Below are 144,179 nucleotides of genomic sequence, written 5' to 3'. Positions count from 1 at the left end.
ATGCAAACTATAAACTATTTCAACTAAATAACAATAAAAACATAAAAATATCAAAATTTGTGGGATGTAGGGAAACTAGTTCTTGGGGGTGGTAATATATAGCTTGAAATTCATTTATTTAAAATTTTTAAAATTTTTCAAGGATATAAGCTACCAATCCAAGAAATAGAAATTAGTAAACAAATTAAACCTAAAGAAAATAGGAGGAAGGAAATAATAAAGGTAAGAGAAATCCATTAAATTTGAAATAATTGATTATAAAGATAATTGTCAACATTAATACTTTATTCTTTGAAAAGATTATTATAATTCATAAATCTTTATCATGTTGAAACAAGAAAACATGGGAAAATATAATTTACCAAATCTAGTTTATAAAAAGAGAATTCCATGTAAATTATACAGACATTACAAAGGTGATAAACAACTTTAAGGTGGTAGATTTGACTATTTAGATGAAATGGACAAAGTACTTGAAAACACACAATTCCAACTCTGTTATAATAAGAAATAGAAAATGTGAGTAGTCTTCCATTTGCTAACGACACCAAAACTTAGTCAATAATTGAAGGTTATTGGATTCATTGGTAATTTTGCCATATATTTAAGGGAGAAAAATACCAGTCATATAAACTCAGTGAAGGGAGAATACTTCCTCATTCTTCAGGACCAGTATACACTTGAAAGAATAAGGAAACAAGACAAGTAAATTAAGACCAATATCTCTTTCAAGCATAGGCACAAAAATCTTGAATAAAATATTAGTTTGAATAATTTGAATAGTTTGAATAGCTGAATAGTTAAATCAGTTTGAAAGGATTTATGTACCCTAAAAAAGTAATGTTTTAATCCTAAACAATCTTATGAGAGCAACGGCTTCTTCTAATTCCTATTCAGTGCTATGGGTTGGAAACATGATTAAGTTATGGTGACTCAATCAAGTGTGGGTAATAAACTTGATCAGATGGAGACATGTCTCCACTCATGCTTCATGGGTCTTGATTAGTTTACTGGGATGCTATAAAAGAGGAGACATTTTTTGGCGAGAATGCCTTTTGAGAATAATGAGAAAGCCGCAGTAGAGCCATGAAGCTGAGAGAGCCACAGAGTCCACTAGCCAGTGACCTTTGGAGATTCTGAGAGAATGGCAGGAGAATGAGAAGAATACCACAGAACCACAAAGTAGAGAGTCCACCAACCAGTGACTTTTGGAGATGAAGAAGGAAAATGCTTCCCGGGGAGCTGAAGAAGAAACTAGCAGATGACGCCATGTGCCTGTCCAGCAGAGAGAGAACCCCCGACCCTGTTTGCCATGTGCCTTTCCACTTGAGAGAGAAATCCTGAACTTCATCAGCCTTCTTGAACCAAGGTAGCCTTTCCTGAATGCCTACGATTGGACATTTCTATAGACTTGCCTTAATTGGGACATTTCTATGGCCTGAAAACTGTTAACTTGCAACTTATTAAATTCTCCTTTTTAAAAGTCATTCTGTTTCTGGTATATTGCATTCTGGCAGCTAGTAAACTAGAACAGTTAGAAAATGAAATTCAACAACATATAAAAAGGATAATAAATCATGGTTTAGGGGAGTGTATCTAAAAAAAAGTTAGGTTGTCTATAACACTAAAACTTCACCGCATTACCCGAGTAAAGGAAAAAGCCCAAATGATTATTTTAATAAATGCTAAAGAAAAGTATTTCATAAGATTCAATTATGACAAAAACTCTGAACAGACTAGGAATAGAAGAACTTCTTCAATTTTATAGACAGTGTCTACAAAAAATAAAATAAAACACATACTGCTAGTATCATGCTTAATAATGATCAGGAATAAGACAAGGCAGCTCACTTCTATTCAATACTGCATTGGAGATTTTAACCAATACAATAAAGCAAGGAAAAGAAAAAAGACTGACCATGAGAAATATTGGTGAGGATGTGGAGCAATTGGTGCTATTATACATTATCGGTGGGAGAATTAATATTTCAACAACTTTGGAAAACAGTTTGGCAGCTTCTTATAAAGTTAAATTATGTTTAACTTTATAAGAATTGATTACATGGTCTTTCAATTCCACTCCTAAGTACTTACCCAAGAAAAAGGAAAATATATCTTCAAGAAAAATGTATACACAGAGTCCTGGCAGTTTTATATAATAGCCAAAGCCTAGAAACAACCCAGAAAACATGAAATGGGTACCCAAAATGATTGTCCAATCCAAAATGAATTCCAAAATAGAAAACTATTTATCAGTAAAAAATAACAACTATTGGCGCACCATGAGTAAATTTCAAAAATATAATATTGAGCAAAAGAAGACAGACAGAAAAAAAATCATAAATTTCCACTTACACTGAACCTAAAAAGGCAAAACCAATTGTATATAATATAGATGCAAACAGTCGCTGCCTGTATAGGTGATGTTGCTCTTTACTAGTACCATGTTTGCCATGAGCCTTTCCACTAGAGAGAGAAACCCTGAACTTCATCGGCCTTCTTGAACCAAGGTAGCCTTCCCTGGATGCCTTAGATTGGACATTTCTATAGACTTGCCTTAACTTTCATGAGAGGCAGAAATATTCTATATCTTAATTTGGGTGATGGTTACAACGGTGTATGCATTTGTCAAAACTCTTTGAACTGTACATTTATAATCTGTGATTGTTTCTCCATACGAATTTATATCTTAATAAAATAAATATATAAAAAGTAAAAAGGAAGGGAAGATATAAATTGGTGAAAGCATATACATACAATATTTTTGGAGAATCTACGTCTAAGAAAATGAGTGAAGTGGAGCAGTAACATAAAGGAAAAGTAAAGATAAAATATTTGCTGTTTGTGTTAGTGCTGTTGTTTAGATACTATATCCATTATATTGCTGCAATAGTAGTAGTATTTTTGTATGATGATAGAAAATATCCAGGAGCAGGTAAAAAAATGTATGATACAGGAGGGAGTTGAGAGAATTGTTGAAGGATGTCTTTCCATAGCTGAATGGGCATGAGACCTAGTGCCCAGTGGAATGGCTGGTTTTAGACAGAGTTCAGTTCTGGGAGGGGACTGATTTGAGCAGAGATGTACACAGGTAGGTGTATGCTAAGTAGGATTTTGTGAATATTCTCTTCTATTTGCTTCTATTTTATTAGTATTTTTGATGATTTTCTTTTTCTTCATGGCTGCCTGAAAAAAATACTTCTTTAATCCTGAGGCTTAATAACTTAGACTATATCCTCCCCTTGATTTTTCTTTACGTGCAGAATCTTTTTGTCATCACTTCAATGATGTTTTTTCATGTATTATATCTTTGAATACATTTTCTGTTTCACGTGTTGGGTTCTTTTCCTCAGAGATGCTTATTATATTTATATTGGATTATCTTTAAAATTGTTCTCTAGTTTCTTTTATCATTTCAGTTTTTATGTCTGCAATCATTGTGATTATCTCAGGCTTTTTCTCTTTGACAATAATTTGATTTTCATCAATGTCTATTCAGTGCCTTGCTGGGTCTAATTTATTAGTTCTATAAGAATGGTATTTTTGTTCTGAATCTATTTCCTTAAATATGCAATCTCTTTTATAATATTCTGTTGTATTACCATCTTGTGTTTGAATTCTTAGTCTACTGAATTCATAGTCTTCTTACATTTTTCTAGAGCATAAAGCAACTATGTGGACATTTTGTTTCCTAGCTGTGGTTTTCATCTAAGTTTAATTATTTGTTTGCATTTTGTAAACCATTCTTTTCTTTTATCTTCTTTGCTACAATTTTTTTCATAGTTGACAAAGATTTCTTTTCATCTAGCTGGTATATAAGTGGCTTTTCTGAACTCATACATCATATTACATCTGATATGATATAGTTTTTCTTCTGATACTGGGGTCACCATATGTCTTTGTGCTGCTCATTTATTGCAAAGGACATCTGGTTCAAGAGACAACTGAGGCTAACACACAGCCATCATTCATGAGGCTGCATCTTTTAATGGGGTTCTTTTGTCTAATTGACACGTGTGCTCTTTAGTAGTTGACCTCTACTAAAGAGATTCTTTAGTAGAATCTCTTCCCACCATAACTGACTTCCCAAAGCTTGAGGGAATGAGAGTTAAAGGAGCTCATGGGAGGCAATCTTTTTGGCATATATTAATACTTGAGATCTGCTTTCCTGAGATTTTTTTAAAATGTCCTGTGTCAGGATTTATACCACATATTTGGAGGTGATACTGAATGTGCATTTTATTCCCATGGCTTTGAATTCTTTGGCTGTGAATTCTTTCCCCCCAGTTCATTTCAGGCAAAGAGTAACCCAGTTTGTATATTACTAAAAAGTGTCCTTTTCCTCCCCAGCAGCAATATAGAGGATTCTCTATTAGATATAAGAAAGATTAGGATCTTGTTTGATTATTTCTCTCAAAATTGTTGACTTCAGTGAGAACACTGAGAAATTTCTTAACTTAGCAATATGATTTTTTTTTTGAAGATGGTGATAGCTGGAGCTGAGTGCTATTCCCTTGCTGTCCAGAATCACAGTTTTGTTTTGTTTTTTTACCTCATTAAACCACCTTTAGTCATTTGGCTGTTAATAGAATTTTTGCTGTTTTTAAGTTAGATTTGTTTCATTGCAGCTCCACATTCCACTTCACATGGGAAATGAGGGACACTTGTGTTATCTGAGAGGTTGGACTTCTATATACCCTAAGGTGTGGGGGCCCTGCCAATGAACAAACAAGCATTCATTAAGCAACGCCTGTGAAAAAGTAATAACATCTCCCTCAGGCTACTTGCAATCTCTTAGAAATGGAAAAACATGAAACACCTGCATGCAAACAAGCAAAAATAAAAACATAATGAACACTGCATGGAAACAAGAAAGAGGGAAAAAAGAAGGGAGGTAGATGAGGGCTGGGTGTGTCTGTGACTTTCCCAGTGATATTCTCCTAGCAATGACAGAGGCATCAGAAAACAAGCAGAGACATGAAGATGTCTTGACGTCTAGGCTCCTTATACCATTGCCACTTCTGCCTCACTTTATTGGTCAAGCAAGTCTGTGGTGGAGTCCAGCATCAAGAGCAGGGCAGGGCTCCTGCACACAGTGAATGGGCATTCCAATGTTACAGGACGAAAGTGTACAGAGACAGGGAGGGGTGATGAGTCAAGTGATGCAACCTACCACTTCCTGTATCAAGCTTATTTGACGCCGAGTGAGGATAAATCAAAGCATTGGAATTTAATCTTTCTACTCCCCTTCTTCTGTTTCATCTTTCTACCACCCACCAGGATGCTAAGAGGATCCCTTCCCTTCCTCCTGTGGCCTGGATGGGATCTCCCTTACATAATACATAATTGAGTCCACCAAGCAATCCTCTTTAGACCAAAAAAATATATATTTTTTTACATCCTTTTTCCTTCTTGACACCATTTGGCTTGCCTTGAGTATTCTCTCACTAGAGAAACTGAGAAATTTAGTTTAGGGACTCAAAGCTGACTTCTGTTCTTTTTGTTTTAGAGAGTACCCTTGTTTTCCTTCCCTTGATGGATAAAGCTTGACTTATGACTGCTGGTTAACATGGTTTAAAGGAATGTTAAAACTGTGTTAGTCAGTATTTACAAACGACATTCCTATTACATTTTGCATTCTAGTTTAGGTCAAGATTTTACTTCCAGTAGCAGATTTTATTCCTTGATTTAATGCTTTGTTCCAGATATTGTTATATTTTGACACAGGGTGTGAACTACTTCACCTCTTTGAGTTTCCAATTTCTCATCTGAAAAGGTAAAACTATCAGAAGACAAACATATAAATGTGGGAAAGTTACTTAACATTTCTAGGTTTCCATTTTATTAGCTGTAAAATAAAGGCTATTGGGAATCCCCTGAAAACTAATAATTCTGTTATTTTTTAAATTTCAAGAACCATGAAGACCTAAACACTTAAATTGTAACGATAATCTGAGTAATGTGCAGATGGAAAGACAGTTGTCTGGAGCAAAGCGAGCTCTGTTCAGTATGGTTTGAATCTGTCCATGAACCATAGCACAACTTCTAAGTTCAGTCTTGCTAGGGACTGAAACATTGCCTCTATAAAAGCAAAGATTTCTTAAGAAAATTGACTCCCTGAAAAAGCAAGTCAGGGACACCTAATCTGGAGCAGCAAAATGATTAAAAGCAAAATAAGAGTACATTTAGAGTAGGGGAAGGTCAACAGAGGGCATATAAAATAGAAGTCAAAGCAGCAAATACAAAATTTATTTATCAAAAATTGCTGCAACTGATTGCACTTCAGTGTTTCAGGTACTGCATCTTCATTTGCCATGAATCCTCATGATTACCCTGCAAGGTAAGCATTATTCTTCCAATTTCTAAAAATATGAATAAAAAGGATTTCCCCAAGAGCACACATTTCCAGTGACCCTCTTGCATTGTTGGTATGGTTACTGGAGATTTCCTGCTAGATGATACACCAAGTAGCTGGTTGGGTAATAGTATCAAATACTACTTTCTCCCACCTCCACCAACTGAGCTAAGAAAGAGCCAGCTGTCTCTAGCTATTCTTGCTGGAGTGCATACTGCTTTAGCAGTAAGTGCTTTGCAGTCTGTCTATTAAAATAAAATTAATACTCCATGTCTGAAAAAGGTCAAGAAGAGAAAGGCAGGCTATGGCTGATCATCTTTAAAATTTAACTATGAGTTAATGTCAGAATGTTGTTTCCTACGTTTGCGTGCCACCCACTTCTACTCAAGACCATCACAGTATCTGAAGTACAAATTGGAGATCTACCTAAGCCTTCCAGGCTTATTCTAATGCTATGATTAATATAATAGCTAAAAAAAAAAAAAAGAAAAATATTTGATAGGAAAGTTAAGTGCTCTTGTAAGCCAATAGAACAGGTAAAATCCAGGTCTGTCCTTGGCAAAAGAGGAGGTATCACATTCATATTTGACTTGAGTAAGCCAACAAGCACTGACAGCCAGGCCTGGTGGAAGAAGGGAGATTTTGCTAAATTCCTTAAGCTCCTACTTAACATATTAAGTGAGGCCCAGTGAACTGATTTTGAAACTTTCTTCATAGTGTAAGGAAAATAGCTCAGTCCTCTCTGACCCTGGAATCAGGAAGGAGGCCTGGCCAAGGCATGGCTTTCAAACTTTTTTTGACCCTGACTCACAGCAAGAAATATATTTCTTTCAAATATCCAGTAAACACGCATGCATACGTGTAAGAAAAGTTGCTACAAGGCAATACTCATGCACCTTTCCAATGTACAATGTATTCTCACATTTTCCCTTCTACCTCATTTAAAAAAAAATGTTAGTTGTATACTAAATTAATGCCATGCCCCGGTGACTGTTGGGTTGTGATTGGCAATTTGAAAAGTGCTGACCCATAGGTAACAGAACAAAGTTTCTGTCTTCTGACCTCAGCAGAAGGCAGGAAGAAAGAAGATAAAGGTAAAGGAGGAAAATTTCCCACTCTTTCTTCATCCCCACCCCCCACCCCGTTGGGTATAAGGGTTGAGAGTAGCTTTAGAAATAACCAGAAAGGTAAAGGGACTCCCCTGAATTTCTGCTGCCTGTCCTGTTGGTGATGGCGCAGAGACGTGCATTCACTAATCTGGAGCACTCCCCAGTGAAAAAAATGAAGCAGCGAGATTAGGTAATTGGAGGCATCAAGGTGAGCTGCCCAGAGATGCTCCCTTGATTTTCATGTATCGTGTATGGAGAACTTTTAAAGGGCCACATGGAGAGACTTGCTAGGTATCTAAGAGACTGGTTGACAAGTTTGCCTGAAATGCTCATCACGGTAGTGAGAGAAAAGGCATTGGAGTAACATCGCAGACTGAACACAGTGGATCAGAAACAGAGTTAGAAACCAGACCTCTGGGAGTTGTGGCACATTGAATTTGTCCCTTTTAGCAAAGAACAGATGATCAATTCCTAAAGCAAGGGGTGGAGTGAAAGACCAGACCACAAGTCACAGGCTTCAACATAGAAGATCAGCAGGAAATCTAGTGATCAGGTGGAGAAAGGGCATTTCTGAGGAATACCATAAAGACCAAGATTATTATGTGTGCTATTTTCTCAATAACTTAAGAGAAGACTAATTCACGAAATTCTGGGACATAGAGACTAGGCCCCACATATGAAGTAAAATGATGAATTGAGGCAATTTTTAGATAATTCCAGTAAAGTGTCCACCTGTACAGATCATATCAACAAAAGTATATTTGCAGCAAGCACATTGTCTTGCTTTTCATGTGTAACTATCAGGTAGACATTTACCAAGAGGAAAAATCCACATCTATTCATATTTTAAATTAATATTTTTTTTGTATCACACAAACATCAATTTCTATAAATGACTACTTTGTGATTGCATCTGCCATGATATCTTATCTTTTGTCAGAATTAAAGTTACAAGTTTAAAGTAGCAATCCATAGCAAATAATAATAATGTTTTCATTTTAACTGAAAAACACTTGCAAATATCTGGTCAAGAGTATCCATAAATACAACACTATAAACATTTCTTACATAATAGTCTTTTTCTAGAAGAAGACAGAACATATTTGAAGCAAAGAGATTTGGGGAGAGCTTTTAGAAAATACTAAGAATGATAGCAAATTTTTTATTGTACTTTTTAATTAGAAAAAAAATGTTTAATGGTTCAGGTGTCAACTTGGCCAGGTGATGATGCCCTGTTATTCTGTTTCTGTGGACTTAAATCATCAGTATGTGAAATTCATCTATGGCTGATTATATTTGCAGTTGGCTAAGGGGAATGCCTTCCACAATGAGTGAGGTTTAATTTAATTAGCTGAAGGTTTAAAAGAGAGAGATCAGAAAAGACCTCAGCAGCTCAGCATACCTCATCTCAGCACTCGCAACTCAGCCCAGACATTTGGAGATGCAGAAAGGAATTGCCCCAGGGAAAGCTGTTGGAACCCAGAGCCAGGAGAGAAGGCCTGCAGTCATCACTGTATGCTTTCCCATGTGACAGAGAAACTCAGATGAAAGCTTACTGCCTTTCCTTTGAAGAACTATAAATTTATTGTTAATATATATTAACTATAAATACATCCCCTGATTAAAAGCCAGTCCATCTTTGGTGTTTTGCATTCTGGCAGTTTTAGTAAGCTAAAAATGGTTATTTTAATTTCTTTAAGCATGGGATGTGCTCAAAATGAAGTAGACAACAACAACAACAAAAAAAAAAATGGAGAGAAGAGACACAATTGTAGAGCACCTTACAGGGATTTCAGCAGAAAGAAAGGAATGATTGAAAAATGTCTGTATTAGTCTCAGAATTTGAAGAAAATTCTGAAGTGCCCACTCACCACAAAGAAATGGACATGATAGAAATACAATTGCCCCCTTGTAATTAAATTATAAGAGTTAAGATTTAGAGATTGCAGGGCTATTTAAATACATGGAACTTTCAAGACAGAAGAATTTGATGGTTTCCTGATGGAATGCATCACCTCAAATAAGCATTTGTAGTTGTAAAGGAATTAGGGGTATGGACTGAAAGCACAATTGGAAAAAAAGAAAAGAATGATAGAGTTAAGCATTGTCAGTGCCTATCCAAGCACTGTTTAGAAAGGGAGAATTATTTCTTGTTGTAGGATTGAAGTTACTTGATTCCCTGGTTGATCTGGTTGAGATGATTCAGGTTTGTTTTCCCAATGTAAGCCTACACAGAGTGAAAAATGGCACTGGTCCTGCAAGCATGGTTACTCCGGTCTATCGGAAAACTATATTTCACTTTATAAGTAAATAACTGCTCTGTTAATATATTTATTTAGAGTTCACTAATTAGAGCCTAACACTGAGAGAGAGATCCAAATCTCTATGTAATACTATCAAAGTAATAAATGACTTTGTGAAGTCCACTGGGAGCTGTGCAGCTTGAATTTTTGCTCAGTGGCCATAAGCAATTTTATTTCTTAATAGCCATAGCATTTCAGTGCTAAGCCTTAATTTCCCACCTTTAAAATAAGGATAATAATCTTTATAGGCCTACATCATCTTGCTATTTCTTTGCTTGATAAACTCTATTTGTTGCTAAACCAACAGTCATTTATCTATACATGTCTTTGATCCCTTCTTGGTTGGAAAAGCCTGCTTCTCCCAGTAGAGAGTGGATATTTTAAATAATTGCTTTCCTAATTTTCCTTGAAGTTAGGACTTGGGGATGTTATTCAGTCATGAACAATAGAACTCGGCAGGAAGCTTCTCATAAAAAGAAAGCACATGAGAAGCAGACTGTTTTTTCATCTTTGGATAGTGATGTGTATAAACATGAAGTCTCAAGATGCAAAAGTCCTCTTTTATCAATTTGCAGACCAAGGTTGGGAATGAAAGCCTTGTGTGTGGCAATAGCAAAATGGAAAGATGGGAAGACTTTAGGTCATGCTGCACCAAAGCTGGCATTCTCCTGCCGCAGATCTCCAGACTTGTAAAGAAATAAAGGTCCTCCTGCCTAAGACATTTCTGCTTGAGGATTCTGTTTACTTGCAGATAAAATAATCCTATCAATATACTGGTCTTACACAGAGAACTTAAGACGATGCTAAGAATATATCAATAAAATTATTTATGGTATAAAAAGAATTACTAATATGAGCAACTTTGGGTACCTAGAAGAGTAACATGACTCTTGCCGTTATCAGTAGATACACATTTAATTACTGTTGCTTTTACCTAAGTCTGTTTCTTTTAGGAGTAATAGTTACCATATTAAAGAGATTTTGTGTTTTTAGGTTGCATATGGGGGAATGCAAAGACAATTTATAATCATGACTCTTTTAAATTTGGGTCTATATAGGGGCAGAAATAGGTAAGATGAAGAGGGAAACCTCCTGGCTTTCTCCTTCTCTGGGCACCCAGATGGCAGGTTATATATAAATTGGACTCACCCTGCCTATGTGGCTTCTTTCCAAATGTTTAAAATAAAACCCTCCAATTATATTACCAGTCATTGATCCCTGCCACACACATGCACACCCATAACACACACACATACAAGGTGATCTCAGGCTAAAATAACTAGACACCTGAGAAGAACACCTACTTCAAAAGGGGGAAAATAAACTGGACAACGTATGCTGTCTGAAAAAGAAACATCAGAATAGATTGACTAAAATTTTAAAATAAGCATGAAAATTTTCCATCAGGATATAAAGAAATAAATTAACCACATGAAATAAGAATTAGAAATCAACACTAGGAAAAATATGCATTATAAGCTAGGAAAAATAAAATTGTTGAAATAAAAGATCACAGTTAGATAAATAGTTAGATGGATAAATGACTGAAGAGCTTTAAATCATTTAATTTATGGTAAATTGTGACAGCAATAGAAAAACCACTGGCAAAGTCTTATAAATACTATATGGGAGAACAGAGTTCTCAAATTAGAAGAAAAACAAATCCAGGAAATATTTCAAGATTAGGAAGAGAAAATTATACTTTCATTTCTTTCACAAAATGGTTGAAAAACTCCTAAATAAAATATCAGCCAGTTATTTCCAATCATAAGAAAAGACCACGATTAAGTACAGTTACTCTTGAGGCATAACCAATTACCCCCAAGTTTAGTGTTGTTAAAAAAAAACCAACACCATTTTATTCTGCTGATGATTTTATGGGTCAGGGATTTGGGAAGAGCTGAGTTGAACCGTTTTCCCTCAAGTTCTCTGTTCCAGTTTGAAAGGATTTACATATCCTAGAAAAGCCATGTTTTAATCCTAATCAGTCTTTTGGGAGCAACTGTTTCTCTTAAATGCTATTCAGCATCATATGTTGGAGAGTTGATTAGATTATCTACACAGAGCTGTAACTCCACCAGTCCAAGTGGGTCTTGATTACTTTACTGGAAATAAAAGTAATCCTCTTTAAAAGAGGAAGCATTTTGGAGAAAGCTTCAGAAGACCACAATGATGAGAGCTCCAGAGACAAGAGAACTACAGAGTCCACCAGCCAATGACCTTTGGAGATGAAGGGAAACACCCTAGGGGAGCTTCATGAAGTAAGAGGTCTGGAGAGGAAACCAGAAGACATCACCAAGTTCGCCATGTGCCTTTCCAGTTGAGAGAGAAACCCGGAACTTCACTGACCTTTCTTGAGTGAAGGTAACCTCTTGTTGGTGCCTTAAATTTGGCCATTTTTATAGTCTTGCTTTGATTGGGACATTTTTTCAGCCTTAGAACTGCAAATTAGCAACTTATTAAACTCCCTTTTTCAAAAGTCATTCCATTTCTGGTATATTGCATTCCAGCAGCTAGCAAACTAGCACAGTCTCTCATTTGACTGCAGGTAGCTGTTGACTAAGACTGCTGTCATCTACCTTTGCCTAATAGTTAAATGCTGAACTCTAGCTTGACCATTTCTTAATGAGAATTGGAGAAATTTAAAATGCCTTTTGTTTTCTTACCAATGAGTCTTAGAGACAATTGTCTTGCTTGGGACCCAAGAATCCTATTCACCAATCAAAGTTGATAAATGATCTTATTGTTTGGGTTGGTTTCAGCCCTTCTGACCAGAAGCAATAACCCTTGCTTCAGTAAATTGGGAGCTTCAGTAAACTGGGGGCTCTAGAGTAACACAATCTGTAGTTTGGCCTGACAGGAACATTTCAAACCCATTTTCTTAGTATTTCCAATTACACCGACGATATACCAAGCACCATTAACAATCTTTCCAAGAAGATGAATAAGGTAGTAATTCTGTTCTGAAAAAGTTCCTAGACTTGTAACAGAGACATATGTAAAGAGCTAACACAATTTTGCTATTATAATGGTATGAACAAAGCATTATGGGAGCAGAGACAAAAAGGCACTAAAAGTACTCAGGAAGTAGTGAGCTCTTCTGTTTTACTGTTTTTACTTTCCTTTGTTATGGCTTGGCTTATTTTTATAAGCCAAATTATAATTGCTTAGTTAAAAGCAATTTGGACTTCAAATGTTACAATTTTTCTCTTTTTAAAATTTAAATATCATGTTGACCAACGTTTGGATCACCTATTCCTTATGAGATATGGATGCACTGCTGTGGGACACACCAGCATGAAAAATCACAGCTCTGGCCTTGTGGGGCTTATATTCTGTCAGGAGGAACTGAGGCATAAAATAGTATGATATCAGATAAAAATAAATAAATGCCATAAAGTGTTATGGAAAAATGATAGAGTTGAGTTTAAGAAGATGAGCATACTTTGAGATTTTATCCTCACATTTATCATTTTGTGGCTGCTGTTTGTAGCTTGAACAATAGAATTTTATCCCAGGTTTAGGTTTTTAGTATTTTTACAAAAAAAATCCTTAAAATAGAACACCAGAGCTGGAAATGGCTCTTCAGGAGACGCTAAGGGTCAGAGAGGTTTAATTATCGGTCCACATTCCTATGGGTAAGCCACATGATTATGACACAGTATTTCACAATCTTTACTATCTGGATCAGGAGATGCAAATTCATGACCTGCTGCCAAATTGGGCCCACAGATGTGTCTTAATGTTTTTGTTAATTTTAGCTATCTAAGTATTTGAAAATAATTCCTTTGAAGTACTCCAGGTAGGGCGTGTCTTACATTTGTTCCAGTCCACTGTGCATATATCCACAAATATCTGATTTGACCATTTTACCATGATTGAGACTCCAAAGACATTTGGGTCTGAAATTCCTTCTGAAACTACCCCTTATAGTATATGCCACGTGCTACATGAAAGGCAGTCCTTAAAAATCAGAATTTACAATGTTTATTTAACTGCTGGGTCTCTGAACTTACCGCTCCCACTTCCTGGAATAAATTGTCTGTCTTCTTTGTTTTAATCTAATGTCATTGTATCAAGATTCAGCTAGGAGCCGCCTCCCTAGGCAGATGGATCCATCTGGTTTTGATATCTCTTCTAGTTGTAAGTACCGAATCTTGAATTTATTTCTATTAAAACATTTTTAACTCTGTATTTTAACCATCCGTTTATTTCCAAACAAATTAAAGGCATGTGTAATCTCTTCTTCATCTTGGAATTTTAAAGGAGTATGCAGTTTGTCAGGTACATAGAACACCTTTAGTAAATATTTCTTGAAAGATTATTATTTTGTTAAATAGTGTAGAGATGGTAAAAATGTCATGAGTCTCAATATTTATTAGCATTCTCCTAGCAAAGTAGTTTAGCACCAGCATGTTCTCTGCATGTGATTTGTTAACTTTGTCTACTATTTAGTCTTTGATTATATTGTAAAATTCTCTAGAGAAAGAAAGTCTAAAATTACAGTCATAATTATATTGATAAGGGGACAAATAAGTACATTTTAAGAAAATTTACTACATAAAAAATATGTTTGAAAGTATTGCTTAATAAAAGTTGGATCTAAGATGAAGAGGAATAAAATCTGCAAGATGTAAAACAAGGAAATCAACAACATTCATGGTGAAGCCCAAATACTAGTTGACAACGTGGCTTCAAAGCTTCAGGAAATTGAAACCCAAATTGTGGTTGACAACATGGTCACAAGGCTTCAGCAGTAATTCCTAAAGAATTAGAGACATCCCAATGTTTACAGAAAATCATGGGAGGCTCTAACAATGGAGGGAAAGGAGATGTAAAACCATTCTAAACGTCATGTGAGTATTATGGTAGCTATAGATGCTGATTAATGACATATTGATAGGAAAATATGATCAAAATAGTGTGTAAAAAATTAAGTCCTGCTTTAGGATGTTGAAGGTCACATGAGAACATTGCTTGTATCTAACAGTGAGAAGAAGCTGGATAAACCAACAAAAATCATATTTATTATTTAAACCTACTTCAGAGCTGAGATCACAGAACAAACTAATGACCCAAAGAACAGAAAGAAACCAGTCTCTTCCCAGCAAGAGGAGATGCATGTGAGTTTCATCCTCAGCAGGAAAGCAAAGGTGAAAGAAAGAGCAATCATAGACAGTGAATCTTTTAAGAATTTTAAAAGTCCAAATGAGAGCTTGTATGTTGATTTAGAATGACTGGATACACCAGTCACAAAGGGACTCTTTTCCGTAGGCCTTCACTGAACAATCTCGGAATCTCGGAACGATTAAGGACAGAGCAGGGGAGGTGAGATGGCTTCTCTAGGTGCTCTGGGCGTCCTCCGTACTGAGTAGGTAGCAGAGGGTGTGTATTGTCAGGCAAGAGCAGAAGAGCTGTGAGAAATGTCACCCCACCCTAAGACACAGGCATGCAGGATCTGTTGAAATCTCAGCGTGGTACAAAAGAGAGCCCTTTCTAAATACAGTTTTACAAGGTCTTCTGAAGGCACTCAGATTCATATCTCTGCCAACTGGAGGGTTCTGATCCAGCCTCAAATAATTTGAAATCTCTGGTATATAGAAGCTAATGCAAACAACACAAAAGTGCCTTTCAAATCCACTTTGACCATGTGAGAGAAGAAGAGGTCCTTGTTTTGGATATTCTGTGAAGTTCTTCAGGTGATAAGGAGCACAAAGAGCCAGACAGCCAAGAAGGCACGAAAGGACAGTTTGTTAGATCCAAGGCCCTGGTGTGGGAGAGCTGAGAATAAGAGCGGCAGAGGCAGAGGGGCCCTAAGTTTACCTAACCTAGGCTTCCGGGAGCGTCCATGGATGCGGGGGAGGGGAAAGCAGAGTGTATGTGGGTCCCAGGCTCCTACCTTCATAATGACCCCGCAGGGAGGTGTAGGGTTTTCCCTTTGATGCTGGAGATTGGCAGTTTCAAACTATAGGCATGAAAAACAGAAGCTGCAAGGGTTTGTTTGGAGAAGTGGCAAGGGCCATTCAGAGAAGCTAGAGGTAGCTCTTATCTCAAACCATAAACAATTAAGGGTATGTCCAGGGCAGGGATAACTGAAGTGGTCACTCAAAAGGGAAATTTTTGACTAACCCAGACAATATGAGGAGACACCAAATATAATTTCTTTAATGCCATTGCAATACTGTATTCTAGGAACAAATATTTTTTTACGCAATCTCTATTGCTATGCTACTCACAATGTTAAGCATTCATTCGAAGTTTATGTGGCAAGCAAAATAAAACAAAACAAAAATAAATGACAATCATCAATGAGACAGTCACTAGAATAAGATTCAGAAATGACCCAAATATAGAAGTTATCAGGCAGGGACTCTAAAATATAAATGAAAAACATTTTAAAGGACTTAGTGGAGAAAGATGGAAAACCTGTGTGGATAAATGGTATATTCAGTTGTGTTTATAGAAAACCCTAAGGTATCTATACTAGCACTACTAGAAATAATAATTGAATTCAGCCATGTCATAATACAAAATAAATACATAAATATCAATTGCATTTCTAAATAATAACAGTAAAAATTGGAAAAAAATAAAAACCAATAGGAAACTTCCAGTGACAATGGTGTACAATGATTGTATCAAGTCTCTTACAGAATACAGTTATAGAATACATCATTTTTTTTTTTTTTTCGGCCTGGGCAGGCACTGGGAATCGAACCCGGGTCTCCATCACAGCAGGTGAGAATTCTGCCACTGAGCCACCAGTGTACATTCTAGGATTAATATTTTTTTAATTAAAAAAAAATCTATTTGAAAGCATCAGAAAAAGTCCAAAATGAGACAGAAATCAGGAGTGAGCTTATTCCCCAAATACTGCTACTGGAAGACATATAACCATGAGTCTGTGGCTTTGAGGCATAAGTGTACTTCCCAAAACCCTCAGCAAGAGAAGCAGAAGTCAAATGTAGAATAAAACAACCTTACCAGTTCAATGTGGCAGCGATCAGAGTAAAAGGCTTCAAAAGCTGAAAATTTAAAGAGGCAAATCTGCCAGCAAATGAATCGCAGGAGTGAGACATAATATTATCATAAAATAATTAAACCCCAACTGAATGCTAAACTTCATACATAGAGGAGACCCTAGGAAGGTTAATGAAAGAATAGGCAGAGATCAGAGAAGAATCTAACCTTAAAATTTCAGTAGAAATTTTACAGGGTTGGATCTGTTAGTTTGCTGCTTCTTTAACTCAGTGCCTTTCCCCGTCATATACAGCTCAGGTGGCAGAAAACTGAAGCTGTATGGGCTGTAATTAACAGAATACAGACTATAAAGCTGGCAGAGCAGCTGAAGATAAAAGTGGAATGCCTAGGCACAAGGAAACAATGGAGAGGGAGAGTACAATCTCTGCCCAAATCCTTGGTTGACTGCCAAATTACATAGGCACAGGGACACTTCTAGGAGGACAGGCTTAAAAAGGAGTAACTAGAGGCCCCAACAGAGCAGAGATAATAGCATTGCATACCATGGGGAGACAAAATTTGCATTTTGAGTCCAAGCAAGTTAACATCCTATTAAAAATAGTAACAATATTCAAGAGACAACAGACTCTAGAATCACTTCAATATATTAACCACAATGTCCAGTTCTCAATCAGAAAATACTAAACATGCCAAGAAACAAGAAGGTATAACCCATAACTAGGGAAAAGTAGAGTCATTAAAAAGTATCCCTGAGGGGACTAAGATGCTGAAATAAGCAAAGACTTCATTCAACAAAAGATATTATTAAAATGTTCAAAGAAATAAGTGGAAGATACATTCAAATTATTAAAGGAGAACTGCTGAATGGTAAAAAGATAGAGTAACTTTGCAGAGAACCATAAAACAAAAATCAGATTCAACTGGAAATTCAATACCTGAATTAAAAGGGAAAAAAATGGGCTCAATGTCAGATTAGAAATGGAAGAGAAAACAGTGAAGTGTAAAATAGATCAATAGTAATTACACAATCCTCAAAGCAGAGAGGAAAAAATTTAAGAAAATAATTAAAGGACAAAAACCAGAGATTAAGATTAAGACCTCTAATACAATATCAAGACGTACAAATACATGTAATTAAAGCCCCAGAAAAAGAGGAGAAAAAACAAAAAGGAGAAAAAAAAGGAAGATAAAAAGGAATTTGAGGAAATCATGGTGAAAAACTTTTCAAGTTTCTTGGAAAACATTAACTTAAGAATCAGTAATTCAATTAATGGCTGTCTTCTCATCAAAAACTATGGATGCTAATGAATATTCGAAAGATCTATGTGAAGTGTTGAAAGTAAAAGACTTTTTATTAAAAACTTTATAAGCAATAAAATTATCATTAAAAAATAAGGGCCAAATGACACTTTTAGATAAGCAGAAACCAAATAAGGACATTTTCAGATAAGCAGAGACTAAATTTATCACTGGTAGTCTTGCATTATAGGAAGTGCTTAAGAAAGTTCTTCATGTTAAAAGGAAATGATTCTCAATAACAAATCAGATATACAGGAAGGAAAGAAGATCTCCTAAAATTGTATATATGTATTATGTATTTATATATTTATTTATATTCTCTTCTTAATTTCTCTGAGATATGAGTGTTTAAAGCAAAAATTAAAAGATGTCTCAATGAGTTTATAATATATGTGTGTGTGTTGTGTGTGTGTAAATAGTTGCAAGATGTGACAAAAACAGCACTAAGAATGGAAGGGGTAAAAGAAAATATAACATTGCATAGATCCCATATTTCACCAGATGTAATTAAAATTAACTAAGAAAACTGGAATAGATTAAAATGCATACTATAATTCATCGACAATCATTGAAAATACATGCAACCAAATAGCTAGAAAGCCAATAGTAGAATTGAATAGAATATATAAAAATTTTAGCACAAAGAAACCAGAAAAGAAGATGCAGGTACAAAGAACAGATAAGACAACTAGACTATTTGGTTATCTCGATAGCTACAGAAAAAAGCATTTAACAAAATTTGACATCCAATCCCAACAAACTAGAAATAGATTGGAACTTCCACAACCTGACAAATAGCATCAAGAAATATCCACAGCTAGCATAATATTTAAAGGAAAATGGCTCAGTGTTTTTCCACTTAACATAGGGGAAAAAATGAATATGTCCACCCTCACTAATTCTATTCAACATTCTACTAGAAGTCATGCATATCGACTAAAGCAAGAAAATTGAAAATGCAAACAGATCAAAAACACTTTATTAAAAGACAGCATGAACATTAATGTAGAAAAACATGAGGAATCTACACAAAGGTTCTAGAATTCATTATTGAACTTAGTAAAGTCAGAGAACCCAAAGATATATAAAAAAAAGTATTTTTACCTATAAGCAATGAAAAGTTGGGAATAGAAATACTATTCAATTTACACTAGCATACAGCAACATGTAATTCCTATGGACAGATTCAACACAATATGTGTAAGACCTATACGTCTCCACATTACAGTGGAAACAGTAGTTATACATTCAGTGATGTTGAATCCAGACATTACGCAGTGTGAAACAAACAAGAGATGTATTGTATAATTCCATTTAATGTCAAAGAAATTCCAACCATAATATTAGAGAACAAAGATCAATGGTTGTCTGGGGAGCCAAGGGTTGACTACAAAAGAGGAGGAAGAAGTTTTGGAGGAGGAGATGGAAAGAAAACCTCTGTTTCATAGTCCTCATATGGCTGTATACAACTGTCAAACCTTACTGAATTGTACAGTTTAAATTGTTGTAAATTATACATCTATAAATTTTATTATAAGAAAACATTCACAATAATACCACAAAACATATAATATTTAAGGACAAATTTAATGAAATATGTAAAAGACCTCCACACTGAAAATCATCAAACATTACTGAGATAAAGAAGAACTGGAAATATACACCATTTTCATGGCTATTTATTTCTCTTAATATTGTTCAAATGTAGATTCAACTTACTGATTTATGGATTCAATGCAATCCCGACTTCTTTTTGTAGAAAATGACAAGTTTATTGATAGGCGAATGTGAACAGCTTAGAATATCCAAAAGTTTCTTGAAAAAAAATGATGAAAGACCTACATCACCTGTCTGTAAGATGTATTATAAATTACATTGTTCAAGCCAGTGTGTTATTGGTGAAACAATATATGAATAGATTAAAAGAACAGAGTAGGGTATCCAGAAATATACATAGTCAAGTGATTTTCAGCTAGGACATTAAAGGAAACAATGAGAGGAAAAAAATCTTTTCAATAAATTGTGTTGTAACTACTGATATCCATATGAGTAAATTTTAAATTCATCTCTTATTCTACATCATACGCAGAAATTAATTTGAGATGGATCAAGAACCAAAACATAAATGCTAAAACTGCAAAACTTCTACAATAAATAATAGGAGATATTCTTTCAACCTTGGAACCAACCAAATCATTTTTAGAGAGGACACAGAAAACACAAATCATGAAAAAGTTAATAATACGGACTTTATCAAAATTAAAATCTACTGCTCATCAAAAAACACGATTAATAAAATAATAAGCAAGTCACAGATTTGAAAAATATTCACAAAAACATGCATGTTAAATAACTGGTATCTAGCATATGTAATAACTTCTACACCTTTAGTATTAATAACACAAACATCCAATTAATAATGGGCGAAGGAGGCAATGTGACAATGGCTCAATGGCAGAATTCTTGCCTTCATGCTGGAAACTTGGAGCCTGCCCATGCAAAAAAAAAAAAGGGTAAAAGATTTGAAGAGAATTTTCTCAAAATATATAAGAATGACCAATAAGTAGATGACAAAGCGCTGTGTCATTAGTTATCAGGGAGTGCAAATTAAAACTACCACAGTGAATATACAAATACACACACATTAACCTGGCTAAAATTAAAACGATTTACAATATCAAGAACTCAGTGAGATGCATAACTCCTGAATTTCTCATACATTGCTGAGAAGATAGAACTGCCAATTCTGTATTTTTTGGGGGGGCAGGGGGGTTGGGATGCATGGGTCAGGAATCGAACCCAGGTCTCCCACATGGCATGGAAGCATGTTACCACTAAACCACTGTGAACCTTCTGCTAGTTCACTTTTTTTAAAAAAAGTTTATTGGTTTGTTTGTTTGTTTGTTTTTTGCATGCTGAGTGATGGGGGTCATATTTCATTCTCTTTCCATGTGAGTATCCTGTTATTGTAGCACCATCTGTTGAATTCTTTTTCTTTTCCTTTTTGGCGGGGGGGGGGGGGTGAGCAGAATGCATGGGTCAGGAATTGAACCCAGGTGTCCTGCACGAGAATTCTACCACTGAACTACTATTGAACCCCCTTTCCCCCCCCGTTAATTCACTTTTGAATAGTTTTTAGTTTCTCTCTTTTTTTTTTTTTTACTTTTTGGCATTTTAAATAAAATATAATCATGGTAAAGCCTGTGTTTATACCGTAAATTACATAAACCAATTTAAAGTTAAGACAAACAAGAAAAAAAATTACAGATACAGATGTCAGCATTTCTTGAATTTTAAATTTAAACACTAAATTAAATACCATTTGAGTAGTTATCAAAAACTGTATACATTCTCAAAATATCAAGTAGAAGGTTATTAGAAACATCAACTTGCTATAGCAATGACCCATGTTATTGAACTTTTCAATTTTTTATTTCAAAAAGTATAAACATCCAAATGTTTTTACAATTAATATATGAAGATCTTATCTCTTGTGATATCATAACATTTAAAATCTATTGTATCTAATATTACTACTACAGTTACTTGTGATTTCTCTTCATTACAGCTTACACACAACATCTATTTCCATCTTTTCACTTTCAACCAATCTGTTTGTATCCTTGGGTCTAAGATAAATCTCTTGTAAACAGCAAATAGATAGAGCATATTATTTAATCCATTCTGTCAATCTGTGTCTTCTAATTAGTGAGTTTAATCCTTTAAATTTCAAAATTATTACTGTAAGCGCAGTTCTCAGGTCTAGCATCTTATCCTATACGTGTAAATACAGATATGAGAGTTTCTTAAATATTAAATATTAAATGCTAACTTAAATACAATTTGACTAGCTTTCAAAACTGTGAACATTCTCAAAATATCAAAAAGTTATTACAAATATCAACCTTGCTATAGTAATGACCTAAGTTACTAAACATTTTCAAGTTTTGGACTGCAGGAAAACTTAAAGGTACAAATGTTTTTGCAATTAATATATGAAAATCTTAACCACCAAAAGTGGATATCTTAGTTAATTTATCCATAGGCATATTAAATAAAACATAATCATTATAAAGCCTGTGTTTGTACAGTAAGTTTCATAAATCAATTTAAAATTAAGGCAAACAAGGAAAAATTTACAGATACAGATATCAGTATTTCTTGAATTCTAAATATAAAACCCTAACTTGAATACCATTTGATTAGCTATGATAACAGTATATATTTTCAAAATATCAAGTAGAAAGTTATTGGTTATTAGAAACATTGACTTTGCTAAAATGACCCTTGTTACTGAACATTTTCAAATTTTTGATTTCAGGAAAATGTGAAAGTACAAATGTTTTTTACAATTAACATATGAAAATCTTATGTTTTCATAACATTTAAAATTCATTTTATCTGATAGTACTATATTGTGTTTTCTTTTGGTTACAGCTTACATAGAATATTTATTTCCATCCTTACACTTTCAATCTGTTTGTATCCTTGGACTAAGATAAGTCTCTCATGAGCAGCATATAGATAGATCATATTATTTAATCTCTCCTGTCAATCTGTGCCTTTTAATTATTGAGTTTAGACCATTAACATTCAAATTTACTACTGTAAAAGCAATTATTGGGTCTAGCATCTTATCCTATAGTTTTTATTTATCAGATCTGTAATTTTCCCTTTCTCACTTCTTATCCTTTAAGTTACCCATGCTAATACTCTTCATTTCTATTCCCTCCTCCAAACTTTCCTCTCTAGTCTATATTCAGTCAACAGAGCTCCCCTCAATATTTCTTGTAGGGCTGGGCTCTTGTTGGCTAATTCTTGCAGCCACTGTTTATCCGTGAAGATTTTAATCTCTCCTTCAATTTTTCAGGACAACTTGGCAGGATAAAGAATTCTTGGCTAGAAGCCCTTCTCATTTAGGGTCTTATACCATTGCCTTCTGGCCTCCATGGTGTCTCTTGAGTAGTCTGAGCTCAGTCTTATATAGTTTCCATTGTATGCAATAAATCTCTTCTCTCTTGCTACTTTCATGATGTTTTCCTTCTCTTCAAGATTTGACATTTGATAAGTATATGTCTTAAGGAAGCTTATTTGTATTCATTCTTTTTGGGATCCATTGGCCTTCTTTGATTAGGATGTTTATGTCTTTTATAAGGGTTGGGAAATTTCCCCCCATTATATCTTTAACTAGCCTTCCTATCCCTTTACTTTTCTCTTCTCCCTCTGGGAAACCAATAGTTCTTATATTTTTATGCATTATGTTGTCTATCATTTCCCTGAAATCCAGTTTGCAGTTTTACGTCTTTCTTGCCATTTATTCTTTTGAACATTCAAGTTCATTTGTCCTATCTTCTAATTTGCTTATTCTTTCTTATGTTTCTTGAAAGCTACTGTTATGAGTCTTTAATATGATTTTAATTTGATTTACAGTATCTCTCATCTCTATGATGTCTGATATTTTTCCATTTTATCTTTTCAAATTCTTCTTTTTTCTCCTCTAGTAACCTCTTGATATTTTCTATATTGTGATGAATAACCTGAATTAGTTATTCTGAATTCTGAATTCTTGGCCATTTGGTTGAGTCATATCTGCCTTTTCTTTATGCTTCCCCTGTATCTTCATGATGTCCTTTGCTTCTTTCTGAACAAGCTTAAGCAGTTGTTCCAAATCCTGTGTCTCCTCTGGTGATTTAATTTGGTCATTTGGCTTAGCCATGTCTGCTTCACCTACATTATAGGTTTTTTTTTTAATGTTTTAATAAGATTATTTTGCAGCTTTATTTCCCTCCTACATCTAAGATTTGGATTGGGCACTCAGTCAGGGATGCCCAACCTGACCTGTGCTGAAATCCACCAACTCAGGGGTGGGGCATGAACAATCTGCATCCCAGTGGAGACTCTCTTGTGTGGTCAATGTGTTCAGTGGCTTCCAGGCTCTCCCCAGATGCAATGGGGCCAGGCATTTCAGCTTCACACACCTGTGATCTTCAGGTCTCTGTGGAAGGAAGGAAGCGGCACCAAGACCAAAACAGCTCTCCCTCTCCCCCCTCCCAACTGAGGAAGGGACCCACTAGTCCTTACAAAAACAAAACCAGGCACCCATGGCAGTGGGTCACAAAAGCAGAGAGCATGCACTTTACCCTGGCCAAGTGGAGTCCGTGCACAGGAAAAGCTTGTCTGAACAAATTCACCACGGGCTCTCCCAGCTATGAAGCCCAAGTGAAAATCATCCCAAGCCAGCTGGGGGAGTAGGCAGAGTTGTGATATTCACCCTGTTCTCTCTGTCCTGATTTCTCAGTACTTTGCCAAAGGTCTCCCTATACAGAGCAGAAGACTCCCTCCCACCCCCACCCTCCCACTCCACCATGGTCACTCACATCTGGGATCCACCGTCCCCGTCATTTTTCTAACCTGTCTCTCTTTGTTGCATGGAGATGGGGTGACTACAGGCTCCTCTGTGCCACCATCTTACCAGAAGTCCTTCAGTTTCTTATAAAGTCAAAAAATGTGGTCTCACACCCAGATATTTACCCAAAACAAATATAGCATGCTCTTGGAAGACAATTCAATATGAATCTCTCACTTTTATACAAGTCTTCCAAACAGAGGCACTGAGAGACTATTCCAGACTGTTATTTATATAGCAGTCTTAAAAGATGGAGATAGTGCTCTCCATCCATGCAAAGGTCAGATTTGTTTTCTGTCCATTATAGTAAAGATAATTACTACCCTAGTTGCCAAAGTTTACTTACATCCTATTATGAAATACCTGGGTTCCCAAAACTCAAGATATTCCTTCTGAATATACAGGCATCCATGAAACTTGTAGAAATGGAGATTGATGGAAATATGCTGATGCTCATAATTCTTGCTGCATCACGAGTAATAACATCCATTATGTTTGACTTAGGAGTCTCATGTCTTCTGTTGACATCCAGAATCTGTGATAGGCTATACTGTTGGCTTGCAAGTAGGGTAAAATTTCAGACCATGTATCTTGTCAAGTATTGAGGAGGTCAGGATGAGGAAATGTATATGGCTTTATGGAAGACAAATTACAAGAGCCACATGGATTAGGGTGGGAGATATGAGAAGACTCCTCAAAATTTGGTAGCAAATGCTCTCACCCCAAGTGGTGGATGAGGGAGTGCATTAAGACCCCCTAATATCCTATCAGATCAAGATTATTAGAGGCAAGGTATCAGAAGGAGAACTGAAATAAGCTGCCTGAATTGTCATTTGGTTATTGCCCATTCTTCTTCAATTGAGAGGAGGAAGGGATGCTATGACAATTCAACATCAAGACCTGCAGCCCCAGACAAAAGGCAATGTGGTTAAAGCTGCTGAGTCAGAGTCCTCAAAGCTGAAATAAATGCTGTCAGCAATAAGAATACAGATGCTTGAATGGACTCAATGCATTACATATTTGTTTGATTAAGCCTGAAGCAGCAACTACACTGCAGGGAATAGAAAGTAAATGTACCTCGCTTACTGGAAGGGATCACACTTGCCTTCCATTCCCCCAGTACATCCTATCCCTTTTACCTCAACATTACCTGCTTGAAGATAATGGATGCCTAGAGACTGGACCACAGTCTTCCTGTTTGCAAGGGGGACTACATATCATAGCAAATGTCTAAGTATGCTGGGGAACTTTTGAAAAGAGAAAGACTCAAACTTATAATGCTCTTGGATATTTATTTTCTATTTTATCTTTTTTATCTAAGATACTCACAAACCATAGAATCCACCCATTTAAGTGTATAATTCAGAAGTTTTTAGTAGTCATAGCCAATCACTACCACTAACTCCAGAACATTTTCATCACTATGTGCATTAACAGTTACTCTCATTTCTCACTTTCCCCAGCTCATGACAACCACCAATATACTTTCTGTCTCTCTATATTTGCCTACTCTGGACATTTTATAGAAATGCAATCATATTAAATGTGACCTTTTATGTCTGGTTTCTTTCACTGAGTATAATAAAATGTTTGCAAGGTTCATTGATATAGCATTCTTGTGGCTGGATGATATTCCATTGTACGGATTTAATACAGTTTGTTTATCCACTCAGCAGTTGATGGGTATGTGGGTTGTTTCTATATTCTGGCTATTAAGAATAATGTTGTTAAGAATATTTGTGTGCAAGCTTTTGTGAGAACATACGCTTTCAGATCTCTTGGGTATTTACCTAGGAATAGAATTTCTGTGTCATATGGTACCTCTGTTTAGCATTTTGAGGCACTGCAAAGCTGTTTTGCAAAGTCGTTGCACCATTTTACATTCACACTTTTCTATTATTAATATAGTTTTGGAGATCAAATCATATACCCTATCAAAAGTGTGTTCTTAATTTAAATGCGTGCTCTCATGAGTGTGAACACACTTGTACATAGGATATAAAAATTATCCTCTTTAAGATGATATTGTTGGTAAAGTTCTGGTCAAAGTGAATTAGGACAGGTCTTAATTCACATTACTAGAGTCCTTAAAAAGAGGAAACTCTTATGATGTCTTTCTCTGGTATTGGTATGGGGTATCAGAATGAACTAAAAGTATCCTCCTGGATTTTTTTAAATAAGAGCTTGTGAAAAATGGTGTCAATTCTTTAAATCTTTGAGAGGTTTCACCAGTGAAGTTATCTGGTTATGGACTTTAGTTTGTGGGAAAATTTTTTTTTAATAATTCAATCTCTTTAATTATTTAGGTCTATTCAAATATTTATTTCTTCTCAAGTCAGTCTCAATGGTTTATATCTTTCTAGGAATTTGTCTATTTTATTTAGGTTATCTAATTTATTAGGATATATACTTGTTCATATTATGTCCTCATAATATGTATTTTTAATTTATGTAAGATTTATAGTAATATCCCCTAATTCATTCCTGATTTTGGTAACTTTAGTCATTTATTTATTTATTTTTTTGGTCTCACTAAGATTGATCAATTTTGCTGATCTTTCCAAAAACCACCTTTTAGTTACATTGTTGTTGTTGTTTTCTGTTGATTTTCTATTCTCTATTTCATTTATTTCTGCTTTAATATTTATTTCTTTCCTTATGCTTGGTTTGGATTTAGTTTGTTTGCTCTATATTCTAGCTTCTTAAGATGAAAGGCTTGGTTGTTGAATTGAGATCTTGCTTTTTATTGAATATAGGTGTTTATAGCTCCAAATTTTTCTGCAAGCTTTTTACCACCTCTTGTCAGCTTTGGTGTGCTGTGACTTTGTTTTCATTCATCTCACATGATTTTTTCTTTCACCTATTGTTTATTTGGGAGTATACTGCTTAATATCCATATATTTCTGAATTACCCAGATTTCCTTCTGTTACCGTTTTTGAATTTCAATCAATTGCAGCCAGATAATACACTAGATGTTATTTCAATTTTTTAAACTTATTGAGATTTGTTTTATGGCCTAACAGAAAGTCTGTCCTGGAAAATGTTCCATGTTCACTTAAGAAGAATGTGTATTCTGTAGTATTGGATGGAGTGTTCTTTATATGTCTGTTAAGTCTAGTAGGTTTATAATATTATCCAAGTCTTGTATTTGTGTCTTGATATTCTGTCTAGTTTTTCTACCTATTATTTTAAATGGGATATTGAAGTCAGCAAATATCCTTGTTTATTTTCCCTTTAATCTAGACTTTTTTCATTTATTTTTGGGCCTCTATTTTTCAGTTAATATATATTTATGATTGTTAGATCATATTGCTGGATTGATTCATTATAAAAGGAGTCAATCATTAACATTATAAAATGTCCCTTGGCTCTAGTAACAACTTTTTCATTAATTTTATTTGCAAACACTCTGTGTGTACCATATCTGGCTCTTGTCCCCCTACTTCCCATTCCTGGTAATCTATAATGCACTCTCTGTTTCTGTGAATTGCTATTTTTCTAAATTAGAAAATTAGAATTTTCTAATTGCTAAATTAGCAATTAGAGTTTCTAAATTCTAAAAGATTTCTTTTAGAAGTGGCTTCATTCAATAGTTATCCTTAGGTATTTAATTCACTGAGCATAATATTTTCAAGGCTCTATGTGGCAGCAGGTCTCAGATTTCATTGTTTCTTATGGTTGAACAATATTTCATTGTGCGTATGAACCACATTCTTTTTTTAACCATTCATTTGTCAATGGCTACTTGGCTTGTTCTCACCTTTTGGCTATTGTGAATAATACTGCTGTTAACATTGGTTTATGAATATGTGTATGACACTCCATTTTCATTTCCTTTTAGTATATACCAAGAAATGGAAGGGTCATATGGTAATTCTATACTTAATTTTTTGAGGAACCACCACCCTCTTTTCTATAATGGCTGCACTATTTTACATTCCCACTAACAATGCACTAGAGTTCCCATTCTCCATATCCTATCTAACGCTTGTTAATTTTCCATTTTTTAAATAATAGTCATCCCTGTGGATGTGAAGAGGTATCTCGTACAGTTTTGATTTGCATTTCCTTAATGGCTAATGATATTGAGCATCTTATGCTCATTGGCCATTTTTATATCTTTTTTAGAAAAATATCTGTCAAAGTCCTTTGACCATCTTTAAATTGGGTTACATGCCTTTTTGTTGTTACAGTAAAAGTTCCCTATATATTCTGGATAGTAAGCCTTTATCAGATATCTGGTATGTAACTATTTTCTCTCAAGCTGTAGGTTGTCTTTTCACTTTCTTGATAATCTCCTTTAAACCCCAAAGTTTTAAAATTTGATGAAGTTGAATTTACCTATTATTTCTTTTGTTGCTTGTAAATTTGATGTCATATCTAATTACCTATTATTGAATCCCAGTTCAAGAAAATTTACCCCTATGCAATCTTATAATAGTTTTATAGTTATAGCTCTTATATTTAGATTAATGTTCCATTAATCTTGTTTAAGAGAGTTGATCTGAGATCTTAGCTTCCTCTGAAAAGTTTTCATTGAATTCTTTCCTGTGGGTAGGCCATACTTTCTTGTCTCCTTGTATGTTTTGTTCAGAACTGATTTTTTTAAATTGTGAACTGAATTTTTTTAATTAAATTAAAAAATTTTTAAATAGAGATCTGTATATTCTGAGTATTTTGTGGTGGTAACTCTGGAAATCGAGTTCCCTGCTCCTCATTCTTCTAAACCAAGAACAAGGCAAAACAGAAAAAAAGAGAAAAGAAAAAGAATGAAAGAAATATAGAAAAAGAAAGAAGAAAAATAAATACTAACTAGCAGACAAAAAAAAAAAAAAAAGAACCTCCAGAAAGTTGAACTACCTCTCCAAGTCTCTTGATAAGTGACATTTAGAAGCTGCAGTTATCAGGGCTGAATCTCAAGCCCTTAACCACCTGGTCCAAAAAAAATCCCATGAAATAAAAAAGGACCCATCCCATCCTGCCATCCCTGAAAAGAAAAAAGAAGTACACTGTTTCTATGGTCCAGTAGATGCTGGTGTGAGGCTGTAAGCTGCTTCTGCCTAAAGGGCTGGTCACTAAGAGATTGGCCAGGTCAAGACACCTCCACACACACAAAAAGAAAATGACAAAAAAATATTCATTGTTGTTTTTACGTCCTGGTAAGTTCTGTTGTAAAACAAAATCTGCTGCTGCCCAGAAGGCTGAAATCTAGAATAGCATTTTTGCTTGTCCCTCAGAGAGCCTCCAAAGCAAAAAATACCCACCCATAAAAGGGAGAACCTCAACAACAACAAAAAACGTGCACTGCTGTTTATGTCCTGGTGAATGCTTGTGGGAGGCCAGAAGCCCCTGCTGCTGAAAAGGCCAAAACCAAGGTCAAAATGTGCATTGGGCCAGACCAATAAATACCCACATAGAGAAGGAAAACAAACACATGCAAAGAAGGTACAGCAGCTCTTTATGCCTGAGTGGATACTGGTAGGAGTTGGGAGGCTGCTTTTGCCCAATGGGCTGGAACCATGGCCGGTATCTGCACTGAGACACTAGTGATCAGCTAGACCAAGAAACTCTCTCATGTAGAAATTATTAAAAAAAAAAAAAAAAATCAGAGAAGGCACACTGGCTTTTTCTTTTCCACTGGATGCTGGTAAGATGCCAGAAGCCGCTGCTGCCCAGACAGTGAAAATTAGGGCCAGAGTCTATGCTGGTCCATGAGAGAATTCCAGACTGACTTTCACCTTCAACCACAACTTTTTGAGGACAAGATTTCCTGGGCCCACCTCGACCCAAGCCACCACTCCAGGAACCCGGGCTATGTTTCTGCTGCCATTTCCATAGGCACTGCCTCAGGCTAAGGAATGGGTTCTGGTCACTGGTTTATTTTTCATTTATAAGAACTGAATTATTAGCAACCTCTTCCTTTGTTTGGCATTCCCATATTTGTTGCAGATGGCCAGTATGGCTTCAGGATTACCATCTTGTTAATTTCAATCCTTTTTTCCCAGATAATTCATTTTTCTGTTGGAAGGAGCAACCTGTAAAGTTTCTTACTCCACCATCTTGGAGTCTGAACTTTCTTTCTATTAACCTATTGATACAGTCAACAACATGGATAAAAATCCCAAACATGTGCTGCCTGAAATAAGGCAGAAATGCAAAAGAATATGCACTAAGCTTTCATTTATATGAAATTTTAGAATAAGAATAATTCATCTACATAATAGACAGAAGAGCATTTGTTTCTAAGTTGGCAGAGACTAATTGGAGCAGTGCCCAAAGAAACTTTCTTAGTGTTAGAAAACTTAATAGAGATGCAGCTTACACAGGTGTATGCATTTTTCAAAACAATCCAAATGTGTATGCAGGATCTTGTATCTGAGTTGTCTGAAAATATGCCTTAATAAAGAAAAAAATAAATATAACTACTAGATGAATAGAAATGTGATGTGAAATTCCCAAGCCAAAGAAATCCAAGTCAAGCCAGAAACATACTACAAAGGAATAAACAAAGAAGAAAGCATGAATGTGTATAAATAGAAAACATAAAGAGTCAGAGAAGTAAAAATATATCAATAATCATTACTAATTCCCTCTTCAAAAGATAGTTATTTTCAGACTGATTAAATGAGATGAAATATATTTTAAAAGTAATTGTTAAAATTCCAGCTACTCGTGCTTTGCAAGAGACACTCATAAAACAATATGAAGTCAAAATGTTGATGGTTAAAGGATAGAAAGCTAGGTAACTGGCAAATACAACTAAAAGAAATCGTTCATGCCAATATCAGAAAACATATTACCAGTCAGACAAAAGAAATTAAATGTGACAGTTTTATATATTGTTATAAGGTATAATCTACCACTATGTTGTATCTCATGAATCTTTTATGCACCTAATGCCACAGCTTTAAAGTAAAGGAAAAAACCATTAGAAATTTAAGAAGCACCTGACAAAAATCACAATAATAATTGGAGAATTTAACACAGCTCTTTTGCAAAAATTGGTAGAAAAATAGATTAAAAAAAAAAAAAGAAAAGCTCAATATGTATGTTTTGACTTTATTCTGTTAATGATGTTGGACTTCAATAAAAAAAGTTTTCTAATGTTGGTTGAACACTCACAAGGAATGTAATAGGCCACAAATAAAATTGCAAACACTTCTCCATAAAAGTCCACAGGGAAGCTGGCACTCTAGTGTAATCTTGATAGTACAAATTGTTATAGCCACTTTGTAAGGCAATTTGGCTGTATCTATGAAGATTTAATATGCACATGTATTTTGTCCCAAAGGACTTTGCTTCTAGGAATATATACTACAAAATTATTCACATATGTGCACAAAGACGTATGAATGGTGATGTCATATGAAGCATCATGGTAATATTAAAAAACTGGAAACAATCTTAAAAAAACATAGTTAGGAGCTTGACTAAATAAATTATGGTTAGTTCATATTGCAGAACACTGTGAGTCGATTAAAGAGATATATATGTCTGCGTAAGATGCTTCGAAAGCTTATTACTGAGGGAAAATAAACAACTGACTACAGAATGATATGGATAATGCCATCCCACTCTGTGTGAATTTAAATGCTTGGAATAATGGAAAGGTACACCCCATAGTGATGGGAAGGGCAGCATCTGAGGACAAAATGGGATTTGGATGGTAGACTATGAGGAAGTTTACTAAATGGACACTTGTACATTTTACTCTATCTTCATTCATACTTTGAATGCTTTTTTATAGTCAAAACTTCATGTATTAAGTTTTTAATAAAATAAAATGCATGAAGACATAAGTGAGTGAAATAAGCCAGCCACAGAAAGATAAATATTGTATCATCTCACTGATATGAAATAATTAGAGTAAGTAAACTCAGAGAGTCAGAATCTGGAATGCATAGATTATTACCAGGGGATGGGGTGGTCATAGGAAACAGAGAATTAAGGCTTAAAATGTACGGAGTTTCTATTTGGGACTGTTTTTTCCCTAGGCTGCTCAAAGCAAATACTATGCAATGGTTTGGCTTAAACAATGGGAGTTCATTTGCTCACAATTTTGAGGCTGGGAAAGTATCCAAATCGAGGTATCATCAAGGCGATTCTTTCTCCAAGGACCGTGGCACTTTGGCTGCCTATGATGCATGGCTTTTCTGTGATGTGACAAAGCATATGGTGGTGTCTCCTGGGTCTCTTTCTTCTTTTCTGGTTTCTGTTTAAACTCCTTGCTTCCTGTGGCTTTCTCTCTCTTTGAATTCATTCTGTTTATAAAGGACTCTGGTAATATGATTAAGACCATCTTGACTGAGACAGGTCACACCCTAACTGATGAACTCTCTTCAAAAGGTCCTACTTGGGCAGGCCACGGTGGCTCAGCAGGCAGGAATGCTTGCCTGCGATGCCAGAGGACTCGGGTTCGATTCCTGATGCCTGCCCATGTTAACAAAAAAAAAAAAAAAGGTCCTACTTACAACGGAGCACATCCATTGGAATGGATTAGATTTAAGAACATGTTTTCCTGAGGTGCATATAGTTTAAAACCACTGCAAGGAAGATGAAAAGTTTGGGCAATGGATGGTGATGATAGTCACAAGATGGTGACTATAATCTACAGCACTGATGATATATTTGAATGCTATCAAAAGGGGAAATTTTAGTTTGTATATATGGTACTAGAATAAAAATTTTTTAAAAAATCCATGGAACTACACAACACAAACAGTGAATCCTAAATTAAACCGCTGATTATAGCCTATAGCACAGTTATAAGAATGTGCTTTCAGCAATTATAATAAATGTACCACACTAATACAAGGTGTTAATAATAAGGTAGCATTATAGGAATCCTTCATTTTATACATGATTGTTTTGTAATCTCAAAATTTCTTTAATAAAAATAATATGTATAATTTAATCTGTATATTATCAGCCTTCTAATTTTTAAAGGACATTCTGACCCAAGAGTGAATCAAATAAAGATAAATAAAACGGTTTAGATTTTAATTCATTTGAAATGTGTTTTTTTAATGAGCATGGTTGACTTTGTTTATCATAAGGCTTTAATAAAAAAATTGTCATTGCAGAACAGTTAACACCGCTTAATAGAATGTTTGTCTGGTACACAGTCACTCAAGAAAAATCTCTTGAATTAATAATCTGTTGAGAGAATAAATAACTCTTAGTATTTAGGGAATACACTGAATAACAACAATAACAAGAGCCATCTATCTATATCTATATATTCTTTTATTATTGACTTCCTTACAAAAAGACATCCAAAATATTTTTTGGATAGATGTATTTCCTATCACCACAGATCCTTCTAACTGCTTTGTACATGGGAATTGTAATCATATATGAGACGAAAACAAAGAGATTTTTCTTGATGTGAAGGGTAATCTGATATAATGCTCAGCTGAGAAAATAAAGACAGGGTAAATTTATGAAGTTGTAAAGGCTTTGGTTACATACCATGCTTCATAATTTTAAATAAAATTATGATTTTGGGGCTCTATAATATCATTTTTATTTTTGAAACTTTACTTCTGTCTTCATTATAGGTTTCATCTATACCTCTCTGAATATGTTCAGAGTCTACATTTATTCATTGTATGTGATATTGGACTTAGATCAGAGGTACTCAAATTTTCTTGGTTCATGGAGTCCTTACTGTCTCAGTAATATTTTCATAGCCAAAATAAATAACCGACAGTTCCATTTGTCTGTAACTAGGTCTAAACAGCTTGATAAAATACTTAATATCCTCACAATTTAGTATCCATTTGAAAAATATAATACAAATAATTTGAAAAAAGGAAATATTATTTCATGTTTAAATAACTGTGTTTATTTAAATGTGAATTAGTTATAAATGGAGCATCAGTGCTAGCACTGTACTGCACAGCTTCTCAAATCCTGAACTCAGATTGGACACTGCCACGCTCATCTCCTCTTTCACTTTGATTATTCTATAATACTGTTTTGCACTAACCTTGAAATACCCAGCTTCACGAATACATGACATCACCAAAAGGAATTTATCAGCATCTAAATTTGAAACTGTTGAATGCCTTAAACTAATAGTTCACACAGTTTCTGAAAGATGTTAAAAGTCAGTCTGGTTCCACCGAAGAATTTACTTATCTACCTACCCCCACTCCCACCATGTGTTTGCTGGGCCCAGGGCACAGTGGCCCACCATTGGGGAACCACGGGACTGTGGTTGAGAGGAGAATCTTGCATAACAAGTCACTGTCTTTCCAATAAACAGATATCAGAACACTGCTATATGTTGAATCCTGTGCCCTTCATAGCGAAAAATATTGAGATGCAGCATATAGAGGAGTAAATGATTAGAAGCCAGACTCAGTTGGATTTGTTCACTGGTTGGATCCATTACTTAATATTTGGGGGCTACTAGAAAACCATTCAAATTCTCTAAACCTCAGTTACCGCAAGTGTAAAATTAAGATAATGTTATAAATACATCATTGCACTGCTGTGACAGTTAAATAATACAGGAAAACTCGCAACCAAATGTCTAGCACATTGCAAGGGCTCAGTAAATGTTACCTATTGAAATGAGAGTTTTAGGTGAGTTTGAACCATTTTGTTTTAAGATGAGTTTTTTTAATTAATTTTTAATTAAAAAAAAATAACAAACACATTCTTAACTTACGATCATTCCGTTCTACATATATAAGCAGTAATTCGCAATGTCATCACATAGTTGCATATTCATCATCATGATCATTTCTTAGAACATTTGCATCAATTCAGAAAAAGAAATAAAAAGCAACAGAAAAAAGTTCATACATACCATACCCCTTATCCCTCCCTTTCATTGATCACTAGCATTTCAGTCTAAATTTATTTTAACATTTGTTCCCCCTGTTATTCATTTTTATTCCATATGCTTTACTTGTCTGTTGATAAGGTAGATAAAAGGAGCAGATGATGAGTTTTTTTCTAAACAATCAAGGAGCCCATAAAGGCAAGATCCTAAGAGGACAGCCTACAAGCCCCTTCCTATTACAACTTTCGGGCACTGTGAAAAAGAAATGGTCTGCAAAAGACTGTAATTGAGAGCACTTTTAGGGAGCTGCAACAGTCTGGACAATATTCTATTTCATTGTATTGTTATTGTATATACTTACACATGAATATAATATATATATATATATATAATATGTTCTTTCATGTGTCAAATCCGTTATGATTTTAAAACAGATGGGGACACTATATAATTCTTCTAGAAAAAAATGCTGTAGCATAAGAAAAAGCAGAGTATATTATTCTTTTTTTTTTTTTTTTTTTTTTTTTTTTTTTTTTTTTTTTTTTTAGAAGGAAGGAAGGATAGAAGGAAGGAAGGAAGGAAGAAAGGGAAACATTTTTAAACACTTTCTTGTTTTTATTGTATTCTGTTTCTCCGTTTTTGTTACATGGGCTGGGGCCGGGAATCGAACCGAGGTCCTCCGGCATAGCAGGCAAGCACTTTGCCCGCTGAGCCACCGCGGCCCGCCCCAGAGTATATTATTCTTAATATCCAGTGAAAATTGAATCTTTGGAAATAATGCATAAGAGGAAGCAAAATAAAACTGTTGACAACTGTTTGGCTTCCACAAAAGGATTCAATAGATGTTTCTAAGGAATAGCAGGCTCATTCATATATAAAAGTAGGTTGAGAAGGAGACAACTGGATGCTGTGAGTTAGAAGGAAAAGGTAAATAGGTGAGCTAAGGAAGGACACGTGGCAATAAGACAGCTAAAGAAAGACAAGAACGGACCCGTAAGAACAAATATATGCAAATACATGAACAAATGTGTTCAAGTGCTACAGGATAATTCTGAAGGAAGATGAATGCAAATTGAAGTAGCATGGAAAGTCTACTCGAAGGGGAAACCACTTGAGAAGGTCTTTGAAGGAAAGATTTGACTTGTTACATAGAAATACTGACCAGGAAAACAGTTAGAGATGTACATTTGAGAAGACAGAAGTGGGAGGCAGCAAATGATGTGTAGTTTAGAGTAAATACAATTATCCAAGATTATAAAGAGAGATGAAATTCAATAGATCAGCAAATGGTAGACTTTTAAAAATATCAGCCCAAAAAGTTAGTGTTTGATTATACAGATAATTACCTTAAGATTCAGGTACATGAACATCCAGTATGTAAAGCTGGTATTTGATCTTTTCTTTTCCTTTGCAAATCAAAACAGCACTTTGCCATCTATTTCTCTTTATGTTACTTCAAAAGAGTACCAAATAAAAGCTATATTTTACAGCTGATTTTGGGTCATTTTTGTTGAAATGTTGGATGCAGACTTGATTTTTCTTCTCCACATATTAAAGGCTATTGAACTCAGACTACACAGAAATCAGATGAGTCAGTTATGAAGATGAATGCTCCATAGGCATTCAGAAAAATGTTCATTTCCCAACTGCTTTGAAATAATATCCTAATATCATTTTAATTGGCTGGCTTTTTTCTCTATGACACATCAATGATTCAGTCTCTGAGAAAGAATGTGTATATCTCTGTGTGTGTTTTATTGAAACACAAATGGAATTTAAAAAATGGTACTTTACTCTGTTTTCAACAAGAGTTTACAGAATGCTGGTTTACATATATTACACTATGATAGGCTTTGAAAATTTTTTAAATGAAAACAAGAAAGTAACTATGGAGGTGTATAGCTGTTTGTCCTTTGGTATATAACTCAATCTCTTTGAAGCCCAATTTCCATATATAAATTGGAGATAATAATTCCTACCTGGTGGGGTTAGTTTTGGGATTAAAGATGATGCATGGTAAGCCCCCAGGGTATGTCTCCCAAGGGTAGCTGTTAATTGTACATGGGCAATCCTCAATAAGCCCACAATTCATTAAGGAAGATAGGGTTCTGCAGATGAGGAAAGATAAGTTCAAATATTGGCTTCACCACAAATTCTGTGTGATCTTGGGCAAGTTTATCTCTGATCATCAGTTTCCAAATTAATAAATTACCAATTTCGGCCAGACAGATTGAAAAATAAGGACTTTGTCAAAATGTTTACAGTTTTATGTTTATGAGATTGCATCACTGTGACACTACAAAATAATATCTTATTTCAGTTGGAACTACATCTGTGTTTTGGCTTGTTAAATGCTGCTGGAATGCAATATACTAGAAATGGAATGGCTTTTAAAAAGGAGCATACTAAGTTACAAGTTTACAGTTATAAGGTCATAAAAATGTACAAACTAAGGAATCCAGAAAAAGATATCTTGACTCAAGAAAAACCGACTGGTCCAGAACACCTTTGTCAGCTGAGAAGGCATGTGGTTGGCATCTGCTGGGGTCCTTAATTTCTTGTTTCAAATAGTTTCCCCAGGGGCATTTCCTTTCTGCATCTCCAAATGTCTGGGTCTTGGGTTGGCTCTGTTGCTTCTGAAGTTTCTCCAAAGTGTTCCTGCTTTTAAAGGGCTCCAGCAAACTAATCAAGGACCACCTTAAATGGGTGAAGTCACATTTCCATCTAATGGGTCACACCCACAATTCGGTGTGCTACATCTCCATAGAAACCATCTAATCAAAGGTTTCTACATTACAATAGTGAATCAGGATTAAAGGATATGGTTTTTCTGGGATAAACAACACTTTCAAACCAGCACATTCTGGGAAATGGTTTATAGGACTCATGGCAGTTGCTTATATAGATGAGAATCTTTGAGCCTTCCATTTTAGCTTTTATGTGCATGCGAATCATCACATATTTGGCATGAAAATCCCCATTAAGCAATTACAGAGAAAAAAAGAAGTCCATTACAATGATATTGTGCTGTTACTTCAAAAAGATTCTGATACTGATGGAAAATTCTGGCAAATATCTTTGTGAATGGTTATCTGCAAACTGCTATTTATAATTATATTAAACCTACAGAAATCAACCACAAATCACTGTAAACTTCTTGCTGGCAACAATCATGTATTGTTGTTTCAGTTTGCTAAAGCTGCCAGAGTTCAAGATACCAGAAATGGATTGGCTTTTATAAGGGGATTTATTAGGTTACAGATTTATAGTTCTGAGTATGAAAATGTCCAAATTAAGGCATCAGCAAGAGTGTATCTTTACTCTACAAAGGCCAATCACTTCCAAGGTTTCTCTGTCACATGGGAAGCACACGGTGGCATCTGCTGGTCTTTTGCTCCCAGATTTCATGGCTTTCAGTTCCTCTTTCCAGTGGCCTCCTCTCTGAGCTTCTGTGGACTCACTCCCATTTAGTTTCTCTGGGGCAAACTATGGATTTCATCTCTTAACTTAGCATCTCCAAACATCTGTATCTTAGTTTCATTTCTCTGCTCTCCGTGTTAGTTCTGAACTCTTTCTCTCTCCATGAGCTCTTTTAAGGACTCCAGTAAACTAATTAAGACCTTCCACAGTTCCATGGAAATAATCTCATCAAAAGATCCCACCCAAGGGTGGTGCAATGGTGGTTTAGTGGCAGATTCTCATCTGCTATGCTGGAGACTCAGGTTTGATTCTCAGTGCCTGCCCATGCAAAAAAAAGAAAGAAAGAAAAAACAAAATAAAAAGATTCCATCCTAAACAATAGGTCTGCCCCCACAAGATTGGATTAGGTTTAAAAGGATGTGGCTTTTCTGGGGTATGTAACAGTTTCAAAACAGCCCAATTGTCCAGTCTGAAGCAGAGACTATGCCTTCTACTACTTCTGTGTAGTCTGTGGCATGTAGCAAATTACTATGTGTAGAGTTTACTACCAATAAATGCTAGTGAAAGGATAAATTTATTATATTAGTTTTAGGTTCAGAAAAAGTCCACTAATCTTAGACTTCCCAAGCTAAGATTTGTTATAAATGCAAACAAATGCAGATTTTAAAGGGGAAGTGTGTGTATGTGTGATGAGGCATGCAAATGAAACAGCAAGGCTTCCAACACAACTTACATGCCCATAATTAATTATTCATGTATAGATGAAAGTGCATTCCAATGAACATGCCTGGCTGTTTCGGATGTCTCTGTTCACTATGTTTGAACGTAAAAGTCAAGTTTGCAAACATTTCCTTTGCCAGCTCAATATCCTCATTTCTTATTCATTTCAAAGAGCACCAACATGCCAAGCCCCAACTCACCTCCACCCCCCACACTAGTTTTGAAAACCATTTTTCAGGGAAATGAACATTTAATGTGTGAGCTTCTGACTTGATGTACTCAAGAGTAAAATGTGATTCCCTTTCTTGGAATAAAGCACACTTCCTGTAATATTTTTGACAGGGTTCCAAACCGGTTTTATATTATGCCAATCTAAACTTTGCTGTACTGTTTTTAGCTACGTAGTATTAATCACTTCTCTGATTTGTTTTATATGGCCTTACTTATTTCTTACTTATTTACTTATTTCTTACAGGGTTTAACAACTTTTGTCTTACAGTGGACCAGTCGGGTTTTTGATGAGTTCTTCATGGGATCATTTGAACCTTAAATCATTATTGTCTTTTTATATTCTTAACATCTGTAGCTGAGGAATTCCAATGAGATCCCTGTCGCTTTTCAAAGCATCTGTTTCCAGCTGTGCTATTACTTAGATTTATCATTAGATATAAATCACGTAGTGCGCTGGTTTGAAAGAATTATGAACCCCAGAAAACCATACCATAATCCTAATCCAGTCTTGTGCAAGCAACAAAGCCTGAGATATTTTGATTAGATTATCTCCACAGAAATGTGACATGCCCAATTGTGGGCATTAACTTTTGTTTAGATGGAGATGTGACCCCACCCATTCCAGGTGGGGCTTGATTAGTTTACTGGAATCCTTTAAAAGAGGAAACATTTCGGAGAAAGCCACCAGAAGCAACAGAGCAAGAAGAACCATGAGAACCCATGCAGCTAGAGACCTTTGGAGCTGAAGAAAGAAAACGCTCCCCTGGGGGAGCTTCATGAAACAAGAAGCCTGGAGGGAAAGCTAGCAGATGTCGCAATGTTTGCCATGAGCCTTTCCAGTTGAAAGAGAACCCCTGAACTTCAGTGGCCTTTCTTGAGTGAAGGTAACCTCTTGTTGGTGCCTTAATTTGGACACTTTTATAGACTTGCTTTAATTGGGACATTTTCACAGCCTTAGAACTGTAAATTTGCAACTTAATAAATTTCCCCTTTTAAAAGCCATTCCATTTTCAGTATATTGCATTCCAGGAGCTTGCAAACTAGAACACCTAGTTTCTCTATGTCCCAGTTTCTCTCAAAACAAAGCAGAAATAAAAAGTGAGTTTCCTTGTAAGATAAGATCTCTTACTGGCAATGTTTCTTAGACTCTTTTAACCACCATGAGTTTAACCTAAGTTTAAATTTTGGATCCTTTAATTAAATTTTTCATAAGAGGACTTTTTAATTTTAATTTCAAAAAGTCAGTTGTAAATGATTATTAGTAGAGGACTTGCTCATTGACAACAATTAAGTATGTCTTATTGCCATTAAGACATACTGTTTTAAAATAATGAATATTGCCATAGATAAATGTTTATAACTCCCAAACAGTAAAAAGTGAACCTAACACAGAGCAGTTTCCAAGGAAAGAAAAAAATTTTTATGGTTCTTCTTTCCCAGTTAGCATTGATAATAGAATTTGTTCCAAAACAAACAAATATGTCTTCAACAGTACTTTACAAGTGTGTTTTCTGGAATTCAAGTTCTGTAAGAGATTAATTAGTGTTCTACTGAAAAATGATTCTTTGACCAACAAATTTGAGAAATGAATCAAAGAATGTTAAATTGCCCTTGCATTGCGTGGACAAACCCCTTTTGTTACTGTTAATTTATCCTTTTATATACATTGCTAATATTTTGTTAAGAATTTTTGTGCTTTGTTTAAAAAAGATTCATCTGTAGATTTCTTTTCATGTGTCTGTGTTCTAGTTTGCTAGCTGCCAGAATGCAATATACCAGAAACGGAATGGCTTTTAAAAGGGGGAATTTAATAAGTTGCTGGTTTACAGTTCTAAGGCTGAGAAAATGTCCCAATTAAAACAAGTCTATAGAAATGTCCAATCAAAGGCATCCAGGGAAAGATACCTTGGTTCAAGAAGGCCGATGAAGTTCAGGGTTTCTCTCTCACCTGAGAAGGCACATGGCGAACACAGTCAGGGCTTCTCTCTCAGCTAGAAGGATACATGGCGAACACGACATCATCTGCTAGCTTTCTCTCTTGGCTTCTGGTTTCATGAAGCTCCGCGGGAGGCATTTTCCTTCTTCATCGCCAAAGGTCACTGGCTAGTGGACTCTCTGCTTCATGGTGCTGCAGCATTCTCTGAATCTCTCATTCTCCAAAATATTTCCTCTTTTATAGGACTCCAATAAACCAGTCAACACCCATTCAAATGGGTGGAGACATGTCATCCTCTAATCCAGTTTAACAACCAGTCTTGACTAAATCACATCATCCAGGGAGATTACCTCATTACAGTTTCAAACATACAGTATTGAGTAGAGATTATTCTACCTTTATGAAATGGGATTTATATTAAAATATGGCTTTTCTTAGGGGGCATACTTCCTTTCAAACCAGCACAGTCTGGTATTCAAAAACTAAATTTGGCTTCATAAAATGGGTTGAGAACTGTTTCTTTTTTTCCTTCTATACTTTCTTAAACAGTTTGTATAAAGTTGGTATTATCTTTTCCTTAATTGTTTAACAGAATTTACCAATGAAGTCCTCTGGGTCTCAAATTTTCTTTGTGGGAAGGATTTTAATTATGAATTAAATTTCTATAAAAGATATAGATCAATTTAGATGTTCTATTTCTTTTCGTGTCAGCTTTTGTATTTCATGGCTTTCAAGGAATTTGTCCATTTCTTCTAAATTGCCAATGTGCTGCCATAAAATTATTTTGCATATTTCTTTTTATACTTTTGTTTATAGTGTATTAGTAACCTCTCTTCTTTCAGTACTAATATTGATACTGTTTTCTCTTTTTTCCTTCATCAATCTAACTGAAGTTTTGTAAATTTTATTGTCTTTTCAAATAAATAGCTTTTGTTTTTCTTCATTTTCTGAGTGATTTCAACTCTTGTTTCAGCTTTATTTTTTTGTTTCCTTCCTTATTACTTTACTTTGGATATTTTCCTATTTTTTCTGATTTCTCAAGGTAGAAGTGTATTCTTCTACTTTAACTTTTTCTATTTGTAATATGTTATTCATATCTATAATTCCCTTCTAAGAACTTTAACTGCATCCTCAAATTTCTATATGTTTTGTTTTCATTATCATTCAGTTCAAAGTTCTTTTTTTTAATTTTTTTAAAATTCAAAGATCCTAGTATTTTTCTTCTCAGTTCTTACTTCAGAAACACCATGATTTCTTCTTTGATCAGTAGTTTATTTAGAAGTGTGTTGGTTAATTTGCAAAATTGCCAGCATAGATCTTCGGATGTTGTTTAACACTCCATAGTTGTTTACATCCAGGGCAAAAGGTATTCTTGGAATAAAAAATATGGGTAGAAGAAAAGAAAAGTGCTCCAGGAGTGGATCATTGATTGTATAATAAAACCTCATATCTGGAATGAAGGCAGCTTCAGCCTCATTCCAGAGTGTCATTGAGACCCAAGATGTCATCAGATCTGGAGGACTGACATAAGCATAAAGGATATAGTTTCTGAATCAGAGCAGTTGTGATACAACAGGTCAGGAGAACCTTTGGTTGAGGATGTCAAGCTTGATGCAGAGCAAAAACTTATAAATAGGAGAAGGCTGAAAAGGATACCAGTCTCACATAAATAAAACAGATTGTTCTATACAACTACTGTAATAAAAATTTGTTTTATGATCAGAAGATACTTTATCCTCTATAGAGGAAAACAAAACAAGAAAGGATAAAAGTTTCTTTGAAGTGTTAGGCATAAGTAGTAAATAATAATCTAATAGCTTTCCAGGTACGGACAAAACTCATAGAATGAGTGTTAAATATAGACATTGCATAAGTGTGCAGATTGTGTGGTACAGGTGGAACTCATAAAATACATTAAACATAGATGGTAAGTTAGTAACCCAAAGACATGTGAAATGTAGATAGAATACATGAAAATATGTACTTACTGGAACAAACAAGAATATTACTTATTGACAGAAAGGGATAAAAATTCATAAGCTATGTTCATACCCTTCTGAGCATACATCTCTATATATTTGTATATCAGCCATTCATTGGTGACAACCAATATAGGTCCATTCTAGCCCCACATGTTCCGTGTTCATGAAACGTAGATAAAACACAAAGCTATTCGGCAAGTTAATTGGAGATATATAGCTTTGCTTCCAGGTCTCTCTGATGAAGCAAACATCTGTTTTCACCTTAGGTAATTTCCATATATGCCCCATCAGCAGAAGAGAATTATGTGCCAGAGAGAGAGATAGAGAGAGAGAGATAAGAAATAGAACATTGTATAACCCATGGTTCAGGTAGTTGGTTCTTTACCCAATTTGCACACTACCCTAAATGTGTTGACGTGGTATTTCATCTTTTTCCCTATGTGTCTCACTGTGAATTTAAATTGATTTAATAAATCATGTCATTTGATAATCTTCATCTAGTCTATAAGCCTTTCTATTCTGAGATTTTGAGGACTTTAATTGGAGACTACCATTTCATCAAGTATTATCTTACACAAGAATTACCATAATAAAAAAATAGATATTTTAATCAATGGTTATGAGCTTTCTTTTGATATAATTAATATATTTCAGAGTGTTTCTGAAGATTAATTTTAATAAAAGTTTTGAAGAAAGTTTAGTTAAAAGCTCAACAAGTGACTGGAGGATTAAACATACATAGAAGCCACAGAATGAGGTTATGCAATATCAAATTATTTCATGTTACTTGCAAAAAGCTATCATTAACATATATACACATACACACACACATATGCACACAGAAACATACACACATATCTATATAAAAGTTCTTAAATTTTGGTTCTAGCAAAGATTTAAAAAGAAAATGGCAGGTGAAATTATTTTTGAACAAAGTCAATTCAACAAACATTAATTGAAGGCCTACTATTTTCTAGGAACAGGGTCAAATAAATGTTAATTCAACTTTGAATGTTGAAGTAGATATATTACTGGTAATGACTTTGGTATACATCCATTTGTTAGTTATGTGTTATAAAAATGCATATATTTAGATCACAGAATTAAGCTTTGAAATGTATATTTGCCATGTGTCCGCCATACATGTGATATACCCTTTTATGGTTTGTCATTGAAATAAATGCCAAGATCTGTTCATATTATATGCATTTATAATATACTCTGACATTGTAAATCTACGTAAAGCAATTAATGGCTTTTTGAATTAGATTTTGATTAGTAAGGTCAACTTAATGACTGTTCAGAATAGTTGTTGTTAGCACACGAAATTATCCCCTGGTTAAAAATCCTTCCTTCTTCCCTCATTAAGTACCAACCAATTAAAATTTGTATGTATTTTAATTATATTAAGAATTAAGTGTGCTATGATTTAATTGTTTTTAACTCAACTCTAGCTTGAAATTAGGTGTCTTTCTCCCTTCTTCCCTTCTTTTCCATGGATATACCCTGACACTTCAGTTCAAACACAATCACCATCTCAGTTAGGAACCAGCCAGAATCTGTCAGCTCTGTGTTCCGCTGCTGTAAACCTGCAGCAGTGCTCTGCAGCGTTCTGTCAGTCACTTTATTCAAATAACCTGTGTGTTGTAGAGGGTCCAACCGCACACAAGTTTTATTAAAGAAAAAGGATGCAATTAAGAGGCGGAAAACTAGGAGAAGTGATGCATTTCTTTCTTGGTGGTAGCTAAAATTACCCTGGAGCAAACAAAATTGGATTGACAGACAGTGTCTGAGTGTTGATGACTTCTTTTCCTTATGATTCCTTTGTTTTCAATGCAATGGAGGGTGCACCAATTTAGAGCCAGCAGAGGAGAGGGGTGTGAACTGGAGCCAGATAATCTGAGCTCAAATCCTTGCTGAGTCCCTCAGCAGCCTTGGGATGATGGGCAAGTCACTTTATCTTTTTGGACCTCCGTTTCTCTGTCTGTAAAATGAAGTTACAAATAGCTTCTTCTTCATAGGATTGCTGTGAGAATGTAATGGATTAATATTTTCGCATAGTACAGCATCAAGGATACATTGTAGGAGCAACAGTGTGTTAGCTGGTATGGCTGTACTTTTGAAAAAAGAGCAGCATAAGCTCTTGAAAACTCAAGTAATATTTAAGAAGAGTGTTCCTCTCTGGTCAAAACCACACATACACAAGTGGGTGGGGTGGAGATATGAGGTAAGTCTGTATTTCAGGCACACTTGAACCAGAATGGAAACTTGAGGGATTCCGGGCCATCTTTTGTAAAAATAAGATCAACTTGCCCTTGGCTGTCCCTTGTCCTTAGGCATACCATGAATAGCAAGGCCACAGCCATGGACTATGAATATTAAATCAGTTGAGCTAGCATTTAACTTCTTTCACACAGTCTCAAAAACTACAGAAAACATTTATTAATAATTTATATTTTTAAAACTGCCTAAATGGCAAACATTGTCTTTGGGGTAAAGAAAAAACATATTAAAAATTTATTGAACCATTATTTGTGTTGTTTAGATTCATGGAAAGATTATTATCTTTTAATAATCTTATAATTATAAAAGTATTATTATTATGGTACTTCTGTGAGGTTTACTTAATTTTTACATTTCCCCACATTGTAATTTTATTAGTTACTTAAGACAGTTTAAAATTATTTAATCAATCTTGGTCTTTGCTTTTAATTTATAAAGTGGAATTTGCTTGTTCATTGCTCTGAGTAATTTTCAGTATCTTGCCAAATAGCCTGTGAGAACTGAAAATATGTTAGACCTTTCTGTTTGAGTCCAATGCCACAGAATAAATTATACAGTAAACCCCACTTTACTATATTACTGGCACTCATATATCTAATTTGAAAATACTTTTCTTCTGTAATTAAGAAAGAAAACTTGATTTACATAGTCCGGAAGCAAGAAATAGGGCAAATCATATCTTGTGACTATATTCATTTTCAACATTGGTTTATAGTTATTTGTTATTTTATTTCCTCAATCTGAAAAAATACTTTAAATAAAATCATTCAGCCCATCTAATACCAGAACTTCCACAAAGTAGAAGCTCAATTAATATTTGTATACCTAGTTATTATTCCTACATACTCAGTATACTTTGCATCTTAGTTTTATGTAGAAAATTCCCATCAGTTTCTTACAGTGTTCAGACAATTCTCTGGTAGCTCAGAATATCTGCAGTATTTAATGTGTTAAAAGTGTGCTGTCAGGAAAGAACTGTGGAAAGGCAGCAGAGTAGTAAGCTCAAAGATTCAGTCCCTTCACCAGTCCAACAGGCAGGAGCTGTCTGAAATGACTATTTCAAAACTCTGGAGTCCAGTAGAACATTATACAGCAACCAGGAAAGAGGCTGGCAAATTATGGTTAAGACAAGTTAATTGTTCCCTGTGGATGGCAGTTGTTGGTACCCAACCCCCACTCTCAGGCAGATTGCCGTGGGACCTGTTCCCTGGCTAGCTCATTGGGAACAGAAAGGGACATAAAATCCTCTTCCCCACGATCAGAGCTGATTGCTGATCACAACTTTTGATTAGTGACTTCGGATCACAGTGGGCCCAGCTCTGAGGGTAGCCAATGTTCCAACCTGCCCAAGACAATGTTGACCAAAGAGACTTAAAGATGCTGTGCTGCCTCAGGGTTGTGGGGGACAATTGAAGAGCTGCATTTGCTGGGCAGGTCAAGAAAGAGCAGCTTTTGGGGGCTCAGAAGAAGCTCCTGGTGCCCTTGGTGATCTCCTCCCCAGAGCAGTTCGGAGCTGGTCTGTGCCCCATTTTGGGGTCCCTGGTCTTGTTCCTACTGGGAAATACTGACTTGGGAAACTCCACTCCTTTGTGACCCTTCACAAAGAATTTGCCCTCCAGGCAAAAACAGCTAAAAACAGTGAAAGAAATTGTTGAGGCAGACAGTTTGGGACAGGTTACGTTAAATATCTAGAAGAAGGAGAAGATGTGTCCCCAGGGAAGTAGAACGACATTCCAAAGCAACTAATAAGCACAAGTCCAAGACAAAAGACAGGCCCAGAGAAGACAGGGAAGACGCTGCACTTTGCATTTGCCTCAAGCAGAACTTCCTGTGAATAGGGCTGACACTGAGAAGACCTCTGCCATATCACCAGACGGTCACAAAGCAAGAAAAAGTCATCTCAGGGAATAAATAATCCCAGAGTTAATATTTCAAAATATTAAAATGTAAAGTAAGGAAGAAAAGAGTATGAGACAAGCAACTGGAAATGGCCCATCCAAAAACGAAAATAAAGGACAAAAATTTAGAAGACACAAATGAAGACCAGATGGTGGACATACTGAAGACAGGCTTTTAATAAATAATCTTAAAAGGGCTCAAAGATAATATTCTATTGTATGCACATACCACATTTTGTTTATCTACACGTTGGTTGATGGATTTCACTGCTATGAAGTAATTAGCATAGATAAACTCAGAGTCATGATGTAAAATACAGATTACAGGGGATAGGGAGTGAAGGCTTAAAATGTACAAGGTTTTTTAGAACAATAGAAATGCTTTGAGAAATGGATGATGGTGATGGTACCATACCATTGTGAATGTAATTAAGAGCATTGAAATATGTATCTGAAAATGGATAAAAGGAGAAATGTTAAGTTATATAGTAGAACAATTAAAAAAAAAAATCATGAAACTTTATTACACAGTGAACCTTAAGTCAAACCACAGACTATAGTTAATAGTACAATTATACAAATGTGCTTTAATTATAAGAATGTACAACAATAATGCAAGGTGTTAGTATTATGGGGGCATATGGGAATCCTATATTTTATGTGGGATTGTTCTGTAAACTCATACCTTCTTTAATAGAAAATAATAATATATATATTTTAAAGTGCTTAAGGAGATGAAGGAAAATACAGAGAAAGCACTAGAGGATATCAGGAAAATAACAAATGAGCAATATGAGAATCCTTGTAAAGACAGAAATTTTAAAAAGAAACCAATCAGAAATAGTGGAGTTGAAGACCACAGTAACTGAAATAAAAAATGCCCAGGAGGTTTCAATATCAGATTGGAGCAGGCAGACGAAGGAATCAATAAAATCAAAGACAAGTCAATTGAAATGAGTCAGACTGAAGAACAGAAAGAAACAATAAAAATAAATGTGAAAATAGCCTGAGAAACCCCTGGGACAGTATCCAGTGAACCAGTAAGTGCATTATGGGAGTCCCAGAAGGACAAGGAGAAGGGAAAGGGACAGAAGAAATATTCAAAGAAATAGTGACAGAGAACTCCCCAAACTTTAAGAAAGTTGTGAATATGCCCATCCAAGAAGCCCAGAGAATACTGAACAGCGTAGACAAGCACAAAAATACAGCTGTCATATATTTACCAAGCTGTCAAATTTAAAGGACAAGAAAAGAATTCCTAATGTTGCAAAAGAAAAGAAAAATATTAAGTACAAGGGACTCCCAAGTACACTGAATGCCTGATTTCTAATCTGAAACCTTGAAGGCAAGAAGGCAGTGGGTTTGAAATACTTAAGTGCTGCAAGAAAACAAAGAATTTTATACTTGGTGAGACTTGCTCCAAAACTGAGGGAGAGATTAAGACATTTGCAGATAAACAAAAGCTAACAGAGTTCAGCACTGCTAGCCCTGCCCTATAAGCAATGACAAAGGGAGTTATTCAGGCTGAAGGAAAGGGCATTAGTGACTGGCTTAAAGTGGCATGAAGAAGTAAAGACCTCCAGTAAAGGTAACTATTGTATTTTTTTATATGTAACTTCACTTCTTATTTCCTTGAGGTGTTAAAAAGCAAATGCAGGGCAGGGCAGTGGTGGTTCAGTGGCAGAATTCTCACCTGCCACGCTAGAGACCAAGGTTTGGTTCCTGGAGCCTGCCCATGCCAGAAGGAAAGAAAAAAAAGAAAAGAAAAGGAAAAGCAAATGCATTAAAAGCGATGATGAATCTATGGTTTTGGACATCAATATACAAGGATATTAATGGTAACAAGTACAAAAAAAGGGGGGGGAACACAAGGCGTACAAGGAAAGCGTGTGTGTACGCTATTGAAGTCAAGCTGGTATCAAACCAAACACGACTATTATATATTGAGGATGTTAAACTTTAACCCCATATTAAGCACAAGGAAAATATAGGAAAAATATATTCAGATAGAAATGTGAAAGGAGTCAATACAGGGTAATGGAAAAAATCAAATAAATATAATGGAGGATTTGAGGGACAAAAAGTAAGACAAGACTAAATAGGAAAATAGCATTAAAAAAGTCCTGCATTATCAGTAGTGACTTAACATAGAATGGATTAAATTCTCCAGCCAAAAAGCAGAATTTGGCTGAATGGATTAAAAACAAACAAACAAACAAAAAACATGGACCAATTATATGCTATTTGCAAGACACTCACCTTAAATTCAAATACACAATTTGAGTGAAAGTAAAAGGATGGAAAAAAATATGTCATGCAAGTAACCAAAAGAGAGTTGGGGTAGCTATTCAAGTATCAGATAAAATAGATGTAAGTCAGAAGCAGTTATTAAGGATGAAGACACTGAAAAAGAATCAATTCAACAAGAAGGTGTAAGAATTATAAATACATATGCACCTATTGCAGAGCTCAAAAATATATGACAGATTTGAAAGGAGAATTGACAGTTCTAAATAAATACTAGGAAATTTTAATACACCACTTTCAATAATAGAACATCTAGGAAGATGATCAATACAGAAATACAAGACTTAAACAATACTCTAAATGAACTAGACCTAACAGACATGTATAGAACATTTCACCCAAGAACAGAATATACACTTTTCTGGAGAACATGGGTTATTCTCTAGGACTGACCATTTCTTGTGTCACAATTTATTTTTCAATAAATTGAAAAATAATGAAAACAGTGTAGCTTCTCCGACTATAATGGAATGAAGTGAGAACTCATTAACAGAGGGAGAAATGGAAACTTCATGAATATGTGAAAATTAAACAATATACTCTTAACCGATGGGCTACAGAAGAAACCACAGGGGAAATTAGGAAATGTCTTGAAGCAAATGAAAATGAAAATTCAACATATCAATGATTACAAAATGAAGCAAAGATAGTGCTGAGAGGGAAATTTTTATAGCTCCAGATGTGCACATTAAAAAAAAATGATTTCAAATCAGAGACACACCTCAAAACTGGAAGAACTAGGAAAAGAAGGGTAAAGTAAACCCAAAGAAAGCAAAAGGAAAGTGTGTTGGTTTGTAGCTCTTATGCACCCCCAGAAAAGGCCATGCTACTTTAATCCATTTCTGTGGGTACAGACCTATTATGGGTAAGATATTTTGATTAGAATATTTTGATTGAGATGGGACCCACCCCACTCAAGATGGGTCTTAATCCTCTGACTGGAGTCCTTTATAAGAGCTGAAATTAAGAGAAGCTCAAAGAGAAAAGCCCTGGAGAAACCAAGAGAGGACCCACAGAAGCTTCGAGAGAGCAAGCCACTGGAACCAGAATCTGAAAACAGTGAAAACCTGGAGCTGAGGACCAAGAGATATCTGAACATGTGCTTTCCCATTTGACAGAGGTGCCCCAGATGCTGGCAGCCTTTCTTCAGAGAAGGTATCATCTTGTTAATGTCTGAATTTGGACATTTTCAAGGCCTTAGAACTGCAAACTTGTAGGCTAGTAAATTCCCATTGTAAAAACCAACTGTGTTGCTTTGAAACTGTTGTGTAGCCCAGAAAAGCCATGTTCTTTAATTCTGTTTCAATATTGCTGGGTGGGATCTTTTTGATTAAGTTTACATGGAGATGTGACCCACCCAATTCTGGGTGGGACCTGTTGATTAGGTGGTTTCCATGGAGATGTGTCTCCACCCATTCAAGCAGGGTTGCATACTGGAATCCTTTAAAAATGAATCACTTTGGATAAAGTTTCAAAGCTCACAGTCAGAAACCTTTGGAGATGAAGGCAGAAAATACCCCCAGGAAAGACTTTTGAAATGAGAGGCCTGGAGAGAACGCTAATAGACGTACCTATGTACTTCCCCAGCTGACAGAAGTGTTTTGGACCCATTGGCCCTTCTTGAGCCAAATTATCTTTATCTGGATGCATTAGTTTGGACATTTTTATAGCCTTTGAAGTATAAACTTGCAACTTAATAAATTCCCTTTCTAAAAGCCATTCCACTTCTGGTATATAGCATTCTGGCAGCTTTAGCAAAGCAATACCAACTCATACTGCATTCTGGTAAGTTTATCAAAACAAAACAGAAGGAAATAAAGATTAGAGTGAAGATAAATGAAATAGAGAACAGCAAAAACAACAGACTCAACAAAACCAAAAGCTGATTCTTTGAAAATATCAGTAAAATTGAGAAGCCTTTCACTAGATTGGCAAAGAAAAAAAGAGAGCCACAAATAACTAACATCAGAAATGAAAAGAGGGAAATTACTACTGACCTCACAAATACGAAAGGATTATAAGAGGGTACTATGAAAAACTATGCACCAACAAATTAGATAACCTCCATGAAATAGTCAAATTCCCAGAAACACACAAACTACCCACACTACCTCAAGAAGAAATGAAGAGCTCAGCAAGTAAATAACTAATAAAGAGATAGAATCAGTAATCCAAAATATACCAACAAAGAAAAGCCCAAGGTTATACCCAAAATAACTGAAAGCAAGGACTCAAAGAGATATTTGGATACCAGTGTTCACAGTGGCGTTAATCACAATTGCCAAAAGATGGAAGCAATCCAAGGGTACATCAACAGAGGAATGGATAAACAAATGTGGTCTATATGTACAATGGAATATTATTCAGCTGTAAAAAAAGAATGACGTTCTAAAACATGCAGCAACATGGATGAACTTGAAGATATCATGCTGAGTGAAATAATCCAGACAAAAAAGAACAAATGTTGTATGATCTCACTGATATGAACCAATTAGAAAAAGAGTAAAAATCTACAATATAGGTTACCAGGGAAAGGGGTGGGGATAAGGAATGGGACGTTAGGCTTAAAATGTACAGGGTTTCTGTTTGGAACAACAGAAATGTTTTGGTAGCAATTGGTGATTGTAGTACAGCACTGCAAACATAAGTAACAGCACTGAAACATTTATCTGACTGTGGTTAAAAAGGGGAATTGTCAGGTTATATATATGTCACTAGAATCAAAATTAAAAAATAAATCCAGATTCACACAGCACAAGGAACCCTAGGTTAAACCACAGGCTATAGTGAATAGTAAAATTACAAAAATATGCTTTCATCCACTGTAATAAATGTACCACAGTAATGTAAGGTGTTAAAAATAGGATAGTATATGGGAATCCCATATGGTACACAATTGTTTTGCAAGCCCACAACTTCTCTAATTTAAGAAAGAAAAAAGTTATTTAAAACTCAGAAAAATAATCATGCTGTCAGTTGCTGGAATTCCTGGGGTCAGTCAACAAAGCTCTGGAGCCCCAGGCTAATAAGTTTCTGAGAGAGCCAAGCAGGATCTGGTACATGATGTTGTGTCTTTGGTCAGCAGCAATATTTAGCTCTGCTAGGCAATACTGAAAGTGGCCAGTGAGGCCTCTTACCATCTGGACACCTACTGCAGCCACCAACTGCAAGAGTTCACAGCTGCAGAGTAAAATCCAAGAGGTGCGAAAGGAGTTGACATTGCCAGAGTCCAAAAAGCTCTGCAGTCATCCAAGCTGAGGCTGGGGGCATGCTTTCAGGTGTCCGTCTGTAATCTGATTTCACACATACGCCTACTTCAGTACTTCTGTGGCTGCTATGAATGGAATCCAAGCCAGCTGCAGGCCTGCTCAGACAATGCATGATCATTTTGAAAATTAGAGCTTCAGCACATCGCTATGAAAAAGTCTGACTGCATTTGAAATCCATTGGCATTATCACAAGAACATTCAACATTACATAGTCATGGACAGAAAAGAAAGATTGCTTCATTTCTTCAAACATAATTTCCAACTATGGTAAAATCTTGTATGATGGCAAAAATTTTTTACATTTTTAATATCTTATTTGTTCTGACCAATGATGATTATTCAGAATTTGAAATGATTATCATTAAAAAATTTCTGTAATTATCCCTTTAAGCATAAAATCTGATAAATGAAAGTTGTTTATGGGAGTAAATCCAAGTTTCTTATTTAAAATTTTTGAAATTATTTTATGTGGGATTCTATGTACATTTAATATTTAATCACTTCTAATATTTTTTCACTTAATTTCTGTCATAATTATGTAAGACACAGAAAATTTAGTTAAACTCTTTAATGAGTTCCAGGGAAACTTATCATTCTCTCTGTGACATGACTGAAGAATTTGGGGAAGCACAGTTCATTAGGGCATTTCAGAGATATACCTGCGAGCAAGGTTCACCAAAGTGCTTTCAAAACTGGGCACCAGACCTTTGCTGAGCGCCTGTGATCTCAGATAACTCAGCTGCAAAGGAATTTAGTCCCTTCCTTTATCTGTAAAATATCACAACGTTTTATGCTCCCGATGGGACACAATTTGTGTTTTGCACTCAACTACACACATGAGACAGGAAAAGTGATCTGCAGAGAGGCAAATTCCTGCAAATTCACCATTCTTGCCAGCTGCCTGGGACAGTGCGGTCACCCAGGTGTCCTCTTCCAATGTTTACTCTGGTAAGACTTCAGAGCCTCCTTTCTTTCAGTCTGTTGGATGATCTTCAAGCATTCCCGGGGTGGAGGGGTGGGTGGGGTGTGATCTGAAGTAGCCGCCCATGCCCGTCGGACACCCTTTTCCATATCCTCTGGGCAACTTGCACGCGCGGGTTTCCAAGCCTCCTCACAGCAGGCAAAGCCTCCCGCGGGTGCCGGGGGCTGTGGATGCGACAGGTGGGCTCCTGTCTTCTTGAGCCTTCTCTGCAGGGACGGTGGCCAGCGTCCCTGCGAGGCGGAATCTCCTCCCGCTCATCATCTGGGGTCAGGCCCCAGGGGGCCGACAGTGGAGGAAAGGTGACGGGTGACGGACGCCCCAGCCCAGGCAACAGGGGAGTCGCCACACCTGGGACAGCCGTCCAGGAGCCCGCTGTCACCCCACACCTCCCCCAGCCTCCGCCAAGAGTGTTAATGTTCTTCTCTGCTCCTTGCTTTTCCTTTCACTTTTCTTTTCGTTGGGGGATGGGAGTTCAACTCGGGGAACCCCAACAGATTCGCACGCAGCTAGAAGGGAGCGGGGAGGCCCCGTCCGGCTGGCTGCTCCAGCTGCGTACCCACCGCAGCCCGCGTTCCATGGAGGTGGCGCTCCGCTTCTCGGCTTTGTGAAGGGAAGTCGAGTCGTTGAAAGGACGTTGGAATTTTCCCCGAAAGCCCTCCCCAGCGCTGGGCAGACCCACGCGTCAATCCCCACCAGCTGCTGGCCCCTGTGGCCCCACCCTTCTCAGGGGAACACTTGACCGCGACTTCAGTTTTCGGTTGCCCTAGGTGCGGAGGGTTTTCCCCTTCTGACCCTTTATTACTGTCGCGGTTTCTCGTCTGCGGGTCTGCTCGGGGCCTCGGCGCGCCGCTTCCCCGTCGGAGCTGGGCTGCGCGCTCCCCTCGGCGGTCCCCGGCGCCCGCTGGAGCAGCCCCCGGCTCCGAGCGCCCGATTGATTTCGCCGCGGGAGGCGAAGTCGGGGCGGGACGTGCGCCGGGCTGCCCTGGCCTAGCTGCGGGTTCCCGAGAAGACACTGTCCGGCCGCCCGGAGCCCAGCGTTCTGCAGCGAAAGGAGCCCGGAAGGCTTAAGAAAGGTACGGCAGCTCCGGGTTTCCTCCCGGCTCCCTCCCGGCTCCCTCCCAAACTCCTGACGGACCCGTGTGAACCTGTCTGTGTGTGTGCGCGCGCGCGCGCGCGTGTGTGTGTGTGTGTGTGTGTGAGCGCGCGCGCGTCTATCTCTACTTTGCCAGCAAAACCGAACTTTCCCCTTTCTTTTCTTCTCTTCTCTTTAATCGGTACCCTTGTCTCTCTAAAGAGAGGAGTTTGCAGGAATGGTCACTGATGGGCAAATCAAGTCTGGGTCTCTATTTGTAGTTTCTACTCTGGGCTGGCCACTTATCTATTATAGAAAGACTCTTTGAAAAGTCAGGACAGCTTGTAAGAAACGCACGCAGACGAATTGTGTTGAAATGAAGTCCTTATTCAAGGTGACTTTAAATGAAAATCAGGCTAATCGTTTCAGGTATTATTGTACAGCATGTTGCACGGCTGTCCAGTTCATTTGTATTTAACCCATAATTATTTGCATTTAAAATTATATTAACGTAAAGGTATGTATAAAGCAAGGTTATCCCTTAAGTGATGCCTCTGACATTCTTAAATGTCAGAAACTGGAAGTAAAGTGTCATCAGCTACGGGTTGTACGCTATGTTTTTTTAAGCTACTTTTTAAATGCGACGTTACTGATAATGGCTGCTAGTTGTCACTGGCAGACATTCTCGTCTCGTCAATGTGCAGAAAGAGGCATTTATGACTTGGCTGAATTCTTACACTAAAATTACAGTACAAACAAGATCAGGTTAGTTACTGTGTCCTGAAAAGCAGAGGCTATCAGGCAAACTATTCTATTGAAAGCATCAAGGTGCAATACACATTGCATTTTAAATTCCTGTCATTTTCTTTAAAAAATAATGTGGTAGACATGATATATAGAGGGAGAATGTACCCAGGAAAGGAGATGAATATACATGAGGAAAAGGACTGAAGAAGAAGAAAGCAATAGCCAAATTTTGTTTTTTGATACATATTCTGCTATGAATGTGTTTTAATGCTATGATAGTGTATTAATGTCCTTTCCTTATGTTTCTTAGAAGGGCTTCCCTTTCAGTGCCATCTACTCTGCTTCAGGGTGAGAATCAGGGATTGCCTTCACTGCTAATCTGGATCCTCTGATAGGCAGGCTGTCTCCATACTTTTGGTTTCACTGCACTCTGCTGACTTGGATCAGGAACTCCAGGACTTGTTTTGAAGCCAAAGTTCTGGTTGGAATTTTCCTGTAGATTACTGATGGGTTTAAGAAAAACAGTATGATGCTTTCTAAAATTTTTGAACAGTGAAATTAATGTGGTAAATATCAACATCTGTATTGCAAGTGTAATGCTTATCAATGAAATTCTTGTGTGTAAGCATCTTTGTGGGAACAAATGAAGGAAAAACAATGGTCTGAAATTTATTGACATACACTTTGATGATTGAGAGATTATAAACCCTAGGCAGTTCTCAATCTCAGGCTTTCTGGCTCTTGGTGTAATTCAAGTAGGCTAAAATTTGTGTATGTGAAGAATTTTTCTAATGAGTTTTTTAAAAATGGATCTTTGACCCAAAACGGTTTTTAAAACTTAGAAAACTGCTTTTTTCTTCCCTTCTCTCCTAGAGTTACTGTTAAGTTTTGTTTTTTTTTTTGTTTGTTTTTTTATCTAAGTATTCTTGTGACGGCACAGAGAGTACTTTCTTCAGGCCAACAACTTGAATAATGGAAAGGGACACTAATTATAGCAAGCACTTATTAATAATGTATCTTTTTAATCATCACAATAAGCTCATGTAGTATGGGCTGTATTTTATAGTTAAGAAAATTGAAACAGAGTGATCAAATAGCTCTCTTAGGTTTCAAAGATAGAGAGAGGTAGAGCTGAGATTTGAACGCAGTCTAGTGCAAGATTGTTGGTATTTATGAAGGATGATGCTTCTGTAGAATTACTTCCCACAGTTTGACAGTGACAATCAGTCATTATTTCATTTTGATGCCGAGCATTGTAATTATAGAACATTAGTTTTAAATTAGCGCTTATATGATACCTGGGTTATTAATTATTGATCATATATTTTTAAATTTCCTTTATAATCAAATAATATTCACGTGAGTGTCTATTTGTCTTAGTTCTTTAATGAACTTCTCTAATGGTCCCTGAAAAAAAGCAGTTGTCTAAGTCGATAAGTTTTTGTTGATAAAGTTTAACAAACAGTAGGCAAATGTGGATTGATCTGTCTGTCAGTCTGTCCCTCCATCTATCCAAGTAGAAGGCTGGGATTGATGGAGAACTCAGGAAAGAGAACTTTCCTATTATATCACAACTTGAAGTGGTATAGTTAACTATTTGGGATATCCCCTTTTCTGAAGTCTTTGTGGTGTGAGGGTTGTTAAGAAGTCAGCTTGCTCCTTTGTCTCAATACTAGTTTGTATGTTTATTTACCCAGTGATTACATTGCTTGAGTCCTTGTTGCTATCCTATTTGAATGGGTTGGATGGAAAAATCCCATTGAAGAGGTAGAGAGAACATTTATAGCTTTACTCATAAAGGAATGTTTTTGCTATTAAGTATTTAATGGTGAATCTTACTAATTAACTCTTATCAATTATTATATGCAGACACATATACATTCATATACAAATGTAACCATATATCCTACATAGTAATTCCAGAATTCTATACCACTTGCTAACAGCTGTGGACAGACATAGGACCATTTTTATCATCTTCAGACCCTGTTGTATGGGGAAGCAAGAGTAGTCAAGAAGTCTGGACAGAGACTGAAGTAAAAAGTACAGTTATTAGCACCATCATTCCAGTCCAAACCTAATGTGAAATTGAAAGGAAGCCACCACTATGTTCCAGGTACCATGATAACGCTTTCACTTGTATGACCTCATTTAGTTCTAATAAGCATAATATTTTTACCCATACTTAACAAATAAAGACACTGGCACTAGAATTTACTTTATAGGTAAAGAGCTTCACTTGGGTTACTATGCAGCTTGTAAGATTTGGCTGAGATTTATCTTGCTTTATCTTGATTCCAGTGTTCAAGTGCTCGCTCACTTTCTCTTTTTCTCTTTCTATCATGTGGTTCTCTTATAGGAAAAGCCGAGTGTTTAGTATAAGGGTAACAAAAGTCCATATCCTTGCCTGAAAATAGAAATTGGCCATCATTTGAGGTGATCTAATGCTATTTATTACTTTGCTTTATAATTAAGCATGTTATCCCTTTAAAAAAAGTTATTGTTTGAATCAGAAATAGGAAAAAAAAGGCTTTGGTTTCAGTTCAGTTCAGTTCAACGGTGTTAATTATCCACATTTTACATCTAGAGGCAGAATATTTATATGCGTCTATTTTACAGAGCTTTGTCCTGCTGTAAATCTTGTGGTTTCTTGTGGGTGGTTTTGCAAGGAACAGGAGTCTGTCTATAGACCATAACTGGATAAAATAGTCTCAATGCCTTTTGGCCAATTATGTTCTAATACCACATTTCTTCTCCAAATACTCATGGATCTTCCAAGTGTTGACAGAATGCAGAGAAGCTCAGGAAGAGTGACAGAAATTAATTTGTCAAATTAAGGAATTGAAACTGAAAATTACTCTAGAAGAAGAAAAACTGATGATTATAAGGTTAGTGAAGGGGAAGCTCTGTTATCATTTTGACATGTGAAAGAAACCCAGAGAAGGCCAGAGATCACTTGTAGCACTGAATTACATGTCTCTTTGCTGGGCATTTTGCTCATATATCTTCCAGTAGAAATTTCATAACTTAAATCCCCCTTACACACTGTTAGCACTGACTCTAAAATTTTCAATAACTATTCTTTGGAGTTAGGAATTTTTATTTTTATGTATTTTCACAATTTCTTCTGCAAAAAAAAAGTAAACTGAAATTTCATTTTTAAAAATTAACTAAAATAACACCTTAACATTTTATTAGTAATTGTGAGGTATAACATAAAATTATATTGGAATTGTACATCATAGAAATAGATATGGGTAGTGTTGATATCACTAATTTGAATTAAAGATTTCATTAATACCAGTTTTTCAAATCATCTCTTCATTTGGCACCCTGGTGATGTTAACACCTTGAGGCAAGGCACTCAGTAAGAATTTAGAGGGGGGAGAAGTATTCCTTTTGTAAAGTGAGAGAAGGGTAATTGTGAAAGGAGAAGTAAGAAATGAGAACTTGCTAGAATCTGCTTGCCTATGTCACAATTCAGGCATACTGCTTACAAAAAGGGGTTCCTATGGAAGTAGTGGATCTGGAAATTGGTTCTGTTAAAACTCTCGATGCTGATAAGGTACCCCGGGGAGACATATTCTTTAGTTGGTAGATCTCTTAACTGGTTCAACCTTATTCTCCACACTCTACCCATGGTTTCTTAATTACCACGGTTTACTGTGCTTATAATAAGCTATGGGGGGAAAGGTGCAAAGAGTGAAAAACCCAGACTGTGTGCTGTAGAAGTTTCTCTCTTGGGAGTTGTGCTGGTTTGTGCTATGATGTCCCCCAGAAAAGCCATGCCCTTTTAATTCTCATTCAGTATTGCTGGGTGTGACCTTTTAGATTGTTTCCATGGAGATGTGACCCACGCAATTGTGGGTAGTAACTTTTGATTAGATGGTTTCCATGGAGATGTATCTCCACCCATTCAACATGGGGTTACTTATTAGAGTCCTTTAAGAGGGAACCATTTTGGAAAAAACTTTAGAGCCACCAGAAACAACAGAGCCACCAGAACTGACAGAACCCCAGGGAAGCCATTGAAGATTCCTGGAGAGAAAGCTAGCAAATGTCACCATGTACCTTTCCAGTTGAAAGACAAATCCCAAACATCATCGGCCTTCTTGAACCAAGGTATCTTTCCCTGGATGCCTTAGTTTGGACCTTTTTATAGCCTTGCCTTAATTTGGACATTTTCACAGCTTTAGAACTGTAAATTTGCAACTTAATAAATTCCATTTTTAAAAGCCACTCCATTTCAGGTATATCACATTATGGCATCTTGCAAACTAGAACAGGAGTAGTGAGACCTAAGTTCTAGAAGGGCTTGGATGGCCTTCGAGGCCTGTTTTCTCTTTGAGCCTTGGATCCAGTCATGCTTTCTCTGTGCTCCAACCATACATTCCTTGCCATTCCTGATTAACCTTCATGGGTGCTGCTCAAATATGCCACGCTTTATAGCTGTTGCTGCCCCCTTCTATGCGCAGACAGAATTACTTTCTAACTTGCATGAATTCATTTGTTATTGTATACATTTCTCTATGTTAATTTTGCGTGTCTAGCTCTACAATAACATTTTGAGTAAAGAAAGGACAATGTGCGCCTGTGCCTGGCAGAGCAGCGGGCACATAACTGGTTTCTACTGACTTCTGTGAGTCCATCAGGTCATTCAACACTCTGATAACCAAGCAGAGGAATGTAAAGGAGGTAGGAAACGTAAGTAATATAGTTAAAGTAATGATGGAATAATACAGCAAAAGCAGTATTTTAAGAAAATTATTCTGGGGATAGAATCTATCAAACAGAAGACAAATTAGAGATGAGGAAACCAGCTAGAGATCCACTGAGGTGATTCAGGTGTGACATCATTCCCATTATCCGCTCGTGGATATAGTTCGAATAATTCTTCCTCTCTTTCCTTCATCAATTTTTCCCTCTCTAGTGGGTTTTTCCCGTCAATATGCAACCATGCTATAATTACTCTAAAGCAAGCAAACAGAAAAGAAAAAAAAACTCTCTTGACCTCATGTTTCTCTCCCGCTATCACTTGAATTTTCTGCTTTCCTTTGCAGGAAAACTTTGAAAATTAATTATATTCTCTGTCTCCATTTTCTCTCTGATCCCAGTCAAGCTGTCATCCCCACAACTCCACTGAAAATACACTTGAAAAAAGGTACCGTGAACTCTTATGTTGTTAAAGCCAGTGGTTAGATTTTGGTTATTTTCTCATCTGCCCTTACAGCAGGATCTAACAGTTATTTACTTAATTTCTAGGCCACCCTTTCCTCCTGATTTTTCCCTTTACATCACGGGCAACTATTTCACTCTCTTTTGCAGGTTGCTTCTTATTTCCCCAACCTCAAAAATATGAGAGTCTGAGGACTCAGTCCTTAGCCTTTTCTCTACTACATTCACTCCCCTTGGTGATCTCATTCAGTCACATGCTTTTAATGCCTTGCATATACTGATAATTCATAGATTTATCTCTCCAGCCTGACTTCTTACCAGAACTCCAGTTATATATCCAACAGCCTATCCAACGTCTCTGACTGGACATCAAATACTCATTAGATTTCTTGACTTTACTCCCAAAATTGCTTCTTCTATAGTCTTCCCCATCTCACCAGATGACAGCTCCATTCTCTTAGTTGAATTAGAAAATCAGTTGATCAATCAATAAATTAATAAGCCTTGGAGTTGCCCAGGACTTCTGATTTGCTCACATCTCATATGGAATCTGCCACCAAATCATTTAGTGATGCCTTCATACACCAGACCTCTTCTCACCACATTCACCCTTGCCACCTGGGTCTAAACTATCACTATCATCTCCTGACCGTATTATTGAAAAATTTGATCTCCCTGTAGCTAAACTTATATTCTTCTCCCACCCAGTCTGTTTGAAAAAGAACACTGAGCCAGAATGTTTCAGTAATCTGTTCTTATATAACAAAAAGACAAAAAAAAAAAAAATTCTGTTGCTTTAAAAACAATTATTTGTAATATGTCATGGTTTTGCAATCTGGGTATATTCAGCAGGCTGGCTCCTCTTAGGAATTCTGGGGATGTAACATCCAAGAAAGCTTCTTCATTCACATGTCTGTTACTTCAGCTGGATATCTGGAAAGCTAGAGAATGGCCAGGTACCTGTCTCTCTTTATGGCCTTTCGACATGGCTAGCTTTACAGCATGTTTGTCTCACAGTAGTTGGACTTCTTAAATGGAAGATAACTTCCAAGACCCTTAATTGCTCATCTGATTATAGCATCAAGTGTTCAAACTTGATGTTTAAGTCCAAAATATCATTCTGTAAGTTAGATCTAGATGTGGATGAGATTTCTCAGGTGCAGTTCTTTAGCGCAGAGATCTGTGACTTAAAAAGTCTTGTTTTTTTTATCACTTTTCCTACTCTAACATATGATGGTATACAGAGATAGGACAGTTGCAACAGACAATAATGTTTAAAAACAGGAAAATGGAGGACATAAAACAGTCATTAGTCATAATAATTCTTAAATCTAGTAAGGCATATGTCCCCTATTCTCCTTACTCTGTAAGCAGGGGAGTGTTCCCGATTAAGGTTCAAATTTATTCCCTGAGAATGTTCTCTATAGCTTTATCTCCATCCTGTGGTCTCTTTCTGTGATTCATCCTTCCTTTCCCATAAGATATGGCCCACATTTTCAGTCGAGAAGTGTGCTTTCTATTCTTAGAGGGTTAGGGACCCAGAGAACTCATATGTACCCCATTTTATTTAGCTTGTGGTACTGTTTTTAAGTACAATACTCTTAAAAACTTTAGGGGCTTCTTATGAGTTTTGTTGTGGTTCACTCCGATAGATGAAAGTCACAATCACAATACTCTTAAGACAGAACCCTCTTTACATAGGCTACAAATCAGGATGCTGTAAGAGAAACCCTTAAAGTTTTTAGAAGTCCCCCCCCCACTTTTTTTCCTATCTGAGAGGGTCTATGATGCATCACCTTAAATTTTTCAGAGGTCTTAATGAAGGGTCTTCTAGCCACACCCTTCATTTGATCTTTAACCTAAGATCATACTATACAAGCAGCCCCTGGATTTTGTCTTTGTCCTTAGACCACTTCTTTCTTTGAGAATCCTTTGCTGTCTGGAAAGATGAGAAGGAGAAATAGTTTTCTTTACCAAACTAACAAGTCCTAGGTTGAAGTATTTCCTTTAAATTCTGCTTGAGCACCTCTTTAGTTCATCTTTCTCTTACTGTTCTTTTTCATAGGAAGCTGTTGAAGCCAATTATCACTTTCAAAAATCTTCTTAGATGCACAAATTCATTACGTACATTTTCTTTCTTCCGCATTATTGCAGGGGGTAGCATTGTCAAACATCCTGCCACTACATAGCATGAGATGCCTTTTCTCCAGCTCTCAGTAGCAATTCATCACAGCCTTTCTTGCCTTCACTAACAGTTTCTTTGCTGCTCTTCAAATGTCTATCCACTGCCTGGTCTCATACCAATTTCAGTCTCAATTATTAATTGGCTTAATGGCTAAAATAACCGTTTTATTTACTCAGCATCCTGAGGTTAGACACTTGGACAGGGCACAATGATGATGACTTGCTTCAAATCCACAATATCTGTGACATCACTCAAATGGCTCAGAGCTGTCTGAGACGATTCAGCATGGGTCATATATATGGGGCTTCAGTCCTGGTTGTTGATTGGGCTCCCTGGCTCCTTGCCACTTGGCCTTTCTACATAGCTAGATTGGCCTCACTCCAAGGGGTGATGGTCCAAGGGTTGTCAGAATCCTTACATGATATTCAGCTTCTGTTTTGGTTTGCTAAAGCTGCCAGCATGCAATATACCAGAAATAGGTTGACTTTTACAATGAGTATTTATTAACTTAAAATGTACAGTTCTTAGGCCATGAAAATCCCCAAATTAAGTCAACAGGATGATACCTGTACTCTGAAGAAAGACTGCTGGCATGTGGAACATCTCTGCTACATGGGAAGGCACATGACCAGCACCTCGTGGTCCTTCACTCCCAGGTTTCATTGCTTTCAGCTTCTGATCCCAGTGGCTTTCTCCTTGTGTCCTGTAGGTCCTTTCTTAACTTCTCTGGGGCTTTACTTTCCAAGTTTTCTCTTAATTTCATCTCTTTTAAAGGGGTCCCAGTCAGAGGATTAAGACTCCCCTTGAATGGGATAGGTAACATCTCAACTGAAATAACTTAACCAAAGGTCCCACCCACAATAGGTCTATCCCCACAGGATGGATTAAAAGAACATGTCCTTTTCTGGGGTACACAACAACTTCAAACTAGCACAGCTTCTGAGAGAGAAGTGTAACTGCAAGCACTCGTAAGGCCTGGCTGTGGAAATTACCCAGTTGTCACTATTATCTCATTCTATTGGAAAAGCAAGTCTTAAGGCCATCCCATATTCAAGGGGAGAGGACATATACTCTACTTCATTTCAGGCCGAGTGGCATGGATGTTCATGGAGGGAAGGCATTGACTGATGGAAGCCATCTCTGGAGATTCTGTGCTGTAAATCATTATTTTGTTAAAAGATTAATCAGATCATGTCGCTTAAACATCAAGTTTGAACCCCCCATTGCCTTCTCATCTTATTCCGGTAAAATCCATATTCCGTTACAATGGTCATCAAGGCCCTCCGTGATTTGTACCCATATTATCTCCTCTACTACTTTTTCCTTAGATCACTGATTCAGTCATGTTGACAGCCTTTCAATTCATCAGTTTTACTAGAATGTTTTTGTCTAAGGGCCTTTGCTCTCACTCTTCCCTCTCTCTAGAGTGCTCTTCTCACAGATATGGTCCATCCTCTTATCTCTTCCAGAACTTTGCTCAAATATCTCCTTTTCAACGAGACCAATCAGGTCCCTGATGGGAGTACTTCAAATTGTCCTCCCCAAAACAAATAGCTTGGTTAAGTAAAATAAATACAGACTATAAATAGACATAATCAATTCATTTCAGTTTTTCTTAACCAATGAATTAAGCAAAAAAACTTTCTGTTTTTTTTTTATTATAGATTTTCAGCTAAGGGACTATGAACTTTTATGTATTTTACTTAGTAATTTGTTTATTAACCTTTCCCCCATTAGAATTCAAGGTACATATTTTTCATTCATTTCTATATCCACATCATCTATAAGTTCCCAGCATATGGTAGTTCTCAATCAATATTTGCTGAATGAATGGATGGGTGGATGGATGGATGATGCTAGAGTACCACTAGAAGTATTGAGATATGGAAAGAGGAGCTATTTTCAAGGATAATTTTATTTATAACTTTTACTTATTTGTTGAATTGGTTTATTTCATTCAGCAACAAACACTTTTGAGTGCCTGTACAGGCCAAGCACTCATCTAGGCATTTGATTGGCCTTTTTGCAATGTGAAGGGCAAAACACAGGGAGGAGTCACAGGTGACTTAAAGATTTTAGCATGGAAGGCATGAAAAAAAAATCTTGGCATGAAAAAAAATCTTTGCATGAAAAGATATGGGGTATAACTAAGACATGGGATGATCTGGGGGAATGGATGAACTCAATTTTGGAAATGGTAAGATTGAGATAAGAGTGGGACAAACAATTGACGATGTCCTGTAAAGTGATTAGAAGTAGTGGGCTGCAGACTGGGTGAGTTATTTGTACAAGAGAGTTTGATTTGTGCATTAACAGTAGAGAATAATGTCAGAATGTTTCATTGGAAGGAAGTGTGTGTGTAGAAGGTTTGGGCCACTTAAGAAGAGGGACTATTACTCAGCTACGCATTCTGAAACAGGAACTACTCAGGGAAGGGCTTAGAGAAAGGGTTGACAAGTTTGCAGCTCTTCAAAAGGGAATGTGAGACTTCTCGCACCTTTCAGCCCTTGCTTGCTTGCATTCTCTCTGCTTGATACTCTCTGCTTGCCTGCTCTCTTGAGGGGTTTCGTGTCTCTTGTATGTCTACAGTCATCTTTAGAGACTGACCTCTTCTCTGAAGTTTTCCCAGTAAAACCCCAACTTCACCTTCCTTCTGATTCCCTAGAAATACTGACCACATCCTTCCTTTGTGCTCTCTCCCTTGGATGAATGTTTTTCTAATAGTCTCTGCAAAATTTTATCATATTTTATCATATTGCTTTGTGTTTATATTGTCTCTCCTGCCAGGTAAATAATAAAAGTGATACAAGGGCTGAAATTTGAGAAACACCACGTCCTCAGTTGCTTAACACCTCATCTGACATTTAGCAGACCTTCAGGAATATTATTTTTGTTTTCAATCCTCTACTGCCTGTTGCTGAGGGGTCAACTAGGACAATGTTATGAGAAAAAGGGTTTGAGTAGATTTGTTTTAAAGTAAGTCCTGGTGGCTTTTGCTCGTAAGGCTGTTGGGAAATTTTTCCAAGCATATTTCTTATTGTCAAGGGCAGGAAGGACTTCCTGAAGGCTTAGACTGGGTCAGGATGCAGACAGGATTTTTATATCCATTATTAGAAGTGTGAACTTTATTCTAAACAGCATAAATTTTAGGACTTTAAAAGTAGGACACTAATATTCTATGCCAGTTTTATTAATTAAGGGATTATTTTATAAAGTGCAATGTAAATTCATCAGTCAGTGAAAGGAAATTGAAACAAGCCACGCTCTTGTTTCTAAATTCCTTCAGTCACAATTTGTTCAGTTTTAAGTCTATTTGCCAAAGAAGATATTATTTCGGTAATTTGTAAAAGATGAGGGAAATTTTGTAAAAGTGGTAGTATTGTTGATATTTATTTAGTGTCTCTTCTCCTGGGAACAGGTATACAGTCCTAACGACATTTCTGATAATATTTAAAAACTTTCCACAACCACAAATGCCATTTAAAAGAATTCTGTACTTTATATCTTTAGTCTCTGTTCCTGGAAAGCAAGATCCTAGTTCCCATTATTTTGCCATGAATCTCTAAAATTTCAGACATGATTTTGCTGATGACTTTCATTTAAAGTTGTGATGTTTCTTTTCTACACCTTGGCCTTCCTTAATTTAAGGAAAGGCTGTTTCAACCTCTTGTGAGGTTGAAACAATGGCTTCCTTGGTCCCTGTCTCATATCACTAAAACAGTGGTTCAGAATCAGGACCCAGCGATCTAAATTCAATAATCAAAAGCCATGATCAGTACTCGACTATGCTCTCCCCCTTGTTCTGGGGGAAGAGGGCTTCCATGCCCCTCTCCATCTTCAGTAGCCAACCAGGGACTGGACTCATGGTGGCTTATCTGGAGAGTGGGTGATGGGCACTGGCAGATGCTGTGACGCAAATTGCTCACTGTTCTTTCTTGCAGTTTCTCAGCCTCTTTGACCTGCTCTTCCCTGGATGCTGCAGTACTCTCCTGGCCTCTGGAGCCCCAGAACAATTGTTTCAAACATTTTCTGCCTATTCACTAGCTGGTTTGGGGGAACAAGTGATTCATGATGCCTCCTACTCCACCATTTTCCCTGGAAGTGTCCCTTTATGTTAGTTTGCAAGCTGCTGGAATGTGATTTACCTGACATGGAATGGCTTTTAAAAGGGGAATTTATTAAGTTGTAAGTTTCGGTTCTAAGGCTGTGAAAATGTCCAAATTTAAGGCATCTATGGAGAGATACCTTGATTCAAGAAGGCTGATGATGTTCAGGGCTTCTCACTCAGCTGGAAAGGCATATGGTGATACCTGCTAGCTTTCTCTCCTCATTTCATAAGGCTTCCCTGGGGGCATTTTCCTTCTGCTCCAGAGGTCTCTGGTTTTGTGGACTCTGTTGGTTCTGGTGGCTCTGGGGGCTCTAAAGCTTTTTCCAAAATGGTTCCCTCTTAAAGGGTTCTAGTAAGCAACCCCGCCTTGAAAGGATGGAGATACATATCCATGGAAACCACCTAATCAAAAGTTACCACCTGCAATTTGGTAGGTCACATCTCCATGGAAACAATCAAAAAGGTCCCACCCAGTGGATTAAAGAACTTCATTTTTCTGGGGTATACAATAGAATAAAACTGGCACACCCTCTTTTCTTTATTTTTCCTCAGATCACAAGTAAACAGATGTTAAAATTTCTACTTTCATCCATCATATAGCTTGACTTTTCCTTCATTCCTCCCTCAACTCCGATTTCTTTGTTAATTCCTAGTGCCATCCGGAATATTTCCTGATCTAATTTTCTAATTCATTAATTTACTCTTCAGCAATATCTATTCTGGCATTCAACCCATCTACTTACGTCTTCATTTCCTCATTTTGGTTTTTATAATTTTGTATCTAACATATCCAGTTATTACTTCATGACTGATAGTTCCTCATTCATGTTTCCAAAATCCTTCTTACTGTTCTAAGAATATTTTTCTTCTTTAAATTCTTGCATTATCTGTTTCATTAGGTCTCCTCCACCCTCTATCCAGGCATAAATTTTCCCAGTTGTTTTCTCTGTTTTATAGAACTCCCACTGTATATTCTTCCCTGTACACTCCTGTTTTTTATTACTGAGATCATTGTTGGCTGGTATTATCAGTCAACAGGCTGAACCTTCAGCCCTATCTGATGCTCCTCCAAATGTGTCAGTATAAGGTATCTTTCAGGATGAAGAACATATACTGTTGCTTTCTGCATTCAACCACTCCATGACTTCCCACTCTTCTAAGACTTTGTTCCCTGAAGATCCTTCCTGATATCTTGCTCTAGGTATCACTCTGCCTGGTGGTGGTGATGGGATTAAAAATTGCTTGGAAGTCAGTTATGGGTTTATGCACTCGAAAATCACAACAAATTTAGTTCTAAGTATCCCACAGTCCAGGCCTAACCTGCAAGTACCAGTCACGGTTCACATGTGCAGTTACTCTGCCTTCCAGGGAAAATGAGGGAGAAAATGGAGAGAAAACTTCCCTCCCTAGCTCATCTTCCACTTTTGGGCCTGACTCTGTCCAGCTTTCAGTTGCCAAACTAATCGACAATCCCTTTCTCTCTCCCAAGGGTTTCACAGGTGCCTGAGCATGACTAGCAATAGCTCATGATTATTATCCTTACCACATTCCTTGTACCTGCCCAACTCATCATTCAAATAGTAGTAGATATGTGAATTTATTATTATGTTTGTCATTATTATCATCAAGCTACGTTGGACAAAGTTCCCTTTGTAAAAATAGGAGCGTTGTGGCTTAGCCATGGTGATAAGAAGACTGTGAACCATCTAATTTCCCATCTCCCCAAAGTAAAAGAGTGCTAATTGGGCTACAGTGAGTTGGATGAAGCAACAATTCCTTCAAAGCAGTTGTGGTTAATATGTTTACTTAGTTGTTCTAACCCAGAAAGTAGCTATTTGGAAATAAGTGGAGTGGAGTAAATTGATGGGGAGTGGAGGGAATAGTTATATCTACGGTATGAAATGAGAAAACTCAAAATCTTCTAATAATTGTCTTTTAAATCTAGTCAATACACATGATGCTGTGTCAAATATATTACAACCCCCAATTTTAAGAATAAGGTAAAAAAAGAACTCTTTTGTGATTGAAGCTAATATGAAAAGGCAGTACAATGTTTATGCATGGTTTGTGCTCCGTAAATGCTAACTGAATGAACTATTAGTGGACAATTAAACTAAGAATCCAAGACACATGTTAAACCCTAATTTTACTTCTTTGTGCAATGTTGTATATTTAATTTCTCTGCGCTTGTATCCTGTTCTTGATAAGTAAGATGATTAGATCAGAGAAATTCCCTTAGGTGGCAAATTGAAGAATTAGCATAACACTAAATTTAATCATTATTGCGTTAGCCCACCTTTAACATTGTATGGATGTTATGGAACTTATGACCTGGAAAGGACTTTAAACACCTTCTGATGAAGCTGTGTTTTGCATCCTGAAACAAGTACGCTGAGCAGAAAGGGTCAAAAGCTCGAAGATTGTTGCAAATGTATAATCCCACAGAAGGAATGAGTGTTAAACGATGTCTATAAAAGCCCAGTTTCTTTGCACAAAAGCTGAGGAACATGGGAGAAGTGATAAAAATTAGAGAAAATGAAAAGCAAAGATATAAAGACGAAAAGAAAGACCATCTATTCATCATAGTAGTTTGGATGAGTAGAATATTTAATGATATCAATCAAAGAGGAAAAGAACAAACATTAATTAGTTCTCACTCTGTTATCTTTGCTTGAGATAATTATATACAGCCCTGTAGAAGAGGAAGACCCAACCGTGGTCCAAAATGTAGATTGTCTCTGCTGCACAATCTTGGAAAAGAAGGCCAGAAGCCACAGGAGCCATGCTAGATCCAGGTGTCCAAACACTTTGTCCATTGCCAGATAGGCTTTATTAATCGAAACAGTCTGCCTCTTAGCAATTTAATAAGCACTACTGCTTTGCTATATATAGAATTGAAGAGTTCAGTTGATTTGACAGGAAAGAGCCCAGCAAGAAATGCTTTGAAGCAATATGTTTGGAACTGTCACAGCAAATTTGTGGCAATGATATTGATTCAGAAATCCAGTGCTAAGGGTAAACCACTTGATAACAATTCATAAAGAGCCAAATATTTGGAATGGGAGATACCAGAGATCTAATCAGCAAGAATAACAAAACAGTGGAAGAAGGACAACCAGCTTTGCTGAAACTGTCCAGAGACAAGGTACTGAGGGGTAATGTGGACTAAAGTTCAGCTGCATCTAATAAAAGATCAATTTTACCTTAAAATTTTTAAACTGAATTCTAGATGTTAATTCCAAGGAGTGTAACAGTTGCACCCCTTTGCTTCTGTAAAGGAATGTTGAAAAGCAATGGAAATATTTAAATCTAGTTATTTGCCAGTGGGAGATGTGCTATATAATTAAGCTGTCATTTTTGCTGATAGGTTATTATCAGCAGGTAATAAGAAACGTGCATCATTACAAATTGCTGTACAATATTTCATACTGCAACAGATGAGGTATGTCTTCTGTGGCAGCACCGAGCAATCACATAGAGATTGGTGCTGTTATGCTGTAATAAATCACAATATACACTTTAATAGTTTTACAATTATCTATAGTGGCAGTACTGGAAAATTGTTTAGTAATGATTGGTTGATTTTTATGGCAAATAATAATTTTATATTGATCTTTTAAAATAAATACCTCAAGAATTCAAAAGAAGAACATTCATTTGAAACACATACCTTGGAACTTTTTCCTTTTTTGGATCATTTATATTTAACTGCAATTGTTTTTAAGTGTCATAAAGTCACAAAATTAGCGCCCTATGTGTATTTTTAGAATTTAAGATGATTATTACTTTTTTTAGTATTTTCACATGAAGATGCTTGCAGTAGGACTAAAAAGACTGAAACTAATCACTACTAAATCCAAGCCTGTGTACTTTTCAGCTGCTAGAAGCCAAAAGTAAATGAAAGAATAGCTTGGCCTATGGGATAAAAAGAAAATATTTCTTTTGTTCTTGAAGGACTGATGGTACAAGTCTTCGTCAATATTCTCCACATATTTCCCTTCCCCATCAGGTTTTTTTTTCCAAAACGTAGCTCAAATTTTGCCAATTGTGAAATCCTCACTTTGACACATCTTATCTCTGCCCCTTCAATTCCACTATACTGAGCTTTTGCCCTTTGCATGGTAAAGTTGGCAGCCTTCTTGTTTGTGAGAATTTTAAAGTCATATTGAAAGGTTATGACTTGACTTCCCAATGAGACCAGTGTAATCTAAGGTATGAAAATATTTGTTTCGAGTCTTGGACTTGATAAAGAGCTGACACTAGAATGTCAACCAACCACTGGACTAAGACACTTTCAGTCCACCTGACATGCTTTTCATAGCAAGAATTTCTTGAAAAAGAAATTAGTGCACGCTCCTTATATCATTGTGAACTGGCACTCTGAGTAGCACTGACTCCCTAAAAGATGTTCATGACCACTTTTTCTCTTATGACTTCTGGGGCACGGGGGAGGTAGAACAACTTGATTGTGAAGGAATGGATGACTGGTTCATGGTGAAGTGTTACATCCATAATGTGTGATAGCAACAGCTAACATTTTTGATGGCTCATTGTGTAGCAAGGCCATGCAGTTTGTGTGAATGAATTTACTTATATCATAATGGATCCTACGAGCTGCATACTACATTTCCTCCATTCTCCAGATGAAGAAATTAAGGTCCTGAGAGATTAATGAACTCGACCCAAATCTCACCATTAGTGGCTGAGTCAGAACTCAAACTCACATGTGTCTGAAACGAAACTCTGTATATATGTGTATATATACATGCAAAAAAAATGTGCTTTTTTTTTGTTTTGCATGGGCAGGTGAGAACTCTGCCACTGAGCCACCATGTATATTATTTTTTAGAGCTATCAAATAGAATTTTCTGCAGTGATGAAAGTGTTCTACATTTGCCGTGTGCAGTAGGATTGTTACTAGCCTCATTTGGCTTTTGAGCACTTGAAATGTGGCTGATACAACTGAAAAGCTGTTTTTTTAAAAAAAATTTAGTTAGTTTACATTTAAATCTAAATAGCTATATGTGATTAATGGCTACTGTATTGAACAGTACAATTCCAGATACTTTTTAAATGTTGCTAACTATAGATTAAGAATAGGAAAAGTAAAACAGGAAAATACATTTATAGCAGGTGTCATTCTTTTTCCCTCTCTAGAATTTCCTTGGATTACGCATTGAAAAGAGAGAATGAAATAAGGGAGGAGAGAAACAAAAAGAGAGAGAACAATAGAATTCAATAAAAACTTGAATATCTCCCCTGTTTAGGCACTGTGCTAAACTCTGGGCATTCTGAATGGGTAAGATATTGCCCCTCTCTTCAAGTATTCCTAGTCTAAATAATTTGTAGGTGTGTAATGAATATGTTATAGATTTTTTCCAGATAGTCTTCATATGTGATTAGACAATGTAAATCTCTTCTATCTAATATTTTGCAGTTTTATTTTTAATTTTGAATAGGTAACATAATCCCTTGTTATACAGAATAAGTAATATATTCCCATTAAAATTCAAAGAGTTCAAGGTACTTTTAATTCCTTTTGTAGATGTAATCAAACTATTATTTTCTAATGTATCCTTTTAGAAATATTTTCTGCACAAACAAACCAAAAAAATACCCAGATATATTCAATCCCTCTCTTTTTTAAAAGCAAATGCACCCTATAGATTAACTTTGCCTTTTTCATTTCAAAATATACCTTGAATACTTTTCCATATTGGTATTGAAAGAAAAAAGTTATTCTACTTTGTTACGAATGCATATTATTCCATTGTATAGACACAGCATAATCTATTTAATAAGTCACCTATGATGGGCATTTATGTTATTTCCCTCCTTTGTTATTAAAGGAAATGTTGACATGAATAACTTTAGCAGGTATATTCTGATGGGAGCTAGAATGGATTGCATTCATGTTCCTCAGAGCACATTCCATGAAACACAAGTCTCATGAGATGTTCACAATAAAAAAAGAGGTTTTGGACAAAATAAGTTTGGGTAACTCTGGGTATTCAATGAAAGTTCATTTTGTGTATCCTGTCAAATTAAAGAAGTCCCACAATAATCTGTTTCAGTTGAAAGAAGTGTTTCCCAAGCTTGCGTTTTCTCAAGTAATTGATGTCACTATTAAAGCTTGGGTTCCCTGGAAACAGACTCTGAGGTTGAAATGCAAATGCAGGAGGCTTACGGGGCACATTCTCAGGAATATTAACTGTAAGGGGCGATGGAAGCAGGAGGGACAGAGGGAGAAGTTGAAACGTGAGGGGGATGCAGCAGAGTCTCAGCCGATGCCATGAGAGAGTTCTGAAGCTGGGATAACATTTTGGAAATGTTGCAATTCAAGGGAAGAAAGCCAGACTTTGCAGTAGGTAGCTCTCTTCTAGGCAGGGGCATTTCTGGAAAGGGACACAGCTATGAGCTCTCACTTTTCCAAGTGAGGAGGACCCAGTATTTACTGAAACTCGAACAACTGCATGAAAAGAAATGTTTCTCAATTCCTAGATAGCCTTTGATGGTCAGAGTAGGCTTCCTGATCTCTTTGGGCTCAGTTTCCTTCCCTTTGAAATATGGATACCGAGCAGAAGGTTCTTTGGAATATCTAACTTTCATTGTCTTGAGTTCAATTTCAATATTTCTAAATTGAATTCCAAGACCATAGATGAAGAATCACATAAAAGGCCAACAACGTGAATGAGTCAGCCTTGATATTTTACTATTATTGCTTTGCAGTTATGGCCAATATGCATTGTCATACTTCTTTCAAATGTGCATCTCTTAATTTGGGGCAGACTCTTGGGGCAAAATGGCATCAGTTGAGTTGGTGTTTCTGTGCTTTTATAAAAAATTCTGGTTCTCTGTTGTTAAGCATTTGCTGCAGAAAGCTAACTTCTGTATTCCTAGAAACATTAGCTCATGTTGCTAATAAAAGATTAGATGTGGAGTACAAAAGGGAGTAGTCCAACTGTCTTTATAGCACAGTCCTAAGCACTCTTATTTTTCCTCCTATTAGAAGCTCAAGGGGGTAAAAAGGTATAGCCAGAAAGCTATAACATTTTCTCAAGGACCTTCTGTTAAAAGAATCAGCTGGGTCTACATGCCTTTTCTGTGCCATTTAGTGTACTTGCTAATTTCAATCCTATGCCTTCTGCAGAATTTATCTACTATGGTAGCCATAAATGTTAGTTTGTTTCCTTGTTAGAGAACGAAAAGAACCCAAAGAATGGCTTGGTGTGCCTGACACATTTGATGAGGTTTGTTGAGAGGATGGAAAAAAAATATCCAAGAAAAAGCCCGAAAGGAAAAGAAAAAAAATTTTTGTGAAATAAAGAAGAGAATGAAGTTCAAGTAAAATAAAGATTAAGGGATTAGCTAGTATAAGAATATGGTGCAGAGGAGAAAGCATAAAAGCAACCAAAAGCAAACAAAACATTTAGCTTCTGTGTCTAAGATCAACATAAAATAACAACAGAAATACAACAAAAATTGTTCTCAAAAAACTTGTTTTCATTCACAGTTTCATAAGGATTCTTACATTCTTATTATTGTATAGTAATGGATCAGGTAAGAGGATATTAAAAGAAGATAAGTATATAAGTATACTTATAAGTATATAAGTATATAAACTAAAAAATATGTAGAAAACAATGCAGTAGGAATTTGCTTTAAATAGATCCAAGATGAATTGAGCTTTTTCTAGCAGTCATCAATACTCCCTTTTCCTCCAAAGCAATCATATCTAAGACCTAACTCTGAAATGTTTCTAGAATCCATACCTTCATAATCCATTTTCAAAAATCACTGTCTCAGGCAGCTCCTGTGACTTTCTGGTCACTTTCAGTAACTAATTTGTCTAATCTATTTAAATGCCAGTCTCATTTCCATATGTCTCCTTCTGTCAAACGAGGCCAGTGGGGGAAGAGGGTGTGGTCCACTTTTCCATGCCTTCTGGCCTTTTTCTGCTTTTGACTGCTGGAAGGCAGGGACAGGAAGGGCGGCGTAGGGTGAAACGGCCAAAAGTCTCCTGACTCATCTAGGTCATCTTCTGTTGGTTGTTGCTTTTCTCCCCGGTTGACAATGACTAGCCCATTGATGCCTCTGTATGGGAGGGTTCCTATACTGCATATGTGAGAGTCCTTCCACATGCCTGTAGGGGCCTCCATACTTCCCTTCTGTGGAGTATTAGACATGATCTCTGCCTCCCCTTTTAGCCTCCTTTCCTGGAGATACAGCTTACCAGCTCTGGCTGTCTGAGTCCCCTGGCTGGTAGGTCAACCTTGACACAAGGGTGTACATACAGCTTTTCTGAACCACACACCTGAGATAAAGCCTGCCATGTCTCTCCATTATGTTTACTTTGTTCAGGTAGGTTTAAGGGCAAATCAACAATCCTACTAGCCAAGATGATGTCCAGCCTGAGAACGAGATGCCAATCTTTCTTGTGTACCCTCCCATGAAACTTAACATCAGGTCCTGACCGGTGATTACAATCATTGCCTCTCTCTCCCCAACCTAGTCTTTTAGTCTACGTTTAGTATATGAAAGGAAATAAAGATTGGCATTAGGATTGGTGTGGGTGGTGCTAGAAGCAGTTAGAGGTTTGTTTGTCTCTGAATAAACCCTGGAGTAGACATCTGGACCCAGCCACAAGACTCTTTAAAATGTGGAATAAACTTCATGCTTCTTTATCCCCAATATTAGATTCAAATCACCAATTCCAGAGCAAGATTAAAGCCACATTCAAAATCCTATTAAAATATTATACCTCACCCACCCTCTTGAAATCTGAGCCTCTGCAAATAGTATTTTGCTAGGCTAAAATCACTCATTCTTCAAAGCCAACTCAAATGTCATCTTCTTACTGAAGTCTTTCCAAGTCCCTTATTTTCCTTATTCCCATAAAATTAGCTGTCTCATTTTCTGTTTTCATATGGGGTTGTCTTCACTTTTCTATTAAAACTCTCACAGAATTAGTTGTTTGCAGATTTTCCTTTTCTGTTGGCTGTGAAGTTCCTTAAATATCTAGCAGGTACTTACATATAGCAAGTTTTTATTAAATATTTTAATAAACAATTCAAGAAGATGTCAGTTTGCAGCCATGCATATAGAATGGCACAACTTTTGGACTTATATTAAACAGAACAACTACTTTTACTAATTTAGTGATAGGTAAAAGATTATGTATGATAAATGTATTATAATTATTATAATTGTTAATATAAATTTCCTTTATATCTTACCAAAATTTGGTTATGATATGTTTCCTTCATTTGATAAAATAGAATTTATATTGCTTTACTTTTTTGAATGGTATAGTAAGTGGGACTAATTTTTCTAACTATTAAATGTTATACTATTTAAATGTTTTCTAATGGTATAATTGGTTGGCATATTCAAATCCTTTCTAAATCACATATACCCTGAAAATATGACATTATAATCTTTTGTGTAACTACTGAGCATCAAAGTGGAGATTTTCCACTTCTCTCATACGCATAATGCATATTTACAATGTATTTTCAACATCTTCTTTAGATTTGATCAGGATTTGACATCAAGCCTATAAGTATATTTGATATCACATTAGCTTTGTGTTATTGTATGGGAAAATGAAAAACATTTTACTAGAAAACTGTATGAGATATTATGGTTTATTTAAAATGACATGATCCATTTCAAAATGAAGTGGCTCTAGTCAACATCGGTGTGAGTTAAACTATTAAGAACTTTTAAGATGTTAGAAAAAATTAATCCTAGAAATTCAGTATTGGCTTCTGAAGCTTTTTCCCTAAGAGTCTACCTGTCTTTTCTAGCATGATCAGGTGTGCAGGTATTCATAAAGCTGCAGAAGTGAAGATTATCAATGCTAATTTGAAATATTCTTATCCTACCTTTGACTCCCACAGAATCCATTCCTACATATGGCCATTAGGCTTTTTGAAGCAATGTCCCATCATGTACCATACTGGTGATGTCACAGGAAGCACAGAAGTTAGTGGTAGCTGATAACCAGCCTACAGGAGGTTGTGTAAGTAAAGTTTTTAAAATTATATCCTACAGTATAGAAACTTGTATGTGACAATATGATGAATAATAATGACAATGTGACAAACCAGATGAACTTATATATACCCAGAATTTAAAAAATGAGAATCTTGATGGAAAAGGAAATGCCATTTGTCATGAAATGATTAAAATTCTTTTATTTGGGCAGAAATGTTGCATGTAATGGAAGTGAGCAAACTTTTTCTGAAAAGAGCCAGATAGTAAATTTATGGTTTGTAAGGAAATGATCTCTGTCACAGCTGCTCAACTCTGTCTTGAGTAGCTATCAGCATGGTAGGCATGGCTGTGTCCCAATAGAACTTTATTTACAATTGAAGTGGGCGCGATTTACCATAATTTATCATAATAGTTTGCCAACCCTGGGAATATAAAATGAAGAAAATCTGCATCTCACTTTCTGCTCTAATACTACGTTAGTTTTAAAGGAACTGGCTATTTAAATTTCAATAATAAATGTAATCCAACTGTCAAATTTATGAATTAGATTACTAATGTGATGAAGTGAGAGAATAAGATAGATGAGATTTTTGAGTGACTAATTGAGACTTTTGAAGAATATTTGGGAACAATGTAAAATCAAATACTGTCTCAAGAACTAAACTTAATAAAGCCATGGAAATGTAAATCCAAGAGACCTGCTTCTTGCCTTCGGTTCTAATTTATATTTAAGTCCTTTAAACAAACTCCTTTAACTCCTATATAGATTAAGATAAAAAGTGGAATAAATAAAGGGATTTGTAGGAACTGAAACTCTTTACAGGAATCTTAAGAGGAAAAAGGCAATTTCCTCCTTTGCTCAATCATTTCCGGCATCAGAGAAAACAAAGAAAATTGAAAGAAAAAGTATGAAGGACATGCCCTGGGGTGGTTTTTAATTGTACGTACCCCAGAAAAGCATGTTCTTAAAGTTAATCCATTCCTGTGGGTGTAAACCCATTTGTAAGTAGGATCTTTTGATGAAGCTACTTCAGTTAAGGTGTGACCTGGCTTATTCAGGATGGGTGTTAATCTTCTTTCTGGAGTCCTGCATAAAAGAATGAAATCCAGACAAAGAGAGAGAAAGACACAAGGAGCAAGAAGCTGAAAGCAATGAAACCTGGAAAAGAAAGGAGAAGCTATCCAATGCTTATGTGTTTTGCCATGTGGCAGAGGGACCAAGGATTGCTGGCAGTCACTGTTTGGAAAGAAAGCATCACCTTGATTATGCTTTAATTTGGGCATCTTCATAGCCTGAAAACTGTAAGCTTGTAAACTAATAAATCCCCATTGTTAAAACCAACCCATTTTATGGTATTTGCTTTCAGCAGCCTAACAAACTGGAACGTGCCCTTTGGTAATAATTACCAACAAAGTAAATTTTATCCCTTAATTTTAGATGCTTCCTTGAAAGAATTTTGTTACTAGAATTTTTTATTAATAATTCCCTAAACTCAAAAAAGAACTTGGTGAGAGTCTTACGGATATGCAGATATCGTGGTTGCTACCACTGGAGTGTGTAAAGAAGAAGAAGGAGGGAATTTTTTAAAGTTGGGGGACTAAACTTTGGACATTTTTAACATTAGCAACACAGGTCTAAATTGGGTTGTCACCAGGACATATTTATGAAAACGAATAACATTGTTTTTTAAAATTTCATTATGATCAAACCCGGGACAAACAAACCATGATGGGGGATTTTCCTTAAATGAAATCATATTCTAAATATGCAATAAATTCAACAGGAATGTCCCCTTGTCTCTTGGTAGTTACTGAATGTTTTGAAGTCATGAGAAAAGTGTTAAGTGCTTTCGGTTTTCTTTCCTCTGGATTTTCCTTGATTCCTAGGCTTTTAGCTTCAGCTTTTTTCAGTTGGGAAACTTAAAAAGAGAGACATTTTGATGTGGTTATTTAGTGATGCCCAGTGATAACTGTTCATGCCTAATGGGAAGGAGGGCTGAAAAGAATTGAGGCACAACTAAAACCTCACATATCTGTTCCCAATTTGCATAGTAAAAGCATTCCATCAAGTGTAAGATGTTCTTAATGAGTACTGCTGTTACTGTAAAAAGACAAAAGCTCTGTTTATATAAGAATGATTCCTTAAAGGTTGCTTTTATTTTGGATTATCCCTTGAGGAGCATAATAGGCTCTATAGTAAAGAATCCCTGGTGTGATGCTATTTGAGTTAAAGGCATCTCTTCTGTAGTATTTATTATAGTCTTCTTTGTTTTATTTTTTTATACTCTGGGGAGCTTAATTTGGATGTGTAGTAGGTTAATTTTATCTGTGCATGCTTTCACTCAAGGGCTTTTCCCCTTTTATTTTAGTCATACCTGCAGGCCTGGATGGCTTTGAATCATTGTTTCCAACTTGATTTGGCCCAAGCATTTAATTTTATTTCTTCTTAATATTTTTCTGATTATCAGTGTAACACGGGCACATTGTAGTAAAAATGAAAACTACAGGAAAGTGTAAAAAAAGGAAAAAGCTATCAGTAATCTAATTACTAAGAAGTAGCTTATTACATGGTTCTTTCTATGGTTATTTTTCTACATGGTTAAGATGAAAAAGATTGAAATTTTGTATTCTTTTTTTGTTTGTCTGACTTCTAAATGTGATTTTTTTTGGCATATTACATAGGTAAAGCAAATTTTAGTTTACTATATAGATGTATATAATTCTCCAATTAAAAAGGTATCACAATCTATCATTTTTCCCAAATTGTGGTTATTAAATAATACTCAACAAATGTATTTTTTGAAGTTGATTTTTATTTACAAACACTCTATATCTGCCAAGCAGTGACTCTTTTTTGAATAAATCTCTGTCAACATTTCTGACAATTTCTTTAGGAAAATTTATTAGGAGGAAAATTAAAATTTCTAAAATTATAGACATTTTGATGATGCGCAACACATATTGCAGTGCAAATTTACACTTTCATCTTCTCCATATGAGTCTTGGTAACATTGCATTCTTACCAATGCTGAGACTTAACATTTTTAAACAATCCTTCCTGGTTCCATGAGGAGCATAGAAGTACTTCATGCCAAATTGTATTCTCTTCTTGCAAACTCTATATGGGATTAGTGAAAGAACCACAAACTACATCCATAGCAAAACATGAGCTAGGAAAACCCATGAAATCTAATACATGTGTAAGCATAGGCAAAAGTGACTGAGGCCAGAAGAGTTTGTGCAGAAAGTCTTGCTCAGGTGGGAGTAGGGGGGGGCCTTAGTGATGGCAGATGTCAACAATAACCAATAGCTGTGAATCCCAAGAATGAAAGAACACTGTTTTGAGCTGGCACTGATCGCTAGGAGACCGGAGAAAGATTTTTTTGTTCCCATAATGACAGATATCAGAAAACACCTTTTAAAAAGAGGAAAATGCTTTGGAAGGAAGGGGCTATGTCCCTTGGTGATAGCTGCCAGTGACAAAGCTTGAGGAACTCAGAATTGTTACATAGGACACTTCTTAGAAACTCCAATGGACTTCCAGACGTGCTTGCAGAGATGCATCCGGACAGGTCTGTGTTAGAGGCCTCCTGCTTGGGACTCTCCTCTTGACGTGGAAACATGGACAAATTAACAGCCGGTGACATGGAAATATGGACAAATTAACAGCCTGTGTGGCTAATCTTGGACCAGTGGAACAGAGGAATCAGTAATAAATCCTTCTACCTTTCTCGGCCTCGGACTGACTGCTTATTGAAGTTGGTTGAAGCTGTGTCACTTCATGGAGAATGGATTATGAGTTCCTCACCAGTTACACTTTGAAGAGGCTAGCTCCACAGGGGAGACTTCTACTGATTTTTCTTTCCATTCCAGCTTCTTTCTTCTCATTTTCACTTATGCCTGCTTTTCTGGAATTGTACTCCTTAATAAGATACTGCATCTGTGTCTAATGATGATATACCATAGCTTTATTGTTTTTCTGACTTCCATTGGGGTTTCTTTTTTTGACTCATGGGTTATTTAGAAATGTACTTTTCAAGCAACTGGGAATTTTCTAATTATTCTTTGGCACTGATTTCACAACTAAAATGCTACCAGAGAATAAACATTAAATAATTTCAATCCTTTTGATTTTGTTATGACTTAAACCATGCTCAGCATATGGTCAATTTTAGTATATGTTCAAGGGTACTTAGAAAATACTGTGAAGTTTGCTGTAGTTAGATGCCATGCAGTACTCATGCCAGATGTATCAAGTTTATTTATTATAGTATTCAGATCTACTTTAACTTCCTCGAATTTTTCTTTTACTATTTGTCCTATTAACTTTTGTTAATAGAGGTGTTTTTTAAGAGAGACATTTTGAAATCACCCACAATGATTATGAATTTGCCTATTTCTCTTTTTTCCTAGTTCTGTCAATTTTGCTTTGTGTACTTTAAAACTATGATTTTGGGAGGCTGTAGATTTTGGTTTGGGATATCTTCCTAGTGGATTGATATTTTCATGACTATGAAATACCTTCTATCTTTATGTTAAGGCTATTTGCCTTAAGTCTGCTTTTACTGCTATTAGTGTAACTATCACAGCTTTATTTCATTTAGCTTTTGCATGATACATTTTTTCCTTCTACTTACTTTCAGCCTTTCTCTGTCCTTATGTTTGTTACAGGATTGTCTTTTGAAAACAGAATGTAATTGTGTTTATGTTTTTGCTTTTAATCTAGCTTTACAATCTTTTACCCAGTTTTTAGTCCATTTTCATTTAATATAATTAATGATATAGTTGCATTTATATCCCACAATTTTTTTTCTATTTGACCCATCACTTTCTGTAGTATTTTCCTCCTTTCTTGCCTTTGTTTGACCGAATCAACTTAATATTATTCCCTTTTTCCTCTATTAGTTTGTTAGTTAAAACTTTTTACTCTTCTTTATACTATTCCCTAGAAATTAGAACATGCATCCTTTATATATTCTACCTAACTTCTTTAAAATTGGAGATATTTTCAGTGTGATTTAAACTGTTACAAAGAAATATAAACTTCAAAGTATTTCATTAAGTGAGAATGTCATTGATACTGAAACACAATCAAAATTGCACATTCCCCATCTTACTTATGAACATCAATGAAAAAAGTCTTCAGTAAAAATAGTAGCAAAATGAATCCAGAAGCTCACTGATGGAGTAATATATCATCACCAAGTAGGATCCATTCCAGAGATGTAAGATTATGAGCTCTATTAAAATAACATCATATTACTTGATCTAAGGGGAAAATCATATACTTGTCTCTATAGATGCTGAATATTCAATTGGCAAAATTCAACAGTCATTCTGGATGTTAAAAACTAAAACCTCAATAAAATAAAGTTAAACATTTTCTGTCCATGACACACTATATGTACCCATAAATCTCAGCCCCAAAACAGCATCATATTTAATGGCAAAAGGATAGAGGCAATTTGCTTTTCTGCTAAAATTACAAATGACATAAGGGTGCACAGCTATCACCAGTACTAGTGACTGTTGTACCAGAGCTATTAACCAGCCAAACTAGACAAGAGAACTATGAGGTATAAAGCTTACAAATGTGGAAGTAAAGCTATTGTGTTTTGATGATTTAATATGTAGAAAACCCCCCAAAAAATCAACTGAAAAATGTCTAACTATGATTCAGTTTCAACATCCAGAGTGGGGGATGGGATAAATCTGACTCATTTGAAAAAAAAAAATCCATTGTTTGGTAAAAATTATTATAGGGAAATTCAAAAGAAAAATGATAAACTGGGAAAACTATTTGTCTCTGAAATCTCTCAATCTCAAGGACTTTCTAATATGTTAAGAGACTTTAGAAATTGTGGGATTAAAGCAAGGGACAAAGCAATAGAAGAATGGGCAAAGGATGTGAATGAACAGTTTACATAAAAAAAGAAATACAAATAACACTTCAACTCATAAAAGGCTGTTCAGTGCCACACATAATATTATTTTAAATTTTATTTTATTTAAGAAATGAGGGAATATAAGAATATATTTCTAAATTTGATAACATTTCATGAAGAAATGTTCAAGGATTCACAGGAACTAATATGAAAAGCTACTAAAGAGATCATGGTAGAGGGGAAATGGGGTAGATAGCAACAAGATTTCCAAGTGAGTGTCTTTTCATATTCTTGTGTTTCTAAACCATGTGAATATATTCCTTTTACAGAAAAAAAAATCATAAAATTTATTTCCTTTGCAAATGTGTAAAGTGAGAAATTGCATCTCATTTTATTTTGCATTTTAATTACTGTTAAAGTTGAATTCTTTAGTGTTCATTTGCTATTTCATTCTTTGAGATCTCTTCTAAAGATAATTTTGCTTTTCTCACCAAATTTTATAATCCTTTAATACACTAAGAAATCAGCATATTTTAACCTATGTTTTCATTTGTTTTGTCCTCTTCATCTTATCATTTGCTTATTACACGTTAACCTACAAACCTTAATTTTTATTTTGTCACATCTGTCAACTTTTCTGTTTTGAATTGTTTTTATTAAAACCCATTCAGAAATCAGATAAATATTTACTATATATTTTTTCTAAATATCTTCTTTTTAAGTTAGAATTTACTTATTGTGTGATATGAGTGGAGAATTATTTTCCTAAATGACTGATCAACTGCTTCTCAAAATCTGTATTAAAAAATAACTCTTCCCCTACCTGCTGCTTCAAGAAGCAGTGTTACTGTGATGGTTTCGAGGCTTTATGGACCCCAGGAAAGGAGGCTCTTCAGTTAATCCATTCCTGTGGGTATAGACCAAATACGGTGGGACGTTTTGGTTATGTTATTTCAACTGGAGGTGAGCCACCCCATTTATGATGGTTTTAACCCCTGTTCTAGTTTGCTAGCTGCTGGAATGCAATATACCAGAAATGTAGTGGCTTTTAACAAGGGGAATTTAATGAGTTGCTAGTTTACAGTTCTAAGGCCGAGAAAATGTCCCAATTAAAACAAGTCTATAGAAATGTCCAATCAAAGGCATCCAGGGAAAGATACCTTGGTTCAAGAAGGCTGGTGAAGTTCAGGGTTTCTCTCTCATCTGGAAGGGCACATGGTGAACACAGCGTCATCTGTTAGCTTTCTCTCCTGGCTTCAGGTTTCATGAAGCTCCCTGGGAGGCGTTTTCCTTCTTCATCTCCAAAGGTCACTGGCTCGTGGACTCTCTGCTTCGTGGTGCTGCAGCATTCTCTTCTCTCTCTGAATCTCTCCTTCTCCAAAATATTTCCTCTTTTATAGGACTTCAGAAACTAATCAAGACCCACTCAAATGGGTGGAGACATGTCATCCCCTAATCCAGTTTAACAACCATTCTTGACTAAATCACATCAACCAGGGAGATGATCCAATCACAGTTTCAAACATATGGTGTTGAATAGAGATTATTCTACCTTTATGAAATGGGATTTATATTAAAACATGGCTTTTCTTAGGGGGCATACTTCCTTTCAAACCAGCACAACCCCCTTACTGGAGTCCTTTATAAGAGGATGAAGGACACCCAAGAAAAACCCAGAGAGCTCAAAAAGATGAAATTCAGTGAAGCAAAGAGATGAAACAGAGAGAAGCTCACAGAAAAGGCCCCAAAGAAACTGAGAGACAAGGGGATACCCTCAGAAGCTGAGAGAGGAAGTCATTGAAGCCACTGCGAGAAGAATCAGCAGATGCAAGCCATGTGTCTTCCCACGTGACAGAGGTGTCCCGGATGGTGGCAGCCTACCTTCGCTGTCCAGGTATCATCCTGTGGATACCTTCATTTGGACATTTTTTCACAGCCTTTGAACTTGTAAGCTAATAAATCCCCATTGTTCAAAGTCAGTCCATTTCGTCAACTTTAGCAAACTGAAACAACTGCTGTGTTTCACTGAGCTGTCTATTAATACTTCAGTGCCAAATTTGATAGTAAATTTTAACATCTAATAGGTATAGTTCTTTGTCGTTTTTCTATTTCAGAATTATTTTCGCTATTTTCACCTGTGGATTTTGTCAGATGAACTTAAGGATCAATGTCCTTTTTACATAATACATATTGAAGATTTTGACCAGAACAGCATCCTATGAAATAATTTGGAAAATTTGATATCTCTATAAACTGTATTTCCTCTGTTATTTAATTGTCTTTTTTCTTTTCAGTGTAGCTTCATTTATTCCTTTATATAGCTACAGTATATTCCTTATGTAATCATTCCCATGTTTTATAATTTTGTTGCATAATTTTGTTGCTAATGTAGACTGGGTCATTTTCCCTGCATTTTGCTGACATATGAAATGATGAATATCAAACTTCATATTCTTTTTTATTATTTATCATTTATGTTGCCTCAAACCGTCTCATAGAACTTGGTCTTTTAGCTCATGTGATGTCGCAGTTATTATGTTTAGCTTTGCTAATTATTTAATAGTGTAATTTGGAGGTAGTGGTCATTTTGCTTTTCCTTCCTTTTCAATAGTTAAAACCATAATTCCTTATTTTTCTCATCATTTGCATTAATGAGAAATTGCAGGAAACTACCAAAGAATAGCCATCAGGGCACTTATTCTTATTCCTGGATACAATGGGGATACCTAAAATGATTTGTGTTTGAAGATGGTATAAATTTGAGTAAGAATTGATTATATAGAGACTTTTTCATCAGATCGCTTTAGCTAATAATTTATTATTTTAATAAAAGAATTGGTGTTTTTTTGTTTTTGCTTTTGTTTTTTAAATGCCTTGTTAAAGCACTAATGGTGTAGTCCTTAATAGTTTGGGCTGGAATCCAACTCAGAAGTTAAAGTCCAGCTCTGCTAGCATTACGTCGTAACCAGGCTAGCTGCTTATGCTCTCAGTTTCATTAATTGTGACATGGAGATAGTAATCAGATTCTTGTAAAAGTTCTGTAAGTGGCATCTGAGCTATAGCCTTTTGGCATCTTATCCATGGTTCTTGGAATATGGTAGGCACTCAAAGAGTACTTCCTATAAGTATAATCTATTGAGATAATCATATGGTTTTTCTATGGGAGAATGCAAGATGAAAGAATTTGAGCAAAGCAAGTTGATTGGAATCTCAGAGAGCAGAGGTTCATGTATAAAGAGCACATATCTGTCCACCCTGTTTGAACACCTGTGGCTTAACTCACACCCTATTTTTTCTCTCTAAGTATGCCACTCACCTTTTTAAAACAGTGTGTTTGCTTTGTCCAGTCAGCAAAGAATAAGAAACAAGTTTGTCTTCTACTTTTCAGGATGTTTACAAAGAATGTAGGCTTTGTTTATTCGGTTATAGGAAGGAAAGGTGAAGATTAATTAAATACTGCTTGAAAATTTTTATTTGTTTTTCTTAATTCTTTTGTAATAGATGATAATGTGGTGATGTGTTTATTTTTTCTTGAAATATAGTTGTAGCCTAATGCACATAAATACTTAGAAGATTATCAAAACACTCTGGGGGTTAGTCACATATGCATAGACTCACAAGCCTGAATCTCAGTATCATCATCTACAAATGATAAGCTTATGTATTTAATCTTTTATCTTATTTTAATTTTCTGGTATAATAGGTTATTTAATATTCTGTGGAAACCACTAAATAATGACATATTAAACATTTTATGGTAAATTAAGCTTTATCTTCTGACAGTTTTAGTAAAGCTTACTTTATGGAAATGTAATTTTTGCATTAAAAAAGCTTAAGGCACGTACCTTTCATAAATACATATAACTGTGGTCAAATCGCTTTGCAATGTTATTGAAACATGTTAAAATGATGGATGCTGTGATAGAGATAGCATGTACCAGAAAATATATGGATGGCCCTGTTAGGAAAGATTTTCTTTTGAATGGAAGGCCTTTTGAGAGATAGAGACTTCAGATCCCCTGAGCTCAGTTATCTGCCCACCTCTCTGGGCCATGCTTTTAAGCCCTCTCACCTGCGGCAGGTTTGGCTCCCTTATGGCACGTTGCCACTGCCTCTCCCATGCAAGCCTCTGGCTCTCTCCTCAGCCATCTTTCATGTTCCCTGTGGTTTGGCAGAAACTTCTGGATTCTATCCAGAGAGGAGACTTGTCTTTTATTGTATGTACCTAATCCTTACCTCTGATACTCTAGTACGTTTGACTGGTTTTTGAGTGGGGCTAATCTTCATGTTAAGGGGGGCGGATGGGACAGGATTAAGACCCACTACCTGTCACACTTTCAACCCATGTCCCCAAGCTTATCATATTGCATCTTATCCATGGTCAGCATGTGCTGCTTCTGCCTGTTTCTCTTAACCTTCTCACCCTCCTTGGCTGAAACACCTTCTTGTATATTCTTTCTGAAGGTAACCTTATGACTAGCCTTCACAGACAAATAGTGTTTCCACTCTCTATCATGGAAAAAACTTTATTTAGGCCAAGTTTCATTTTCTAAGGTGGGAGCTTCAGAAAGGTTAGGCACTAGGGATTTTTCAAAAAGGAAGGAACAGTGGTTTAATTCTGGGAAGAATAACATAGTGGCAAAAGCATGGAAGCAAGATTTCTGCCCTGTCTCTTGCCAGCTGTGGACTTTGGACAAGCTACAAAATTTCCTGGCTCTTCAGATTTCTCATTTTTTATATCATAATAATAACTGCACCTTCCTTAAAAGGTCATTGTAGTAAAAATATTAGTAAACATGAAATAGCTTAGGAAAGTAACTAAGTAATCGGCACTCAATGTTTGTTAGTATTATCTTCTAATATTACTATTATTAATAATCAAAATTATCCCTTTTCTTTTTACTTGAAGACATAGTACAGACATTGAATTTGATAAGGTAATTGAACTAACTAGAGCTAGATAAATGATTTTCTGTTTGGAAACCAAATAGAAAATTCAGTTGGAAATTGCAGGTGTCTGATTAAGTAGGACTTTGAAAGCACCATAGAATTTATACATACAATAATAAATGATAGGATGGCTTGATAAAATTTGAGTGATAGTATGATGAAAGTCATGTTGTTGTTTTTAATTAACATATTAGGAGCATGCACAATATAATCAAAGAGATCAATCTCAATAGTAGTTACAGTGATTGAACCCTATAATGATGAAGGGCCAGAATAAATTGTTGCAAAAAGCAGTGGTGACAAAGGAAAGCATATATGCCAGTGGTTAGAGAGAGGATCTGGTCAAGGGTATTTCTGTCCAAAGGATAGTAGTTGAATTGTGTTGAATTTAACCAAAATGGAGAGTTAAAGGTGCTGTTGTCTGGACAGAAAATTTTGAATTTAGATGTATTGTATTTGAGATATTATAGACTGTTCAAGTAGAAATATGCTGTAAGCCAGAGATTGAAAGGCTTTGCTTTGTGATAGGCCAGATAGTAAATATTATAGCATTTGCAGGCCCAATACAGTCTCTGTAATATTTTTTTGCTTAATTTTTTTAACAAGTCTTGAAAGATGTTAAGAAATAAAAAAATAAAACTGTGCAACAGAAATAAGCTACACCCTGGCACCTTGGAATCAACAATGCCATCCTGACCAAAAGGGGGAAAAGAAGTATAACTATGAAGGTATCAGTGGCAGAGAGAGTTCAAATAGAGTCGAGAGGCTACTCTAAAGGTTGCTCTTATGCAAGCTTCAGTTAGACATCGTTACTTATCATGGCTTACCAAACCCCAATCAAAACCATTCCAGCCAACCTTTAAGAACACCTAGGGCAATATACAAGATATACAAAGGTTCCATGCACTAGGGTAACTTTCCAGAAACCTACACCTTCCAGATGGGTCCCTGGACCAGCTAATTCCTGAAATTAGCTGGAGAGGCAGAAGGGCCAGCCTTTCCTGAACATCAGCTAGTTCCCTCACCCTAAGCCATATTATTTACAGCCTTGTCCAACATGAATAGTTAGAATACCTCTAAAGAGTGGGAGAAAGATTAAAGCTGATGGTAGACTTATACAGAGAAGGTAGGGTTTAACAAACGAGTATGATTGCTGAATCATTATATTGATAGTTCTTTCAGTCTCCAGTATCTTAGAGCAGCTAGAAGTAAAAACCTCAACCTCAACCTCAACTTGTGGAACTGTAACCCGTACCAAGCTCTGAAATCTGTTCCACAACGAATTATTGTGATATGCTTTGAAATTTATTGCTTTTTTGTATGTATATTATTTTTCACAAAAAAGAAAAAGAAGTCAATTGTGATGATAAAAAAAATATTTGTTCCTTCTAGCCTCCAATGTTCAGGTGCAGCTAGAAGGAAAAAACTGACAAACTCTGGGATCTGTCCTGTAACTACTTGAAGAGTGCTTTGAAAACCGTTGCTTCTTTTCTTTCTTTGCTTAGTATATATGTTATATTATACAATAAAAAAGTTGTAAAAACAAAAACAACAGGTCGGCCTTCTCACCCCTTCCTCAGTACTGCTCATCCAACCAGACCGTGTTGATTGAGAAATTTAAAATGTCCATAAAACAGGGGATCATAAAAATAATATGTGCAAAGCATAATAAACACTTTATTCAAGAATAAAAATAAATAAACGAAAATAAGCCATCATCTGATTTGGCTGGTGAAGCCATCACTTGCCATCCCCTGTTATAGTTTGTTGCAAAAGAACAGAACCTTGACTGAAATCCTGGGAGAAAAATGTGTGTTTCTTAATCTTTAGCATATGCATAGTTTGAAAAATCGTGAGTGAAGATGTTTTCTATATGGAGTAGTCTAATTAAAATTAATGTTATTGGTAAAATAAGATTATATAAATATTTAACTTAAGGAGTTTTTGTTAGGAAACAGATTTTATAGAATTTCTTGTTTCTTGTAAACTCTGTAAAGCTGCTTTCTAAAGACTTCTATCCACTAAATGCAGCAGTCAGTTCAATAAAGTTAATATAGATACGTGTTTTTTAAAATGTCAGTGAGAATTTAACATAATAGGTTCAGAAAACTCCTAATTCTGTTAAGACTATGAAAAGTAATGCACAATAATGTTTGACTTATTGGGTGTCACAGAGACAGAAAGTTTTTTCTTTGGATTATGAAAACATGATATATGATTGTGTTCTAGTTTGCTAGCTGCCGGAATGCTATATACCAGAAACAGAATGGCTTTTAAAAAGGGGAATTTAATAAGTTGCTAGTTACAGTTCTAAGGCTGAGAAAATGTCCCAATTAAAACAAGTCTATACAAATGTCCAATCTAAGGCATCCAGGGAAAGATACCTTGGTTCAAGAAGGCCGATGAAGTTTAGGGTTTCTCTCTCAAGTGGAAGGGCACATGGTGAGCACAGTCAGATTTTCTCTCTCATCTGGAAAGATATGTGGTGAACACAGTGTCATCTGCTAGCTTCTTCTCCTGGCTTCCTGTTTCATGAAGCTCCCCAAAAGGTGTTTCCCTTCTTCATTTCCAGAGGACGCTGGCTGGTGGGCTCTCTGCCTCTTGTTGCTATGTCATTTATGCTCTCTCAGAATCTCTCTCATTCTCCAAAACGTTTCCTCTTTTACAGGACTCCAGAAACTAATCAAGACCCACCCAAATGGGTGGAGACATGTCATCACCTAATCTGGTGTAAGAACCACTCTTGATTAAATCACATCTCCAGGGGATGATCTAATTACAGTTTCAAACATACAATGTGAATAGGGATTAGAAGAAATGGCTGCCTTTACAAAATGGAATTAGGATTAAAACGTGGCTTTTCTAGGGTACATACATCATTTCAGTCCAGCACAGATTGCATGAAACAGGACATAAGAATTATAGCCGACTGCATGTGATGTCAATAAATTTGGATTATTTATGCTGCAACTGTTGAATTGGATAGGGTTTATAGTCATTTAAAATTGACCAAATAAATGCATTTTAAAAAGAATAAGAAAGACAATTTGAGTTATTTAATTCTACCCAAATTAACTAAAATCGATAGTGCAATTTAAGGAAGCCTCCAAAACTAGCCATAATTAATGAGTCCATTTATTCTCTCAATTCAGGTAGATTATTAGAATGTGAATATATTTTCCTAACTAAATTTTATTGATTTCAAGTTTATTCTGAGTGTTGTCCTTTTTTACCAAGAGATTTCTAGAAGGAAATATTTTTTTTCCTGAAACAGCTTAAAAATTATCTTCGTTCTTTTACTTAAGATGATACCTTAATTCAGGTGAACTTTTGAAACCTACAAAGGAATATTACTTTCACATAGGTACAGAATTCATGTCACATAGAGTAATTTTAGATATTCAATATTATGTCCAATTTCAGGAAGTTTTGAGACAGACATTGCAGACTATATTTAATCAGAAGAAGACGATCAGGAAGGTAAATATATAGGTACTAACTGAAGTGAAAAATTGCTGAAGCATCCTCCATGGAGAAGACCTTTGTGGGACTGGGCATGGATGTGGCTGCGTATATATCATGGTTGTCTTTAATATTTAAAATATCAGAGGAAGTAGCAGATTCACTCTGCTATCCATTCATCCACCCATCTATCTATCCATCTACCCTTTAAAAAATATCCATCTTCCATATGCTTGTCAGCTACATATGATAAAAGACACAAAATGAGTAAACCCATACCTAAAGACGTTTACCAAGTAATGGGGGAGCCCATGATTTTGCGAGTACAGTTTTTAGCTGGATAAACTCCTTTATAAATCTGGATGAGATAGTAATAACTAACTGATAAGTTTATGGCTAGGATGAAATGAGATCATGAAAAGTACTACAAATGTGCTACAAAAAGTTAGATAACGTCATGATTATGGATTGAGAGGATTCTGGACAAAAGATCACTATGCACATTCACTAATCTTGGGCCTTAAAAAGTGACATCTAGGGACTCAGTTTTCCCTTTTTACCGTGTAACAAATCACCCAAAATTTAGTGGCTTAACACCGTGCTTTATTATTTCTCATGATTCTGTCGGTGAAATGCGTGGTTTCTCGGTTGGGTTCATTGGAAAGCAGTCATTCAGACATCTGGGGCCTTGGTGCTGACTGTGGAGACAGGCTTCTCTCTCTCTGTGAAGTTTCTCCATCCAGTAGTCTCACTGGTTGTCCTAATCTGACAGCAGAAACATTCAAAATGAAGAAGACAGGGTGGTAAGACCCAGCTTTGGAAGTCACATATAACATAATTTCCGCCATGTCCCCTTGTTCCTAACGAGTTCCAGGGACAAGTCCAGCCCAGATTCAGGGGAGAGGAGATAGGCTTCTCTTCATGGCGTGACAAAGTCACATTGTGAACAGGCCTATGGGATGGGAGAGATTTTTGTGGCTGTTGTTGGAAACAAGCTGACACACACACACACACACACACACACACACACACACACACACACACACAGAGAGAGCTCATTTTAATGTGCAGTTTTTGTAAAATGTAAAGAGTCTATTTTTCAATGTACAATAGCTAACTATTGTCTTCAATCATTTTGTATTTCAGTAATCATTTCTACCAAATAATAGTATGAAAAATGATGTGGTTTAGTAATTGTTTATAATTAAGAAAATATTGTAGCGACTTCTGATGTGTTATAGTATGGGATCTGTATTTACTACTGAGAAAATCTATTTTGTTGCATTGATCCGTCCTTGCTGTTTTATAATATCAGTGACTTTCTAATTTACATACCACCGTTTCTTCGGGGTGTTTATGAAAAAAGAAAACACAAAATTGTCTATTTTGCTGAAAGCAGGGGATTTCAAACATTTTGGAATTTTACACAGAAAAATATTCACAGCATTTAGATTGGGCAGTTCACTTTAAATTCATAAAACAAGGTAAAATTATACCAGTTTTATAGCCCATTTTGCATGTTGATGATAGTCTCTAGCTATAGGGAATGTCTTTTAGTTTCTTGAAAATGGTAACATAGTTTCTTATCTCCTAGTCTTTAGGTATGGTGCTACCTCAGCATGGAACACTCCTCACTCCCTTTCACTTATTGAATGTATTTTTGCCCTGCGGGTCTCAGCTTCTTTGCCACTTCTTCCAGAAAATCTTCCCCAGGCCAGGCACCTCTCTAGCGTGTTTTCTTAGCACCTTCCCTTACTACTTCCCAATATTATCTAATTGCTGTGGGTTTGTTTGTCTTCTTCCTTGGACTGTAAGCCCAATGAGAGAAGTGTGAAGTGAAGTTGACTTTTCATAGTTGTCTCATCAGTTACTAACACAGAATGGAACAGTAGAGGATCGGTATTTGTTAAGTGAATCAATTTAACGTAGACTATCATAAGATTTCCCTCTTTCCTTTTTGTATTATTCATCCAAATAAAAACAGTAGAAACTCTCTTTTTGGAATTAGGAGCCATAGTTGTTTGTTGTTGAAAAAGAGGAAAACCTTCCAGCAATCTGTTCTATCATTTGTACAACAAATCAAATATTCTGCTTCATAAGTATCCATGCTATCTCTCCATAAAAGTGGTTTTGTGTGAAGAAAGATATGACTTTTCTTCATTGATTTTGTATCTTTTACAGCTCCTTTAGCAATTTGCTATGGAAATTGTGCTCACGCAAATTAAATGCTTCAATTCTACTTCATTTAAAACATGTAAATATGCATTCTTGGTAATTTTTTAATATAAGATTAAGTCCTTTTGAATAAGCATCTTATCTGCACAAAACTTACCCATAATATAGGTTGCCTTATTGCCTATTACTTCCAGTTTTGGATAGACTATAGTTAAAACGTATGTACGTTCACCAATGTGTACAGTATGTGTGTGTATACTTTTTCAATATCAGGTCTATATTAAGAACTAACTCTCTTTGTGTATTCAGATTTAATTAACTTATGTATTACTTGATTTAATTTAATTACAACAAGAAATGAATTAGTATAAACATGTTCGGGAACAAACCCAAGTGATTATTGGTAAGCAAGGATCTCAGTTATTGGGAGAAGTAGTGCTCTGATGCCATTGAGAGTTGCCTACTGGCATCAATGAGTGTCTTATAAAAAGGCAGAGAATGGTGACTAATCCTACAAGTTAACTGAGTGGAAGTTGATTAAGAAAGTGACTGCTGAAACAAATGTTACACCATTAATTGGCAGTGATTGCAATGCATATTTTTTCTGGCATAGTTGATAATTATACTCAGGCACAATTTCATGACTACAGGCTAAAGAGCTGAGGAAAATTTTAATAATGAAGGGAAAAGAACAGATTAATTAGGATTGTAATTTTACACCTACATATACCTCTAAGCCCCTTGAAGTTCCTCAGTGGAAAACTGTCAAATTTCTGTGGATGATAGCTGAGAAAAAAGTCTTTGGGCACCTACTTGTATATGTTCTCACGACTATATCCCTCAAAAAGGAAGTTGGGATTTTTATTAAAGAATTCAGGAAGGCTGTCAAATATGACTTTGGGCATTGCCTGACTTCCCCATCATCATTAACCATGCCTGCCTAAATTGCAGACAAAATCAGTACACTTTAATGATTCTTGCATTTCCCCATACATGTTTGGTCAACAAACTAGCTTGGTCGATACTTTTCCCACTACATTGCCTGAATTTCCTAGTGGAGTAACTTCTTTGGACTCTGGCAAAATCTATATAGAGCTTATTGTTATCTCTTTGGCCCCGTAACCTTTGGCATCTTACTGCATCGCTATACTTCCTTCTTTGGCCATGTATTTCTGCTGTATATTACCTTTCTGATGGCTTCCTTTCACCCTCTGAAATAATAATAACCTCACTGCCCCACTAATCTCAGAGCTCACTATTATCTTTTACCATATCTGTCTCTTTCAACACACATAAGAGGCAATATAATTATTTCCATCTCATGATATATTTCAATTTCTATTCTGTTTTCCACCTTTTCCTAACTTTTGTCCAAGTTATCTCATATGTATAAAACTACTTTATTCATCATGACTGCAGTATCATACATTTGCTAGCTTTGTGACCTTATGCTATGGCTTATTCACTTCCGAACAAACCTTCTAGCTTCTTATCCCATTCCTAATATTCCAACATAATTAATGATCTATCCTTTTCTCTCAGTCCACATTTGTACATTTATAACTATAAGTTATTTGTATCAGTTGAACAACGTAAGAAAATTGAACATTCACAAGGTTTGATTTTTCCTAACTGGCTTCTAAAATTTAGAAAGTTTATCTGAAGTTAATATTAGATTTGTAGAGGTTTCAAATTATTCTTCAGTTGTCCTTTATTATAATAACAGAAACTTAAACACTTATAACTTTGAGTTATTTACAAGATTCCATCCCTTTTTATGGATTTCCAGTTCTTTTTTTAATCTAAAGTATAGCATGGTAGGATGCAAATATAAATTAGCCATATTGATTTTTCACATATGCCTTGTGGAGTCAACCGATTATTTTATTGTGGTATCTCATGAAACGTCATTGATATACACAAACCTGTTAGTCTGTTCAAGGGATTTTTAAGGGACTGGATTCTTTACTTAGGGTCTCACAAGATTGAAATCAAGGTGGTAATCAAGCCGGGCCCTTATGTGGAGGTTGTATGAAGAATCTACTTCCTTCCTCATATATGTTATTGAAAGAATTCAGTTCCTTGCTTATTGCAGGAGGTTCCTGTTCACTTGCTGGCTGTCAGCCAGGGGGCGCTCACTGAGCCTTTGGAAGCTACCCATATCCTTCTCATGGGTCCCCTCTATATGCAAACCAGCAATGGCACGTGGAGTCCATCTAATGATTTAGGATCTCTGTGACTTCCCCTATGGCCACAAATGAGGAAAAATTAGCTGCTTGTTCTAGTTTATTAGTTGCCGGAATGCAATATACCAGAAACAGAATGGCTTTTAAAAAGGGGGATTTAATCAGATGCTAGTTTGCAGTTCCAAAGCTGAGAAAATGTCCCAATTAAAACAAGTCTATAGAAATGTCCAATCTAAGGCATTCATGGAAAGATACCTTGGTTCAAGAAGGCCGATGAAGTTCAGGGTTTCTCCCTCATCTGGAAAAGCACATGGTGAACAAGGTCAGGGTTCCTCTCTCATCTAGAAGGGCACATGGTAAACACGGCTTCCTCTGGTAGCTTCTTCTCCTGGCTTCCTGTTTCATGAAACTCCCTGGGAGACATTTTCCTTCTTCATCTTCAAAGGTTGCTGTCTGGTAGACTCTGCTTCTCAGTGGCCATGTCGTTCTTCTCTGCTCTCTGAATCTCTCATTGTCCAAAATGTTTCCTCTTTTATAGGACTTCAGAAACTTATCAAGACCCATCCAAATGGGTGGAGACATGTTGTCACCTAATCCAGTTTAACAACCACTCTTGATTGGATTATATCTCCAGGGAGAAAATCTAATTACAGATTCAAATATATAGCATTGAATAGGGATTATTTTGCCTTTACAAAATGGGATTTAGATTAAAACATGGCTTTTCTAGGGGACATACATCTTTTCAAACCAGTACACTGCTCTTAAGGGCTCATGTGATTAGGTCAATCTCTTCTCTCCTCCCTCCATTTCCACCACCACCAACAGTCTCTCTGTTTTAAGGTCAACTGCGCCATATAACTCACACAATGGCAGGAGTGATAGCTCATCATATTCAAAGATTCGGGAGTTTGGGGTAAGATGCCATGGTTCTGCTACTACACGCTATATCTCAAAACCAGCAGCTGGCAGAGTGGGGAGTCAAGATTGAATTCCAGAGCCTTGTCCCTATCCCAGTTTCATCAGAGGACCTGATTTCATTCACAGGCATTATAGAAATCAGATCTAGTACTATGTAGCCAAACTGTGTTGGCTATACCCCACAATCCCCTGTAAAAGCACTTCCTCAGAAGATTCCAATACAAGCTTTTCTTGTACAGTGGTCTCATAAAATAGGAGCTGCAGATGGTCAGAAATCACATGTATCAGGCTATGTCGTGCTTTACCTATTTTTATGGCTTACACTTATGATTGATGGTCTAGTCTGCCCTCTTTTACTTCAAACTTTGATCTTTATTTTTCATCTTGTCTCCTCTTTGCTAATTTATGAACACACTTTAAAAGCTTGATAACTGAGAGTCACATGCCTTGCTGTTTCTTTTGGTGGGTCTGTGTTAGGCAAATTTAAGTGCAACCAGAGTTTCTCTCCTAATTTATATCATTTTCATAGGTAATTGATTTGTGCTAAGGAAACTGCAAAAGATAAAAGTCAATCAAGAAAAATCACAAGTTTGAACATACAAAGCTACTATCATTTAACTAGAGAGCATCTGGATACTTATGAAACAAAATATTTGATCTGGTGCAACACAATGAAAAAAATTAAATGTTATTTTGTCGATTTTAGACAATACAAGCAAATAAATGGAGTTTATTTCTTAGGCTATTCAGTGTAACATTTTCTGAGAGAAATAGAGATCTCTTAGTTGACAATTTTTGTATCTTCCTTGTTTTCCCCCATTAGGATGATACTAGGGTTTTGTGTTTTGCCATGATTTACAGAGTCAGACAGAATGTCATAGACTGTGACCAGCTCAGTTGTGCTGGGAGTAGTGGATCCTGAAAGTTAGAAGAAACATAGTACAGTCCTGGTTTACGCCTTAACTAAGTAAGTTGGGGCAAGTTGCTAAACATTTCTGGACCCCATTGTCCCCAGTTATAAATTGAGCAGTTCCAAATTCTGTTTTAAAGGACATCTGCTATGATGTTCTTTAATCAGTGTCCAATTTGCCAACAATATTTCATTTATTTATTTATTTATTTATTTATTTATTTATTTATTTATTTTTTGGCATGGGCAGGCACCGGTAATTGAACCTGGGTCTCCAGCATGGTAGGCGAGAATTCTGCCTGCTGAGCCACCATTGCCCCGACTTGAAAATATTTCATTTATTTTGGTTTGACTTTAAGAAAAATGTTTGCTTTAGCTCATAAACACAGGAAAATATTCTACAGAAGTGCAGAATGTGTATAAACATTGTTTGGAAGTTGATTGGAATGTGGGTATGGACAGATAAGTAAAAAATGAGAAAAAAATAATGGGGGCATAAGAGGAAAAAATGGATAGATTGAAATACTAGTGGTCATTGAGAGGGAGAGGTAAGGGGTATGGGATATATGAGTTTTTTCTTTTTATTTCTTTTTCTGGAGTGATGCAAATGTTCTAGAAATGATCATGGTGATGAATACACAACTATGTGATGATACTGTGAACCTTTGATTGTACAGTTCGGATGGACTGTATGTGTGTGAAGAGTTCTCAATAAAAATATTTTAAAAAATTATTGGAATGTGCATGAGGCTTGTTATAGGACATTTCTTTTTTCTTTCTGGACACCATAAAACTATTTCTTGGGTTCCAGTTGTACACTCTGCTTTTCTCAAATAGCTGTTACTTGTTTTTCCCCCTTTCTCTTACTGAAACAGAAATATATCTTACTTTGAAATATTTGTGTCAAGTTATGTAAATTCATGCTTACTTTAAATGAAACGTGGATAGTTCTATCTAGAACTATCATAACATTTTCAAAATATTAAAAAAAACTGACATGTTATAAAGATTGTAGACTAGGAGTCAATGTATATTGGGCCTTGGCAAAGTCAGTTTTGCTTTTCTTTGTGAAATATGTTGTATGAAACACTAGTGTTGTCATTTGATGAATTTTCCCCAAAACCAGTGGCCCAATTGTGACAAGTCAAAGCCTCTGCATGAGGTTTAAAGCATTAAAAATTTTTAAATGAACAGTTAAATTAGAAAAAGGGTCCTGAGCTACAACTTCTCTCCCTGGAGCAGAGAATATTATGGGCAGCAAGCACATGGGGAATGATGTTTCTGGTGATAAAGTTTGGAAAATAGCAATGCAAACAGAACAAAACCCTTCCTGTTAACATTCAGTATGTAGAGAACAAAAAGATTTTTCACTATGCAAGAACCTGTACTACTATTTATTTGCAATGATGCCTTAGTGCAATGGGAAACAGCTGTTTATCTGTTTTTCTTTCGGTTTTATTTTCTTTTTACATTGCCATTCTGTCAGTACGTGGCTTCATAAAGCTGTAGGATTCTGATAGGGAAACTACTGAGTCCATGTGCTTTGGAAGCCAATGTGTTGATTTTCTAGCTCAATAGCAATATTTTATTATTGCCGGAAAGAGAATGTGACTATGAGTGTTAGAAGCAGGGAAGCTAATGCCACCAATATCATGTCCAGAGTGAGCTGTCTTCTGTGTTTTTATGTGCTTCATTCTATTGAATGAATATTTTATTGCTGTTTTCATTTGTGCGTGTGTGTTTGAATATTGGAGACATGTCAGACGATTTTGTTTCTGTTGAATACTTAATGGGAATACTTGTAAAGCTTCTTAGATGAAGATGGCTTTATGCCTTAGATATAAAGAAGGGTTCCATAAAATTTGATCAGAAATTATCTTTATGGGTTGGCATCCTGTGTACTAGTTAAAGCTCAGAACCTGAGTATTAGTTTTAGCTCAGAGCTGCATTTGCCCTGTGTATTTGGACGAATCTTGTCTTACCAGTTTTCTCTCCCCAACAGCTTTCCTTCAGGGGCTCAAATAATCTTGCACAGCCCATCTTTGCTGTTCCCTGGAACCAAGCTCTTAAGGTGTCTTCCTTGGATATTTGCAATGTCAAGGACCAAATATCATTCTGTTCGACATTTCACCTTTTTCATGACCTCTAGGTAGAGCTCCTAAAAGTGTTTCACACAGAGACTCCTCAATGAATGTTAATGGCACATTTGGAGGAGATTTTTATTTAAGTGATTATGCTCTTATGCCAATTCTTCCTCATTAAAAGTTCTTATTCTCTATTTCCACTTTGTGGCCATGGTACCTTGGCTGTGCATCCTTATTAGCTGGTGTCTATGATATTCAGCTCAGCTGGTAAGTGCCTATGTTTTCCCTGTGGTTCTATGACTTATTAGTTTCCAGTATGGTCCTGTTTTACCTTAATTAAGTTAGCCTGTTTTCCGTTTTTGTACATTTTCTTCTCTCTACATAATTCCTTTTCACACTTGCTCCATATTCTTACATGTGACCCACTGTGAAGCATGACTCCTTTCCTTTCTTTTTTTTTTTTTTTTCTTGTGAGTTGGCATATCTAATTAATCGGAATAAAAGAGAAGAAAAAATTTTAAAGGGTAATAGAGGTCATTTGCTTTGCCTGGAAACAGGTTGCTTTGTGTCCAAAAGGACTCTAAACTATATTTCTTCACGTTTTCCTTTAAAAGTAAATGAATACATGAGTAAGTGGCAGTCCAGACAGGCTATTTAGCTGTGTTTTAACAGCCCTCAGTAGCTAAAGTTCTGGGATTCTGTAAGTGGGAAAATAATTTTCTTTCATCTTTGTTTCTGCTAATGTGTTTACTTGATAAAAATATTCAGTTCTCGCATGATAATGGGTGTCTGAAGGAATCAAAATTGAACAGGAATCTTAATATGTTTTCCATTCCCATATAATTTATGTTTTGTATGGTTCTACTAGAAACTGAGAAACAGGGTTTTTTTTCCCCCAAAGGTAATTACTTGCATGGCTTTTTTTTTTTTTTACCTTATTATGGGGCTTTCTTTCTTTCTTTTCAAATAACAACCTGCAGAATCTCTTCAAGTGTTCAAGTCCTTAATTGGCTTGACTAAGGGTTTGTTAGTGTAGAAAGCTTGTTCTCTCCATTGGTTGTATACAGCTCCCAGACATTAAAATATCCGTTTTGTGGCTCCTGAGGCCAAAAATCATTATTTTCTTTGGCACCATACAGATTGTGGATTTCAATTTAATGCACAAATTTATTCCTGAGGTTGTAGTAATTTCTGCTGAGAAGTGATTTTTCTTGACAATTATTAGTTGGGTTTTTTTTTATTGAGTCAACATTAAATATAACATTTAAGATGGTATATTTCTATAGAGATTATTAATGTAACCTTCTTTCAGTGTGAATTTTCCCTACAGAAATAGTTTCTGCTGAAATGTGGCTTTTCTGAACATTTGTTCAGAGTTAACAACAAAGACAAGTTTACCTATTATCCTACCACATAAATGATTAATACTCTAATATCTAGCTTTCTTCTCATGACATGTAACTCCCTCTTCTTGCACTAAGATCCCAATTTGTTCAAAGAAAATGTGAACAGTAGGAAAACTTTATCTGTTGGTTAATGCTGAATTGTCTTTGACAGGTATGACCTTGGAAAATATTGATAATTGAATTTTGCAGAAAAATTATTTTTTTCAATATTTATGAATTTTTCCCCTCAAACTTTTGATCAAAGCTATTTAAGGTATAAGATTCTACCTAGAATATCTGTCCCAAAATTGCTGCCATTTACCTCTCTATGTCTATAACACACATCTATAACAGTCACGTAAAATATATAAGCTCTATAAGAACAGGGATTTTTTTTCTGTATTCTATTTTCTTCGCTGCAATAGCATATGGATATAAATGTGTACAGATGTATAACACCTCCCAAACCCCAACATTCCTACATCACACACCCTGCCACACATGCACACTACACACACACAGTGGAAGACAACATTAGAAAGTTCCTCTGGGCGCTTAGGAAAACATGAGAGGCAGTGTGGTATAATGGGCACAGTGGTTGGCTTGACGTCTCCTCTTTTCTTGCTAATTATTTTTATCGGTAAATCTTAACATATAAACACTCTCAACATACAAACATTCCATACATGGTGTACAATCAGTAGCTCACAATATCATCACATTTGCATCACTTCAGAAAAAGAAATAAAAAAGAAAAAACTCATCCTTACTAGACCCCTTACCCCTCCCTCTCATTGACCACTAGTATTTCCATCTACCCAATTTATTTAAACCTTTATCTCCCCTAGTATTTATTTTTTATCCCTATTTTTTACTCACCTGTCCATGCCCTAGATAAAAAGAGCATCAGATACAAGGTTTTCACAATCACATGGTTGCATTGCAGAAGCTATATCATTATGCAGTCATCTTCAAGAAACAAGGCTACTGGAACACAGCTCTACAGTTTCAGGTACTTCCCTCCTGCCACTCCAATACACCATAAACTAAAAAGGGATAACTATATAATGTGTAAGAATAGCCTTTAGGATAACCTCTTGACTTTGTTTGAGAGGTTTATTTTTTTAATTTTTAAAGTTTGTCTCATTTCTCTCTTTCCCCTTTTGGTCAAGAAGGTTTTCTCAAGGCCTTGATGTGGGGTCCTGACTCATCCTGGGATTTCTGTCCCATGTTGCCAGGAAGATTTACAACCCTGGGAATCATGTCCCATGTAGGGGGGAAGAGCAGTGAGTTCACTTGCCGAGTTGACTTAGAGAGAGAGAGAGGCCACATCTGAGCAACAAAAGGGGTTCTTTGGGGGTGACTCTTAGGTCTAATTTTAAGTAGGCTTAGCCTATCCTTTACAGGAATAAGTTTCATAGGGGCAAACCCCGAGACTGAGGGCTCAGCCTATTGATTTGATTGTCTCCACTGCTTGTAGGGTATCAGAAATTCTCCAAATAGGGAAGTTGAATATTTCCTCCTTTCTCCCCAATGTCCCAAGGGAACCTTGCAAATACTTCTTTATTCACTGCACAAATTACTCTGGGATATATTGGGGCATGTCACTAACCTGGACAAACCAGCAAAGTCTCACACACTATTCAATATTCCATGTAATTATTGTGTTCAACTGAAGTGACCATACAAGTGAAATTAGGAAATGCACTACCAAAATACAAATTTTGCACCAAATATACATCTCTCCCTTTGGTCTCAAACAGAAGTTGAAGTTTTAAAATATGGACAATATCATCCTTTACCCTGTATTCTGATTTACCTTAGTTATATCCAGATCAGTTTCATTCATATCTCTACTCAAAGTCTGATCACTTTTTCAACTTTTTAAACGGTTCCTGTATTGGGTACTGCTGACTTTCATACCTTCAGAGCTCTAATTGTGAGTCTCATGTGTTACATAAATACCTGAAGTTTCTGGGAATGACTAGCTTATAAACAAGCAGCTCAGTATCTTAGAATTTAGAAATAACAGTTACAACTCCTGAATATATGTGACTACTATAAAAGCTTACAATCTAGGACGCTTTACAATAGACCCCAACCTGGTAACCCATGCTCCCGACTTCAGTTCACTGAATTTTTATAGTATAGTTAGTCCATATAAGTGAGGCATGATAATATTTGCCTTTTTCTTTCTGATATTTCGTTCAGCGTATAGTTCTTAAGATTCATTCACCTAGTTGCATGTCTCACAACTTCGTTTCTTCTTGCAAGCATTTGGTAGTCCACTGTATATATACCCCATAGTTCCCCCTTCCTTTTCTCAATCGTGGTACCATTAGGCTGCCTCCATCCATTATGGATTGTGAACTCTGCCGCCATAGACACCAGTGTGCAATGTCCATTCATGTCCCCACACCCAATTCCTCCAAGTATATACTGAGAAATGGGGTTTCAGGATCATATGGCAAACCCACCCCTAGCCTCCTGTGGAACCACCACACTGCCCTCCAAAGGGCGGCACCTCTAAATTTCCCTACTAACAGTAAATAGGTGCATCTCTTTCTCCACATTTTCTCTAGAACTTATTTCTCTCTGTTCATTTTTAAACAGTTTTATTCACACATCATACAATCCAACCTAAGTGGATAGACATGCTTTCGCCACCATAATCTATCTGAAGGCGTTTCCTTTTCTTCCACAAAAAATCCATACCACTTCACCATGCCCCACTGCCTGTTTACATTTAGTTTTGGCATAATGCCTTTGTTACATTCAGTGGAAGCGTGTTATGTTACTGTTGACTATGGACTCTAGCTTGCATTGATTGTACTTTTTCCCATATACCATCTATTTTTAAAACCCTGAAATATTGACATTCATTTGTTCTCCCTCATGCAAAAACATTTTATTTGCACATTTAATCACTATCATTGTCCATTTTAAGCATTCCTAAATTATACCATCTCAGTCTTTATAGTCTATCTTTCCTTATGATTTCATGCATGCTTCATTCAGCACTTATATTATTGTGCTACAATCAAGTAGTATTGTGCTATTCATTTCTGATTTTTTAGTTAGTCCTCTTACACAACCTGTATTCTTTCTGCACTAATTGCCCAGTCTCTACTTTATTTCTATCTCCTGATAATCTGTGTTTTTAAATTCAATTCTCCAAGTTTGCTCATTAATGTTAGTATATATTAGTAAAAATCATACAGTATTTGTCCTTTTGTTTCTGGATAATTTCATTCAGTTTACTGTTCTCAAGTTTCATCCACGTTGTTACATGATTCATGACTTTATTCTGTTTTACAGCTGCATAATATTCGATTGTATGTATATACTACAGCTTGTTTAGCCACTCATTCGTTGATGGACATTTGGACTGTTTCTATCTCTTGACAATCATAAATAACGCTGCTATAAACATTAGTATGCAAGTGCCTAATTGAGTCCTTGCCCTCAGGTCTTCTAAATATATAGTAATGAAATTACTGGATCATATGGTGGTTCTATACTTAGCTTCTTAAGGAACTGCCAAACTACTTTCCATAGTGGTTGTACCATTTTGCATTCTCACCAACAGTGGGTAAGTGTGGCATCTCCTCTTGATCTACTAATTCCATTAGGGGACCTAGAACAAGCCACTTAATAACTTTTGGCTCAGTTTTGTCCCACCTGTGTAATAGGATGATATTAATAAATTTCCTTTCACATTCAGTCCACAGAATAATAGTTGTTTAAAGGTAGAGAAAGTGATGCAGAAGAGGTAGAAGAGAGTTTTAAGTGGGTGAGGGAGAAAAAAAGTATTGTTTAGTACCCACTTTTATCTACAGCTAGAATTTTAAGGTGGCTGTAATCCAAACCTTCTATGGATGGATTTGCAGAGAGACTGAATAATGGACAGCTGTAGTAGGCAGGTTAAAATGTCAAAACAATATGAATACTTGATAAAACAGATTTTTAAAAATGATTTTATTAGAAAGCTACACAGAGTTCCATAATGTGGATAATCTAGATGGAGGCTTGTCTTGGGTATACGTTGGAGAGGTTGGGAGATTTCATATTGGTATCTCAACTAATTATGACCCAATCCTTTGCCTTTCTAGCTAATAATCAACATTTGAGCCCAGCATGTTGTCAACTCTTGAACAATGAGCAGTCTCTCCTTTCCTGAAAAGCGATGAATATATCAACAGGGATGATAAAGTAATTTATTCATGTAGAAGGATTATTTCTCAGATTAAGAGAACAGTTTGTTTCTGGATAAATGACTGATCTATGCTTTTGTACTAGTTGATGGAAAAACAGAATATTATTGTAAGTTTTACCTTAACTTCCAAATTTTGTCTCTTTAGTTATGAATTTTCCTAACACAGTTGTCAATTATCATCATTTCCCAAGAATCTAAAATGATATCTCCTTGCCAAGTGTTTCTATTTCCTAATGTTGCTGGAATACAATATACCAGAAATGGATTGGCTTTTGTAAAGGGGATTTATTAAGTTAAAAGTTACTACTCTAAGGCAGTGAAAATGTCCATTTTAAGACACCAACAAGAGAATAGCTTCTCAGAAGAAAGGCTGCTGGCATCTGGGACAGCTGTTAGCAGGGAAGTCATGTGGATATTGTCTGCTGGTCCTTTGCTCCTGGGTTCCATTGCTCTCAGCTCCCAAGCATCTGTGTCTGTCTGTTCTCTGTATCGTCTCTGAGCTCTTTCTCCATGATCTCTTTTAAGGACTCGAGCAAACTAAGGCCCACCTTCAATGGGTGGAGGTCACATTCCATGGAAATAAACTAAGTGGGTCACATCTCCATGGAAACCATCTAATCAGAAGATCCCACTCACAATAAGTCTGCACCTACAAGATTATATTAAAAGAGCTTGGCTTTTCTGTGGTACATAACAGTTTCAAACCAGCACAACAAAAAAATTAAATCAGATTCTTCACATTGGCTTGGAAGGTCCCACACAATCAGGCTCTAATCTGCCTATGCAAATGTATTTCCTTTGACTTCCTTCAATACTTTTCAGTACTGAATCTCTTAGGTTTTCTCATCATCTGATGGCAGTGTTTATGCTTGGTCTATATTATTAGCTTGAAATATCCTCCATCCTACTCACATTTTATACACGCTTCAAGACCAGCCTCAATTATCATCCCATCCTAAAGTCTCCGTTTGCAGCAGTGTTTATTCATTATTACTTATTATTCATTTAGTCATGTATTAATAATCATTCAACAAATATCTTTGAATGCTTTCTTTGTTACTGGTTCTACCCTCTCTTAAACATGAATTATTGTATGTATTGTTATAACCAAATAGTTATATTGAGTTTATAGTTTAATATTTATTTCACCTCCACTATGAAACTAAACCTACAAGGGCAGTAGTTATTTTTTATTTTTTCAGAGATTATAAAGTAGAGTAAGACATGACCAGGCTAGGGAGACATGAGACCTGGTTCTGTGTCTCCCCGTAACTGCTACTTAGTCTTTATGTAATTCAAATCAACAGATCTTTATTGAGCATCTACCATGTTCATTGCAATATGAGAGATTCCAAGATAAATTATTTTTGAAGCCAATAATCTAGAATAGAGATCCTTTTAACCTAGGGTCCTGAGAACCCTAAAAAATTCAAAGTTTCAGGTTCAGAAGATTTCACCTAAAATTTTGAGTATTTATTTATGTGCATTTTTCTAGGGTGAGAGTACATAGCTTTTAGATGTGGTTAAGGTGTTGTTAATGGTAAGGAAAAAATAAGGTTAAGAAGCTCATGACTGCAACATGTATAAAATAAATGCATAACTGAAGTATAAGAACCATAGAAGAGCAGCAGTATCCTAAGCAAGGTTTAGAAAAAGGTAAAATGATATCTGACTGGTCATTTAGACAAAGTCTTCCTCAAGGGGAAGAGACTTAAGGATATGTCATGTATCTTTTGGACTTAGCTTCCTCATGGAAAAAGAGGTTGATTATAGGATCTCTGTCATTCATTCCAGTTTTGAAATTTCTTATTTCTCAATTCCATTCTCAAACATCTATTAAAATGCCCATCACATTTTAGGTGCTCAGAAAATATCTGCTACTTGGTTAATCCTGAAATGAAGCTTTAAAAATGTGTTGTCCTCAAAATACAGCCATTATCTTGAGTTGAAATTTTAGACTATTATAACATTAGCTTCTTAATGTTCCATGAATGAAAGGAAGGCTTATCAGATACTTATGTATCATTGCTGACACTCTTTCACTTGGCAGGTCAAGATGTTTAATTCATTATTTGTCCTTTGTTCATTCACAACATTTTAAAATATTTTTGCATTTTCTTATGTTTTCTATTATAGTAATGTGGTTCTCATTATTATCCTGTATGCTTCCTGAGGATAGGAAGGAACTATCTCAAACCCACTTAATATTATCTAGTGCCTAGCACATTCCCTTACACCAAAAGGGGTCCAATAAATGTTGAATGATAAAAGAAAGGCTGTGTATCAAAGTGCATTCAAAATAGGTAACCTACAAGCTGCCTATTTCAGTATAACACAAAGTTTAAAGAACTTGGGCTTGGGAAAGAGATTGCAACTTCAAATCCTGACCCTGCCATGAGTCCCCCTTGGCACATTCCTTAATTCTTTCTCCTCAGCTTCCTTATCTATAAATTGGGATAACACTGTTTACCTGGTAGGATTATTGTGAGGATTAAATTGTTTAGAAGACTGTCTTGTACGTCATATATAAAAGAGGATCAAAGTTTATGTGGCCTTAAACTTGTACAGTATCTGAGGCTCTCTTTAAGGAAAAAAATACAATATCATGAATATAAAATTAGCCAATAAGAATTAGAGTGGGAAATTACCAATTTCAAAAAACTGAATAAAAACATAAACATCACAAAATATTATCATCATCACTAATTAACTTCCTAACTTTTTTTTTTTTTAACATGGGCAGGCACTGGGAATCGAACCCGGGTCTCCAGCATGGCAGGCGAGAACTCTGCCTGCTGAGCCACCCTGGCAAGCTCCCTAACTCATTTTCATAATAATTTATTTCCTACAAAATGTTGGCTACTTACACTTAGATTTCCTCTGTCATATGATAGTGAGTTTTAATAATTTCTCTAAAGAAAACATAAATTCTTTCCTTTCTTTAACAAAGTAGATTAAAATTTGTTTTTATCCCTTATGGTTTAGAAGGTGTTCCTTCACCTTCGTAATCTGTTACTGAAAATACCACGCTTCTAACTCCACCAGCTTCTTGCTCAGGAGGCCTTCTTACCAGAAGGGAAGCTTTGGAGAAATCCAGCTTTGGGGTCTCCCTTGGAAGGTTCTCAGATGGGCCAGTGCCTCGGCACTGGTTTAGCCTGGCCAGGTCCTCTCTGCGCTCTCCTCATTCCCCACCCTACAGGTAGATCTAGGTCTGCCGGGTGGGGTCAGGGGAGTAACGTAGCGGAGAACCTGGGTCATGGGGCCTCCAAGCATCATGTGCATATCCTCAGGGTCATAGATAAGGTCTGGAGTGGGTGGCATTGTCCTTGGAGCCCAGATAGATTTTGGAAGTGCTGGCAGCCCCCTGCAGACCCAGGATGACTTCAGGAGGTAGAAAGTGAGCTCCAGACTGAGCTGCGCCTCTTGCTGCACGGCTGGGGTTGGTACCTCCTTCCTACAGACGATGCAAGTGAGGGGCTATGAAATTTAACCCCCCTAATTTCATATAAAACTGCCTCTGATTATAAGTGCCCCATAAGTTAGCATTTGTCATTATTATTTTACTCTTTCATTGTCAAAGAACTTTTTAGTAAATCCCTAGGAATTCTTCAATGAATTTACTTCTTGATCTCACACAATTTTTATCGTTTCCAGGAATAATTTTTATTCTTCCTTTTATCTGGAACCCAGATGATCCAACTTTTTACTAAAATCAGAGATGGATTGTATCACAACAAATTTATGTATAATATTTCGTGATCATATTCAGACCAAATCATATTGAGATCAAATACCCTACCTCCTTCATTCGTACACACCGTTTGTACTGTGGATATTGTGCTGTGGCCAGATTCCACTTTAGGAATGAAGAACTTGTTATCCCAGCAGTCTTCAGCTGAAAGCCGTCCTCACCCAAGATTACATCCACTCCCCAGGGCCAGTCGCATCCGGTGTTCCCTCCTGCATTCTAAAGGCGCTGGCCCCTTTCCCTCAACCCAGTACCACTCAGAGGGTCCATCCCAGTTTCAGAACAACACAAAGAGCAGCTGAAGCCTGTTGTAGTAGCTGCACCAGGGTTCTCCTTCTTGAACTCTGCCCAATCCAGCTTTCCCCCCTTCCTCCCCAGGTAATGATCCCCAAAACACTTCAGTGCACTTCCTGCATGTGTATCTCTGCTTCAGAGGCTCCTTTCCAGAGAACCCTCCTGAAATACCATCAATTTTTTAAGAAACATAATCTTTTTAATAACAGATTTCTGGGAACAAGGGAGGGGGATCATTTATAAGGTGTGCCCCAATTTCAGAAACATTAAAATTAAAAAAAAAATGTGCTCCATACATTCAAAGAAATGTGCTATCAGAGTACATGGGAGTGCTGTAATTGCTTGATGTATTGCTGTGACCAATAAACCGAAGCAATTAGAAGCTTTTCACGGAAGCCATTTTCTGAAGAAAGGTTAAAGATTCATGTTGTTCTTTCCTTTACTCACTGAAAATTTCTCTTTACATTCTCTCCTGACTTGATCACATCTGAACGCAAGGTTTTAGGCCAATGCATTACATCTCTAGCCCCACTGTCTCTTGAGCTTTTGATTTGCATATTCATCTACCAGAAACATTTTCTTTTGATCACTCACAGGCATCCCGAACTTAACATGCTCAACCCTGAGTGAATCATCTTCCCCTCACACCAGCTCTGTCTTGTTTCCAGTCTCACTCAGTGGCCACACAACCCTGATGTCCCAATGCATAAAACTTATTGTCATCCTAGATTCTTCTTCCTTCCTCACCCAACGTGCCCCAGCAGTCGGTAAGACCTGTCAATTTCCCCAGGAAGTACTGTTCTAATCAATCTCTTCTCTAATGCCTGTCCCTAATTCCAAGCTTAGATCCATTTTGCAGATGATTATAATGATAGTTGAGTCATTTCTCTACTTTCAGTCTTGCTTTCTTTAAATGCAATCTCCCTGAAGTGGTCAAAATGATCTGTAACAAATGTAACTTTGGCCAAGCCATTGCACCCATGAGCTCAAGCAAAAGGCTTTGGGTGACTTCGCCCCGCCATACTGCTACCATTTTCTTTCTCCAACTTTCTGTACTACGTGAAGTTTACCTGCATGCTTCATATTGTTTCATGCCTTTCTGTGTTTGCTCATCATTTCCCTCTACCTGGAAAGCCCTTTACATCTTTCTTAGATCTGTTAACGTAAATCATCCTCTAAGGTAATTTATTTTTATAGTCACTTCTAGGATGTTTTCCCTCAACCTAAAAATTTGTGGTACCCAAACTGTCTTAGCATTTAAGATATTATAAGGAAAATGTGTGTTATGTTTCTGTAATTTCCTAAAGAATGAGAGCTATACTTGTTCTCCATTGTAACACAGTACCAGGCATACTGAGTGAGGGATACTCAATAAATGTCTGCTGAACAGAACTGAGTAGGTGAGACCAATAGATCCTTGAATCACCTTTGTATTTACTGTATAATTGCTTGTTTTGCATATTATCAACATTCCCATGATTCTCCCTGGGAAAATCAATGAATTTATAATTCATTCATTCATTAAGTATTTATTGAGTGCCAGCTTATGTGAAAGACAACTCTTGATAGTGAGAATACAAAACTTAATATTAAATTATTTAGATACATGTTTTCTTTGTGGGAAAAATAAGACAATTTTGTTAGTCATGCAACAATAATGTAGTAAGCACCTACTCTGTACCAGGCATATTCTGGGAGGAAGGAAATCCTGGGAGAAGAAGGATTGGAGGTAGCACCTACAGTACATCATTTTTAAGAGTATATTTGTAAAAGGACGGCAGGACATGTAGGCAGTAGCTAGAGGAAGATGTGAGGCCACGTGTTTTTTATATAAGATGAGAGCTGTAAGAGCATGCCTGTGTGACTGATGTAAATGGCCTAGTTGAGTCCAAAGAATTGGTGATGTGGGAGAGAATAGATTCAATGGCTGGAGTAATGGCCTTAAGAAAATGAGAAAGTTAGTGCAGACATGGAGGGCCTGACCTTAGATAAATGTACAACTTATCCATGGTTATATAAGGGGAAGGAAAGTGTATGGATATAGTCCACTGATGGGTTCTATTTTCTCAGTGAAATAAGAAGCAAGTAATCATCTATGTCTGAGGATAGAAAAGGTGCTGGTTTGAAGAGAATGGAGAAAGAGGACAGTGGTCACCAAGGAAAATTGAGGCCACTAAAATGTAATAAAATTTCCTGGTATCACTAAGGGTTGGTTCCTTTGAGGTTAGAGGTCGTGAATTTAAAGTAAGCTTCACTATTCAGTAACACTGTATTTCTCCAATTATGTTCTGCTGCAAGGGTTAGGTCATAGTGGTAGAGAGATGGATTTAGCAGGAGTGAGATTTTATCAAGCAATTTTAATAAAGGGAAGAAGAGGAAGTTCTGTCTAATATAGTTGCAAGGAAGTTATTAAAAAGATGGCGGCTGAAACTGAGCATGGAAAGAAGTGAGGGCTTGAGGGGAGGGAAGTAGCAACAGTGAAAAAGTGAGAACGTCACTGGACCATAGTCCCTGATGGGTGAAAAAAAAAAAAAAAAACAACTGTTGGAGTAGGGATGCTGGAGGGAGTGTGATGATGATGAGAGAGAAGGTAATGGTCAGAGAATTGGAAGCCTGGAGCCTACACTTAAGATTTAAGATGGAAGGGCTGCAGTTGGCAGCACCCCAGGGCTCAGTCCGCAGACCTGCCCTCCGTCCTACCCTCCTTCCTAAGTGAGCTCAGCCAGGCTTCCTGGCCTCGCTTATCAGCTATATGCACCTCCACCCCAAATTTACATCTCCAGCCTGAACCTCCGTCCTGAAATCTAGCTCCCTTCCCAACATTTCAATGTAATTGGATATCTAATAAGCATGAAACTTAATATTTTCAAAAGTGAACTTCTGGTGCTTCCCTCGGACTGCCTCTCAATCAGCCTCCCTACCTCTAATAAACACACTCCCAAGTGGTCCCTCTCACCCATACAGATCCACCTAAGTCTTTCTCATTATGGTAGTGAAAGTGCCTTTTAAAAGTTAAGGCAGGTCGGGCCATGGTGGCTCAGCAGGCACAGTCTCGCCTGCCATGCCAGAGACCCAGGTTCGATTCCCAGTGCTGCCCATGCAAAAATTTTACATCTATGTTCATACAAAAGAATGTATGATAGTTTTCTTATTTTTATTTTCTTTGTAGGCTGTGCAGTAGGGGTCACATTTCATTATTTTCCACATGAATGTCCCATTATTGCAGCACCATTTATTGATTTTTCACCCCTTTGGAGGGTTGGGAATGGAACCTGGGTCCCTCACATGGCAGGGGAGAGTTCTGTCACGGAGCCACCTGTGCACCCTCATTAGGCAGTTTAAAAATTTTGGTGCCCATGAATTAGAATAATCCTTTATTAGCACAGGGCTTTATAAGTTCTTGAATATTTGATAGTTTCTGTAAGGAAATCACAAACACTTTTTAAGCGGCCACGGCCCAGCGCTCCCCTAAACCCACTTTCTTCTCTGGAGAAGGCACAAGTACGCCAAGCGGCCGTCATCTGGCATCCTGCTCCTCTCGTTTCCTTTTCTGTGCGCCATTCCATAACCTGGGGGAGAGCGTAAGCCTGATGAAACGGCCCGGCCTGACCTTAAAAACCCAGAAATCGGGTGAACAACGGTGGCTCAGTGGCAGAGTTCTCACCTGCCATGAAAAAGGCCTGTGTTCGATTCCCAGAGTTGCTGGTGTGAAAAACAAAAACAAAAACAAAACCAGAAATCAGGAACAAGCAGCCCCAGATGTTTATCAGAAGAGGCATTCTCAGTGGGAGGGCCACCTTCTGACAAGGTAATTAAAAACTATCCTCAAACTATAGATTTGCAGTTTTGGCCTCAGGAGACTGGCCGTGATAGGACTTCTACCCCTGATAAGAATTCTTTGTGCTGTGTAAGTGACAAAAAATTATTTGCCGTTTCTGGACTCTAAATAATAAAGAGATCATTTGCTGAAAGTTTCTGCTGTGCCCTGATCCTGTGTACAAGGCGCTATTGTAGCAACTTTTTCCACAGAATCTTCATATAGTATTTTTTTTTTTTTTTGCATGGGCAGGCACTGGGAATCGAACCCGGGTCTCCAGCATGGCAGGCAAGAACTCGGCCTGCTGAGCCCCCATGGCCTGCCCCATAAATACATAGTCTTTTAATACATATATTTTAGCTAATACTCTAATGTTTTCTATGCTTTTTATTCTAATGAGGTTTTCTTCATCTTCTTGAGTCCGTTTTGATCATTTTCTTAGAGAGTTGATATTCAAATTGATTCCATTAACACCTAATTTATAAAAATTATACTTCTAAAGGCCTTTTCTGCATTTTTGATACTTTCTTTCCTTTTTAGTTTGGGTAAGATTTGCTTTTCAGATTTGTTTTTCTATTTTATCAACTTCTGTTTTTATCTTTATTAATTACTCATTTCCTTGTGTTTATTTTTGTTAGTTGTAAAGTTCTTTGAGAGTCATGCATTATAAAAATGTTTTCAATCTAATATGTTTGGATGATAAGCTATAAAATTCCCTGTGATTATGATTTTGCCACCTCCCACAGGGGTTCTAAATGAAGTTTATTTTTTATTGTGTCTCCCTACATATATGTATTTATATATATTTCTATATACAGACACACAGACGCAAATATGTGCTATGTATATCATAGGGAATTTTGTTCACAACATTTTTGTTTTTGTTTTTTTGGGTGCATAGGCCAGGAATCAAACCTGAGTCTCTCACATGGCAGATGAAAGTTCTACAGCTGAACTACTGGTGCACTCTCTAAATGAACTTCAATTTCCATATTGACTTTCACGTTTATTCTGGGATTATTTTTCAATTACAAGTAGGTGAGACTTTTAATTTTATTATTGGTCTGTAATTCACTGTTTCTTATTTGATCACATAATGATTAAATAAAATCACACCTGGCAAGTATGATTTTGGAATTTACTGAGATTTTGTTTTAGGTCTAACACATACGTAGACAAACTTTTATAAACGTTCTATGTATTTACTTTGTCATGTGCTATCTCTGTAGGGTAAACTGTTATCTATTCATCTATATATTTAATCTAATATACATATGTACTACCTCAAAAGTTCTTCATTGTGCTATTACAATCTACGTAGCCAGTGCAACATTGGAGCTGGCTCTGACCAGCTGATTTGAGCTGGTGGTTAAATATTCGGGAATTTTATGAGGCAGTTGTTGGTGGCATGAAATCAATATAATGGGGATATTTACACTACAGAATTCAGAAAATGTTACAAATAGGGCTTTTCTTTTTTTAAGAACTGATTTATCAGCACACCAATGACTATAGCCTTACCCATTTTTGTTTGCTTCATGTGTAAATTTCTGAAAAATATGTTAAAATCTTGATTTTCTATTAATTTTTCTCTTTATAATTTGAATCTATACTGTTAGATACATAAAGGATCAACATGTTTATATCTTCTCGGAAGATTATAACTTTTATCTATGTGCATTATCCTTTTGTTGTTCAATACTTTTCACCTGAATTCTAATTTTTCTGGTATAATAATTACTACACATATTTGCTGGATTATTATTTTCTGTCCTTTCATTTTCAAGCTCTTTGTGGCACTTTAATTTTGTTCCATCTCTTATGAATAGCATAATTTAACATTTATCTATTTTTTTAAACCATTCTGAGTTTTAGAAAGCAAATTTAATTTTTATCACATGTGCTTTGTGTATGTGTGTATATGTGGGTAAATAAGCATTGGTATGTTTAGACTTAATGCTGCCACATTACTTCATGTATGCATTTTTTACTGTTTTATTTTTATTTCCCCCCTTTTCTGCCTCCTTCTCCACCACCGCATCTATTTGATTACTCAAGGTTTTTTTTTTTCTTTATTATTTGTGTATGTGTGTGTTTCCTTATTTTCCTTTTGCATTTTTTGCTTGGAAATTACACATGACATTCGGGGGCTTTTTTGGTAGTGGGAGTTACCTTTGCTCATGATTTTTGCAATGAATCAACATGAATGGCCCAAATCCCCCAAGTCAAATAAAAATCTGAGCATGAGTTTGCTTCCTCTTTTATCTTTTCCCACATCATTTCCCATCAAGGAGATTTTCTGGGAGTTTTTTCCAAATTTCTCATTTGAGAAAGTACATGATTTGGCCAGTGATTGCCTAGGGTTGGGCATGGGGGCTGGAATAACCGCTGAGGGACATAAGGGAAAGTTTTGTGAGCATAGAAATGTTCTATATCTTAGTAGTGGTGGTAATTTCATGGGTATATACATTTGGCAAAACTCATACTAGATACTTAAAATGGGAGCATTTTACTTTGAAGTTTACCTAGATGAAGTTGATTTTTGAAGTGTGGAGGGAATATCAGTGGGAGGAAAAAAAAACATTAGCTGGATGCAGAGAAATCCCATTAGAAATTACATCTCATGAAATTATAATGGCATTATTTTTTTCAAGCAAAAGTTAGTAGTTTAGAATTTGAAATTGCCAAGATGAATGTAGCAGAAAGATGAGAAGTGCAGGAAATTTGGCGTGCTATTTAGGATCTTTTAAAATGACTGGCCAGGACTCCTACTGGGTGGAGGAGAGGCAAGTGGCACTTGAGAGGCTGATATGAGACTGGGGTCAATAATTGCAACCAAATGAAAAATAAAATCCAACAAACATGCAACGTGTGTTTGTTATGTACCTTTCATGCTTCTAAGGGCTTTGAGGTACAGTAATGAAATTAGGTTTCTAACCACAAGAATCTCACATTTCGTAAAATGAGTGAATGAAGTAAACAATGTACCTTCAAGTAAAGTATTTCCATCAGTTATTTGGACCCAAGTATAAGTTTTATTTGTCTCCTGCTTCATTTTTTTATATCCCACATATTTTTGGATATCTTTCTTATTTTCCTGGAATATATTTTCACATCATCGTTTCACAGATAGCCTGTGACTCTTACATTTTCTAAGATTTGGTATAAAAGCCCAGGACATTTTTGGGGCAGTGAAACTCTTCTGCATGTTACCCTAATAGTGGACATACAACATTACATGTTTATCAAAACCCATAGAACTGTATACACAAAGCCTGAACCCTAAAGTAAAGGGGCAATAGTTAACTCATATTCTTTTAATATTGGTACATCAATTGTAACAAATATTCCACATCAATGTGAGATGTTAATAACAGGGAAACTGTAGTGTGTTGGTATATGGGAACTCTGTACGCTCTGAGCATTTTTTTTCTGTAAACCTAGAACTACTCTAAAAACAAAGTTTATAATTTAAAAAAATGTTCTTTGCCTTTTTTCCCAAGTACTGGTAGCTTTATAGGTTCAAACTAATTTTCTCTTAGCACTTGGAAGTACCATTGTCTTCTAAGTACCAGAATAAGATTCAGTTTGATTCTTGTCCTTCTTAAATGACCTCTTTTTACTTCATGGACAATTTTAGTAAAATTGCTATGTATTTCATTTATCTTTTCTTTAGGCCACTTCAGTATAAAAGCTTGTATTTTTCTATTATTATGTAATATTTTCTTTTTATCATGTTTGTGGTTATTTCCTTCTCCCCCTTCTTAGGAACTCCTATTAGATACCATGTTGGAATGTCTAGATCTAGCTCTTAATTTCCAACTCTTTATCCTTTTGTCTTGTGGTTTGGGAGAATGAAATGTTTTTGGAATGGGCAATAGGAGCAGACTTCATAGATTATTTCTCTGTAGTAGGGTAAGTATCCCAGCTGTGCTGCGCTGGAGAATCTGTCCATTCTGTCTGCCCTAGAGAATTGTACAAGCTAGGGTTTTTCAAGAACACTCACACAAAACAATTTTTTAAGAGCATTTTCACCAAATACCAGAAAAAGTACATGAGCATATCCTTGCACGAACTATGATCAGAGAGTGTAAAGGGCACACACCCTCTATCATCTCTAGATACTAGGTACTATATACTATCTATAGAGCTAGATCTAGACATTCCAACATGGTATCTAATAGGAGTTCCTAAGAAGGGGGAGAAGGAAATAACCGCAAACCTGATAAAAGAAAATTTTACAGATTTGTATCTTTGTTCTTTGTCTTACATGTTAAAGCACCTGAAGTTTCTCTATAGACATTTTATATAATATCGTCTGTTTAATTAATGCTTTTGGGCTAGTCCTGATAACTAAGGTATGCAAATCATATAGCTGTTTTTGTCCTTGGTAATTCAGAATATTTAAATTGATTATGGTTTACTTTGGAAGAGTTTCGGTTTCATTAAGCAAGTCATCATGTTCTAATTTTTTTTAACCTTTTTATTTATAATATAACATATATACAAAGCAAAGAAAAAAACAAAAGCAACAGTTTTTGAAGCACTCTTCAACAAGTAGTTACAGGGCAGATCCCAGAGTTTGTCATGGAGTACCAGACCATCATCTCGGGTTTTTCTTTCTAGCTGCTCCAGAACATTGAAGGCTAGAAGGAATAAATACTTTTTTTTTTTTTTATCATCACAATAGGCTTGTTTGTGTGTATGTGTGAAAAATAACGTATATACAAAAAAAGCAATAAATTTCAAAGCTCGTCACAACAATTAGTTGTAGAACAGATTTCAGAGTTTGGTATGAGTTACAATTCCACGATTTTAGGTTTTCACTTCTAGCTGCTCTAAGATATTGGAGACTGAAAGAAATATCAATATTATGATTCAGCAATCATACTCATTTGTTAAACCCTCTTCTCTGTACAACTCCATCATCACCCTTGATCTTTCACCCACTCTTTAGGAGTATTTGGGCTGTGCCCAGTCTAACTTTTTCATATTGAAAAGGGCTGTCAATAATATGGGGTAGGGAGATGAATCTAGCTGATGTTCTGGAGAGGCTGACCCTTCTACGTTTAAGGATTATCTTGTCCAGGAACCCATCTGGAGGTTATAAGTTTCTGGAAAGTTATTCTATGCATGGAACCTTTGTAGGATCTTATATATTGTTCTAGGTTTTCTTTAGGATTGGCTGGAATGGTTTTGGTTAGTGACTGGCAAGTTATGATAGGCGGCAATGTCTAACTGAACATTGAAGCTTGTGTAAGAGTGACCGCCACAGTAGCCTCTCAACTCTATTTGAACTCTCTCAGCCATTGATACCTTATTAGTTTCACTTCTTTTCCCCCTTTTGGTTGGGATGACATTGTTGATCACACAGCACCAGGGCTAGACTCATCCCTGTGGGTCATTTCCCATGCCACCAGGGAAACTTTCACCCCTGGATGTCATGTCCCACATAGAGGGCAGGGCAATGATTTCATTTGCAGAGTTGGGCTTAGAGAGAATGAGACCACATCTGAGCAACAAAAGAGGTCCTCCAGAAGTAATGCTTAGGCATACTGTTCTAGTTTGCTAGCTGCTGGAATGCAACACACCAGAGATGGATTGGCTTTTAATAAAAGGGGATTTATTTTATTAGTTCTTCAGAGGAAAGATAGCTAACTTTCCACTGAGATTCTTTCTTACATGAAAGGCACAAGATGGTCTCTGCTGGTCTTCTCTCCAGGCCCCTGGGTTCCAACAATGTTCCCTGGGGTGACTTCTTTCTGCATCTCCAAAGGCCTGGGCTGAGCTGCAAGTGCTGAGATGAAGAATGCCGAGCTGCTTAGCTGTGCTACCTTACACTCTCTCATTTAAGCACCAGCCAATTAAATCAAAGGTCACTCATTGCAGCAGACACGCCTCCTAGCCAACTGCAGATGTAATTAGCAACAGATGAGGTTCACCTACCATTAGCTCATGTCCACAGCAACAGAACTAGGTGCCTTCACCTGGCCAAGTTGACAACTGAATCTAACTACCACACATACCTACATACATAAGCTTCCCCACTACATACCTAAGCTTCTCAAGAGCAAGCCCCAAGATCAAGGGCTTGGCCTATTGATTTGGGTGTCCCTAATGTTTGATACAGTATCGGGGGTTTCTGGTAGTAAAGTTTAATAGTTCCATATTTTTTCTGACAACTCTCAAAGGACTTTGCCATTACTTTTTCCCTTTTTTTTTTTTTTCACATTGTCAGGCACCGGGAATCGAATCCAGGTCTCTGGCATGGCAGGCGAGAACTCTGCCACAGAGCCACCATTGCCCGCCTGCTATTACTTTTTGATTATCTGCTTAATATACTCTAGGATGCATCCAGGCATTACATTAAGTTATACAGGATTAAAAGGCTTCATCCTTATTCTGTGCTTCCTGTGTTTTGACCATTTAAAGAGCTATCCAAACTAGTTCAATTAGTTTATGTGCTACAGCAAATTTAGTTTCTGGACAAAAGAAACCTTTCTTCTTTTGGTCTCAAAGAGTAGGTGAGGTTGTAAAATTTAAGCAATGCCTTCCTTACCCCTGTGATCTAAATTGCCTTAATCCTGACCTGAATGGTTTCATTCTTATCTCTAAATACCAGGTTATACATATATAAAAGAGCCTCTCAAAATCCAGAAATAATAATTACGACTCTGGATTAAATGTGGCTGCTATAAGACCTTACAATCTAGGCCCCTGTTTTCTTATTAACATTTTCTGAAGGAGTCCGTGCAATAATTGCTTTTTTGTTTCTGGCTTATTTTGCCATGCCAAAGGTCCCACGGGTTCATTCACATCATTGCATGCCTCAAAATTCCGCTCCTTTTTGTAGCAGCACAGTATTCGATCATATGAATACACTATTGTTCACTAATCTATTTCTCAGTTAGTGCATCCTTCAGCCACCTGCATTCATTAGGCATCATGCATGATACCCAAAGCCCACAGCCTATCAACACTCCCAATTTCAGATAATTTCATTTTTCCCAAGAGGAAGATAACCAATAAACACATCCTCACCAAATAGGAAATCTAGACCTCCCCTTATCTCTTGTCCTTCTCCCCCATTATGTACCCTGGTTTTGCTGTGGTACTGCTGATGTTTTCCTGTTAAACAGAGCCCATAGCATCATTGTATTTTAAGTTCTGACAGTTCTCCCTGTCTCCCAGTAACTTCAATTTTCTTCCCTCTAAGCAATCAGTCTTATCAACAAACAAACATCCTGTTATTTCCTCCATATTCTAAGAACTGTTACTACCTCTTTTATCTCTTCCTGTTGGAGCAGTATTCTCAAAACATTGTTTGCACTTGTCTTGGTTTGCCAGAGCTGCTATGACAAATAGCACAGAATGGTAGAAAAACAGACACTTATTGTCCTACAGTTTTCAGGCCTGGAAGTCCAACATAAAGGCATTAGCAGGCCATGTTTCTTCCGAAGTCTGTAGTATCCTAGTTTGCTCTTGGCTCGATCTCTGCCTCTACCACAGGGTGATCTGTCTCTTTCTGTCTCATACTCTGGTCCAATTTTCTTTGCTTATAAAAACTTTAGCCATAATGAGTTAAGGTCTACCCTCCCTCGATTTGGCCTCATCTTTACTAAAAACGCCATCAAAGATACTATTTACAAATGGATTCACACCCACTGGGATAGGTAAGGACTTGAACATTGTCTTTGTCAAGGACTTGGTTAAATCTCTAATAGCTAGCATTTTACAAATCCTTTCTTCCCACTTTCTCCTAAACCCATTTGAATCAGGCTTTAGCCTCCATCATTCCCCTAAAAATCAGTAGCAACCTGTAGGCTGCTAAGGCAAGTGGTTACCGCTTAAGTCCCATCTTGCTTGACATTGGCACATTCATCAATCCCTTTCTTGGATATATTTTCCTCACTTGACTTCTAGTACATCACACTCTTCCTTTACCCCTCCTTCACTGATCATGCCTTTTGGTTTTTCTTCAGGTTTTCCTTTACTGATTCTTCTTTTTGCTCCATGTCTAATTACTATTGAAGTAAACCAGGCTTAGTCTTTGGTTCTCCTCTTCACCTCTACCATTCCTTTGGTGATTTCAACCAGCTTATGCATCCCATATCTATCTCCAGCTCATGGTGTGCTCCTGAACTCAAGATTCATGTATCCAATTACTATTTGTCATCTCCACATGGATATCTAAAAGACCTCTCAAACTCACATGTCCAAAACCAAACTCCTGATCCCTCAAAAAACCTTCTCAACCCGTAGTTACCCCTGTCTCCATGAATGACAGCTCCATTTGCTCAGTGGCTGAGGATAAAAAACTTGAAGTAATTCTTGATGTTCCCCTTACTCTTATACTCCACCTCAAGCCTGTCAGGAACTCCTACTGGCTCTTTCATCAGAGTGTTTCCATAGCCCACTCCCCTGGTAGTAGCTATCACCGTCTCTCACCTGCATTATTGTAGTCTCCCCTAACAGAATTCTCTGCCTCCATTCTTGCCCTATGCCCACAGTCTGTCCTCAACCCAAGATCCAGAGGGATTCTTAAAAAGGTATCCAGACTATGTCAATTATCTATTAAAAATGCTGCAGTGGTTTCTCATTTCATATTCTTGCAGTGACTTAAAAGCCCCTAACTGATCCAGCCTTCCCCTCTGTCTTTCTGACGTCATCTCATTAAACCCTTTCACTTGCTTACTTCACTGGTCTGTTTTCAGTTTCTCATACTCATAGGCACGCATCTGTCCTTAGATCTTTGTTTCTGAGTACATTCTCAGCCTAGAATGTTCTTCACCCAGATATTTGTGGGGTGAACATCCTCACTGCCCTTAATCTTTGATCTGATATTGCTTTCTCACTGAACCCTACCTTAACCACCCTCCTTAAAATTGCAACCCCATCTTCCTTATCTTGTTCTGTTTTTTTTCTATAGTTTTTGCCACTCTCTAATAATATATGTAACTTACTTATGCATCACATTTATGGTCTGTCTTTTCCAGTAAAATCAAGGTTCTATGTCCTCTTTGTTCACTGATGTGTGTCAAAGTCATCCATGCCTACCAGATAGCAGGTACTTAATAAATATTTACTAAATGAATTAGGACAGGAATGCTGTTTTATATTTTTTATATTCCACATAAACACTGAATTTTGGTTTGCCTTTCGTTTATGTAGTTTCCTGAGTGAATGGATGAATCTGTTTACTAAATAAACCAATACTTTTGTTGTTAAATAAATAAATGAAATTTTAATGTGTGACTAAGTAAGTAAATGATTAGGGAAGAAACCAACATCAGCAAATATTTAGATTATTTTTCCTCATTAAGAATAACAATAAAATTTGAGCAGGATGTAACATGTCTATAATTATTTTCACAAGACGCTCCCCCACTCCAGAATTAAAGAGGTAATAGCTGCCAAGATTTGTTGGTGTTTCCACTTGTGAGATGTATTGCCCCAGAACAGTGCTGTACTGCTAGACCTGCAGTACTGTCAAGTGATCCTGCAATGAGATGCAGTCAAAAGATTCCAGCAAATTCCAGTTTATGCTCTGTGAGTGCCTTAAGTGTAGAGTTGGGATTTAGACTTTATTCATTCCCAGCTCCAGACACCAGGAGAGCAAAGGACAGGCCAAAGGTGCTATTGACAAGAACATTTCACAACCATGTGGGTATCTACCCCAGGGTTAAAGTCTGCACCCTTCTGTGGTGCTCCAAAGATGCACATAAACAAAAGCAGAAAATTAATTTCATCTTTGTATTTGCCTTCTCAGAAAGTAATTAGCCTAGGCTGAGCCACACTTCTTTAAAAGCAATTATGTGAGAATCAAATGAGGGAACTTATTGGAAAGATCTCAAGTTCTGTTGCACATCAGAAGAGATTGAAAACCCTGTTTTTAAATGATCAGCGTGCAGTGGCTGTTTATTCGATTCAAGTGGATTAGATGCCTTCCTATTTGCGAAATTTCCTGTAGCTCCCTACACCCACCCCGATGGTGGGTAAAAATTTCATTGGCTGCATATATGACATATACTTGAGACAAGTTAACTTTTTAGGGCCTCAGTTTCTTCATTGATAAAGAATAATATCGTTCCTATAAGGATAGTGCTAGGATTAGATGTGATAAAACATATGGAGCAATTTCATAAACATTAGAGTGCTATGTAAATAGCACCTATTTTAATCAATAGCACAACTATTATACTAATTATATTAATAGTTAGCATTGAGGCCTAAGCAAAGAGAAAGGAATGTTGTATGTTATCTTTTCAGGCCTTTCTGGCCCTTATGGATTTAGGCACAACACACACGCAAGTATATTTAATATTTTTTATGTATTTGTGCATTAAATATATGTGTGTGTATTTTTGTATGAATAAATAGATATATATTTCTGATAAAATTATTGGTCCACAAAACTACAATAAATGGCAGATTTGATGCATTGAAAGCTGCTAAGAAAAGCCAGATTCTTTGCTGTCTCCTCGAAGAATCATGCAAGTTCTTTTGCCAAAAGAAAATCAAAGCTATAAAATTTCCCTTTTTAAGCTACACTGGTCTCCATAATCATTATTTTGTTAGAGACTTTTGAGGACATTTCACTTCTTTCCTCCACATTTGACAAATGCATTCTATTATGAAGAATTTTGACTTAAGTCCTTTGTCTCCTTTTACTTATGCCAGCATGGGGTGGCTGGGTAGGGCAGTGAAAGTACACTGTGACACTGGTAAATGTTTAACATACCTCTGGCTTAAAGAGGAATTAACTCACTGCCTTACAAGTCCAGGAGTGAAATCTTCATTTTTTTACTAAAATGGTTTCTATTCCCTCCCCAAGTTAGTCAAGATTGTATTTTAAACAATGTGGAGATTGGAACCACCGCAACTAAAAAGGATGTAGAGAATTTAAGAGGCCTTAGATGGAACTACAAAGAAAATTCTGAAAGTTTCTAGAAAGTTTGAAGCACTGAGATAATAAATCAATGAAGAGAATGTTTGTGAGATGAAAGCAATGGAGAAAATTTGCTTGAAATAAATTAATTCATAGGTGATGAGGTCTTATGTAACAGGATGATTCAATTTAATATTTTCTTGTGGGGAACAAAGACATTCCTATTTGATATGCCTTTATTTTAATTTACTCACTAGATAATACTAATTTTCCCTTTTGATAGTTATACATCATACATTTTAAAGCAAGCAGTTTTTTTTTATATTTCAGAAACCTCAGAAAAGTAAAATAATATTTGAGTGTACAGAACTTAATTGCAGTGAATATTTATGTCAGTAGAGATAGCATATTTTGCATTTGGGGGTATGGCACCAAATGCTTACTATTTTTAAAAGACAGCAAAAATATTTTTTTATGTATTCTATATATTTTGGTCATAAATTTTTGTTTAATGAATTGGAATTGAATATGGAAATGGACAATCTTCACATTCTTCACTTGCTTTGAATTAGAAAAAGCAGAATTTTTTCCTTATGAAATTCTGAAATAATGTTTCCATTAACACTGCTTTAGTTCAAAGACCGAAGATCCCTATTCAGTGTCTGTAGAAACAGCTGCTGCTATTGTAAATTAGATTAACAATTTGCGAGAGTCCAGGTATTAATTTGTTTGTACTTTTCACTGATATGGCTTTGAAATCTACCACTCCAGTGATGTCATCTAATACAAAGGGTTTGGGCTTTGTGATCAGATATGCCTAGTTTCAAAATCCCAGCTGCCATGGACTTTGCTGTGGGGTCTAAACAAATTACCCAAACGCTGCTAACCCTACCAAATATGTCTGTTAAAGGATTAATTGTGATACATATGTTAAGTTAATAACACAGTACCCATAAACCATAAGTGCTCAATAAACATTAATTGATTTATCTTTCTTTTGTCCTACTGGTTCACTTCTGCTTTTAATAGATCATCTTTCACCTTGAATTGTATTGTAGGAGATATTCTGGATGGATGGCTGCTGGGAACCCATTGCCATAGTCAGCTTTTCTTCAGTGCTTAAGGATTTACCCGGGCATTAAGTAATGAGAATTTCGGTAAGAAAAATTATAGTGAAAAGAGTACACGAACTCTTCTTCAAAGGTCACAAGACTCTCAGATATCTCATAATAACTCATATGATTATTTGCTAAAGATTTTAGGATATCACAGATACCACTCTACTTTGTTCTTTAAATGTGTATCTATTCAGAAGTTTGTGTAGTCACTGAGGGTAAGTTCAGTGTATTGTATTAATTAATAATATAAATAAATTAAGAAGCACAGATTCTTATTTAATGTGGTGTAAGCACTGCTTTCTGAATTTACTGTAAAGAGGCCCTCGAAGGTTTTGATAATATGAAAGAAGCAGGCAAAAGTATTAAAACCCTGGGAGGTTCTATGGTAAATAGTTTATTAAATCATCAAGAAAATCATTATACAGTGGCTTTGGGGATAGCATATAGTATCTTTAGTTGGTTCCATTTCTGTACAGTTTGTTTCTAAACGATGTTAATATATACTGAACTTGCATAAGGTTACGTAAAATTAATATATAATGAATGTGCTTATGCTAGTAATATATCTTATTAATCTTTCCTATATAAAATATGTTGGCCTATTAAAAAGGAGAGAAGAATGATAGGGAGGTTAAGGGTAATAGATAAACGAGATTAAGCAGTGACACTAGTGTATATGTAAATTAGTAAATGTATAAACTCTGTTGAATTTTTGTCATTAAAATACATCTGTAGAAATATGGGTTCAAGAATTTTTCACCTGGGAAAGAGAGTTGGAGGTGGGGGGAAACATAAAAGGTAAATTTTAGTCTTATTAATTCTGATAAGGATCAGTAATTCTGAAACTTTGATAAATGTACATTTTTGGACCTACAAATAAGATGCAATGTTATTTTAACATCTTTTTAAATGAAAACATTTTTTTAACTGTTTTGTCTCTGGTTATATTTTTCAGAAACCATATTTGAGAAGTACTTCCATCCAGTGTTACTTGTGTTTACTTCTTAATAGTCATTTTTTAAATGAGGCTGTCATTCATGTCTTCGTTTTTGGGTAATCTTATTTTTAGGTATAAATTACACATTGCTAATAAGATCACTGCCCTTCAATAATGTCTTCTCTAGTCAATTATATGTTTGATTCATTGTGTTTAAATTGCTGACACACAGTATTTGGGGTACGGCAGGACAGTGGGTAGATTTTGAAGATTTAGAGGAGGTTTGGATAAAACCAAATGAACATTTCCATGATCTGGACATATTCCAACTTTGTATTTTATCCTCCAAATAAATTGAACTTCATGGTAACTAATTAAACTTGGAAGTATGCCCCTTAATTTGACATCCTGAATATTCTTCACAGAGATAGAAATTTGGTATTTTGGGCTCCTCCATATCATTTTTGATTCATTCTTGGCAGTGATTTTTCCTATGCTTTGAGCCCTAGCTTAGCTCTGTTTCAAACATTTCTTTCTTTCTTTAGGCCTTTTGCTCTTCCTCCTAGAAAATGTTCATATTTTTCCTTGCCTAATAACTAACACACTGCACCCAGTCAGCCTAAAGTACCCAATCTATAGTTTCTAATCAGTTTTACTCTACTAATGCCTTCACATTTGTGAAACAGTAGATTTGTGCAGGCAAATCTTCTGTGTAAGGCAGGTTTGTGTTAGCTGGTATGCTTCTGTACAGAATCCATCAAAAAATGACTATTTTTCCAGAAGCTCTAAGAATGATTAATTACACAGTGGCTTGGTGAGTGCATGTGTCTGATGTCCAGATATTAAATTTAAATTTTACTGAAATGAATAAGCATATGAGCATTCAGCCTAGATTGGGCTGAAAAAATGTGACATTTACGAAGAAAGGATCTTCAGGCATAGTGACAGTGTGAGTGGCATGCCGGGGGCACAGTCACCCTATTGTAAAGAACAATTACTCTCACATTTACTAATGAAAATGATTATTGTTCATTTTAAGAACGTCACCTATTTATCCAGCTTAACCATCTGTTGGGACCTTTACACGGAGAAAATTAGAAATTCAGGCAAAATCATAATTGAACATTTGCTACACATCTTGTACTGTTTCTATTTCATTGTGATGAATTGCATCAGATTATTCATAAATTAATCATCTGATTAGTCATTTCTCTAATCAGATTGGTCTGTCCTGAGGTTAACCTAAAATATCAAGGTTGTACTATATGTTGAGTATTATGCTCACCCTCCGGGCTGTTGAATACACAAAGGCAGGGATGACACTGACCTTTTCAACAGTCAGAATAAAAAAAAATTGATTGCTCATTTGCCTGTGTGTCCGTCAAGACAATATCCAAAATGCTTTACTCTTTGGTTTTGTTTTCAGCTGTATTAGTGCAGGTCTTCCTAAAACAGGAGCCCACTGGCAGGATGTAATAAGTGATTTGAGAAGAATTGAAGATCTTATTCAAGTAAGTACCCATTTTTTTCATAAAACATCTGGTAAAACTCTTATAGAGAATGCCTTTCCCTGTGTTTTGCTGTCAGTCCTAAAAAAAAACTCACTTTAAACAATAACAATTTTGTAGAAAAGTGGGCTCCTCATAAAGCTTCAAATGAAATATTTCCCTTACAGTTATCAGATTCAAATTCTCTTCAGAACTTAATTTTTAAGCAGCCAGTCTGCCTCCACAGGCTGATGACGCCTGTCTCCTGCTTTTAGAGATTGGATTGTGTCCCTCAAAAAAGGTAGATTGAAATCCTGAACCCTGGTACCTGTGAGTGTGACCATTGCACAGGGCCCTGCAGATGCAGTTAAGTTCAGGTAAGGTCATGGAGCAGGGTGGGCCCTAATCCAACGTAACTCATGTCCTTGTGAGAAGGGGAGAAGGGTCAGAGATACAGACACATAAGGGAGAAGGCCATGTGAAGCCGGAAACAGGAATTAGAGTAATGCAAACCAAGGAGTGCCCAGGATTGTGGGCAAACACCAGAAGCTAGAAGAGCCAAGGAAGGATTCTCCACTACAGGTTTCAGAGCGAGCACAGCACTGCCAACAACTTGGTTTCAGACTTTTTGCCTCTGGAACTATAAAATAATTTCTGTTGTTTTAAACCACCAGATTGTGGTACTTTGTTACTGCAGCCTTTCAAAATGAATAGACCTACCTAGACAAACCAGGCAGCTGGATGGCACCTGCTGAAGGAATCTTGCCAGTAACAAGTGGTCTGGCCCAGGAGGTGTTCTTCATCCTGAAGGCTGGAGACTGTCTTTCTCACTCCCAGGTGGCCTGGTAGAACCAGCAGGGGAGACAGAGCTGGAGCCTCTTGATGACAGTGGCCTGGAAAGGTGCTCTTTGTCCCTGGCGACCAAAATTCCCATCTTCTATGTAAAGAAACCAAGTGGTCCAGATTGGGGACGTGCCTTCTGCTCTTGTGTGTGACACCAGTAAGGATTAGTGGGGGCCCCAGTGGTACTCAACAAACCAAGCATGTGAAAGTAGCACTACAGAGGTTCTGAAAACAAAAATGTCATTGGAATCACAGCAGACAAAAGTAGGTCAGAAGCTGTACGCTAACCCTAAATAAGGTGAGTCCAGGCTAAAATAGAAGATATAAATAGGACCAGAGTTTTCTAACAGTATAGCCACAATATCCAGGATAAAATTAAAAATTAACCTCATTCCAAGATGCAGGAAAATCACAACTTGAATGAGAAAAAACAACAGATTCCAAAACCAAGATGGATCAGATGTTGGAATTTTCTGGCCAGGATTTTAAAACATCCATCATAAAAATGCAATTACAATTAGAAATATCTTTGAAACAAATAATAAAACAGATATTCTCAAAAAATAAATAGAAGATAAGAAAAGGAACCAAATGGAAATTATAGAACTGAAAGATAAAATAGCTGAAATGCAAAACTCACTGAAAGAGGCTCAATAACAGAATGAATATAACAGAGGGAAGATAGTAAACTTGAAGAAAGAACAAGAGAGAGAAAGCAGACTTAAAAAAATAAACAAGGCCGCAGGGATCTGTGAGACAAAAGCAAAAGATCCAGCACTTATGTCATCAGCAATCCAGAAAAAGAGAAGAGAGTGGGGATAAAAAAAGTACTTGAAGAAACAATGGCTAAAAATTTCTCCAAATAATAGTGAAAGACATAAACCTATAGATTTAAGAAACTGAGCAAATCCCAAAGAGAACAAACCCAAGAAAATACACACAAAAATGCATCATAATTAATTTCCTGAAAACAAAAGACAAAGAAAAAATTTCTAAAAGCAGTGAGAAAGAAATGACCCTTAAATACAGGCAAAGATGAGAATGTCAGCAAGTTTCTCATAAGAAACCATGGAGTCTGGAAGTGAATGGCACACATTTTTTAAGTGCTGAAAGGAAAGAAAGATCAACCGAGAATTCTACATCTAGAGAAAATATTCTTCAGGAATAAGGGGAAACCAAGACAATCTCAGGTGAAGGAAAATTCATAGAATTTGCTGCTAACAGATCTACCTTAAAAGAATGACTAAAGAAGTTCTCTGGATAGAACAGAAATAATACAAGAAGAAATCTTGAAACATTAGGAAAGAAGAAGGAACAATGGAAAGAGTAAAAATATGGGTAAACATAAGACTTTCCTTTTCTTGAGTTTTCTAAGTTATGTTTGATAATTGAAGGTAAAATTCTAACACTGCCTGATGGTATTCTCAATGTATATCAGGAAATTAAGCAATTAATTACATTATATGTGCAAGAGGTAAAAAGAAGTAAAGTTTCTTTACCTCACTTAAACTGGTAAAATGTGGACACCAGTAGACTGGGATAATTTATGTATATATTTTGTAATATCTAAAGCAACCACCAAGAAAATGATACAAGGTGAAATACCCAAAGATGCTACGAATAAATCAAGATGGAATCTAAAAAAAAACCATATAAGTAATTCAGAGGAAGGAAGGTAAGAATAGAGAAACTGAGGAAAGAGAAATGGGGGGGGGCAAAGAAAACAAGTATTAAAATGGCACATTTAAGCCCTAAAGTATTAATAATCCCATTATATGCAAATGGTCTAAATGCACCAAATAAAAGATAGAGATTGATAGAGTAGATAACAAAACATAATCCTACTACAGTATATGCTGCTAACAAGAAACTCACTTCAAATACAATGACTTAGGTAGGAAGGTAGGTTGAAAGTAAAAGGTTGGAAAAATATATACCATGAAAATTTTAATAAAAAAAAGTGGCTATGTTAATATCAGGTAAGGTAGAATTCAAAGCAAAGAAAATTACTACAGTCAAAGAGGCACATTGCGAAATGATAAAAGATCAATCCACCAGGAAGATAGATTGATCCTAAATGTGTATTCACCGAAAATCAGAGTCTTAAAATGCATGAAGTTAAAACAAGTACAGTTGAAAAGAGAAATAGGCAAATCCATACTTATACTTGAGGATTCCACCATCCCTTTATGGAATCTGACCACAATGGAATCAAACCAGAAATCAGTTACAAAAATGCAACTGGAAAATCTGCAAACACATGGAAATTAAACAATAGACTTCTAAATAATGCATGAGTCAAAAAAGGAGGTGTCAAAGGAAGTAAATTTACATAGAATTGAACAAAATGAAAGTATGATATATCAAACTATATAGGATACAGATAAAGTAATACTGAGAGCAAAAATTTTAGCCCAAATGATCACATTAGGAAAGATGAAAGGTTTCACATCAATAAGTTCCTACCTCCAGAAACTAGAAAAAGAAGAGCAAAATAAACTGGAAGTAAGCAGAAATAAATAATAAAGAGAAGAGAAGAAATTAATGAAATTGAAATCAGGAAAACAGAAATAATGAAATATAAAGTTGGTTATTTTGAAAAAAATCAATTAAATTTAAAACTTTCTAGTCTAGCAATATTGACAGTGTTAAAAAAGAAAGGAGATATAAATAATCTATATCAGGAATGAAACTGGGGATTTTACAGCAGAACTGCAACCATCAAAGGGAAAACTATGTGCATCTTTATGCTCATGAATTTGACATTGTAGAAGAAATGGGCCAGTTCCTCAAAAACAACAAACTACTAAGACTTAATCAAGGTGAAATAAAAAATCTGAATAGTCCTATAGTCATTAAATATATTAAATTTGTCACTTGCAGTTTCCCCCAAAAGAAATCTCCAGAATCAGCCAATTTCACTGGAACAGTCTAGTGAACACGTGACGAAGATTAACACCAATTGTACACAATCTCTTGTAGAAAACAGAAGAGGACAGAACATTTTCCAACCCATCTGATATTACATTTAGTTCCCTGATACTAAAGTTGGACAAAGAGAGTACCAAAAAAAGAAAACTGCAGACAAATTTCTCTTATAAACTTAAATGTAAAGATCCTCAATAAAATATTAGCAAATCAAATCCAACAAATATAAAAAGAATTATGCATTTGACCAAGTGAGATTTATTCCAGGTATGCATTATTGGTACAATATTTTAAAAAAATCAATGTAATCTACCATATCAGAGGGATGAAGAAGGCAAGCATGCAATTGGTGCATAAAAAGCATCTGAAAAAATATAACACCTATTCATGATAAAATCTCTCAGCGAGCTCAGATCAACTTGATACAGAGCACATACAAAAAACCTACAGCTAACATGTTTAAGGGTGAAACACAGAATGTTTTCCCATAAGATTAGATGCAAGGCAATGTTGTCCCCTCTCATCCCTCTTTGCCAGCATGGTACTGGCAGTTCCAGCCAGCTCAATGAGTCAAGAAAAAGAACTAAAAGGCATGCAGATTTGCAAGGATAAAAGTGCTAATCACCCCAAGTCTTTTGGGCAGAAAGTACAAGTATATGGTTGTATGTTATTCAGAGAAATGCAAATTAAAACCATAATGAGCTATCACTATACACTTATAAGAATGACTAAATTAAAAGAAAAATAGTGATAATGCCAAATGTTGGCAATGATACAGAAAAACTGGATCACTCATAAATTGCTGGTGAGAATGTAAGATGGTACAATCTCTCTGGAAAGTCATTTGGCAATTTCCTATAAAACAAAATGTGTATCTGCCATATGATTTATGAGTTGCACGCTTGGGTGTTTATCCCAGAAAATTGAAACTTATGTTCATACAAAAAAAAAAAACATGCAGATAAGTGTTCATAGCAGCTTTATTCATAATTTCTGAAAACTGGAACCCACCCAAGTGTTCCTCATATCATGGACAGACCACATATTGATACCCTCAGGATGTCGTCAGGGCATTATCCTTTGTTAAGCAAGTCAATCTCAAAGTGCTACATAACTGTATGCGATTAGTAAGAGACATTCTTTTCATGACAAAATGATAGGGCCAGAGAATAGAGAAGTAGTTTTCACAGGTTAGAAAAACAGGGTGGATAGGAAAGTGAATGTGGCTCTAAAATGGTAGCAGGAGGATTCTTGTGTTGGAACTGCTCTGTATTTTGACTGTGGTTGTGGTTCCATGAATTTGCAATGTGATAAAATTGCACAGAGCCACACATACATAGACACAGGCATTAGTGGGTGTAAAACTGGCAGAATCTGAATAAAGTGAATGGATTATATCAATTTCAATTTCCTAGTTGTGATGTTGTACAATGGTTATGTGGATGTTACCACTGGGGGGAGACGGTATCACTGTAATTTTCTCTTATAATTGCATATGAATAAAAAATTATTTCAAAGTAAAAAGTTTAATGACAACTTAATTTCATGTTTTCAGTAAGTTGTTTTAACTAGGCATGATACTAAATATTATCTAATTTTGTTTCCTTTCAGTATATACATGTTGATGCCACTTTATATACTGAAAGTGATGCTGACGTGAGTACAGTTTAATTTTTCCCAAATTGTTATATTTTTAGTTTTCAGAAGTCTAAACCTATCTTTTCACAATTTAACTAAAATAAGTGTGGCTTTTGCAGCATCTTTTGGTGTGTTTCTAGAACTCATGATCAATTAATTTTATAAGTAAATATTGAGGGGGTGGGGCTTGAGAAAGAGAGCGATATTGATGGTATTTTTGTAATGGCCCAAAATCAAAATTTTAAAAAGCCTTTTCCATCAGTGTTAAAAAAAGATATACGATACTTTTTTTGTGATTCAATTAACTCATGATGCCATAAGATGCAAGAATCAGGTTAACAGGCAATTAAAAAGTATTCAATGTATATCACTTATTTCGTAGTATGTTACTGTCTCAAATTATATTTTCTACAAACTGCTTAAATGCATCCATGTTCTGCATTCTTCGTGAACCTCTACATTTGTCTAAAAGAATGCTGACCACTTACTCTCTACGTGAGAAAATAAATAAGCCACATAAAATTTAACAGAATTCAAAAATGATCTTAAACCTGTTTCATTAACAAGCATTGTTTGAGGCATGCATGATTTCAGTTATGTTGCTAATCCTTCCCCTCTAGAACCAAGAAACTTTACTGCGTGAAAGACAAACTGCATGTTGTGTCTTCAGAACAGTCAGTTCTCTATTATTCTCAATTAGAACTTTTTTGAAATACAAAAATTTACTCCCCACTTCCCCAAGACTTTCTAAGCATTGGAGAGAAGCATAACCAGAAACCAGAAGAGATACTCATGAGATATTTGGGCATGGCTGCTGCGCATAGAGATTGTTTCCCTCCTCTGACTTCAGCATGTTTTCTATTTCTCTTTGCATTTTCTCAAAGCAGAAAGCAGCCAATTAACCACTAACAGTCATTGTCCTGAGATTGCTCTTTGCAAGAAGGTAACCTTGCAACACTTGAGTTGCAAAGTTGACTGAGATCGAAATCTAGATTTAAATATTGACTCAGCCAAGTCCTAGCTTGGAAGTCACTTAACATTTCTGAACCTTTATTTCATTATTGCCAACATGGTGACAGTATTTACTCTTTCCATCTTGTGCAGCTGCTATTGGGAAAAAGCAGTATCATCAGTGCTTGGCATATGGGTGTTTTCCCTCCTTCCTTCATCCATTCAGTAAGCATTTATAAATGCCTGCTCGTCCCAGGTACTGGGCAAGGCATTGGGAACACAAAGTCAAACAAGTCATGGTCAAGTCCCCAGTGTCTGTTAACTTTTTTTTTCCTTCTAAGTTTAGATGTTTTTGTTTTTTTTTTAAGTAACACCCGTGGGAAATGTATTTTCGTGGTGTTTTATGATGTCCAAGAGGCTCTTTGCTGAATTGTCCAGCCTATGAGTAGAGAATTCTCTTGTTTTGATTTTTCTATGAATTCCTTGGAATCACTTCTGCTTCTGGAACTTTGGAACTTGCAGGAATAGCATGATTAGTAGCTGCCACTGTTTGAAATGTTAGTGATATAATCCAATTCTAAAAATTTCTGTATGTGTACTGTGCATGTCCATGTTTCAATGCCATTTTACACAGGGGGAAATGTGCTCAATGAGAAAAAAAAGGGCCTATTATTTCCACCTTCTTTAGCTTTTATTTCTTTCTTCTGTATAATATCACCATGATTCTTGATTGCTTTATCATGGTTTATTTTGGTTTTGATTTCAAAGCCCCAAAAGAAGAAAACCAGATGGCTGCCAATGTAAAACTTTTTGCGGGTACTGGTTTTCTTTTTAATATATTTGGATTGATTTTTAAAAATCAAAATTACATCCATGTGAAAATGAATAATGGCAAAATAATTAAAATTTCTTCATAATGTTTCTTGGAACTCTATTTTTAGCCAAATTGCAAAGTAGCTGCGATGAAATGCTTTCTTCTGGAATTGCGAGTCATTTCACATGAATCCAAAAATATGGACATTGATGAAACAGTAGAAAACCTTATCGTCCTAGCAAACAGCAGTTTACCTTCTAGTGGGGTGAGTTATCCAATAGTCATACAGAAGTCACATCTGATGTTTTTACTTGATTGGGAGAAGTATTAACTGGATAGAATGGACAAGCTGTTACTACTGTAAAGAGGTGCTTGGGAGAGAGTTCAGTTTCAGTGGCATGGCATCTAGGAGTGGCAGCACCTCCAGTGTGCACACACTCACCAACTCCCCATTGACTTATTCATTCAACAAAATTTGCACTTTGCTTGAGTGCTAGACTCAGAGTAGTGAACCAGGGAAACTTGGTCCCTGGTCTTGAGGTGTTTATAGTCAGGTGTAGTGGATAGACAATAATCCAATTGCATATTTAAGTATTTAACTATAAGATCAATAATAGTTACTAACATTTGTAGTGTGCCAGATAATCTTGAAGCTTTAAAGTGATAATTTGTTTAAGCTCCAGAGCTGGGAGAAAAGTATATTTGTTTCTATTGAGGACTGAAGAAATTGGGGCACAGGAGGTCTGAAAATCTTACCTAGACTAACACAGTAATGTGAATCATACCAAAGAAGTTTCACTCTGTAGCCTGTACTTTCATCTACTGAAAGGATAAATGATTCAAAGGATATTATAAATATATTAATAATTTAAGTGCTTATGTGCCAGGTGACAAGAACATGTATAGGGTCCTGGGAAGCAAATTCTTTCCCATTTTAAGGTGAGTTGGGGGAGAGTATATCCAAGCAGAAGCAACTGAAAGCTCTAGAACCCTGAACTAGTGTGGCTGAATACCTAACTGTCAAGCTGCTTTAGGTCTTCGCTTTCTCAGTTGTATTAACTATTTATAGTTGAAGTCTGAGTACTCTCCCCTCCTCTGCTCACTCTTCCATGCATATCCCACCATCTGACATACAACATATGTTACTTAAGAGGCATTGTCTGTTTCCCCTGCTAAAATGTCATCTTTAAGGGGGCAAGTCTTTGCACCTGTTTCATTCAGTGCTGATTCCCAATTCCCAGAACAGGGTCTGGCATATATTAGTTACTCCACTTATTTATGAAATGAGTGCATTAGTGTTTAAAATACTTCCATGATTGTTATCTCTATCTTATCCATGGGAAGCTGGTGCTATGCAACAGATAATGCATGACAACAGCAATGATAAACTGTTTCAGGGTCATTGTCACAGTCACCCCCATCATGGCATGGAATGGGCTGCAAGGTGAGATGGGTGGGCAGGACTTCTTGGTCAGAAGACCTTGCTGATGAGTCATTTAATTTCTCTGATGAGTCATTTGACATCTCCACATTCCTATCTGACATGATTATTTTGAGGCCCAAATTAGACCACATTATATGAAGTTCAACAGTGCCAGGAAGAGAAGATATGCTTGACAAATATTGATAAATCTGAATTTCAAGTACATAACTGATGTAAAAATCTAATTTTGATTTTTGCTAGGACAGCGCTCATGGTTCACATGATCTATAAAAAGGTTTATTTATGGTTACTACATTTGGAGTATTCTAGATATCCATGAATCTGGATACAGTTTGAGGAATTCACCTAAACAGTTCAACTCAACCCATAATGACTGGAGTGATTGCTGTGTGTCAGGCCCTATGCAGAATGCTGGGCAATCAAAATACTGTCCCTGCCCTCCTGGAGCTGCTTAGAGAATATTTTTGTAAAAAGCATAAAATGGTATAATATCATAAAGCATATGAAATGCTATGAAAGAAATCTAATTAAGGGGCTCTGAGATTACTACTAAAGAGGAAGTATGTAGCAAGCAGAGAGAGAAAAAACAAAGTGCCATCTAATAGCAAGCTATGCGTGTAAGAAGGAAAGGCATGGGCTCAGTATTTCTAATGTTCAAGGCTGTGGGGAGAGCTAAAAGCAGTAAGAAATAATTCCTGGAGGGTGTATGTGCCCTGCGGGGAGACATGTACCTTTCCCTCCGAGTAGATGATGAGAAACAATTGAAGGGAGGCGTGACCAACATGGCTTACATTTTTTTTCAGAGTTCTTATCCATAATAAGAAAAACAAGCCCATAGCAAATCTTGCAAATCTCTTTTTCCTAGTTCTTCCTACCAGGAAGTTAATTAACCAAAATTTTCACATCTCAAGATCTTACCATATGGTTCAGAGGAGATAATATTCCCAGGAAAGAAGCACATTCGACTAACCAATCTCATGTTTTCTTATTTTTGGCAGAATATAGCAGAATCTGGATGCAAAGAATGTGAGGAACTGGAGGAAAAAAATATTAAAGAATTTTTAAAGAGTTTTGTACATATTGTACAAATGTTCATCCACCCTGTTTGATTGCAGTTGCTCCTCTTCAGCATTTCTATTATTAACAAGTGTCTCCCCACTGCTTCAAGACCACAAAACACTCTGCATTTCAAATGTGCTGCCGAAATAAGATTTTCTAGCAAGAAGATGATCAGGATCTTGGATCCAAAGAACTCCTTAGATAAGAAGGCAGAAAAATGTCACTGAGTAACACAGTGATTATGAACTGTCCTCAGACTTATTTTACTCTTTTATTTTTAATTTATTACTGAATGTGTTTATATTGTTATATAATGTAAAATGTTTAATAAAATGATGTACATATTTTAACATTTGAAATTGCACTGATATTTTTACTTCTTATAAGAAGAGAGGAGACATTTGTTCAGGGGTAATAATCAAGGTATTCAATACTGGGTAGAGCTGGATATCACTGCTGGGGGTAAGCGGTTGGCTAATTGGCTCCTGCTAGTGTGCAGCCACTGACTGCCAACCCTCATCTACCTTTCCAGTAGCACCTGGAGCAAGAATTGAGTTTAAACAAGAAAAGGAAGAACCATGTATGAATACTGTATTTTACTCTATAATTTAGTTATTGGTATATAAAGCATCTGCTATGAGGCAAATATCAGAATTGTAAGTATTGGCATGTCTTGTGCATCGATAAAGCAGGGGTAGTGATGGCAGTAATAACTATTCACAGATAGGTAGAGTTGTGTGTAGAAAATGAATGATTACGATGCTTTTGTGTGTGTGTGTGTGCTGTATGGTGACGTCACATTTCATTTTTCCATGTGAATATTCTGTTACTGCAGCACCATTTGTTAAATTTTTGGCTTTTGTTTGTTTGTTTTTGAGAAGTGCATAGACTGGGAATCGAACCCGGGTCTCCCGCATGGCAGGTGAGAATTCTACCGCTGAACTACCCTTGCACCCCCTACAATGATGTTTTTATTCCATGCTTTTGCAAGTACAGGTATTTTACTTTCACATTCTTTTTTCCATGTTTATAGAATAAGGCAACTGCTGATCTGTTGAAGGCAACATTATCTGACAACAAATAATTTTCATAATTTTTTAAACAATATACTGTCTAAAACCAGCAAGATCTCTTTTAATGAAACTGAGTGAAATGAAATATTCTTGTCTCATTACAATTTTCTTTTAACTCTATGCCTGCAGATATATTAGAGTTTTGAGTTTCTAAAACCATTATCTCTCCCAGAATTGGGCACAGTGATAGATTTTTCCAATATATGTCTTTCTCTGATAATCACTGTTTTGACAATAGCATAAAATATTCATGAATGCAATAAATTTGGGAGTAGGTTTTAAGGATAGTAGAACCAATATGATGCTTCAGTAATATCAGTCTTGAGCTTTGTCCCCATTTCCCAGCTGGCTCACCCAAAGGTATAGTATATGGAAATATAAGTTGCTTTCCATAGCATATATGTATATATGCATGTACATATGTACGTAGTGTATATGGAAAAGCAAGGTATTTGTCCTACAGGTTTCATCCATTTTCCACCTGGCAGATGCTGCTTAGTATCTGTGCCACTTTCAACTCAACTGCAGTCACTGGTGTTTCACCCTGGGCTTAGGCCTCTTGGTAGGATGCTGCTCTGTTCTCATGAGCTTCAGCCAAGGGGCGAATTTGGCCTAGTCACACTTTCCTCTGGTTTCTTACCACTTCAGTCTCCACAACCCTACCTGACAAGGCTGTACTTCATATCAAAATTTACTTAAAGAGCAGAGTAGCAAAAAGGAATTATGGAGGGGTGCGGATGGAAAGCGTAGTTTGTGAGCTGCCAGTATACAATATACCAGAAACAGAACGGCTTTTAAAAAGGAAATTTATTAAGTTCTAAGGCCATGAAAATGTCCAAATTAAGGCATCCAGATAAAGATACCTTAACTCCAAAATAAAAGCTGATAAAGTTCGGCATTTCTCTCTCAGCTGGGAGGGCACAGGACAACATCTGCTAGCTTTCCCTCCTCATTTTATAAGGCTTCCCCGGAGAAGTTTACCTTCTGCATTTCCAAAGGTCTCTGGCTGTGTGGGCTCCATTGACTTTAAAGGTTTTTTCCAAAATGGTTCCCTCTTAAAGGGCTCTAGTAAACAATGCCATCTTGAATGGGTAGAGACACATCTCCATGGAAACAATCAAAAAGATCCCACTCAGCAAAATTGAATGAGGATTAAAGGACATGGCTTTTCTGCAGTACACAACAGTTTCAAATCTGCACAGAGAGGTTTCAAACTTTTTGCTATATACTACTCTTCTGATAGCCAAGTAAAGAGAAAGTAAGACGTTAAAGCTTTCATTGTCAGTCCATCTTAGGTACCTCCCAGTCTCTTTGTAATCGAGCTTTTTCCACTGCTCCTCAAACTCCTCCCTGGAGCAGTGTCTTTTTCCAAATCTGGGCTACTCATCCTGTAGCAGGCTGTGGAGGTTTATGTGAGAACTCCATAGATGTGGCCTTGGGTATGAGTCCAGGAAGGAAGAGAGGAAGTGGGGACATAAGCATTGCAAGACTGGCAGTTCCAGTCCCCTTCAAGGCTTTCACACCAATTTGAATTGCAGTTCTTTGGATTTCCTGGTGGAAAATGAGTGTATCAGACAAGTGTACACATACCCAAGGATAAACCATAATATTTATAAGAAAACAAGATAAAGAAGAGGTTGCAAACTGGTGGCCCATTGATGAAATTTGGCCCACAGATGGCCCATTTCTTATATTTTAAATCAGAGAAAACATTTACAAATCAAGAGGGTTCACATAAAGATTTGAATTTCTGTCTTCTCATTAACAACAAGAAAGGAAATACTGTTCTTTATTCATCTGGACCTTTTTGCAACAGAGTGAGATCTCTCTAGGTTATCAGAGTTCCTACCACTCAAACATTGTAGAGGCACTAATAACTCATTTGCTTTGGTCATTTATATTATGCACCAAGCCTCTGCAGATATTTAGGTTTTAGGTGTTTTAGAAAGAAGGATTTTTTTCCTACTTTCTTACTTTCCAAATCTACTAATAACTACATAAAGTACATTATTATGCAATGCAATATAATTCCTTCTCTTCAATATATATTTTCTTTTCAATATATATTTTACCCTTTCCAACTTGCCAGGAATAAGATAAGAAATGGATCAATTTCTAAACAATCTGCCTTTTTAATGACTTCTCAATTACCTATATAAAGTAGGAGTGGAGAGTTTGAAAATACATTCCTGGATACTGTCCAATGGAAAATATTTTAACAAATAATGGTGTATTGTGTTTTGTAAAAATGATATAAGGTCTTTAAAAATTATAAGGAATATGGAAAAGTGTAAAGAAGAAAGAAAAATAACCAAACAAAATCTTGCTTTTCATAATAATCATCATTAATTGGTGAACTGCTTTCCAACCATTTCTCTATATAGAAAGGCAGATGGAGAGATAAATACCTAGACAAATAAATATTGTGATTGATAGATAGATGATTGATAAAGATATAGAGAGATAGCCAAAAGAGAGATATTATGTAGAATTTTAGAAAAATGGGGTCATACTGCATACATTTTAAATTAAAATATTTTATTTTAATTTAACCTGATTTTACTCGAACAGAAAAAAAGAAAAGCAAAAAGGAAGGTATTGCTAAATTTTCACATTTTATAGGTAAGGAAACTGACATTTAGAGAGATTAAATAATATATTTAAGGGTGCATATTTTAGAAGGGACAGAACCAAACTTCAAACCCAGACTCTGGAACCCACTGTACTAATAGCCATTTATTTACCTATTACTCAGGACTAATAAGGTCTATAATATAGTCTTTCACTCTTTCGGTGTGAAGGAGTACATGGCTGGATATAAAGTTCTTACCTCTTGTTTTATTTCCCTGAGACTCATATAGATTATTTCCTGGGATACAGTGTTGCTATTGAGAGTCTAGGCTATTATACTTTTTTCTTCCTTGGATAAGACTTTAAAAAAATACATATGTGATTCTTTCTTTATCCTTGTAATATTGGTGTTTGTCTTTTAGTTTATTTTTTTCCTTGGGATGTGTTTCACCCTTTATATCTTTAGACTGAAGAATTTATTTCAAGAAGGCCTTTTTTTTTCCTAGTATATATCTGAATTTATCTTTGTTCTATTTAAATGATAGCATAGTTACTAAGAACGGTGGCTCCGGAGCCAGTTGCCTGGGTTCAAACCTCAGTTCTGGTTTTTACTGGCAGTATGATGTTTTGTAAGATGTGAGGTAGGCACTAGGTGTGTGTTATTACCACAGGTTCTGCAAATGTAATAAGGAAATGATAATGATGTCTATCTTGCAGCATTGCTATGAGATTTAGCTAAGTTAATGCATGCAAAGTGCTTAGAAGTTCTGACACATAGTAAGTTTGCATTAGCGTATTTAAATCTTTTTAATTAAATCATAAATCAAATAATTTAATTTCTATTTAGATTTAATTATATTATTATTAATGTTATATGATGGTTATTAATTCAGAAATACCAAGTATATGCTTCTTAGACATTCTTTTCCACCTCATTTCAATCATTGTCTCTGTAATCATTTTCATGTGAATATTCTTTTACTTTCCATTTTGCTTTATTTTCTTGAGCCAATCTGCCATATTTCAGTCATGTCCACTCTATTATGAGCAGATTTTAATATAGATTGTCCTCTTCTCTTTCTTTCTTGAGGTCTTCCCATTGACTGCTTTATATCTTAGGTATTCTCCTGTATCTTTCTTCAATAATTGAATATTTTATTTAATCCACTTCTATAGAAGAAATCAGGTTGCCCTTATTTGACTTCGTGGAGAATAATTTTTGCAACTATTTCTGTGTTCTTTGGTTTTATCCTCCTGTGGTATCCATCCTTTATTGTTTCTTTCCTCCACTTGGGTAATGAGAGAAGGGAAATTCTACTCATGGGCTGGTTATAATGAACAGCATTTTACCAAATCCATTCTTTCTTTTTCTCTGGGCTGTTTTCTCTTATCACTGTCAGGCTTCTCAAGATTAGTTGGCTCATGGAGGAAACATTTCAGATACAAATAGTGTTGCAATCTGGCAATCGCTCTCTCTTCTACTTCACACTAATTCACTTTTGGCAGTCTTCACTGACAGACTATCCACTAGAAAAGGTGATCTGCGAAGACTGCTATTGCTATCTCAACTGGTTCTATAGTGAAACATTCATTTGTCACCCAGTGTTCCATCTATGCTTGCACATCTCATTGCTCTAGTCAAATTATGCTTATGCATTTCTTTCAAGACAGTCTTAGAGAAATAAGTATCCTAATTGGTCATAATGTCAGACACATTACCACTAATATTTCTAGTAATCAAGAACCCTTTTGGCTAAATAAACATATAAGTGAGTTTAAACTTTAGAGTTTTCGAGTGTTCAAAATTCTGAAGTATTCTCATGTTAGTTAATATGGATCACATCAGTTGATCTTAGGAAATTGAAAGCATAAAGCTGCAACTTGTTAAAACACTTTTTGTAAACGTAAGAACCAAAGTAAACATTTGAAATAATCTAAATTCAATTTTTCATGCTTTTCCCCCAAATCAAACCATTCTTTTTTTTTTTTTAACATGGGCAGGCACCGGGAATTGAACCCGGGTCCTCGGGCATGGCAGACAAGCACTCTTACCTGCTGAGCCACCGTGGCCCGCCCTCAAATCATTCTTTTGTTCATATTTCAAAATCTACCCTTTATGAACTGTCCTTCTTAATCAGACCAATGTTATTTGCCTTGAGGACACGCCTTTCTGTCTTACCTTCTTTGACTTTCTTTGACTTTGTGGAGAACAATTTTTGCAACTCATTCTATATCCTTTGACTATGTTCTCTTATGGTTTCCATGCGTGATTCTTCTTTTCATCCAGTTGGGCAATGAAAGAGCCTTAAATGTTAAAAGTAATTGCCACGTATTACATACAATAAAGAGAGCACAAATCCATATATCTACTTAGAATTTCAAATAGGAATGATAAGAACTATAAAAATTATGTATACAGTCCAAAGTCAGATTGACGAATTCTAGTTCTTACTTTTTCTTTTATCAGGTAAAGAAAAAAGGTAAGTAAGGGCATATTATCTCTCCACTCTCTCTGACAATAAGCAAAATGGTTAGAAGGTAGAAGACATGCAAATACAAACAGAACTAATACATAATTTGTGAGTCCAGAGAATTTAAAAGCCAATCACAAATCTAGTTTTATATACTCTTACTCTTCATCTTAGAAGAGAGAATCAATAGAATTATTTATTCTGTTGCTACTGTTGTTGTGTGAGGTGGTTGTATGTGTTGATGTGTTACTGTTTATGGTTATCAAATTCAATGTAGACCAATATATACCATGTGAAAATCAAGTAATATGACTATTCCCTGCCTCTGTCCCCCCATTACAGAAATATTAGACAGCATATT

General features: G+C 36.2%; 1 protein-coding gene across 6 annotated transcripts; it reads left to right on the top strand.

Annotated features, from left to right (window-relative positions):
* The first annotated feature begins 54,189 nt into the window (after nucleotides 1-54,189).
* IL15 (interleukin 15) lies at nucleotides 54,190-138,039 on the top strand. 6 transcript variants are annotated; one of them, XM_077139959.1, is made up of 9 exons: nucleotides 55,189-55,350; nucleotides 77,467-77,588; nucleotides 114,498-114,630; nucleotides 125,543-125,641; nucleotides 126,558-126,655; nucleotides 127,966-128,050; nucleotides 133,409-133,453; nucleotides 135,328-135,465; nucleotides 137,643-138,039. In XM_077139959.1, the coding sequence occupies exons 4-9, from the start codon at nucleotides 125,630-125,632 to the stop codon at nucleotides 137,751-137,753; spliced, it is 489 nt and encodes a 162-aa protein (XP_076996074.1). In that variant the 5' UTR covers nucleotides 55,189-55,350; nucleotides 77,467-77,588; nucleotides 114,498-114,630; nucleotides 125,543-125,629; the 3' UTR covers nucleotides 137,754-138,039. The 6 variants fall into 6 exon arrangements, with proteins under 6 accessions (XP_076996075.1, XP_076996074.1, XP_076996073.1 ...); XM_077139958.1 differs by having other exon boundaries at nucleotides 114,498-114,634; XM_077139956.1 differs by lacking the exon at nucleotides 114,498-114,630 and having other exon boundaries at nucleotides 55,190-55,350.
* Nucleotides 138,040-144,179: the final 6,140 nt, after the last annotated feature.

Source organism: Tamandua tetradactyla, chromosome 22 (assembly GCF_023851605.1).
Source record: "Tamandua tetradactyla isolate mTamTet1 chromosome 22, mTamTet1.pri, whole genome shotgun sequence".
NCBI classification, from domain to species: domain Eukaryota; kingdom Metazoa; phylum Chordata; class Mammalia; order Pilosa; family Myrmecophagidae; genus Tamandua; species Tamandua tetradactyla.
The sequence above is the reverse complement of the archived record's forward strand: the minus strand, read 5'-3'. Positions and strand labels throughout refer to the sequence as shown.

Excerpts from the sequence above, each read along its gene's own strand:
- IL15 (XM_077139960.1), top strand. Across the intron at positions 126,656-127,965 it reads ATTCATGTCTTCGTTTTTGG|CTGTATTAGTGCAGGTCTTC; the intron begins GTAATCTTATTT and ends TTTTGTTTTCAG. Across the intron at positions 133,454-135,327 it reads ATACTGAAAGTGATGCTGAC|CCAAATTGCAAAGTAGCTGC; the intron begins GTGAGTACAGTT and ends CTCTATTTTTAG.